This window comes from Neofelis nebulosa, chromosome 17 (genome assembly GCF_028018385.1).
Source record: "Neofelis nebulosa isolate mNeoNeb1 chromosome 17, mNeoNeb1.pri, whole genome shotgun sequence".
NCBI classification, from domain to species: Eukaryota; Metazoa; Chordata; class Mammalia; order Carnivora; family Felidae; genus Neofelis; species Neofelis nebulosa.
The window spans coordinates 55,802,107-55,940,818 of record NC_080798.1 but is presented as its reverse complement, the minus strand read 5'-3'; the positions used below and the strand labels follow the sequence as shown (position 1 = coordinate 55,940,818).

At 43.8% G+C, this 138,712-nt stretch overlaps 2 protein-coding genes across 7 annotated transcripts; one reads left to right on the top strand and one right to left on the bottom strand.

Annotated features, from left to right (window-relative positions):
• Positions 1-22,324: 22,324 nt before the first annotated feature.
• On the bottom strand, positions 22,325-108,725 carry HSD17B2 (hydroxysteroid 17-beta dehydrogenase 2). The gene is made up of 5 exons (XM_058706668.1): positions 108,313-108,725; positions 60,484-60,696; positions 54,376-54,561; positions 32,259-32,396; positions 22,325-22,768 (listed from the first exon to the last, which is right to left on the bottom strand). Exons 1-5 carry the CDS (start codon positions 108,575-108,577, stop codon positions 22,425-22,427), a joined length of 1,146 nt encoding a protein of 381 aa, XP_058562651.1. The 5' UTR covers positions 108,578-108,725; the 3' UTR covers positions 22,325-22,424.
• SDR42E1 (short chain dehydrogenase/reductase family 42E, member 1) lies at positions 77,369-136,878 on the top strand. Of its 6 annotated transcripts, XM_058706662.1 has the most exons (4): positions 127,006-127,123; positions 129,224-129,386; positions 131,867-131,960; positions 132,792-136,878. In XM_058706662.1, exons 3-4 carry the CDS (start codon positions 131,893-131,895, stop codon positions 133,903-133,905), a joined length of 1,182 nt encoding a protein of 393 aa, XP_058562645.1. In that variant the 5' UTR covers positions 127,006-127,123; positions 129,224-129,386; positions 131,867-131,892; the 3' UTR covers positions 133,906-136,878. The 6 variants fall into 6 exon arrangements, with proteins under 6 accessions (XP_058562648.1, XP_058562647.1, XP_058562646.1 ...); XM_058706665.1 differs by lacking the exons at positions 127,006-127,123; positions 129,224-129,386 and adding an exon at positions 77,369-77,437; XM_058706664.1 differs by lacking the exons at positions 127,006-127,123; positions 129,224-129,386 and adding an exon at positions 108,338-108,433.
• The last annotated feature ends 1,834 nt before the right edge of the window (positions 136,879-138,712 follow it).

The window sequence follows — 138,712 nt, the reverse complement described above, 5'->3', positions numbered from 1 at the left end:
TCTCTGGTGTCTATTCCATCAGCATTGTATGGATGGGAGAAAACTCTGCCTGCCCATGAGTGGCAGGGGTAACCCTGTGCTGTTGCAAAACTGCAACAGGATCAAACAAGACCATTCAGGTAATAAAAAAGGATTATCTGACAAATACTGGCAGACTATGACTTCCAGTGGCTTCTCTCCCACTCATAGCAGGCTCTCACACCCACATCCCCCTCTCTGACCTCTGCCCTGATCATTATACCAGATGGTCGCTTCATCACATGTAACATCCATGTCAAATGGATTCTGTCCTCAAACCTGACCCCTCTCTGCTCCTACCTCAGAATCTTCATTTAAACCTCATGGGGATGGCCATAAGTCCGAAATGAAGAATAACATAGGAACAAGTCTGCAGTTCAGCCCACAGACCTGTAATTCATGGCATCCAGATTCTGAATGCAATGATAACAGAAAACCTGAACTACAGCAAGAGTGTGAAGCACAAATGCATGCTTGATCATTGGAGGTCCTATCAGGTATTTAATCTAGAAGAGAGCTGATAATGGTTGGACTAACATGTTACCTGGAGGAAAATAAAGTAAGGTAGAAGCAGTTCTGGTGAATGTTCTCCAAATGAATAACCAGCATGACAGCACTGCCAAGGGGCTGGCTGTCCTTAGATGCCAGCCACGTGCCCAGAAAACTGCAGTTGGGTCTGATGTTCAGTGGAACAAATAGTGAGTTCTTACACTTGGCTAGGCACTGAATTATGGGCTAGGATTGTAAGGAATCATCTCTTCTTTACCCATGAAGAAACAGATAGGAGACATTACAGTAGCCCATTCAGTACCACACTGCTTTTAAGTGCTAGATGTGGGATTTGAATGCAGATCTGTTGACCCCAAAGCCCGTGCTCTTTGTCTGATGTCGCTCTGCGGGGGAAAGCAAAAGAACGGAATTGGGAAACAGGCAGAAAATAGCCTGACCCCAGAATAAGTCCATACTTTTTTCCAAACAGTGTCTTTCAGAATCATACTGTACTACCCATACATAGTACCTGTATCATTGTACTACAACATTTTAAGTTTCTTCCTTTTTTATAAATTTCCTTTTTACAGATGATAGGAGTTAAATTCACATTAACCATCAGTTTCCAACAAGAATGATTTATTTTGTAAATAGGATATTCTGGGTATTAGTGATTCTGTATTAAGGAAGAATGGATCTATGGTAACAAGAAAAAGTTGAAAAAGCATTTTTTTAAAAAAATGCTTCTTTTTGAGATCGAGCAAGAGGGGGAGGGACGGAGAGAAAGGGAGACACAGGATCCAAAGCCGGCTCTGTGCGGACAGCAGAAAGCCCAACGCAGGGCTCAAACTCATAAACTGAGATCATGACCTGAGCTGAAGTCAGACGTTTAACCAACTGAGACACCCAGGCGCCCCGAAAAAGCAATTATTTAATGAGTGCTTACTTGGGATATAACCATATGTGATCACATACTCCTTTAAATCATATCCTATAAAATCTTACCCAGTTCGAAAGCAGGGACTATGCCTCACTCTTTGTCTGGTTCCAACCCCACGTTCTTCATGTGGGGATTTATAAAAAAAATAGGTGCTTAATAGATAATAGTTAATTGAATGAAAATATTCTCCTGCTTCCCAACCTCACATAAACATTTTTAGTGACTCTCCAGAGAGTCCACCTGACAAATACTGGACACCTCAAAGATTTTGCATACGACATTGTTTTTTGCAAGATAATTCTATCTGCAAGCATATGTTTGCAAGCTCACAATCTTCAAGCCTCAAGAGTAATGAAGTAGAATTCACACTTTTCCCCAGCAGGTCCTAAATCTAAAACAGTTTCTGATGTACCGCTTGCTCCCTTTTGTAATCCAGGTACCACATTCTACTCACTTCTGGCAAATGTAAGATTCAAGGCATCTGAGGCTGGTTCTTCCCAGAAATTAACTCCAAGACCCACCACATCTAGGAAGATCTGGCCAGGGAAGTTCCAGGCAGAATGTTAAAAGGGACAGATGGCTGCTTCTGGCTGCCTCTGTTGAATTACAAGATCAAGATAAATGACAGAAGGAACTGATTAGTTCTACAGCACAGTTTAAAGAAATGTTGACAGCCAGGCTGGTCTTTCTAGCAAGCAGAAGGTTCTCCAAGTAAGAAGTTGCAAAGATCAAATCTGCAGTATTGTCAGTAAAATTTGGTCTCAGGATAAATTTTGAGGGAATCCCTCAAGGGTATAGCTGTGAGACCATTTTCTGATTTTGAGGTGTCATAAGAGGTCAGGAGGGTGTCTCCTAGACCCGCTTTGTTATAAGAGGGATTCCCAGAATCTTAAGGGCACCATCACTAAGTTTGGGGGTAGTTCATTATGTAGCAATATATAACAAATACCAGCTGTAAAACGTTTGCCAATCTTCACGTGCACCTGTGTGGCATCTCTGTCTTTTATGCATTTCTCTGGCTGCTAGTGTGGCTGAGAAGCTTTTCTTGAATACCCGTGATTCCCTCCTGCCCACCCCACCCTTGTGAATTGGATGACAAGTTTTGGGGTGGGGGTGGGGGGCAAAGTTTCTCTGACCTAGCCAGGAGAAATCTGGTAAATGGGATAAATTTCAGTGTAGATATTTCTGGAGAGGAATTTTCTGGGAAGAAACTAATCCCAGAATGTTGGGCTGCTGGCTGGCGCCCATCCTCACACGGGGACTGTGGTAACGCTGCAGCCTCTTTCAGAAAAATGTCTCTACCGATTATGGCCTGGATCCCTTGATCCACAATTCTGTGGTTGCTACTGTTGTCTCTACCAAAAGTTGCAGAAGTACCCCAGGGCCTCCAGGAAGAATGCAGGAGACCACTAGGTCAGCAGCCTCAATGGGAAAAAAAAGGCTGGGGCCTAAGAGTTGGATGACAGTAGAGGGCTTCAAAACAACCTCCAGCACTTATGCATTGACAGCAATTTGCAAATCACAATTTCAGTGTTGCCCAAGTTTATATCTGAGAACAGAAGAGCAAAACTAAGCAATGCCTGAAGTCTCCCTGGGCTTGCTTCTCATAGATGAAGCGATTCCAACATACAAAGTCACTAAAATATATAACCAATAATTTCAAAGGTGGAATGACTAATAATTGGGAAGCTAAGAAAAGCTCTCTCGTGAATATGAATTATGCACACCAAAAGTTTATTGGCTTTAATACTTAAAAGTATTAAAATTAGTACTGTCTTGGGACACCCGACTGGGTCAGTTGGTGGAACGTGTGACTCTTGATCTTGAGGTTGTGAATTTGAGCCTTGCGTTCGGCTTGAAGATAAAATAAAAAGTTAAAAAAAAAAAAAAAGAATTGTCTTATTCTCAAAACTCCAATTCATATTAAATCCACTCTGAGTGTAAAAATTCCAATATAAACTCACTCTTCATTTCCTTGATGAAGAGTATATACTTTCATAAGAAAGAGAGGGAGGAGGGAAAATGGAAAACTCTTCACTGAACTTCCTGAGAAGGGGCCCAGGAAGAGATTAGCTTCAAGTTGAAGATTCTAAAAATAGCTCCCTTAAAAGTTTGGGACCAATTCTTCACCATAGAGGTTTTTGTTTGACACTCTGTCGACAGGTAAAACAGATCATTGTAGTCTACACAGAGGTCCAGTGGTGCCCCCTCTCTGTTACCTGTTGTCGTAAGCAGTCTGGAAGCAGATGATCTACACGTCAGAAGGTCAGTAGGAACCTAATACTGAACCACAATGCCTCTCCTCACTCCATCTCATTGCGTAGGCGTGTCGTCTCACACCATCATGAGAAGAGTGAGGTACAGCATAATGCCAACGGGCTAAGGAAAGAGTCACTCTACCAGCAGGAGTAATTCATATGGACTATCCCACGAGATCCTTCTAAGGTTGCTGCTGCAGAATGGGGACAGACAGTATGTACGGTACCCCAGGAATTCACTGGGGGCTCTTCATGGTACCTCCATGTCCCTGGAAAACCATAAATGGGAACTGCATGCACTGTTACCCAACAAGGGCACGATAAGCAACTGTTTGCAATTTTCAGAGATGAAGGTCTCTGTTACCTCGCTAGAAAAGCGACCTAGATCACCAGAAGCACTGCCAAGTGAGAGGGGAATCTAGAACGGTTGGTGGAGGAGGGAAATAATGAATGTTTATTAGAACATCAGACCCAACTGCAGCAGCAAGGACTGTAATTAGTTTCACTAATCCTCCGACTGAAAGTTTTCATTCTGTACACTGTGACTGGCCACCACCGTGAAGAAGCATTGACGTGATGGAGGGAATTAATGCAGAGCACAAGCAGGTCTGAGTGGTATAAGGAGCAAACTGGGCCCCGCCCCTTTCCCTCAAGTCCTCATGTCTTGGTGCCCCAGCCAGCTTCCAACTGCACGTTCCACGTCTCTGTGCCAAAGCCTTTCCCAAAGTTGTAGGAAAATGTCCTTCCGCATTCTGCCTGGGCACAGCACGGAAGTGCTGTGCTGGAGAGTTCAGACTTTGCTTCCTTCGGGAGCAGCCTCAACTAACCACTGATCAGAGTTAGTATCAAGACACCCCATCACCACTCAGGAGGCACCATGTGGAAGTAAGTGAGGTATGTGTTTAACACCATTTTGGAGAATTTTCCCAGAACGTTACTCCAGTTGCCCTCAGTGCTGACTTGCTTGATAAGGCAACTTATTGGCTGTTTTGCTTTCTCTTCACTCTCCTACAAGATTTTCCTGCACCCCAAAATAAACTGCTTGCACTTGAATCCTCATCCAAGGGCCTGCTTCTGGGGAACTCAAACTAAGATAGCATCTCTGAACCAGCGTTTAAAAATTAAAGTGTTACTGATGATGTAGGTATAGATACACAGGCAGGCAGACAAACAGATGATTGATAGATGGCTGATAGATGCTAGATGGCTGATAGATAAGTCTATATATTGTGACTGGTTGATACTTCTTTAAATTTCTTTTAATCTGTAGGTTCCCTATTCCATCTATCTCTTTTGCTCACAATGCATTTGTGGAATAATGACTTTAACAAAACTTGGTCAAATCTAATGCAAATTACGTTTTTCACTTCCTATGATTCATGCAATTTGTAACCCAGAATTAAGGCAGTGCTTTGACATGGTTTCTTTTTGCAGACTAATGCTGGAAACTTTTATTTATATTGTGCGAGGCATTCTCAAAATGTAAATGCTTGGAGGTTGTGGAAGCACACATATGGATATGAAAGTAAAATCAAGGGTGCTCAGAAGCTGGATAAGTAAAGTGAACAAAAAAGCCAGCAATAAATGCCAAATTAATCTTTAAATCTGGAAATTGATCATGTTTGAGTTGAAAATGTTTCTATGGCTTCCCATTACACCGAGAATAAACCCCAAAGTCCTTATCCTGGCCCTGTGTAATCTGGACCTGATGCTGGATCTCACCTCATGAGTTCTGCCTCTCCTTTTTCCCCAAGTAGGGTTTATGTACATGCTGTTTTCTCTGCCTGGGTGGTGCTTGTTCCCAACTCTGTAAACATGTCTGCTCAAGATGGAGGACTAAACAGATACAGGATATTCCCCCAAGTTTAAAAACATAGCCAAACCTAAAAACAAGAGGTGAAATGTTCCAGTGGCCACTAGGGGAACTTAGCCTCAGTAATAAGCAGAAATCAAAACCATGTGGCCCAGGAATGCAAAATGGTATGGCCACCTTGGAAGACGGCTTGGCACCTTCTTATAAAATTAAACTTACTCTGTATTGCAATAGGGTTGTATGGTGATAGATGGTAGCTACACCTGTGGTGAGCATATGGTAACATATAGAGCTGTTGAATCAGTATGTTGTACACCTGAAACTAACGTAACATTGTGTGTCAGTATACTCAAAGAAAAAAAAATTTTTTTTAAGATTAAACATACTCTTACTGTATGATCCAGCAATCACACTCCTTGGTATTTACCCGAAAGAGTTGAAAACATGTCCACATATAAACCTCCATGTGGATGTTTATAGGCATTTTATTCATAATTTCCAAAATTTGCAAGTAGCCAAGGTGTCCCTCAGTAGTTAAATGGATAAATAAACTGGGGTACAGCCAGACAATGGAATACTATTCAGCGTTAAAAAGAAATGAGCAATGACACCATGAAAATACATAGAGGAAACTTAAATGCATATTTCTAAGTGTAAGAAGGAAAGCCTGGAAAGGCTACATACTGTATTCCATCTATATTACAGTCTAGAAAAGGCACAACTATGGAGACAATAAAAAGATCAGTAGTTTGGGGGGGGGGGGAGGCAAGGGACGAAGTGATGGGACACAGGAGATTTTTAGGGCAGAGACCATGTATGATATGACAGTGATAGCTACATGTCATTAGATATTTTCCAAACCTACAGAATGTACAACACCAAGAGTGAACCCTAAAGTCAACTGTGGACTTTAGGTGATTATGTGTCAATGCAGGTTCATCAACTGTGACAAATATTCCCCTCTAGAGGAGAATGTTGATAGAGGGAGACACTGTGCAAATATGGAAAAGGGGGACATATATGAAATCTCTGTGCCTTTCCTTCAATTTTGCTGTGAACCTAAAACTTCTCTAAAGAAAAAAAGAATGTCTTCAAAAAAACACAAAAAAACTGTAGTTCATGTGAGGATCTGGACAAGATGAATCCTCTGGGAGGTAGACTTTGAACTCAAGTTTAGAAATGGAATCACGCTTGGGGCACCTGGGTGTCTCAGTCGGTTAAGTATCCAACTCTTGATTTTGGCTCAGGTCATGGTCTCATGGTTATGAGATCAAACCCCATGTCAGGCTCTATACTGTATGTGGAGCCTGCTCAAGATTGTCTCTCCCTCTGCTTCTGCCCCTCTCCCCCTTCTCAAAAAATTTTAAAAATTGGAAAAAAAAAAAAGAAGAAATGGAATCACTCTTGATGAGATTCATTGAGCTATACAATTCTGGATTGAAATTTTTTTTCACATACCTAGAAATCAAGAGCTATTATTCTTCACAGACCATCCATGAAAGAAATATTAAGGAATGAACTTAGGAAAATGAAGACAAAGTTGTTGTCATGCAAGAAGAATTTGTGAAGGCAAAAATCAGCAAAAATTCATTAGAAAATCTAAATATGCATTGATTGTAAGTTGTGTAATTATTTATAAAACTTAAAAATGCATTGATTGAAAAGTCTAATTATCTGGTTTTTATAGAAAAAAATAGCGTGAAAAATTGGAAGGCAACATTTTTAGGAAAGTTAAATTATGCTAAGATCCTTATCTTATTTGAGAAAAAAACTAGAAATACAAATTCATGTAAATATTATTTTTTTAATAGAACATTAAGTGTACATGATAAAATTTTAAGTAACCGTTGAAGGAATTGAAATAGAATATAGTCCTGTTAAAAATAGGTAAAAAAGAAAAAAGTCCAATTAGAAGCAAAAAAGAAAAATAAATAAAAACTAGGGGTACCTGGGTGGCTCAGTCAGTTAAGCATCTGACTCTTGGTTTCAGTTCAGGTCATGATCTCACAGTTTGTGGGATCGAGCCCTGTGTCAGTCTCTCTGCATTGACAGTGCAGAGCCTGCTTGGGATTCTCTCTCCCTCTCTTGCTGGGCCCCTCCCCCCACTCATGTGAACTCTCTCTCTGTCTCTCTGTCTCTCTCAAATAAATAAATAAACATTACAAATTTTTAAAAATTAAAAAAAAAGAGGGACTCCTGGGTGGTTCAGTTAGTTGAGCAGCCAACTTCCCCTCCAGTCGTGATCTCATGGTTAGTGAGTTTGAACTCCACATCAGGCTTGCTGCTGTCACCCTGTCAGCATGAAGCCTGCTTCAGATCCTCTGTCCCCCTCTCTCTGCCCCTCCCCTGCTTATGGTCTCTCTCTCTCCCTCTCTCTCTCAAAAAATAAAGCAGTGAAAATAAATAAATAAATAAATAAATAGATATTTTAAAAAGAAAAATTGTATAGCATTGGTACAGGTTAGAAAAATAGATCAATGGAATAGAAGAGAGTCCAGGAATAGACCCATATCTATATGGTCAATGATTTTCTTACAAAGGTGTCACAGCAATTCTGTGGGGAAGGTAAAGTCATTTCAACAAATGGTGTGGGAACGTTGGGATATCCACCCATATGGATGAAAGTGAATCTTGATTCCTACACTCGCTAGTGCAGGCTACACAGGTGTGTTCATTTCTCAAAATTCATTGAACCATATGCGTGTGTGTGTGTGTGTGTGTGTGTGTTCATCATACACAAAACACTCAATTTTTAAAATCTCTGTTAGAAATGATCACATGTAATTCCTGTTCAACATTTGTTCTCAGCCCAAATGATTCCTCCTCAGAAAGTTTCTCCATAACCACTCTAGACCTTCGGCCCATTTAGCATTCTGGATTGTGCTGACTTCAGGTTGCAAAGAGTATAATGTTGCCCGGCCACAAGTCCTTGTCCCCCTGCTCTGCAACCCCCTGCAGCTGCCATGCCCGCTCATGCTTCTATCCTCACTGAGCCCCTTCCCCTCGATGTTGGCCCCATTCCCTCCAAGCACCCCCAGCACCTTGCTCCACTCATTCTCACCTTGTCTTCCCACCCCCATCTCCTTGTCCTTTTTTACTGGAAATGCTCGCCAGGCTGCCTCTTGCAAGATGTTGAGGGTAGCAAGGCAAGAGGTAAGAGCAAACACTCTTGGCTGTTAGTTTGGGCTTTAGAATCCCCAGACTTGCTTGTCCTGCCTTCTGGGTGTCTCACCAGAGTCTGTGCAGTTATTCCTTACCTGATGAATTGCTGTTCACTATCTGAAATTATTTTTGCTGCTCTGAAAGCAGATGACCTTACAGGGAGTTAGAGTCAAAGCTGATTGCTACATTGTCTTCTCCAGCTGCTACTTGCTCATCCTCTTGAGTCTGATACTAACTGGGGCATTGCAGGATGCATTCTAAGGAAGGAATGACCGGAAACTGTCCTTGGAGAGCATCAAGCTGGGCAAGGCTGGCATGCATGCCTATGCAGGTTGTGCATTTCACAGTATGTCCTGATAAGACAGTAATAGGGTCCTGACATCCAGCCTTCAGTCGCTTCAACAAGCTATGGCTTCTTGGGACTGTCTACCTAGGAGCCAATGTTAGATTGTTTACTAATTTATAAAAAGCCCCATAGAGGCCAGTATCCACCCTGAAACTTAGCCTGGGGATGACAGGAAGGGGCATTGGCTTTGACTGGATTAAGGGTCCTGAGGTCCCAGAAGGTGATGGCAAAGTTCTACAGGCTTCCCTGAGTAGGCTTCAAAGAAGGCCACCTAAAGGCATGAGCCAGTTTTCAGTGAGGCCTCTTATCTCATGTTCAGCAAAAGTGTAAAACCAGTCACAGCCCCTGCTGCCCAAGTTCCATCATCCACCCAGCTTTGGTCAGAGATGCCCTCACCCCTTCTTGGCCCTCTGCTACCTGGCTTGTGTCTTGGGACTACAAAACCAATTCCTGGATGGAAGTGATCTTGGCTTCTCGCCTCAGGCCAGAACACAGGCACATCCCTGTAACCCAGGGCTTGCGGACCTGGGTGCTGAGCCCCTACACTGAGGCTGGCTTTGAGATCAAGCTGGGCAGCATCATGTATCCCCAACAGGTGCCAGCTAGGAATTAGAGTCACTTCTTGAGGGTCTAGGAGCAGCAGACATCTGAGTTAGAGTGACTCGGGCAGCCTGAAATTCAGGCAGTTATTCAGGGAAAAGCTGTTACCCTCTCACATCTCCTGGGCCCCACTGTCAATGGTTGTATCCTTTATGGGCTTCTTTTCATAAGAGTCAGTGGTGCTTGGCTTGGTGGTTAGAGCCCTGATAGGAAACAGCTAAAATCAAGAACCCTTTGCAATAGGTGTTTGGAGCTCCCTGGACACTCACAGTTAATAGCTCCGATCACACATTCTCATCAAACAACTATTCATTTCCTTGCTGCATGTTTGTCTCCCCCATTATACTGTTACTTTCCAGGACGACAGGGATCCATCTGTTCCCAGATACTCCCCCCTTGCCTCGCACCATGCCTGACACAAGGTAGGAGCTCAGGAGAAACTTGAAAAGGAGGAGCTGCTAATGCAGTGGGTGAGACCTGAGAGAGGTTTGGGGTTGAATCACACTCCCTCCTGTTCACGGTGTGGGTTGGGTGAACAAAGTAGCCTGGGCACATGAGAGAAGTCAGAGCCCCCAGGAGTCACAAAAGAGAAACGTTTGGGCTCCAGTTGGGATGTGTGGACACATAATGTGTGAAATTCTTCTTCCGTTAGAGTTTAATTTGTCTGGTATTAGCATAGCTACTATTACTAATAAAAAAAAAAAAAGCTACTTTTGATTAGTATGTGCACAGTATTTTTTTAATCATCTTGCCTTCAATGTTAGGATATTCCTCATGTCGACACTCATTTTCTTTTTTTTTCCTTTTTTTAAAAATTTATTTTAGAGAGAGTGCATGCACATGAGTGGGCGAGGGGTCAGAGGAGGAGAGAGACAGAATCTCAAGCAGACTCCATATTCAGTGTGAGCCCAACGTGGGGCTTTATCCCATAAACCCTGAGATCATGACCTGAACCAAAATCAAGAGTTGGACACTCAACCGGCTGAGCCACCCGGGTGCCCCTCTCTCATTTTCAATGTCTTTGTGATCACTGACCCTCATAAGTCCAGGGAAAGTCTTGATATATTCCTGTCTACTATACAGTGATTTCTGGGAAGACAGAGGCTGTCTTCTTTACTTTGGATCCACTCCTACCTCCCACAGCTGCTTACCCATTGCTGTTGTCTCAGAATCTACCAGAGTGGAGTTGTCTCCCATCTCTCAGCAAGGCAGGAATTTCATTGTTGATTGACGATGAAGCAGAAGTCACAGGACACCAAGATATAGAGATCAGTTACATCTTCCACTTTCCCTTTCCTGCATACAAATCATGATGCTAGGCATTACCTGCTCAGTATCCAGTCTCTGCTTCCTTGTGCTTTTCTTCAATTGTCCATTCACAGCTGTCCTGAGAGGGAAAATGTTCTGTCCCCTCTTATTATTTCACTGAGGACAGAAATAAAATACCAAAATAACACTGAATTGGTGTTCTTTTTACATTAGTTGCAACATGGGTGAACGATCTTTTCCCCAGTTTTGCCTAGAAATATAAATGTCAAGTGTAATTTTCAAGCAGGAAATTTTGACAATTTAAACACTGCATAATTATAAGAACATTTCAACAAAGGACACGGACACACTGCTTACGACTTCTCTCTTACTACAGATGGACATGCCTTCTTTGGAAGAGTTACATAGGCCCTGGTATAGCTGACTTAGGAAACTCATTATACAGTAGCACCAGAAAGTCTCATGATCCTTGTGGGGGAGACACTTTCCAACAGCTTCCAATGAGCTTCATTGAAGCTTGACACACTGTAGGTGACGATGGATGCCTTGGAATGCATGAAGGATGATTGTTTCTCTTCCTGGGTCCTAATCTTCCCATCTCTCTTGGTTATAGCAGGTCCGCTTACTAGATGGATGGGCCATACACCTCTGTAAGGGCAGTATCAGCACCTACCAGAACTAAAAGCAAATTTCCCATCCCCTTCCAAGTTCCTCACGCACTCAACACACAACTGTACACCCAGTGCAATCAAAACAACACATCAACATGAGATAAAGGGCTCTCAAGTGATGGAGTTTGTCTATGAAATCCTGACTTAGGGAGAGCCAGTGAACATCTATCTAGGATGGAAAAAAAAAAAAAAAAATAGCAGTGCGCCTGGGTGGCTCAGCTGGTTAAATGTCCAACTTCAGCTCAGGTCATGATCTTGCGGTCTGTGAATTCGAGCCCCATGTTGGGGGCTCTGTCCTGACAGCTCAGAGCCTGGAGTCTGCTTTGGATTCTATGTCTTCCTTTCTCTCTGCCTCCCCCCACCTCTCAAAAATAAATAGATATTAAAATTTTTTTTTATTTTTCTTTTATTTAAAAAAAAATTTTTTTAACGTTTATTTTTGAGACAGAGAGAGACAGAGCATGAACAGGGCAGGGGCAGAGAGAGAGGGAGACACAGAATCTGTAACAGGCTCCAGGCTCTGAGCAGTTAGCACAGAGCCCGACGCAGAGCTCGAACTCACAGACCGTGAGATCCTGACCTGAGCCGAAGTCAGACGCTTAACCGACCGAGCCACCCAGGCGCCCCTAAAATTTTTTTTAAAAAATAGGTCCCTTTGACCTCAAATTTTCTTTGCTCCTCCCCCCCACCTTCCTTCAGTGAGAGATGGTATTTATTTATTTAAGCCTTCCTTCATGGCTAAGCCAGAGCTTTCACTTACTCTCTGGTTCTCCACTGGCCCTCTCATTAATGAGTTAAATAAAACTTTGGTGTGTGTCCATTGGGTATTTATCTGACATTTTAACATATTCTGAAAACTATTCCTTGCCATTGTGGAAGGAGGTGGGAGGGTGGCATGGAAGTCATGAGTCTTACGCTCCTGCCCTGGAGACCAGAGGAGAGGGTTTTGAAGAAGGTACCTACCCAGGCTTGCGTTCTCCAGCTCTTCCCAGGCTCTCCATCTGCAGGGGAGCCCACTCTGCAGGTGGAGATGAACATGTACGTTATCAGTGTCCTCTTCAGGCTACCTGGTTATCTAGTGATGAGAGAGAGCTTGCTGCCTTTCAACATCAGAGAAGATTTTAGTGACCTGATGAAACCCCATCAGCATTATGTCAGGAAGCAATAAATCACCTCAAGCCCAAGCCCTCTCGACATGGCATCATCTTTCACTTCTCCACACAATGCTCATGTTCTAGCTCCCCACCTGTCATTACTACAGCACCCTATAATTAGCAGTATGGAGGAATAATAACTAATACTCATTGCATGCCTACCATATCCCAAGGAAATTATTTCCAGGCTGGATTAAGTTATTTAATATTATAACCACTCTATGAGATAGGTACCATTGATAATCAACTTCTGTGTACAGATCAAAGTATGGAGGTGCTAGAAAAATCAAATAACTTCTCCAAGAACCTCATAGCTCATCAACGGCAGAACTGAGATTGGAACCCTGAAAGAATGTGTGCTTTAACCACTGCACAACCATTCCTTTCACACACTAGAAGTTGAACAAACTCAACTTGAAAAGTTCAACCCTGGGGATGATGAAAACTTCTGGAAATGTATAGAAGTGATGGTTGCAAAACATTGTGAATACTGAATACCACTGGGTTGTACACTTAAAAATGTTAAAATGATAAATTTTATATTTTGTATATTTTACCACAACTAAAAAAAAAAAAACTCAGTTCTACGTAATAGCTTTGAAATGTGACTTTGGGCAACCTCACTTTGTAAGCCTAGTTCCTTACTTTCTTTTATTTTTTTTAATCTTTATTTATTTTTGAGAGAGCACAAGCAGGGGAGGGGCAGAGAGAGGGGGACAGAGGATCCAAAAAGGGCTCTGCACTGACAGCAGCAAGCCAGATGTGGGGCTTGAACTCACGAACCATGAGATTATGGCCTGAGCCAAGTTGGATGTTCAACCGACTGAGCCACTCAGGTGCCCCAGTTAGCCTAGTTTCTTATCAATAAATGGAGATAATAGGAGTCCCTGGCTGACTCAGTCGGTGAAGCATGTTACTGTTGATCTCAGGGTTGTAAGTTTGACCCCCACATCAGGTGGAGAGATTACTTAAAAATGTTTAAACAAAAATTTTTATTTAATCTTTAAAAAAGGAGATGATAATAGCACGTATTTCAGGGTAAATGGGAGGATTTATTTGGTAATCCAAGTAAGTTGTTCAACAGAGCTCCTGCACATAGAAAGCCATAGACGATTATCAGCTTTAAAAAAAAAAAAAAAAAGGGAAGGCAGTAGGGATTCTTATCAGGAAGAGTGGGAGGTATAAACTTCATTGTTTGTCCATGAAAGACTTGTTGTGTTTTTGTGGAAGGGACAAACATTAGCCAATTGGCAGTGAAATCCCCTGTTTGGATCAGAACATTCTGAAACTTTTGGTTGCAAAAATGCAGAGCCATATTGGTGTTCCCAACATCTGACCTCCAGCAAGAAAGGACACACCAGTGTGACCTTTGTCCATAGCAAATGCTCTCCCATGGCAAGGAGGAAACAGTTACTATCACTCCATTTATAGGCCCTTGTTAAATGCCAGGCACGGGCTAAGTCCTTTGCATTATTATCCTGTTTAATCATCACAACAACTGTATGAGATTAATATTACCATTGCCCCTATTTCTAGAGTAAAAAGAAAAAATTGACCCTAAGATGCAGAGGAGTTTAACAGCTTGCTTAAGATCATTCAACTGTTTAACAGCAGGCTCACAGTTTGAACTCAAGTCAGTGTGTTTTAGTCACTTTGGGCTGCTATAACAAATACCTCAGGCTGAGCCACCAAATGACAAACATTTATTTCTCATGGTTCTTGAGCCTGAGAAGTCCAAGATCAAGGTGCTTGCAGATCTGGTCTGGAGAAAGTTTCCTTCATGGTTTGCAGATGGCCACCTTCTCACTGGCAAGAGAAAAAAGTAAGCTCTCTCCCTACTCTTCCCGGATGGGCACAGATTCCATCACAAGGGATAATTACCTCCCAAAGGCTCCACCTAATACTATCACATTGGTGGTTAGGATTGAAACAGAAGAATTTTGAGGGGACACATAGAGCCCATAATCCTATGCGAATCCAAAATGCCCACAGCATACCACCTGGCCACTCAGGCACCAAGAACGTGACATATTTGAAGCCATATTAACCAGTATTCCAAACATGAAACAAAAGCAAATCACTGTGCAAGTGGAGGGGAGAGTGGTCCTTTCATCTTAAAGCAGAGAGACACAAGTAAAGCCACCAGCTCTTTGTATAACCCTCCCTGGAAAAGGGCCCCCTCCAACTTCTTCCTTTCATCCTTCCCAACCTGCCCAGGTCACATCATAATCTCACCCCTTATATCACAGCCTGACGCTTTCCAGCTGGGGATTATAAAGCTATTTCTCAACAGGAACCAAAAAGAAGAGATGGGAATCCAGGACCTACCTGAGGCCTCATCCTGCTGCAGTTCTGCAGGTGGGAGAGAGCCCCAGACAGAGCAGGAGAGGAGGAGGGAGCGAATGGTGTGGTGTACATGGGAAATGTACATGCCATCCCTCTTTGTAAATGGTACACCTTCTTGGTGCCATTCACCCTGACAACCCATGAAGATGTGTATTGGAAGTGGGTCTTGGAAAACACTGCAGAGGGAGTACAGTGGGAACACCTGGGTGGCTCAGTCAGTTAAGCGTCTGACTTTGTCTCAGATCATGATCTTATGGTATGTGGGTTTGAGCCCCACGTCTGGCTCTGTGCTGACAGCTAAGAGCCTGGATCCTGCTTTGAGTTCTCTGTCTCCCTCTTTCTGCCCCTCCCCTGCTCTCTCTCTCTCTCTCTCTCTCTCTCTCTCTCTCTCAAAAATAAACATTAAAAAAAATTTTTTTTTAAATAGAAAACATTGTGGTGAGGAGTAGGATGTAAATTAGAATTCTCATGGTTGCAAGCAACAGAATCTGAGTTCTGATTGTCTTTTAACAAAATGGGAGGGGCACCAGCATGACTCAGTTGGTTAGGCATCCAAATCCTAATTTTGTCTCAGGTTATGAGGTTAAGCATCCAACTCTTGATTTCAGCTCAGGTCATGATCTCATGGTGTATGGGATCAAGCTCTGCATTGGGCTGCATGCTGAAAATGAGCCTGCTTGGGATTCTCTCTCTCCCTCTCTCTCTGCCCTCTCCCACACACACACTCTGTCTCTCTCTCTCTCAAAATAAATAAACATTAAAGAAATTAAAAAACAAAATGGGAGTTTTCACATACTCAAGGAAAGGCTGGAGCACCAGAATTGAAAAATTGATCACTGGTGGGGCGCCTGGGTGGCTCAGTCGGTTAAGTGTCCAACTTCAGCTCAGCTTATGATCTCACAGTTTGTGGGTTCGAGCCCCGCGCCGGGCTCTATGCTGAACACTTTCTCAGAGCCTGGAGCCTGCTTCGGATTCTGTGTCTCCTTCTCTCTCTGCCCCTACCCTGCTCACACTCTGTCTCACTCTGTCTCTCAAAAATAAATAAATGTAATAAAAAAAATTTTTTTAAGAAAAATTGATGAATGGGACCAAATGTCTCCAAAGGGCTAAGCAACAGTAACAACAACTATCATTGTGGGATACTGCCACCACCACCCTCCATATGCTATGTCCTAGGAAGGTCATAACATTTATGCATTATGCCCAAATCCTAAAGGCTGAGAGGTGGGCAGAGTCAGGATTTAGATCTTCTGGCTTCTGTAGCATTGCTTTCCACCAAGACGTCACATGTGGGGAATGACTTCCAAATAGGAAGGTAAGTAGAGTCTGGGCAGCACACGTCTCCCAAAAATATCCAACATTACAAGGGCAATGACATGTATTGGCCTAGACCTCTTATGATTTTTTTCAAGTGTCTATTTTTTAGAGACAGAGAGAGAGAGAGAAAGTGAGTGGGGAGGGGCAGAGAGAGAGAGGGAGATAGATGATCCAAAGAGGGCTCCATGCTAACAGCAGAGAGCCTGAAGCAGGGCTTGAACTCACATGCCATGAAATCATGACCTGAGCTGAAGTTGTACACTCAGTGAACTGAGCCACCCAGGGACCCCAACCCCTTATGATTTTTCAGAGCTGTTTTACTCTACTGTGGGTTTTCAAGATGATAGTATGAATTTTGTGTTTATCAGTGAAAAATTTTTTGTGCAAACATTTAAATCTTACCTAGAAATCATACCCAGACCAAAGAATAGTATGTCTCAAGTTAAGACCTACTGTATATGGAATTCACCTTGAATAGTCAGGAGAGAGAATATTGGACAACACCGAGAGAGATTACATTATATCTGTCAGTCGATCATCATCTAGTGTGAAAATAGGAGGAAAAACAGAAAGCAGAGTTTAAATAAAGTTAAAATTTGTAGGGCAATTACCAGGTCATTGGAACTCCCTCAACATGAATGGAATAACCTGAATGTAAGAAATAATTTGGGACAAAAGCCTTGAGTTTACTTATTAAGCTTCCCGTTTCCCATGGTAAGCTGAGATTTTTACTTTAGTCATTCTATATTTTGCAATATGGTAAATAAGTTTTATGATAATCCAGGACAGAATGTCTTATCACCCTAGACACAAAGTGCCTTAAACTGTTGTCCTAGCCAAATATCATTCCAGTAGTTTAGGACTGCCAGTGATCAACTAAAATATTTGGTTTGCACCATGCAGTTCAGCAAGCATTTTGTTTCACCTTATTTCAAAGGGATAAGACTCACAGACTTCGGGGATAAAACCCAAAAAGAAATTTTAATAGAAAAAAAATGTTTTTCTTTAACTTTTTTTTAAAATTTATTTGTTTTGAGAGAGAGAGAGAGAGAGTGCAAGTGGGGAAGGGGCAGAGAGAGGGAGATACAGAATCCCAAGCAGGCTCCACGCTGTCAGCACAGAGCCCAACACAGGGTTCAATCTCACAAGCTGTGAGATCATGACCTGAGCCAAAATCAAGAGTCAGATGCTGAGCCACACAGGCGCTCCTGATTCTTATCTCTTGTGGAATTCTGAGCCAAGTATTGAACTCAGTCTCAGAAACACCCATCCAATCCTGCCATGGTCATCCCCAAGCCTGAGATCCTGGAGGGAAATACTGAGTTACAATCCACGTGGGTAGAGAAACACTTTATTTTGAGCCAAGCCAGAGCAGGTGTCCCAAGCCCCTGAGTAGACCACTATGTATGAACTGATTGGGGGACTTTCACTGGGCAGTAGGTCCACCACCCACAGGGCTCTTTGCATGGAATTATTCTTCCTCAGGATTACACCATCCAGAATAGCTTTCCAAAACATGGTCTTTATCACCACTATAATGAAACCGATGAAATTTAATGTTCCATTCAAATAATATAGCAAAGCTTATTTAGGCATTTATCAGCTCCCAGTGTAATAAAGAAATCATGTTTTCACCGGATATTTTCCTAATTCGTTCCTCTTATCCTGGCTGTGTTGTAAGGATCACCTACTTTCTTGCTGCCAGCATTGGGGAAATACAGAAAAGGAACAGAGAAAGGGGAGTACGTGAGGTTTTGCATGCGATTTGCATGTGACATCATGTGACCAGGTATTACATGTACCTTGTATCCTGCCCTTGAACAGAAGGGCAGGGCTGGGAGAATGAAATGCTTTTTGACAAGAATCCTGTTGTTAAATCTCACTTTTTTGTTCATCATGCCGGTCAAACTGTGGATGCACTGGGGGCTTCCCTCTGCCATTAGCTTATAAGTGGTTTCTTGTGGTAAACCAGGAATACCAACATGTCTAGGGCATGGAGAGACTTTGTAAGTAATACTTGTCTCTCTTGTTTTCTGAGAAACTACAGGTATTGTGCTAAAAATGAAATATGTCTGGGGGCTCCCAGCTGGCTCAGTCAGTAGAGCGTGCAACTCTTGATCTTGGGGTCATGAGTTCAAGCCCATGTTGGGCATGGAGCGTACTTAAAGGAAGGAAGGAAGGAAGGAAGGAAGGAAGGAAGGAAGGAAGGAAGAAAAGAAATAGGTTTGAATGCTTATTGATACTTTCAGGTAACAATCTCTGCTGGTTTAAAACATGGTCTTCCCAATGAACGTGCATGTGAAATTCTCCCCCCTTCTCCTTCTCTTGTCCTCAGAACCTGGGTTCCTAGAGGCTGGTCCAGCACTGGGGAGGCAGCATTATCACTTACTCACTGGCCTCCATTGAATTTCTTATCCTCATTTTGGCCCCATCAAGGCTGTCCATCCAGCGGCCTCTGCTACGGCAGCCCTGAAAGAGCAGACCTAGGCCGGCCGACTAGTAACTATATCCCTGACATGGCCTCAGAAAGAAGTTCCCGCTCAAACCTCAGACCACGCCTCCTCCCCTTGAATGAGTAACTTATGTTTTCTAAGAAAGCAGGCTACCGATTGATGCATTCTTCCGAAGTCTAAGGTGGGAGGAAGGGGAGTGTGAGAGGCATGGAAAGTGTGAGTAAAAGAGGGAGGGCTTCTCTCAGGTAGGGGCCAGAGGCAGGAGCCCTCAACCCCATCCAGGCTTAGAATGACCTGGGAGCATTTTACCCCTCCCCAAACCAATTAAATCAGAGTCTCTGGAGATGGTGTTTGATGCTAAGTATTTATATAGCACAGCAAGTCTGACAGCCAATGGTTAATAGGTGACCAGTGAGAAACGTTCTGTATATACTGAGACCAAACATGTTAGAGACCCTCAGACACAGTGGTTCTTAAACTTCAGGTGCATCAGAATCTCCTGGAAGACTTGTTCAAACACAGATTGCTGAGCCCCACCCCCAGAGTTTCTGATTCAGTAGGTCTGTGACCACCAGGCCCAACATTTGCATTTTTAACAAGTTCCAGGTGATGCTGATAATTGCTGATCTGGGACCACACCTTGGCAGCCATTGTTCTATCCTTCCCCAGCCAATCGGCTGAGGCCACGACCCTTCCCCAGCCAATCGGCTAAAGCCATGATCCTTATAAAACCGTTGAGCTCTTGAAACCCTCCCTCTCCCTCTCTCCCTCCCTCCCTCCCTCCCTCCCTCCCTCCCTCCCTCCCTCCCTCCCTCCCTCCCTCCCTCCCTCCCTCCCTCCCTCCCTCCCTCTCCGGTATCTCACCTCTGCATCGGTGCAGGTAGGGGATTGAGCTCGAGCTATCTCGAATAAAGGCTCTTTCCTTTTGCATCAGACTCGGCTCCCTGGTGGTCTTTGGGGATCACGAATTCTGGGCATAATAGCCCCTCACTGGCCCCATGGGCATCCTGATGCTCATTCTTAGCTCTTTTCCCTACTGTCTCCAGGAGCCTCAGTGACTTTTCCAGACCTCCCCATTGTCACCCAGGCCCAAGATTGGAATAGTGGGAAGCAGCTGTCAGTCTCTCTGTAGCTAAATAGACCACCTTGTACTGTACTTCCCTCCCAGGTGATCCCAAGGTCCACCTGGGGGAAACCAGTTAGGAACTTCTCCGATCTGGGATTCTCAGACTCTCTCAGTCTCTATCCAGCACCTTCTCCCCATGCCTCATGGAATTTTCATCAGAACAGAAAGTAGGCCCCACACTCAGGTCTTAACCTGGTATCTCCAGCTCTCCCCCACTGTCTTCAAAGAGCTTTCCCCCTCTTTCTGTGGCCTGACCACATATCCCCCAGCCTGCTTACTCTGTGGCCGAGGGCAGTGGTTCTCAAACATGGGTGTGCACCACCTGGAAGGCTCAGTACAAGTTGCTGGGCCCACCCCCAGAATTTCAGATTCAGTAGGTATGGTTGGTAGAATAATTGCCTCTAGTAATGATAATGGCACACAATTCCCCGGAACCATATGTGACCTCATGTGGCAAAAGAGATTTTGCAGATGTGATTAAGTTAAAGATCTTGAGATGAGGAGATTATTCTGGATGACGTGTGAGCCCAGTGCCATCACAAGCGTCCTAATAATAGGAAGGCAGAGGCAGAGGAGACTAGACCATGGAAGCAGAGGTTGGAACGATGCAAAGGAATATGGGAGGTCTTTGGAAGCTGGAAAAAACAACAAATGAATTCTCTCCTAGAGCGTCCAGAAGGAACACAGGTTTGCCGACAACTTGATTTTAGCCCTGGAAGAACCATTTCAGAATTCTGACCTCCAGAACTGTAAAACAGTAAAAGCACAGTAAAACCTTGGTTTGTGAGCATGATTCGTTCCGGAAACATGCTTGTAATCCAAAGCACTTGTATATCAAAGCAAATTTCAAGAAATACTGGCTCAGTTGTGATCGTGTGACATTTGGCATCACTTAGTACTCATATTGCAAGACATGGCTCATTTATCAAGTTAAAATTTATTAGAAATGTTTGCTTAACTTGTGGAACACTCGCAGAACAAGTTGCTGACAATCCAAGGTTTTACGGTATTTTGTTTCAAATTGCTAAGTTTTCCATAATTTGTTACAGGAGCCATCAGAACCTAAGATAGGATTGGGTTGGCTTCTGAGAATCTGCATTTCTAATAGGTTCCCAGGTGATGCTGATGCTGAGGTTCAGGGATCACTTTGAAAAAAACACTGACATTTAGTAAAACACACAATCCTAGGTCCCCTCCAAACTCCGGTTATGCAAACCCTCTGCTCCCTCCACATCCGAATCAAGCCAATGGAAGCTTTGGCCTTGACGATTCTCATCTCCAAAAAGTGCCTGTTTTGGACATCATCAGTTAAACTTTTTTATTTTTTCCTTTCTTTCTGCTCTGCTGTAAAGCAATGATTACCAGGCATGAATAGCCATTAAAAATTTATCAGATTAATAATTTCATAACTGTTTATCTCACTATCTTGTTATTTATTATTTTATTTGGGGAGAAAATTGCAGAGCATTGTGAGTTTATCCTCCTAAAATCTCCAGGAGGTTGGAAAATAGAGAAAGAAACTTCACATTCTAGACAGAAAATGGGACAAAGAGAGGTTTGCAATGAATAATGTCTGGACTTCTGCTTCCCTCATGTCAAGCTGCTATTTTTTCCAGTTCCTTTTATGTCCCTTCTGTTCACCAGCTCCTCCCCTTTTGCCCCCTGCAGGTGAACTTGACCCCCACCTCTCTCAGTATCTGAGCTTGCTCCCTTTGGCTGATTTCTCTAGGTAATGATGCTGGCTTTTCCAGCCTGGGATGCTCAGAGGAAGGTGAAAGTGATAGTTACTATGGACACTAAATCAGCCATTCACATGCCCTGGGTCTGCCAAAAGGCCACTGGGGCCTGCTTGAGATGGGAAACCTCATCCTATTTTCTCCAGGGCTCCAGACAGAGGAAGGGAGAGGAGGTGCACAGAGCACTGATTACACGCTTGAACCAGTACCTTGAATACAGTAGTTACGGCAGGCTGTCTATTCACAGTGAGAAAAACTCCATTTGACTATGACCCTTGCCAGTTCTTCCTCTTTTTCCCTTCTCTATCTCATTTTTCCTGTCATCTCTTTGTCTTCCTCTTCTGGCAGGCAGTGGGATCCAGCCTGGATTTCAATTTGAACTGCCTTTTGCTAGCTGTGTGACAATGAATGGGCAACTTAACTTCTCTGATCCTTCATTCCCTTACCTGTTAAGTAGGGGTGAAGATACCTACCATGGTTCTCTAATGAGAACTAGATGAGACAATATCTGAAATGTATGTGTGCAGAGCAGGCTGACACTCAATTCACATTCGTCATGGGGGTCATTTCTAGCCACCAGCCTTCTCAGCATTAATTCCTATTCAACCAACAGACTTCACAGGAAATACAAGGTAGGAAACCACAACTTTAATGGGAAGTTCAGGTTTCCCTTTCATTCCAAGACTAACACTCCTCACATATTTGCCTACATGCCTTGTTCTTCAGTTAGGCCTGCTTAGTTAGCGCCTTGGGCATGCCACCTCTAAAGTGATGCAACTTTTTGCTAAAATAATCAAATATGCCAGTAGGACTAAATGAAACAAAGCAGAGCATTGGATAAGCCATTGGCCCTGGAGAGTAAAAGGCAAAGGGGCTCTTAGCAGACACGGCATGCCGGATGTCCAGGAGCACAGGGGACATATCAGTGTTGGTACTCCCGCTGATGAACTTGAGATAATCCCGTTGCTCAAGGATATAGTCCTGCCCATAGTCCTCTAGCACTTCGGGGGTAAGGTTGTCCAGGATGTCCTGCTCCAGCTTGTTCCACATTTCACTCGTGCCCGCAATACCTGTGATGCAAGAAGAAGGGAGGCTCAGATTCTGGGGAGGCCAGACCAGACGTGTCCAACCCTACCAGGGAAGCAGGCCCTTGTGAACTGGCTTCTGTTGGGAAGGACAGGCATTCCCAAATGGCTTTTTTAAAAATGAGCTTTATAATGGTATGTAATACACTTTTCAGCATTCATATGGAAAAGTACACACATGTCTAGGTTTCCACAAGCTGAATAGCCTGTGTAACCAGCAGAAAGAGAAAACAAGCCAGCCTCGGAGCCTCCACTCCCAACCCCCTTCCCAGGATCTTCTGTCCCAATGACCAGGATGGAGCAGTTTTGCTTGGTATTGGACATTATGTAAATGGAATCACACACTACGTTCTGAGATTCATCCATGTATTGTGTGGTCATTCTCATTGTTGTGGTTTTCCATTGTGTAAATATGCCACAAATTATCCATTATACTGTGATGGGCATTTGGGTTGTTTCCAATTTGGGGGTCTTACAAATAGTGCTGCCACAAACATTCTATTACATCTGTTTTCATGATTATTATATACAATATAAAATATAATGTATACAATATATATAATATGTATGAACATGTATATATACATTTATGTATAATTTTTTAATATAGAAGCAATACCAACTTCTATGTATAAAATTAAATACACAATGTTAACTATCATCCTATCTATTTAATAAATATAATTTTAAACAATATATAACTTATGCATTTAAATTTTAGCATATAAATTATATGTAATTAAATATATAAACATATTTGATATAGAAACAATGGGTGCTTATTATATACAATTTAATTATATATACATTTACTTTAATATTATAGCAATGCCTGTTCATTATGTAAAATAAAGTAAATAATGAGATGTATATGTTTTTAAAATTAATCTCTTCTAAGGTAACTTAGAGTTTTGTGTGTCTTTCTACGTTCCTTCCTTGTTTATACAAACATGTACATACATAGGGCCGCTTGGGGGACTCAGTGAGTTGAATGTCCAACTCTTGATTTCAGATCAGGTAATGATCTCATGGTTTGAGTTTGAGCCCTGCGTTTGGCTCTGAGCTGACAATGCAGAGCCTACTTGGGATTCTCTCTCCCACTCTCTCTCTGCCCCTCCCCTACTCCCTTGCACTCTCAATCAATCAATCAATCAATCTCTCTCTCTCTTTCTCTCTGTGTCAGAAATAAATAAACTTTTAAAAAAGGCTTTGGGGGTGCCTGGGTGACTCAGTCAGTTAAGAGTCTGACTTCGGCTCAGGTCAGGATCTCACAGTTCATGAGTAAGAGCCCCGCACGGGTCTGTGTGCTGACAGCTTGGAGCCTGGAGACTGCTTCAGATTCTGTGTCTTCCTCTCTCTCTGCCCTTACCCCGCTCACTTTCTCTCTCTCTCTCTCTCTCTCTCTCTCTCTCTTAAAAATAAATACACATTTTTTTTAATTTAAAAAAAAAGGCTTTGGTTTAATCTTATTTTACCAGGAACAAAATGCCCAAAGGATCATACTATACAGGTTTTCCAAAGATTTGCTTGTTTGTTTGCTGAATAATAAATCACAGACCTGCCTCCAAAAGTCAATGGCTATAGATTTAAACCAGAGCAGCAGAAATTTCCCATTGAACAGCTTTTAGGCAACCACTTCTCTGTCAAAGGACTTTCCAGTCATTCCTAGATTTCACCATTTCAGTGACGCTGCCATAAACAGTCTGGCATAATACATCCTTTTGTATTTTAGCGTTTTACGTCTGCAGGCAGCCTCCACAGTGTGGCTGCGTGGTCAAAAGGCACATGCATTCTGAATTTTAATACCTACTGCCAGATTACTTTCCACAAAGGATGCAGCACCTCACATTCCCTCTTGCAAAGTGTGGGATTGCTCTGGGATTGCTATGGGGATGAGCCTTAGTTTACCAGCTTTAGCGACTCCTGGATATCGGATATTGGGTCTGTGGGGGAGCCTGACTGTGAAATGTAAGCCAGTGAAATCCAATTATACCCACCAAAATGCAAAAGGATTTCAATTGCTCATTACTTTTCATGAAAGCACAATACCACACTGAAAGAAATGATTACACTGACAATTACTCCCAAGGCTTCTGGGTCTTGAAAAACAAGTTTGTGTGAACTATTGTTCCTCCAGCTACCTCTCCCCGTCTCGGCTTTCTCCAAGGTGAGGGATTCCTTTTCCTCTCCTCTTCCTCTCTAAACACCTCATGGACTTTCTAACCATTCTTGTGAGTACCCTGTGCAGAGTCCTCAAGGCTCTCTTTACTGGCGACAAAGCCACCAGAAGTTTGTCAACTTTCATCTGCCACTTTTGACACCCACTAGCTGCCACTTTGGGGCTATACACAATGAAATTGTTGAGGTCACTTGGATCCAAATCCCATCTCTGACTCATACCACCTCTGTGACTTGGGAAATTTCCCAACTTCTCTGAGGCTCAGCTTTCTCCCTACAAGATGGGAATATTACTGATGTGCGGGACAAAGGCAAAAGAAACGTACATAAAATTGAATTTCCTTATAACCTGCAGCCCATTGACAAATACGTCAGGCAGGCAAAATATACCATTCCTCCAGAAACTCCCAATGTTGATGTTAATGTTTTGCCAGAGGCAAAAACAACCTTGGCTTGCCAAATCCAGGCCTCCAGGATCCTGTAAGTCTTCTTTAACACATGAAAATCCTTTTGGAAACTTCCTTTGTCTTTACTTCCCCCAACTTCCAAGTGTATAATCAGTCTCCCCTCACAACCTCAGTGCAGCTCTTTTTTGCCCACGGGTCCTGTCCCATGCTTTAATAAAACCACCTTTTTTGCACCAAACATGTCTCAAGAATTCTTTCTTGACCTTCAGCTCTGAGCCTCAACAATTTTCCACATCATTTTGGGGCCCTGATGAGGGGCTTTGAGTCTTTTCACCTGGACTCTGAGCCTCGGGGCAAACTTGGTGAGTCCTTCCTCTTTCCTCCCTTTGCTCTCCTATCGGGCTTTTCAAGGAGTATGGTCTTATTGGAACATTTTCATGTCGATTGCTCAGGCTGCGATCCTCTAGCCCAAGGCTACCCTACCAGGAGGAGAAAGCCTACCTTTGGGCTGGAAGTTAGTACCCAGGCAGGAACGGTAGTAAGACTCAGAAACTTGAGGACTTTTCTTTATTCCTGTCTTTATACAAAGTTGTCTGTCTTTCTTGGTTACAGGACAGCCACCTAATGACTAGCACAGCTGCTGATCTTAAGACTCCTGTGTGAAGCTTCCTCTCATTGGTCTAAAGTGATCCCCTGGTCTAGCCTCTTCTGGATGCGAGAACTCCACTCAGAGCCAGCTGAAACCAGTACCCAATTCAGTGAAAGCCCAACTAGGACCATTTCCTAGAGAAGTTGGCTATAAAGATTACTTGTGTTGGTATGTCGCTTAGACCATGATGGATTTCTATCTCTACTGTTTTCCATCAGTGTCCTCTACTAACTACTTAAACTACAGAATTGGGTAATTTCCCCTTGTCAAAACCTTTCTAATGTTTTCCATGGGTTAAAAACGGTGGGTTCTTCAAGGCCTTCACAGCAAGGTAGGGTATTTTAGTCCATTCACTGGCACCTGTTTGTAGTGTAGGATTTGATGAGGAAGCAGAGGGATGCTAGCATCCTTCCTATGGGGACTTTACAGCAGGGTGGTGATCATAGCAGTTTTGTTCAAGGGACACCTTGGGTCGCTTTGACAACAGGGACCTATGACATTTACTGTGTGGGACGCCACCTGGGAATCAGAGGGGATTTTTGATAACGGATCTTCTCTCTTCAGTTCCCAAGGACTCTCCTTTGGAATGCCTGTTAACCCCCTGGAAACAATTCAGATTGCAAAACTTAAGAAAGGACTGATCTGTAACACTGCATGGCCTTTGTGTGACCTCTAAGTTAGATCTCTCCTGTGGGAAACCAGGGAAATGGATAGAAGTACCCCTAGGTCCAGACCCACACCGCCCTAAATGAGGACCCTGCCTAAGAGCCTCTTGCAGAATGTGTTTGGCCAGTAAACCCCCTCCTGATACACTGGATGATAATTGTCTAAATAAGCCTCCTCCGAATAAACCCAGGTTGCTGGAGGAAACACAGCCCATCCCTGACAAAAGAAACACTGACTCTCTCTCTGTTCCTCCTCCTAATAGATGTGGGGGCTTCTCCCTCCTTCATTCCCCAGGTTAATGGCTATAATTGCAACCAACTGTCTCTGGTGAGTCGATCTTGGGCTGGGGACTTTAAGGAGTATTCCCAAACAACTGCCAAAATGCCTTTAATTTCAAGGAAGTTCCCTGTCTTCTCTGGCCTGACGTGGACTGCCGACCTCCACTTTAGTGGAAGGCTCTTCTGCCTTCCCCTCCCCCTCCTCCTGTTTCTGCACCACCTCCATGCACAGCCTTCACGACTGGCTCCAGGAGCATCCCGGGCACCTCCAGCGCCATTGGTTCCTCCTCCTCCCCTCGCTGTCAAGGAGGGCAGAGACCCCCATTGGACTTACACTGCCCACTTCAGATTTCTCCACCTGTGTCCCAGGTAAAAATTAACAATGGGGAACAAATTGATTGACTTTTAAGTGGACTCAGGTGGAACATAACTCAGTATTGAAACTAATTGAAACTTTTAATGCTACCTAGGTTTACTGAAGGTCAAATAAGCTCGTGTTATCTCTGTTGCCATTTGTCAGCAAAAAGATGACTTAAAATGATGGTTAATTTTGTCTGTCTCCAAGTTTTCTGGGGTAATTGTTAAGATAGCTTTCAAAGTCATTAGTAACCTGAAACTTTATAAAGTTTTGCTGGGATGATAAAATGGGATGGAATTCATTGGACATCTAAGCTTTTCCAAATAGGATGGAGTGCTGAAGAACTGATTACTAAAAATAGGTTTGTGCTTTTGGCTTCCTATTGCAGAGAAACTAAGAATATTTGGGTCTGTCGGAAAACATGTCTTGTGCTTAATAGATTCATAAATTTGCCATCTAAAGAATTCTGGTGTAACAGTTCACAATTGGTTACTACTTAGTTTTCACTGGAGACTTGGGCTTCTAAGAGTTAAAATTCTTCTGCTAAATGTCTTTGAGACTGATGGAAATAAGGGAAGCAATTATGAATTTTAGAAGTTACTGTAGAAGGTTTATGGAGGGAAATCTTTGCAAAGGAATTTTATATGTGGTCAGGACTCAGGTTGAAATTAATGGATTTTAAAAGTATATAGGTATAAGGTTGAAATTCTTCTTTTCTCTTTGTTCAAAAGACAAAGTTTTCTTGGATTGTTGATCTGCTCTTGATAAGAAAATGTAAACAACATGTGTTGTTTTTTTTTTAATTTTTCAACGTTTTTTATTTATTTTTGGGACAGAGAGAGACAGAGCATGAACGGGGGAGGGGCACAGAGAGAGGGAGACACAGAATCGGAAACAGGCTCCAGGCTCCGAGCCATCAGCCCAGAGCCTGACGTGGGGCTCGAAATCACGGACCGCGAGATCGTGACCTGGCTGAAGTCGGACGCTTAACCGACTGCGCCACCCAGGCGCCCCTATTTTTTTCTCTTCTGTCTGTCCAGAAAATCAAAACTTTTATGTTTTGTCCTTATCAGGTCTTTGATTACACAATTAAAACTTCTCAATACTATAGGAGCTGAGTTTTGCTAACAACTGTATAACCAGACACTTTTGCCTTTGGAATCTCATATTGCCACCTTGGTTAAATAAATAATTAAGTTTTGGGGTGCTTGGGTGGCTCAGTCGGTTAAGTGTCCAACTTCGGCTCAGGTAATGATCTCACAGTCCGTGAGTTTGGGCCCCACATCAAGCTCTGTGCTGACAGCTCAGAGCCAGGAGCCTACTTCGGATTCTATGTCTCCTTCACTCTCTTCCTCTCCCACATTTGCACTCTGTCTCTCTCTCAAAAGTAAATAAACATTTAAAAAGTTTTTTAATAATTAAGTGTTAAATTTTGTAATGACCTGTGGTCTTATTTAAGGCATGTGCTTTATAACTTTCTGAGGTTTTTTAACACACTTCCCAGTATTTAAACTGTCAATGAAATCTTTTTGACTAATTAGGTCTTTTTATTTGGTATGTTAAGTGACTCTGGAAGCATTGTTAAACAAATAATAAGCCTTAGGTATTGTTTGGGTAAAGGCTATAACTATTCCAGAGATGAAATTCCTAAAGTTTTAATATGTTTTTAATATGTTCTGGTATAAGACTATTACTTAATATTCTAATTATTGAAGAGTTCTGTGTCACAGAAATAACTGGATTTCCTTGCCAGCTGTAATGAACTCTAATCAAATCTTTAACCATGGCGATTGTTGAGTCTTTTGTCATTTATAGTTCTTGTTCTTAATCTCTTGCAAAACATGTTTCATCTTCAAGGAGACTCATAGAAAGGGCTTTGGACAAATACAGGTTTTTGATATCTTTAAAATCATAAAACTAAAATTGGTAAGAATTTCGAGAACTAACTAAAAAGTTGCATTCAAACTGAACAAGAATTAGTAACCTTAAGTAAATTAAGGAAGATGATGATAGTTGTTAGTTTTTGTGACTCTTGTTTGAAACATTGCCGGCTCTTCTAATGTTTGCTCTCCCAGATTAAGGAAGTTTTCTCTCAAGATATCTATGACTTTCAGAAGTGTGATAAAGTATTCATTGGTGAACAAATTAAAGCATTTAACTTTTCTCCCTACCTGTACCCTCTGAAATTCGAAAACTCTCAGTGAGGGTTCTTTCCTTCATGGCAACTACAGTTATTTGCAGAAGTTCAATAAGACTATGTTCTCCTTGTAACAGGACACCATTAGAAATATTGGTTATTTTCCCAAGGCTTTGGCTGGAATGTCCTATTTAAGAGACATGCATAGACAGATATGACCCGACAGCTTTAAGGAACTAGGGTTGACTTTATGAAACGTGGCGAAATAAAGCCCCTTGGAAATGTTGGCCTGATGCCTTGCTTACAGAGTTCCCAGCAGCCTTACCACGTGAGGAAAGAAGACAAGGAGACAAGGTTTATTTAAAGAATTGAAAGTCTAATACAGCAGGAGATTTAATTCTGAAATGAAAAGGCCCCTACTGGGTCATACTCCCACAGCCATAAAATTAGAAGGACATTCCTCGTGGACTCAAAAATTAAATCTTCTGTCTCCTTGAATGTCTTCAGAAGCTCTTTTTCTCTCTGAAGATCCCTCTTCTTGTGCCCCCCACCCTCCACCCCACCCCAGCTTTGAGCATCCTTCTCCAAACTTGAGTCCTCAGCCTTCCACTGTCTGGCTTCTTGCCTTGAGAGAGCCCATCAGGATCACCTTTAGACTGAGGGCAGCCTCATAGAAAGAGAGGACTGAGCACTGCACCTAGAGATCTGCTTTCAGATTGCCAATCACCAAAGTGTGTCGCATACCCACATGTATGTATCACCCACCCCACACACCTGCCAAATGATGTCAATTAGGCATACCGCTCAGGGCTGTCATACAGATTAGGACCTATAGGGGAAGGACAGGAGTATAAATTGGAACAATATTTTTTAAAAAATTTTTAAAGTTTTGTTTATTTAAGTAATCTCTACACCCAACATGGGACTCAAACTCAAGACCCCGAGATCAAAAGTCACATACTCTTCTGAATGAGCTAGTCAGGTGCCTCTAGAACAATATTTTTTTAATATTTATTTTATTTTATTACTATTATTATTGTTGTTTGTTGTTTTGTTTGTTTGTTTTAGAGAGCATGAGCAGGGGAGAGAGGCAGAGAGAGAGAGAGAGAGCAAGAGAGAGAGAAAGAGACAGAGAGAGAATCTTAAGCAGGCTCCGTGCTCAGTGCAGAGCCCAACATGGGGCTTGATCTCATGACCCTGAGATCATGAACCTGAGCTGAAAACAAGAGTTGGATCCTCAACCAACTGAGCCAGGCACCCCTGGAATAATATTTTTAAAAATGGTTTTGTATTATCCACGAAAGCTGAAGACGATTAAACCCATGAACTAGTCATTCCACTCCTGGGAATGTGACACTGGAAAATCACATACATGTACAGCACCGAAAGTGTCACATGCCAAAGGGTTCATAGCTGAATTGTTCATAATTGTCCCAAGGTGACCCAAATATCCCATCAGTGATAGAAAAATCGTGGCGTGTTCACAGAGTACTGAAAATGAGTGACCTGCAGGTACAAACCACACAGATGAACCGTGAAAGCAATGTTGAGTGAGAAAAGCAGACATGAGAATACATACATGCTGATTCCATTCAAAGTTCCATAACCAGTAAAGCCAAATCCTATTGTTTGTGATGCATGCATGTATGTAACACTGCAAAGAAAAGCAAATGAACAATTGCTACAAAAAATAAGAAAGTGATTATATGTTGAGGATGGGGAAGACTAGGACTGGACGGAGATCATGTGGGCACTTCTGGGCGCTGGCAATGCTTTATTTTTTGATCTGGCTGTTAAGTGCATGAGTTTTTAAAGTAATTTGTTAAACTCTGTGTGTATATATTTCTCAATTAAAAAAAATGAGTGTGGGGTGGGGTGCGTGGTTGGCTCAGTCTGTGGAGCATGCGACTCTTGGGCTCAGGGTTGTGAGTTTGAGCCCCACATTGGGTGTCGAGATTACTTAAAAAAAATTTTTTTAATCTTAAAAAAATGAATTAATTTTAAAAATAAAAATAAGGAGCACCGGGCTGGCTCAGTCTGTACAGCATGTAACTCTTGGTCTCAGAGGTTGAAAGTTTGAGCCCCGCATTGGGTGTAGAGATCATTTAGAAATAAAATCTTTAAAGGGGCTCCTGGGGGGCTCAGTCAATTAAGCACCTGATGTCAGCTCAGGTCATGTTCTTGTGGTCCATGAGTTCAAGCCCCGCGTCGGGGTCTGTGCTGATGGCTCAGAGCCTGGAGTCTGCTTCCGATTCTGTTCTCCCTCTCTCTCTGCCCCTCCCCCACTCATGTTCTGTCTCTGTCTCTCTCTCTCAAAAATGAATAAAAACATTTAAAAAATTTTTTAAAAAAAAACTATATGACATCAAAACTAAATTCCTTTGTGGAACTGATGCAGGGGAACAACTGTACACTGAAGAACCTGGAACTTGCCCTTTTATTATTTTTTTTAATGTTTATTTTTATTTTTGAGACAGAGAGTGACAGAGTGTGAATGGGGGAGAAAGACACAGACTCTGAAGCAGGCCCCAGGCTCTGAGCTGTCAGCACAGAGCCCAATGCGGGGGCTTGAACTCACGAATTATGAGACCATGACCTGAGCCAAAGTCAGAAACCCAACCGACTGAGCACACCCCCCCTCCCCCCAGGCACCCTGCCCTTTTATTATTAAAAGAGGCCCATCTATCCCAACTCCTCTTTGGCCAACCACTGAGGAGTTTGGTTTGAGCTCTGTCAGAACAAAGGACCCTCAGAATCCCGTCCAGGATGAACGCTGAGGGGCCCCTGAACTGAGACACTTACTTGTTTTGAAGCCTCCAGGCTGGATGACAGAGACTTTAACTCCCCATTTGGAAAGCTCTTGTCTCATGACTGCTGAAAACATGGTCAGAGCTGCCTTGGATGAGCTATAGGCTGCCAGTTTCTCTATTGGGACCCCTCCTGCAGGAGTAATGAGAAAGAAAAAAAATTAGGTCTGAGGTTCTTATCTGTTCATCCACTAAGTATTTAAACAGGACCTACTGCATGCCAGGAACCTGTATGTGTGGTGGCCACAGCAGACAAGGGCCCTCTGTACCCAGATGAGTGCATATTCTTGGTCACAACTGCCCTCTGGCTTCCTTTGCTTCTGCTTCCCTGGCTGCTCCATCACAGTCCAATGACAAGCCATATAAAGGGTAGTCTGTCCCAACGTCTAAGCTAAATGTGATTCAGGTGGGTTAAAGAGGATCTGTCCCAGCCTCTGACCTTCCAGGTTGGCCAACCTCCATTCTGAGGTTCCAGGTGGACATACCTGGGGAAGGGGCACTGGTCAGCCCATTCCAGCACCTGTAGTTGAACAAAGTGGGTCTAATACTTGTCACAACAAAGGGTAATGCACACCATGGGGAACAATGGGACATTTCTGTATGAGGGAGTGAGAAAGGGCTTACTCTAGGGCTGGGTAGATGCTCTTCATGGCACCTGATCACACTTAGCTCAGAAGCTGGGGAAAACAGCCTGAAACTGGGTCTATCATCGGACCCGATGTTCAGGAGGAGCTATGGAAAGCAGAAGGAAAAGGAAGCCAGAGAAGTGGAGTGACCCTAATTGGAATAAAGGTCTCTGCAGGTGTAATTAAAGTGCAGATCTCAAAACGAGACCATCCTGGATCAGGATAGGCCCTAAATTCAATAATAGCTTTTCTTGTAAGAGACAGAAAAGGAGGAGACACAGGAAAACAGGGGAGCAGACCATGTGGAGATGGAGGCAGAGATTGAAGTGATACGGCCACAAGCCAAGGAATGCCTGGAGCCCCCACAAGCTAGGAGAGTCACAAAGGCATCCTCCCCTAGAGCCTTCAGAGGGAGGAGGCCCCGCCAACACCTTCCTTTCAGACTTCTGGGCTCCAGAACGTGGCAGAACAAGTTCCTTTGGTTGTAAGCCACCTGCAATTGTTACAGCAGCCTTGGAAAAGGAATGCAGATGTGTTCCTGGCATTCGTTACCTGGAGGACGCTGAGAGTGGGAAGGGGTGAAGACGGTGAGGGAGCATAGCACTGAGGGGACCTCATGGGGAACCCAGGGTGGCTGGTCATTAGGGCTCTCAGCTTTGGCAAAGGTTTCCCTGGTCAATAAAGCAAGCCCTGGACAAATGGCTAAGCAAGCTCGGATGTAGCCACACAGTGGAATACCACTCAGCCATTACAGGGTCCATTGAGAGGGGGGCGCCTGGGTGGCCCAGTCAGTTAAGCATCTGACTCTTGATTTCGACTCAGGTCATGATCTCACAGTTCATGGGTGTGGAGCATGCTTGGGATTCTCTCTCTCTCCCTCTCTCTCCCCCACCCCCTTCCCCACTCTCTCTCAAAAATAAATTAACATTTAAACAATTTTTTTTAAGTGCCTTAAAAGGAATGAACTTGAGAGGTGCTTGGCTGGCTCAGTCAGTGGAGAATGGGGCTCTTGATCTCAGGGTTGTGAGTTTGAGCCCCGTGTTAGGTGTAGAGATTACTTAAAAGTACTGTTTTTCAAATAGAGAGAGTGGGGAGGGGCAGAGGGAGAGAGAGAGACAGAGAGAAAGAGAGGGAGAGAATATTAAGCAGGTTCCACATTGAGCATGGGTCTCAATTTCACAACGCTGAGATGATGACCTGATCCGAAATCGAGAGTTGGACGTTTAACCACATGAGTCACCCAAGCACCCCAAAAATAAAGTCTTAAAAAAATGGAATGTTGATAGACACAACAGCATGGTTGAGTCTCAAAATAATTATGGTGAATGAAAGAGCCAGACAAAAACCAGTGCGTGCTGTATGATTCATATATTTAAAATTCTAGAAAATGCAAACCAATCTATAGCGATACAGATAGATCAGTGGTTACCTGCAGCAGGTGGGGGAAGGATTAGAAAGGGGGACATGGAAACTTTCGGGGATGAAGGACATGTTTACCATCTTGATTGTGGTGATGGTTTCCTGGGTGCATACATATGTCTAAATTTATCAAATTGTGTACTTTAAATATGAACGGTTTATTGTATGTCAATTATATCTCAATTTTTTAAGGGTAGGGAAGGGAAAGAGGGAGGGAGGGAAGGAGGAAGGAAGGAAGGAAGGAAGGAAGGAAGGAAGGAAGGAAGGAAGGAAGGGAGGAAGGAAGGGAGGAAGGAAGGAAGGGAGGAAGGAAGGGAGGGAGGAAGGGAGGGAGGAAGGAAGGGAGGAGGAAGGAAGGAAGGAAGGAAGAGAGGGAGGGAGGGAGGGAGGGAGGGAGGAAGGGAGGAAGGAAGGAAGGGAGGAAGGAAGGGAGGGAGGAAGGAAGGGAGGAAGGAAGGGAGGAGGAAGGAAGGAAGGAAAGAAGGAAGGAATGGAGGGAGGAGGAAAACACCACCACCTGGCTTCCAGAGACCATAGACATGTCAGCAAATGTCAAAGATGACTTCATGGGTATTTTTCTCTGCCTAAATCCCCCAGGACACTTGCACAACTATCTATGGATGGGTGGAGGACCTCCATCGTTTCCTGCTCTTACCTTTCCAGGCATCCCTGTCCTACCAGCTTTCCCAGCCTTTGGTGATTTCTCACCAAACCAAACATGGGTCCAGTTTTCCACATGTGCTTGTCTTTGTTCTTCTGACTTCAGAACTTTGCAAATGATTCCTCTTCCCTGCCAAAGTCTCTTATTCCTCTGGTCAGACCTGTTCCATCCATGGGAGAATATCTTCCTAGCCCTGAGTTCTCTTGGCCTGATTCCTACCTCTATCCAAACGTTAAAGTTTTCAGTGTATCAGAGACCACAAAATATGGCTCATGCTCACATCTAACATTTATTGAAGATCATTTATTAAGAGATACTTAAGTCATCACCTTATGATATGTAGTAGGTAGAACAAACTGTTGTCTGATAGGTTTTCAGCTACCTCTTCCCAGACCACTATAAAACACTGAGCTCACTTCTGCCCACAGGGAAAACATGACTGCAATGACCGTGATCTGGTTTGTTAAAGAGCAATCTCAGTAGAGACATTGGCCATTTCTAGTCATTTAATGAAACCATGCCTTGAATTTGATTGTCTACCCATGATGTGAAAGTCATACAATGCAATTAAAAGGAAAATGAGGGGTGCCTGGGTGGCTCCGTCGGTTAAGCATCCAACTTCAGCTCAGGTCATGATCTTGCAGTTCATGGGTTCGAGTCCTGTGTTGGTGTTTGTACTGACAGCTTGGAGCCCGCTTCAGATTCTGTGTCTCCCTCTGTCTCTGCCTCTCCCCCAATCACGTTCTGTCTGTCTGTCTCTCTCTCACTTTCAACAATAAATTTAAAAACACATTTTAAAAAAAGGAAAACGAGATGATAAAATGTATGGAAATGAATACATATAAGTACAGATATAATTGGGCAAATCTGCATAAAACTGGTAAGTTATCATTATCAGTATACTACTTATAATGTTGTACTATAGTTACGAAAAATTTAACCATATATACCCAGGTCAAAGGTACATAAGATCTCTCTCTATTCCTTCTTAAAACTTTGGCTAAATCTATGATAATCTCCATAAAAATTTCAATTAAAAAAGTGCACAGCATCTGCACCCCGTGTTTATTGTAGCATCATTTACAATGCCCAAGACATGGAAACAATCTAGGTGTCCATTGAAGGATGAATGGATAAAGAAAACGTAGTACATATGTGCAATAGAATATTATTCAACCATTAAAAAGGAAGGAAATCCTGCCATTTGCAACAACATGGATAGACCTTGAGGATCTTGAGGGCTTTGAGGGCATTATGCTAAGTGAAATAAATCAGAAAGAAAAAAGAGATAGTATGTAATCTCCCTTTTAGGTAGAATCTACAAAAACCAGACTCATAGATATAGGGAACAGGTTGGTGGTTACCAGAGGTGGAGGGTGGGGGTGAAATGGGTGAAGGCAGTCAAAATGTACAAACTTCTAGTTACAACATAAATAAGTTCCAGGGATGTAATGTACAGCATAGTGACGACAGTTAATGATAGTGTATTGTATATTTGAAAATTTGCTAAGAGAGTAAACCTTGAAAGTTCTAATCACAAGAAAAAAAATGGTATCTCTGTGAGGTGATGGATGGTAACTAACCTTTTGTGGTAATCATTTTGCAATATATACATGTATCAGATCAGGATATTGTGCACCTTAAACGAGTACAATGTTATATGTCAATTATATCTCAAAAAAACTGGGAAGTGGGGAGATGGGGAGAGCACAGGCATTGAGGTAGAGATACCTAGAATAGTTCATGCCAATTATCATCCTTATTCTTACATGATTATTAAAGCTTTGGTCTGGATCACATAATTCTCTTTTGGGAAATACTCATCCTTACCTCCCTGCTTTTGTAGGAAGGCTATCGATCAAAGGTTTTGTCCTTCTCATGCAAAGGGGCAGACTGGGCAGTCCCAATACCCCATTCCCTGGACTTGGAGATTGGGTTGGGGCTGAGCATGTGACCTCAGTTGAGCCAGAGTCCTGATGTAGATGGCAGAAGGGAGATGGCCTTATTGTTTATTCCCGGCTACGTAAGTATGCAATGGTAGAAAACTTGAACCCCCAGGCCACTTTTGCTACCACATCAGAGAAGGTAAGCAAAGGAAACCAGAGCAAGAAGAGGGGAGCAGGAGTTGGAAGTGGGGGTGTTGAGGGCAATAGGGAGTGGAGATGGGGGAGAGTTAGGATGATCCCATCTTAGACTTAGTTCTATCTAGTCAGTTGGTAAACTAATAAATTCCTTTTCCCTCTTCTGTTTTAGCTACTGTGAAGTTCATCCCTGTCACTTATCCTGGGCACCTGTATGGCTCAGTTGGTTAAGCATCTGACTCTTGATATCCGTTCAGGTCACAGTCTCACAGTTGTGAGATTGAGCCCCAAGTCAGACTGAGCATGAAGCCTGTTTGGAATTCTTTCTCTCTCTCTCCTCCTTTCTCTCTCTCTGCTTCTCCCCCACTCGTACTCACTTTCTCTCTCTCTCTCTCTCAAAATATAGCAAATGAACATTAAAAACAAATAAATAGGGGCACCTGAGTGGCTCAATTGGTTAAGCTTCCGACTTCGGGCAGGTCATGATCTCATGGTCTGTGGATTTGAGCCCCGTCGGGCCCTGTGCTGACAGCTCAGAGCCTGGAGCCTGCTTTGTATTCTGTGTCTCCACCCACCGCTTTGGCCCTCCCCCGCTTATGCTCAGTCTCTCTCTGTCTCTCAAAAATAAATAAATTTTAAAGAAAAATTGAAAGAAAGAAAGAAAGAAAGAAAGAAAGAAAGAAAGAAAGAAAGAAAGAAAGAAAGAAAGAAAGAAAGAAAGAAAGAAAGAAAGAAAGAAAGAAAGAGAGAGAAAGAAAAAAAGAAAGAAAGAATCCTAAGGCTTAAGTGATGAAATTTCGATCCAGCATCTGGCATCAAACCTTAAACTTAGGTTCCTGTCTTGCTTCAGATAACCTGCTGATGCTTTTTAAAAGTGATTTCTAGTTTCACAAAATTTTAAGAATTCCAGATCCAACGTTTCCATTTACTGGCGAGAAAGGCCAGTTAAAGCAACTTGTTCTAGTTTGCAACCCAGTTTGCAGGGCTAGACCATCCTCACTTCTCCACAATTTTATAGATGAGGGGAGTTTGGCCAGCTTCGAGGCCAGTTAGCAGAGGGGAGCAGTGAAGAGCTGATCTTTGAGCCAACACTGCCTAGGTTCAAATCCCAGCTCTGCCATTGATTAGTAAAATCTATTAAAATTAGGTACATAAAATTTTATGTTTATTTACCTCTTTTTTTTTAATTTTAAAGTTTATTTATTTATTTTGAGAGATACAGAAACAGCTTGACTACAGGAGGGGCAGAGAGAGAGGGAGAGAGAGAATCCCAAGCATGGTCTATACTGTCTGCACAGAACCCGATGCAGGGCTCAAGCTTACCAAACTGCGAGATGATGACCTGAGCAGAAACTGAAAGTTCGACCCAACTGAACCACGCAAGCACCCTTTATGTTTATGTACCTCTGTCTTTTAATCTGTAAATTAATAATAATGATAGTATATGTATCATAGAGCTGTTGTGAAGGTTGACTATATCAATATATTAGAATAGTGCCGGGCACAAAGTGAGCTCCATACAAGAGTGTTACTCAAGGTTTTCACAATTATCTCAACAGCCCAAAAGGCTCCATTTGTTTGGTGTTTCATAGATTAGTAAGTGCACCTGTTTCAGGATCTCCCACAGTACTTGTGATGTGGTTTTGGAGTGCTGGTGGGGGTCCCGAGCAGAAGGCCAAGAAAGAATTCTTGAGATGTCTTTGGTGCAAAAAGGTGATTTTATTAAAGCATGGAGACAGGAGCTATGGGCAGGCAGAAAGAGCTACACTGGGGTTGTGAAGAGTGACTGATTATATACTATGGAGCTGGGCAGAGGGGCATAAAGGAAAAGGGAGGTTTCCAAAAGGAATTTCATATGATAAAGAGGACTCTTAAGATACTGGAGGCCTTGTGAATTGTAGAGCTAAAGTTATTTTTCCCTTAGTAAGGCATTAACATTAAGACAGTTGGGAGTTTGTTGGAGGAATGTTTTACTCTGCCTATCTCGAATATTTGTCAGTGGGCTCCAGGTTGTAAGGAAATTTAATTTTACCTACATTTTCTTTATTCCCCATGCCAGTGGAGGGGAGGGTGATGTTAGGGCTCCAGGAAATTGACTCTATAGATTTCTAGAGATTGCCTTTTTTTCTTGTAACTCATTAAGACAGTTGCAAAGCAATGAAGACTCTTGTCTTGCAAGACTGTGATCTCTATCATTTAACCGCTTGTTTTTCCCTGTCCTTTGCTCTTGGGCAGCCAGGAGTGCCTGAGGAATGTCACTCAGATCCCTCCTGGTGGGGGGGAGGGTCGCTTGTGGGTGTTAGCTTGTGCTTTGCTATCAGATTGGCTCTGGCTCCTTCATCACTTGTTTAGTGGGTTCCTAGGACCCACCCTAGACTTGCTTGCTAACCAGACTGGCTGGCTCCGTCAGGAGGGCATGAGACTCTTGAGTTCGAGCCCCACATTGGGCATGGAGCCTACTTAAAAATAAATAAATAAATTAATTAATTAATTAATAAAATAAAATAAAATAAAATAAAAATAAAACCAATCCAAGTGATTATTTTTTTTCGACTACTAAACCTTGAACTGTTACATTAGGGTTTTGGTCACATATTTCTGAATAGGTGCGATCATGGAGATGCACTGTGTAACGGACGGCATGACAGGTGGTAAGAATTCGTCACATCCCCTGTTATCAACCTAAACAGAAAACACACTTGGACCAAAGAGTTAAGACACATTATGTTTTGTATGGTGTTGCACTCTGTGAAATTGACATTGTTAGACCATTTCTGACCTACCAAATGGCAGTCCTGGAAGGCTCAACTCATAGATGCAACCCTGCTGTTAATGTTTCAAATCAGTACCTGAGATTCCTGGGGGCATCAGATGAAGTAAGTGGAGATGTGCAAAGCTTGCTGTACAAGAGCCACACAGGGTCTCGGGGCACTCTCCCTTCCTGGCCTTATGCACCCCTTCATTGCCTGCCCAGTTAGATTTTTGTAATTTGTTTCATGTTTGTTTATTTTTTAGAGAGGCACACAGAGTACGAGTGGGGAAGGGACAGAGAGAGACAGAGAGAGAGGGAGACACAGAATCCAAAGCAGGTTCCAGGCTCCGAGCTGTCAGCACAGAGCCCAATGCGGGGTTCAAACTCACGAACCTCAAGACAGTGACCTGAGCCTAAGTCGGACGCTTAACTGACTGAGACACCCAGGCACCAATTGCCCAGTTAGATTCTTAATTTCTGGTTTTCTCTCCTCAGGTGAAAATCCTATTGCCAGAAGGCAGCAAGGCAAGAGGTTGCCACGAACTTGGTAAGCTTATTTCCATTTCTACAGAGGAAACTTGACTTCCAAAGTAGAGGGCTTATCCACCGGGGTACGGGGTACGGGGAAAGCTGGTAAGGGATGTGCAACCCTGGGTGTATATGTGGGTTACAGCCTTAATGACCATGCAGAGAACTGATGTAATTCCAAGGAGCTACGTCTTGGAAATTCACATACTCATCCACCAGCTGACATTAAATGAAACCAGAGAGACGAATATACACTTTGTGTTCGTTTTTAAATTTTGTTTTTTTAATTCCATAACTCAGTAGGCATAGTAGAATCACCTTGGGAACATTAAAACATAATAAAACAAAAAGGAATGCCCAGGCTGTACTCTAGAGCAATGAAATACAAACATTCTGGCTGTGGGATCTGAACATCCATCAGTGTTTAAATAAAACACTGCAGGTGATTTTAGTGTGAGGACAGTGCTCTGAGTCAGTGGTTCTCAGACTTTGGGGAACATCAGAATCACCTCGGGAGCTAACGAAGCACCCTGAGGTCAAGGTCCGTCAAGGAGGAAAAAGCCTAAGCTTTTGTGGTGTTCCCCGATTACGCAGGTGAATCTGATTTACTTCCACGACCCCAAGTTTTAAGCACCTCTGTCTCTTGCAGCTAATTGTTTTAGAACAGTTTTCATACTTGGTAGCCAGTTAGAATTGCCTGGGGAGCTTTAAAAAAAAATCTATTCCTGTCCCCACTCCCATGTGATTTAATTGGTTTGTGGTTCACAGGCTCTGGAATGTTTTAAAGCTCCCCCAGGTGATTCTAATATGCAGACAGGGTTGTTAAACACTTCTAAAGAACACCTCTGAAAATTTTCCATGTCCTCTGGACATGTAAATGCTAATAACAGCTTGCAATCTGGGGGGAAAAAAACACCCTATGATTTCTGTTTTGGCTATAGAAGGCTCACATATGATCTCAGAAGTTGGATAAGGACCTGGCAGTGTTTATCCCTGACCTATATCTCACAGATGTCAGAGAGGTGGGATATGTTGTGTTTCGGGACCGAAATTAAAGAAATTTTGTAATGCTATGCTGGATGAAGGCAGTTTTTGTGAGCTGTATAAACCTCGGTCAAAATATATTCCTTTCAAGTTACGTTGAGTGAAAGCCAGTCTCAAAAGTTCGCATATTGAATGATTTCGTTTATGTAATATTCTTGAAATAAAGTGATAGAGATGGAGGAGAGCAGATTCATGGTTGTCAGGGTTGGGAATGGGAGTGAGAGAGTGGATGTGGCCATAGAGGGTTATCTTGGGAGATCCTATGGTGATGGAACAGTTCTGTATCTTGATTGCGTTAGGAGTTACAGGAAGCTATATATGTGATAGATCTGCACAGACCTATGAGCACACACATAAACGAATGCAGATATAACTGGTGAAATCTCAGTAATTCTGTGCATCGTAGTAATGTCCATTACATGGCTTCGATATTTTTTAAATTTGTTTTAATGTTTATTCATTTTTGAAAGAGAGAGAGAGCACAAGCAGGGGTGGGGCGGAGAGAGAAGGGGACACAGAATCCGAAGCAGGCTCCAGGCTCTGAGCTGTCAGCACAGAGCCTGACGTGGGGCCCAAACTCACGAACCACGAGATCATGACCTGAGCCGAAGTCGGATGCTCCACCGACTGAGCCACCCAGGTGCCCCACGTGGCTTTGATATTTTACTATTGCTATGCAAGATGTTATTAGGGAGGTAAACAGGACTTGTTTGTACACTTCCTTGCAACTTTCTGTGAATCTATAATCCTTTCCAAGTGAAAGTTACAAAATACAAACTCCCTTTAAGACACGCTTAACAAGGGAGCCTTACTTACCTCCCAAGTAGGTCTTTGGCTGTACAAAGGCCCATAAAGTCTTCTAAAGTTTTGTAACTGAAACTAAAAATTTAAGTTTTTTGAAGTTTGGCATCGGAGGCCAAGAAAATAAGGCCTAGCCTATGTGAAATCTTAAAAAAATGAGAAAAGCCTCCTGAACAAGCTAGAGCTTTGGAAACATCTGCCAAGGTTGCAACCAAATTTAAAGTGACAGTATACCTCTTTCCCACCCCATCCCACACGTAACCCCCCTCACAGATGTGGGTAATGTAAAAGTAAAACTTTGCCCTCAGTGCAGCACTTGCTTAGGACACATCAACGTTGAATGTTAGGCTTCCCCACAACAGATTCTAAGTAGCCAATTCTAATAAATGATTCAGTACCTGGGGTGACTTAATACCCGGTCAACAACGGGACTTACTTTAACCGACCACATACAGACCTATGGACTCCTTCCCCCTTCCTAACTGCAAAATTTCTATCCTTAGTGTAGCCACCGTGACTCTAGCATCCCATCCCCCTCCAGAAGATTCCATGTTCCTCTACCCAGTTTGTCTCAGGGAAATATTCAATGACTTTGTTACCTGACAGTTGAATAAACTCAGCATTCATACTGTTGATACTGTTGGTCATGGACTAAAACCAAGGGAGACTTCAAATTACAATTTTAGAGTCTACAGAATTCTAGAGACCTTCTCTCTCTCCCAAGTGTCCTCAGACAGGGACTCTTCCTGCCTCTCTTGGTGTGGCATACACAATAAGTTCGTAACATTTCCTGAGGTTCTACCAGCCAAATGGCCTCGATGTCCTCTGAGGTCACACAGGACCTCAAAAACTCTTCAGTGCCCCTGGATCAACACAGGGAGATCCTCTCTTTTCTACCAAACACTAGCATATAGTGGGTACGTAGGAATTATGGGAGACAAAGGGTTTTACAAGTGACAGCAGCAGGCAGAAATATCGCAACCTTTCAGCCTGAGGCTGTATAGGAAGGAAGTCATATTGTGATTTATAATAAGAGATGTATATGGTCTTGGACCCATTTCTAGCACACAGCTCCTAAAATGCTTGGAATTTCCTAAGTGGTGACAGCAGCAAAAGTGTCTTGTTATGTTAATGAGGTGACAGGAGCTTGCCTAAAGGTGGGGACTGGTTGCTGAAGGAACCAACAGCTCCATTAGAGGGGCAGAACCTTCCCTCCTTTCCCAATCCCCCAGCTACCGGGCTAGGGGCTGCAGACTGATGGCCAGAAAACTTAATTAATTGTGCCTAGGTAATGAAGCCTCCATAAACACCCAAAAGGAGGAGGTTTGGAAAGCTTCCAGGTGGTGAACACATAACACACAGATTCAGAGAGCATGGAGGCTCCCTGGCCTTTTCCTATGCTGTGTCCTATGTATCTCTTCATCTAACTGGTGATGCATAGCCTTTAATGTTCTGTGTAATAAACTGGTAATCTAGTAAGTAAGCAGGTTTCCCGGGTTCTGTGAGCAGCCCTAGCAAATTAATTGAACCCAAGGAGAAGGTCGTTGGAACCTCTCTTCTACAGCTGGCGGGTCCAGAGGCACAGGTGACAATCTGGCATCTGAAGTGGGGGTGGGGGGACAGTCTTACAGGACTGAGCCCTTAACCTTTAGGATCTGATGTTCTTTCCAGGTAGATATTGTCAGAATTAAGTTGAATTATAGGACAATCCACAGTAGAAATGGGTATAGGATGACACTCCTTTATTTATTTATTTATTTTAATTTTTTTTAACGTTTATTTATTTTTGAGACAGAGCATGAACGGGGGAGGGTCAGAGAGAGAGAGGGAGACACAGAATCTGAAACAGGCTCCAGGCCCCAAGCTATCAGCACAGAGCCCCACGCGGGGCTTGAACTCATGAACCGCGAGATCATGACCTGAGCCAAAGTCGGACGCTTAACCGACTGAGCCACCCAGGCGCCCCGAGGATGACACTCCTGTATATGGCGTCAAAAAGAAAAACCATAGGCCCCAAATGAAGTCGCTTATGCTAGGCCACATCACCAACAGGAGGCTTAATACCTAAAACAACTGTAGTTTCAACTTCCTCCAGACATGTAGTCTTACCTGGGTCAGTCGAGGGTTTTCTCATCAGCACCAGTGAGGTAATCTGTCACATACCCTCCCCACCACCCCCAAAGGAAGATGAAGTCATGATAAGACCCTCTAACCCCTTAGGGAAAGTGAATTTACCAGAGGCAATCCTTTCTTTTCTTTTGCTAATAATCTCCATACCCCACCCTCCTTCCTATAAAAACCTTCCGTTTTATGCAACTCCTCAGAGCTCCCCTTTACATGATAGATAGGGTTCCCCCTAATTCATGAATCAGTTAATAGAGCTACTTAGGCCTTTGAAATTCGCTTTGTTGAATTTTTGTTCTTTGTTAAAGAACAGGGGTCTGGGGTCCCATGCTCACACAAACTATCTCATTCTCTAATACCTTCCTAAAACAGAACTCACTTGACCTTTTCTCAGGAGAATGTAATGAGGACTCCCAGCCAGGGTCTCCCTCCTCCAAGGTGATCTGGAGTCAACTCAGGCAACAAACTCCATTCCTTTATTGAGTTCTTTCAAGCTGGAAACACAGACCAGGCACATGGTCCCAGGGGAGGCAGGTTTGCTAAACTCCTTGAGGCCTGGTTAGCAGAAATTTGACACTAATAGTATCTGGTGGCTCCCTTGTAATCTGACAGTCTCCGGGGATGTGACAAACTATTTGAGTATCAAAGTCTGGGACGTTGTCACTCCAAGTGTGGTTGGGAACCAACCGCCGCTGAGAATCTTTAGAAGGACAAATCCTCAGATCCCACTCGAGCTAGGGCTATTGAATCAGAAATCTTGGGGGTGGGCACAGAATTTTCTTCGTTATTGTGGTAAAATACATACAACCTAAAATTCACCATTTAGCCATTTTAAGGTATACAATTCAGTGGCATTTAGTACATTCACAATATCATGTAAGCATCACTGCTGTCTAGCTCCATACCATTTGCATCACACCCAAAGCAAGCCCCCTCCATCCCTTAAGTTGTCCCCTCTCATTCCCTTTCCTCCTCCTCCCCCCCCCCCCCCCCCGCCCCAATGCTAATATGCTTTCCATCTTTCTGGATTTGCCTCTTCGGAGCATTTCAGATAAATAGGATCATCCAATACATGGCCTTTTGTGTCTGGCTTCTGTCCCCATAATCTTTTCAAGGTTCATCCATTCTGTACCATGTATCAGTTCTTCATTCATTTTTATGTATTAATAATATTCCAGTGTATGGATAGATGACATTTTGCTTATCATTTCAACAACATTTGGGTTGTTTCCACCTCTCCCAATATGAATAATGAATGCTACGAACATCCGTGTACAAGTTTTTGTTTGAACACCTGTTTCCTGTTCTCTTTAGTATATACGTAGGACTGGAGTTGCTGGCTCATATGTAATTCTATGTGAAACTTGTTAAGGAACCACCAAATGTTTTCCACAGAGGCCGGGCCATTTTACATTCCCGTCAGCAACTCATGAGGGTTCCGGTGTCGGCACCTCCTTGTCATCAAGTGTTGGTTCTGGGTTTTTATTTTGTTTTGTTTTTTATAGCCATCATAGTGGGCATGAAATGCCGTCTCACTATAGTTTTGATTTCCTGCCGTTGTTTTGAAGTAGCCTTCCTGGTGATTCTAATGCATGTGAAATTTGAAAAAGTTGTCCAGGGACCAGGAGCATCCACTCAGGAACTAGTTTCTGAAATGCAGGCTCTTAGACCAGTTAGGGTCACTCAGTCAAATTCTGCATTTTTTAAAAGTTTATTTATTTATTATTTTGAGAGATAGAGAGCACGTGCACACACTTGGGCACAAATGGGGGAAGGGGAGAGAGAAGGTCCCAAGCAGGCTCTGCACTGTCAGCATGAAGCCTGATGCGGAGCTCGAACTCACAAACCTTGAGATGACCTGAACTGAAGTCAGAGTATTAACCCACTGAGCCACCCAGGTGCCCCAAATTCTGCATTTTAATAAGATCTCCAGGTAATCAAGACACACACACACTGGTGTCTGAGAAGTGTTGGTGAAAGAAACATCCCTAAATTGCTGACATTTCCTGGTCATCATTTAAATCTTCTCGAGTTAGGGCCTGTGTTTTTAATGCCCCATTTGTCTAATATATTCTTGTTGGACAGTCTGGAAAAGTCAGAGGAACGTAGACCTTGGAGTCAAAGAAGCAAACCCAGTTTTCAACCCTGACTCCAACACTCACCAGCTGGTTGATCCAGGCTAGTGTACTTGATCTAGAAAAGGAATTAATATCTGCACCCGGCACACTTTAGAATTAAGATTTTAGGCATGTGTAAGCATCTAATACAACTCAGCACAGAGAAGGTCACTGAGTCTGGTTCTACCTCCTCCCCTTGCCCAACATTAACCCTGCTTATTTTGTGAGAGTTTTAGGGAAGCAGATCTCAGCTGTGACCTCCTCTCACATCACTGAGCAGCTGTTTCCTTAAGGCAGGCACCTGGCAAGAAGTTCAGGCTTGATCCCATAGTCAACTTTGCTGGACTAAGTATGACCTTGCTCGAGGCTGGAACTCTGCAGGACACCTATAATTTATCGACTTGTAAGAACCTCTTGGGCCACTTACTTTGATGAAAAGTAATTTTAATGCATTTTAAATAGCTCAATGGGGTGGGCAACTATTACTTTCTCTCAGTAGAGAGGTCCTGCTTTTACTAGTGTGCTTTCTATGCACCTGTAGCTGGGCTAAGCACTCAGAACGCACAAATGCATTGAAATCTACAGCCAAGACCAGAGGTTCTCTACTGGGGGCAATTTTGCACACGTGTGCACTTGCACACACATGTACACATGCTCCCCTCCTGCCCTCCCCCCGCCCCATGTGGCAACATCTGAAGAGTTGTCATCACCGGAGGTGGGTGCTGCTTGCATCTACTGGGTCAAGAACACCGACGCTGCTAAATATCCCGCAGGACATCAGACAGTCCCACACAGAAAGAATTCGCCTCCCCTCAAATACCAATAATACTGAGGCTGAGATATGTTGCCCCAGACTCAGGCATCACCCAAGAAACATGCTGCATCACTCTGTTGTGGACCGATGATAAAATCGACTCAGACTCGTAGAAAAGTGGGGTGACCAGTCTGCAATTACCCAGCAAGTAAATAGAAGAGCAGGATGCAAACCACAACTGGCTGAACATCCCTGGGGTCGGAGTTGTTGTATAAGGTTTGTTTTCAACCATTCTTCTTCAAGCATAGCCTGCAACTGTTTACTCTGCAACTTAAGGGCAAAACTGGCCAGAAAAGGCTCTCAGAACTCTCAAACAAAGATTTTTCAACTGCCCTTTGTACAATCAATCAGAGCTGCCTCCCAATTCCTCTAATACTTGGTTCAATATTTATCCAACTGCCTTGCAGGGATTAAAGAGCTATTCTGTTTCTGTGAGAGGGATGATAAACACGATTACAGGGTTAGGTTTCTCCTAGAGCAGGTGTGGTCGGATGTGGAAGTAATGACCTGTGGGGGTGATGTGTCCCCGGGGGCCAGTGTGTGACAGGCAGTGGGCTGGATGGAAGGTAACTCGGTGTCACAGTCAGGGGTGGCGATGCCAGTGGCTGTCAGGATAAAAAGCCCTGTACAGGCGCAACCACGGCCAGTCTCAGAGAGGCCCCTCAAGTCTGCCACCTGTCCGGTGCGAGGCTGCTGCTTAAGCGCGTGTCCCTGCATATCGTCTTAGCAGGGCCCTCAGAAGAAGTGGTTATTCTTATCCCCAAAGTCCCATGAGGAAGCTGCAGCCCAGAGGTTCAGGACTTTGTTCTGGGTCACTAGGTTGTCGGTGGTAAAGACAGTTTCCAAACCTGGGTAGTTTGTCTCCATTCTAGGAGGCTGGCTTCCTCTTCCTTTTGAAACCTGATTCTATCTCCAGAGCTATGTGGTATCTCTTGCACCCCTTCTGTTTCTTGTTCTTTCTTTGGGGATGGGAGATGAGGGAGAGGAGGGTGTATTCACCACGTGGTGGACTCTTCCCCGATCTCCTGGAAAAGATGTTAAAGAAGCTGTGTTTCCTCCCTACCCCAGTCCTATAACTTCCCATCCATAGGAGTGGATTTAGATGTAGAATGGGGCAACTGAGTGGCTCCAGTCAGTTAAGCATCTGACTCTCGGTTTTGGCTCAGGTCATGATCTCATGGTTCGTGGGTTTGAGCCCTGTGTCAGGCTCTGTGCTGACAGTATGGAACCTGCTTAGGATTCCGTCTCCCTTTCTCTCTGCCCCTCTCCCTCTCTGCCCTCCCCCACTCACACTCTTGTTCTCTCTCTCTCAAAATAAATAAATAAACACTAGATATAGGTTATGTTGACCTTATTCCCACCTGGGAACGGGGGTAAGGTTGGTGTGATCATATAGTAGTGGGGTTAACAGGAAGAGGAAAATGGTGGAGGTGATAGCTTTGGGACAAGCTCTTGAGGTTCTTGGCCTTGTGGTTGGCATGGTGGTAACACATGAGAACCAGCTGAATCAACAGGGGAGGCTGTGGCTTGGTGAATCAATGTGGAGCCAAAGTTCAAATTCCAGTTCTAACTGGAGGGCCAGTCACATAACTCTTCTGAACCTCAGTTTTCACAACTCCGAAATGGGGATACTAATACTTGGCAGAGTTCTTGGGATTATAGATCTGATAGTACCCAACAAATGCTTGAAGTATAATGAATGCTTCATAAGAGCTGTTAATATTTATTTGCCATCTACTCTATGCCAGGCACTGTTCTGAGTACTTTAACATTAGTTCTAAAGGTACTTAATGGTCATAACTATCCTGTGAGGTAGGTTCAATTATTATCCTCACTAACACCACTTTAGAAGATAAAAAAAAAAATCAAAAGTGCAGAGAGTTTAACCGACTTACCCAAGGTCGTGGAAAGTGATAGAGCTAACTCTCACACAGAGTTTTCTTTTTTTTTTTTTTAATTTTTTTTAACGTTTATTTATTTTTGAGACAGAGAGAGACAGAGCATGAATGGGGGAGGGTCAGAGAGAGGGAGACACAGAATCCGAAACAGGCTCCAGGCTCTGAGCTGTCAGCACAGAGCCTGACGCGGGGCTTCAACTCACGGACTGCGAGATCATGACCTGAGCCAAAGTCGGCCGCCCAACCGACTGAGCCACCCAGGTGCCCCTCACACAGAGTTTTCAGGGTGCACACAAACACTTGAAGGTTCAATGCAATGTTACGCACTATAGCAAAAAGTGGGAACAACCCAATGTCCATCAACTCATAAATGGATAAACAAAATATGGTCTACCCATACAGTGGGAAATTACTCAGCTTTAGAAAGGAATGGAGTTCAGGGGCAACCTGTGCCTGACTGGCTCAGTTAGAGGAGCATGAGATTCTTCATCTCTGGGTTGTGACTTAGAGCCCCACCTTGAGTATAGACATTACTTAAAAATAAAATCTAAATAAATAGATAAATAAATAGGAATGGAGTTCTGATGCATGCTACAACATGGATGAACCTTAAAACTATGAGGAAAGAGAGAGCGGGGAAGCTCCGGCCTGCTGAAATTCTTTGGAAGGAGAACAGAGCATTTATAAGTGTTTCCGTTAAAACGAGTCTTGTTGTATAGGGTATAGTCCTTTCTTCCATCTTTGCACAAAATCTTTAATGAAATCTGTTCTGAAGATCTGAGCCAATCTGAAGTTGGCTTTGCTTTGGGGGGAATGCAATAAAATGCTGTGTCAACTCAACATGGTATGAAGGATGAGGAGTGAAAGCTGTCCACAGGGCCCTGGGTTGCAGAAGGGTGGAAGGAACGGGTATTCAGGTTCAGAGAAAAGTAAAATGTTTGGAATAGGAAATTAGGTACATGTGCTAAGTTGTTAATCAGAAATAATTAAAGTTTGACATATAGAAAGAGCCAAACTGGGATTGTAAAACGTGCACTTATCACTGCGGCGAGAATTGGTGCCTTGTTGCTTAAACTGAATGAAATGTTGACAGTTCTTCAGGAGTTTCTACCGCAATACTGGAATTGAACATATTGGCCCAATAAAGTGGAAATTAAACAAACAAACAAACGAAAAAGAATTAATGCCTTGCTAGGAAGGATGTCTGTCTGGGAGTTAAAACTAATGAGAGATATCCTCCAGGAGTGCTTGGGAGGCCTGGGGCAGAGTGAGCCTTGAAATGGAAAGCCTATGTTGGGTATTAGAAAGAAAGTCAGCCCTACAGTCTTCCCCTTCACCACCACCACAGCCCCCTCTCCCTGGCTAGGGTGGGAAAGGCAGTGGAGAAGTGTCGATGGACCTCCATCCATCTTTGAAGAGACTGGATGGGCCCAGAGGTATTTCACCTGATATCAACCCAGGTGTACTTTCCTACTGCTTCTAACGGCAAATTCCCACAAACCTAGTGGCTCAAACAATAAAAATGTATTAGCTTACAGTTTCGAAAGTCAGAGGTTTCACTGGGCTAAAATGAAGGTGTCAACAAGGCTGTGTTCCTCTGGAGTCTCCAAGGGAGAATCATCAGTTCCTCTGACTTTTGCCACTTCTAGAAGCCTCCTGCATTCCTTGGCCTCTGGTCCCTTCCTCCATCTCTGACTGTGACTCTCCTGCTTCCCCCTTATAAGGACCCTTGTGTCTGAACCATCTAGATAATGCAGGATAATCTTGGCATTTCTAGCTCTTTTACTCAATCATACCTGCAAGGCCCCCTTTGCCAGGTAAAGTCACATATTCCAGGTTCCAGGAATTAGGATGTGCATGCATTTGAGGAACGATTATTCTTCTTTTCTCTTAATATTTGTTTATTTTTTAGAGAGAGAGAGAGAGAGAGACAGAGTGCAAGCAGGGGAGGGGCGGAGAGAGAGAGGGAGACACAGAATCCCAAGCAGGCTCCAGACTCTGAGCTGTCAGCACAGAAGTCGACGTGGGGCTTGAAGCCACGAACCGCGAGATCATGACCTGAGCCAAAGTTGGATGCTTACCCAACTGATCCACCTACGCACCAAACTAGCTACCTACTCATACCAGCCTGAGACACTTTATTTGGGGTTATTTGCTATGCTGCACTGGATTACTGGAACAGAGTTATCAATTCCAGCCCAGCCCCTCCTGGCTGATGTAAACTTCCATGATAAATCTACCCCAGTGAAATTCTTGTCATGCAGAAGGTGGCACGGATACCAGGCTCATGACAACCTGATGGGCCAGGGCTACAGTGAGCTCCTTTGGAGAACATTCATTAGTGACTGATTCCCTATCTCTCTCTCTCTCCATGACTCCTACTTCAAAATGAGAAAAAGACCAGGAAGGAATTCCTAGATAAGCACGTTTTCCAAAATTGCTTTTATATTAACTTTGCCAAGAGATGCATCAAATTGACATCACGTTGGATGCTAATTTCAATGGATTGGTTGGTTACATATTGTGTTTTATACTTGCTTTGACTCTCCTGATCCTGTCTTACATTCTAGCTCCTTACCCCCCTGCTCAAAATATTTTCCATTGTTCTGTAAAACTCTTGTCAGCCAAATGCAAGGGATTTCCTTATTTTGTTTTCTGCTGCATTTCTCTGCTCTTCCTCACTGGAGGAAACTACAAACATCATTTAAGAGTTTTGCTCCTATCTTTTTACAAACACCTGCCTATGAGGTACATATGCTTGCCATCTGTTTTGATTTCTTGCCACTGCCTTAACAACTTTATAAAATACCTTAGGTGTCTTCCGTGTCCTACAGATGAACTTCATTCTAGAGTTTCTTTGGGACATAAGGATTTAAAGCTGGATGTGATGAAGTAAGACTCCATACATCTTGGTGACTGATTGGATGGGAGAAAGGAGGGAAAGGCAAAGGGAGAAACAAATAAAAGAAAGCTCAGGGACATCTGGGTAGGCCTGTCGGTTAAGCATCTGACTCTTGATTTTGGCTCCGGGCATAATCTCATGGTTTGTGAGTTCAAGCCCCACACCAGGCTCTGTACTAACAGTGCAGGGCCTGCTTGAAATTCTCACTCTGCCCCTCTCCTGCTCTCTCTCTCTCTCTCTCTCAAAATAAATAAATAAACTTTAAAAAAAAAAAGAAAAGAAATCTCAAAGCTCTGAAATTTTAAAGACCAGGAGAAAAACCAAAAGAAGGGCAGAAAACTTTGAATTGCCGATGACAACTCTGGTTTCAGATGTGTTGACTTGGCGATGATGGTAAGATGATAGAATGGAAATAGTAAGGCTAGATGTAAAGAATTTGCACATCCACCGTAAGAATAAGAGTGAAGGTATTGTGATTTATTTTTTTTAACACTCAAGTGTCCCTCCAATGGAAACAGAAGAGAGTACGAAGACTTGGTTTAGAAAAAGCACTAGAAGCCAAGTTGGAGATGCAGGAACAGGCATGTTCCGTATTGTAAACTCTTCATTCCCTCATTCATCCATCCATTTTTCATTCATTCTCACACTTGGATTTCTTCATTTATTAGTTGAGATCCTACATGCCAGACCCTGTGCCCATAGCAGGTAGTGTGCCTATTAGTGATAACTAAAGTACAGTCTTAATGAATGAGCTGCTCAAAGTTGAAGGCAAAGAGAGAAAAGAGCAAAGTTTGTCAGTGTGCCAAGAAGCAGGCAATGATCAGTTATTTCAGTAAATATTTGTTTAATGAGTGAGGCAAGGAGTGTGTGAGAATTTTTCAGAGGTACCAGGCTGTGCCAGGGAGCTGAAAAAGGTGAGGTTTCCACAGAGGTAAAAATTTTGAAGGCTAAGTTCAGAAGAAAGATAAGGCTGAAATGTTGCAAATGTGTTTTCCCAGGATTTGTTCACTTAGCGAGGTAGCAAGAAATTGGAACTATTTCAGGATTCTCATACAAGTTAAAATATAATACTCATTTCTGTTAACCACCTTAGCTTTCTTTCCCCATTCTCTTTCTCCTCCCTCTCTCCTTCTTGTTGTTCTTCCCTTCTTTGCTTCCTTTCTCCTCAGGCCAATCACCAACTTAGTAACCCACATTCACGTAGTTAAGTTCAAGGAAGTTGCTGAGTTAAAGGTAGGAAGGAAATATGATGAACGGTGATAATTGCCTAGTCTATACAAAGAACCTCACCCCAAAAACCAAATAAATGAAATAAAATAACTAGTGGACCCTTCATTTAAAAAAAAAATAATCTTGTTTGGAACCAACTGATCAAACAGTGAAGAGTAGTGGTGTTCCTCTATTTGAAGGCAGGATCCTAAAGTCCAAGCCCCCACCCCCTTGGCTTCCCTTTCACTCGTGCAGTGGCCCGAAAGACAACCCCATGGACATTCCCAAAGCCAAGTCAGGATCTAAGGAACCCCAGTTTGAAAATGCCTGTTTTAGGCGCCTGGGTGGCTCAGTTGGTTTAGTGTTGAGCTCTTGATCTCAGCTCCGGTCTCAGTCTCAGGGTCATGAGTTCAACCCCTGTGTTGGGCTCTGAGCTGAGTGTGGAGCCTACTTTAAAAAAAAAAAAAAAAAGAGGGGGGGAGAAAGAAAGAGAAAGAAAGAAAGAAAGAGGAAGAAGGAGAGAAGAGAAGGAAAGGAAAGGAAAGAAAATGCCTGTCCTAGAAGAAAGGATGTAATATCACATACATGGGCTTGTTTATGAAAGGGAGTTTGTTAAACCCTGGACTCAAGTTGTTGACTATCTGTTCTTTGAAATGGAAAAAAAGTGAGTCATCAAATGTCACACTCTTGCCCAACTGCCTTGAGATTGCAAAATATTGGGAAGGATCTTATGGAAAACACCACTGGGCAGCCAACAGGGATGTGGAGCTCCATCAGTGCCAACAGTGGGGACGTTCGCCTACTCATCTTACAAATGTGCCCAGTTCAAAACAGATTACCAGTAACTGTATGCAGGATTTCCTGTCCAAATCTAGGAAGCTTATGGTTATGAAGATATGTAAAACCTAAATCCCCAGTAATGAGTAGATGACGTAAGAGGTAAGCGTTTGTACATGAAAGGATTTGAAAGGGAAGGTTTTATTGTATTAAGATGAACGGTAAACATACAATTTGACTAATCTCGACCCAGCCCTGCAGAAGCCTGTCCTGCTTTCTTCTTTGGTCCACAAAGAATGCAACAAGCCACATCTTGCACAACAGGCACCGTATAACCTTGTGGGGAAAGGCCAACTCACCTGCCATGCTGCTGATGTTCACCAGCCTCCCCTTGGATTTCCTAAGAAGAGGCAAAAATGCCTTTGTGACCTCCACGGCCCCAAAGAAGTTCACGGCCATGCATTGTTTGTAGTTAGTCATGGGAATGAGCTCCCCATCCGCTGGTAAGCCAATGATCCCAGCATTGTTGACCACAGCCCACAGTCCTGAGGACAGAAAGGAATGAGTTTAATGTCTCATGATGCTGGAGAGCAGGAAGATTTTTAACACTTAAAGCTCCAGAGTCTAAAAGTCCCCTTTCAGGTTTAGGATCTAGGCAGATCACTCAAACTCTGACCTCAGTCTCCTCGAATACCTAAAACCACCTCCTTTGGGGTGGGGGCGGGGGGGTTGTGTAGTGAGTAGATTTGAAATATTAAGCAATGTATTTTTGGAGGTATTTTCTTCTCCTTCTAACACTTTCCTACATCCAAGCAGCTAGATATTTGCTGTATCCGCAGAGGGAAGCAGCAGCAAGGGGGATAGTAATAAGGGCCTACCTCATGTTTCTCCCTCAAAGTAGTGGTAGAGACAGTAGAACATCCTTAGGACCATGCGGGATGATATAGAAGCCTGTCTTCCCTTTTCCCTAAACTAGAAGAGATCCCCTAATCCAGGGAAATGAGACAGCTAGAGAAGTGTCGAGAGCTAAGAAGATGGCAGAATCTCTGAGCCCTAGTCCCTTCCCCACCCAGCCTAATCCTATTGATTGCATCAGAATCACCCAGAGGGCTCGTACAAACAGACCGCTGGGCCCACCTCCAGGGAATCCCATTTGGGGGTGTCTGGGATGGAGCTTGAGAATCTACATTTCTAACGACCTCCCAGGTGGTACTGATGCAGGTCCGGACCACACTTGGAGAAGCCCTCTTCCCAAGTGGTGGTTTGCAACCTTGACTGCACATTAGGATCACCTGGGGGTGGGGGGAGCACTTTTTAAAACCCCAGTGTCCAGCCACATCCCAGCCAATTACATCAGAAATTCTGGGATAGGGAAGAGAAGGGGCCTTGACACTGATAGTTTCAAAAATTCCCCTGGGGATTCCAATGTATAAGCAAGCTTGGGAACCACTGCCCTAAATGGTGGGAAAGAGGTAATCCAAAAAGTCCTAATGTCTTTTAGGAGGTGGGCTCTATAGCAGAAGTGAGTGACCTGGTTCCTCTTTACCTGGGAGAAACAGAGATGACAGAACCTGGGGTATGTTTATTCTCTGAGTTCCCTGAGCCCCAGCCTGGTTTACAACAGTGGCTCTCAAGATGTGGTCCAGCACAAATGGGAACTTGTTAGAAATGCAGATTCTGGAACCCCACTTCAGCCCTGCTAGATCAGAAGCTAGCAAGCAGAAGTTGTTGTTGAAGCTCAGCTTCTGGTGACAGACCATACCGTCCAAGTGATGTCAAGTGTGAGAACCTGTGTTACGGAGAGAAGTCGAAGGAGCCTCAGAGACACAAATGGCAGGAAGTCCAGCCCTAATGGTGCCTTTTGGATGGCATCAAGAAGGTAAGTGGCAGCCAACCTGTGCAAGGACTGGACAGATTGTTGGACGCCTCAGCAGGAGTCAGCGTGAAGCATTGACAATCAAAGAAGAAATGTCTCCTCCCCAGGAATTTAGATGCTACCCTGGGGAAACGAGGTGAAAGTTTCATTTGAAATGGTTTTTGCCACATGGCAGAGAGATGGCTCAAATACAGAGTTGAGTCACAGAAAATAATGCTACATTTCTCACACACCTGAGCTGGGGGTCTGATATTTATACACAGTCGTGATTGGGAGCCCTAATTGAGATGATGCCTGACGTAGTAAGAGCTCAACAGCTATTATGAGGATGGTGATGGAGGAGGGGACGCCTCTGCTGAATTCATTCAGCCTGATGTACACCTTGGACAGGCAACATGCAGCAGCTTGAGAAGGCACTAGAATTGGGGTCGCCAAACTTTTTCTGAAAAAGGCCAGATAGTGAACAGTTCTGTGTGAGCACTACTGTTTCAGCTATGCTATAGGGTAAGAGCAGATGCAGACTTCATCTGTAAATGAATGGGAGCAGGGCCACCCTAAAGCTGCATTTATGGACATTGACATTTGAATTCCATATCATTTTCATTTGTCAAAATAATCTTCTTCTTCTGATTTTTTCAACCACTTAAAACTGTAAAAACCTTCCTTAGCTCAGAGGCTGTACAAAAACAGGTGGCATTCTATATAATGTTCTTTAAATGACAAAGTTAGAGAGAGAACAGATTTGTGATCGCCAGGAGTGACAGATGAGAATATGGCTCTAAAAACGTGGCACGAGAGAGCCGGGTGGTGATGGAATAGTTCTGTTTTGATTGTGATGCTCTTGTACAAAGCTACACACGCATGTGCGCGCGTGCACACACACATGCTTATATGTATAGCTGGTGAAATATAAGCTCTGTGGCTTACACCAATGCCAATTTCCTGGTTTTGATATTGTACTGTAGTTATGTAAGATGTTAACACTGGGAGAGGCTTGGCAAAACACACACAGGCTCTGCCTGACATTTATTTGCAACTTCCTACGAATCTACAATTTTTTCAAAATAAAATATAAAACAAAACAGAACAGGGCCATAGTTTGCCAACTCCTGCCATAGAATTTTAAGATGGCTGATAAGCCCACTCTACCTATGGGTCGTATTAACTTTAAAATAAGTAATATTTACTTATATAATAATGTGCTGTGTAGGAACACAGCACAGTGACAGCTCTCTTACAGAAGCTGACATTTTCTCGTTTGTCTACAGGTCCCAGAGGGTTCTTCAGGAAACCTCCTTCTTGGTGATTTTAAATTCTGTGTTTCACTGCTTCACTTCCTCTTTGAGTCGAGAGGCTGAGGTTGAGAGAGACCTCAAGGAAAACGGACAGAAGGCATATTGATAATTCTGCCTCGGAAGAGGGTGGCTGTCCAGAATTCTGGCCACAAAATAGCATGGGCTCGCTCATTGGGAAGTGTATTCCCCCACACCCCTTCAAGCATCCCTGGATGCTGGTGTAGTATTTCCATATCTATAGCCCATTGCTTTATCCTTCAGTATGGTTAATACTGCCCCTCTGGGCCTCACTAGAGGGGTCTGTATCGAATATCTTATTGAATAGACACCATGAAGTCCCTTTCTTAAGAGGGACAAGCTCAAATCTCTGAGACCACAAAAGAGCAGGCCAGGAAGACTACTTTTCTAGAAAATGACCACACATTGCTAAACTTGCTGAAAATTAATCCCTAATAACAAAAAGTCTATTTTTCTTTCCTCCTCTCACTTCTTAGATGCTTGCTGAATATTTATTATATGCCAGGGACTGTGCTTAGTGTTGAATGAATGGAAAACAGAAGCCCGTACTGAATGCCTTCCTCATGTCAGGGACTCTTCTAAGTGCTTCCTATATAACTACATCTTCAACTGCCAAATGAAGCAGATAATATTACTCTTTTTATGCTGAAAATGTCAGCAGTAAAGAGGATATAAGCTGCAAGTGCTTGAGGCCTCCACGCAAAGCCCCAACGTGAAGCCAACCAGGGAGAGAGCAGGGTAAGAAACAGAGACTGAGCCCTGATGACATTGTTTAAGGATCCAACACGCCTGAAGCTAACCTGTCATTTCAATTACGCACATACATTCCTTTATACGTTAGCAATTTCAACCTGGGTTTGTGCCACTGGCGTCTGAACGAATCTTCCTGGGAACATAGTTGTGATTCTCAAGGAACCTGGTGGTGAGGAGCAGGAGATGGACAGATATTTATAATCAGTAATGCAGGTGTATGCAAGGTATAACAAGTGAGCGTCCAGAAGAGAAAGTGAATGGTGTCACTTGGATCAACAGGAAGATCCTGCGCGAGATGTTATGTTTGAGCCAGGCCTCCTGTGGGAGTAGAGTCTGCAGTTGGACAAATCAAGAGTCTTAGAAAAAGGGAGTAGAGGCAAGAGGGAAATTTTTGGTAAGAGGAAGCTGCATGTACAAAGATATGGCACATTTCACATATTCTACTCTGGAAACTGATCAGAATTTACCGAGTGGGCCAATAGGTATTGCAGATTAAGGGTTTGTCAGCGGCCATTATCCTGAGAGCTTTCAAATTCTTGTGAAGGGGTTTAGATTGTATTTGGTGGCAGATAGAGACCCACTGGGTTATCTGCAGGTCTAAGTGACCCCCCAGGCTGCTGTCTTGGATGACTGACTTCATGCCAATGCCAACTTCTGAGCTGTGGAATGAAGGAGGGTAAGCGCATTTGCAGACAGGCAACAGGGGAAAAGATAATGAGGTCAGGTTTTAGCAAAGGGAGGCGGGATGTCAGGCAGACAGTTTTATATACATATAGGTCGAGATGTTGAGAAGGGGGCTAGACTGGTAATACACTTGGAAGTGACTGGCATACATCTCAGTGTTTCTCAGCTCTGGCAGAACCTTAGTATCACCTAGGGAGCTTTCAAATATACTGAGGCCTGGGACCCCCGAGTGGGATCTTTGCCGCTGACATTCGTAGCAACAGGCTAGCAACAGTAGCAGCCCCCTTACTGAAGGACAGCTGAATCCTTGCCTGTAGACACCGATCTGGTTGGTTAGGGGAAAGGTTCCCAGGCTGGGTGGGCATCATGGGTGTACCACCTGTGCAGTCACACAGGGCCCTGTGCTTCTGATCTTCCTGCTTGTTTCAATTCTCTGCTAGCATCATCTTAAAGTCTTCATCATTTTTGAAACAAGGGGCCTTACATCATTTTAATTTTGCCCTGGGGCCTCCAACTTATGTAGGCCATCCTGGGCCCAAGCATGGGTAGTTTCGAACACTCGCCAGGTGATGTAATATGCAGCTGAGTAGCACAGGGACAGAACAGCTTAGCCCAGGAAACATGGAATGGGAAGTTTGTGGATGGAGCCTGCAGAAACATTCACATTCTATGGGAGGATGGAAGAAGGGGTTCAGGCAGGAGAAGCAAAAACAACAACAACAACAACAACAACAAAAAATCAGAGAACTAGGGAAGCAATAGGAAAGCTGGAGACCTCAAAGCCAAGACAAGGGAGGGTGGTCACCACATTTATAATACTGCAGCTCTATGTTAACTAACTTGGATTTAAATTAAATAAATAAATAAAAATAAATACAGCTTTGTGGTTTTGGTAGGACTATATTTCACTTTAACTATTGAAAATTTAGCCTCTAAATTGAGTTGAGCTGTAAGTATAAAATACACACCAGATTTCAAAGATTTAGTTAAAAAAATGTGAAATACTTCACTAATAACCTTTGTATTGATTACATATTGAAATATTAATGTTGTAGATATACTGGGTTAAGTAAAAGGGATTATTAAAATTAAAAAAAAAAAAAAAACCAAAGGTGGGGGGGGTTGCCTGGGTGGCTCATTCAGTTAAGTTTCTGACTCTTGGTTTCAGCCCAGTTCATGATCTCGTGGTTCATGGGTTGGAGCCCTGCGTCTGGCTCTATGCTGACAGTGCAGAGCCTGCTTGGAATTCTCTCTCTCCCTCTCTCTCTGCCCATCCCCTGCTCACACACTTGTTCTCTTTGTCTCTCAAAAATAAAGATTAAAAATTTTTTAATTAAAAAATAAAATAGTGCAGAGAGATAAACAGCTAGGTGTTCAGGATGACACTTATTAGCTCAGCCAGACCAGTAAGCCAACACAGGATTGAAGGTGAACAAGTTAAAAACAGGACAGCAGGGTTCCAAAGAGCTCGGCCATGAAGGAAGGGGAAGAAAAAGGGCTGTGACTAAAGGAAGACAGTAATTGTTACTTTTTTTTTTTTTTTTTTTAAGTCTAACACATGTTAGTATTGGTGGGAGGAAAGCAACGGGAAGCGCGGGCATGAGGGTAAGTAATGGGAGGGTGACCAAGCAGATGTTGGGCAAATGGGTTAAAGAATTCAAGTTCTGTGAGGATGGACTGCTGACCCATTCGTACCATCTTTGTGTCTGCGAGAGGCCGTGGCATGTGACAGGTGCTCACACCCTCACATGTGGTCAGCAGCCAGAACGGACTAGAGGGCAGTGGTAATTCGAGACTGGAACCAGAGTGGGTCACTTGCTAGGAGGGGTGGGTCGCAGTACCTCTGTTCTGCACCTTTTCCACCACTTTGCTGTGGGCGTCTTTTATCTGCTGCGGGTTGGTGATGTCCATCTGGAGCACGGAGACGCGCTTGGAGCAGGTTCTTCGCAGTTCCTCTGCTCCTGGTCCCTTTTCATTCAGAACTCCGACAAATACCGTGAAGCCAAGCTCATCCAGATATTTGGACAGAGCATGGCCAAATCCAGAATCACCACCTGCAAGGGATGAAGGCAAGACAAAGTGGGCTCAGACTCAGGTGGCAGGAGAAGTCACTTAATGAGGAAAGCATTCCATGCTAGGTATGATTGTCCACGTTTTCTGGAGAGGGTGGCACTTGAGGAAGTTTCTTTATCTGCTAGGTGGAAAAATGCACAGACAAGCCAAAACAGATGCATTTCTCTGTATAAAAAGAAGAAAGTTAGGTAAAATTTGGAGTGGGGGCTTAAGTGAAAGGGGAATTTCTGATGGAGGGATGGTCCAGGAGTGGCTGGTGGCCACATAACTTAGGAGGGAAAATAAAGACACATCGTGGAAATTTTTCTATTAATCTCTGCTGCGTCCTATTTGATGTAGCTTCCATCACCCCATAAAATCTTCAGTGAATCATTCACTACAAACTAATACCTTAGGGTTGGTTTTGGGTTTTAGAGACATAACAAAATGTCAGATCCTGCGTCCCTGTGGACAGAAGTCAGTTACAAGAAGCTTCCCAGTCCCTTCTAGGTTATGAAAGATGATGGCTCATAGCCACCTGCACTGCTCATCTCCTCAGAACTTTTTCCCCCATGATGGCCTTCTCCCAAGTTGTTGAATAGACATCAACCCTAGAAGGATAGGTGCAACAGAAACCAGATAGAAGGCCCTAAGTGCGTCACTTTGTGGAAACAAATGGATGACAAATAATATGTAAAATACCCCTCATACTTTGAGGTGGGAGTTTATCCACACCAGTCTGCAGGATATTATGGACCCTTGAAAAATGGTTTTATGCCCACAAGTGATAGATATCTGAAGGTCTGAATGAAGGCAACATGCACATAAAATCACCTGTTGGGCCACAGCAGAATAAACACCCAACAGTCAATATGCCTCCAAAAGTCTAAAGGTGAGACATAGTCTTCACACTGGCTGGGTCAGGTGATCTTTCCTGTAAACCTTGAGGGATCCCTCTTATCAGCAGTCAGGGGCTACAGTCAGGCATCTACCCAAGAACTGGAAAATATGAGAAATCAGAGTACGCTGACAGTTAACTCAAGGATCAATGTGTCAGTGATCGGAAAAGACATCTTACTTCCAAGCTAACAAAACCTTCCTGGAATCTGAACAGAAGTGTCACTGTCCCTAAGAAGAGGATGATCACCATTAGATGGTGAAAGGACAAACTCAACACCAAAAAAAAAAAAAAAAAAATCAAACAATCTAATTCAAAAATGGGCTGAGGCACTGAATAGACATTTTCCCAAAGAAGACATACAAATGGCCAACATACACATGAGAAGATGTTGAGTATCACTAAGTGCCGGGGAAATGCAAGTCAAAACCACCATGAGATATCCTCTCACACCAGTTAAAATGGCTACAATCAAAATGACAAGAAATAACAAGTGTTGGCGAGGATGTAGAGAAGAAGGAACACTTGTGAACTGTTGTCATGAACGCAAATTGGTGCAGCCACTGTGGAAAACAGTATGGAGGTTGCTCAAAACATTAAAAATAGAAATACCATATGATGCAGTAATTCCACTATTGGATATTTACCCAAAGAAAACAAAAACACTACTTTGTAAGGATACATGGATCCTTATTTTTATTGCAGCATTGTTTATAACAGCCAAGAAATGGAAGCTACTTAAGTGTCCATCAATAGATTAATGGATAAGGAAAATGTGTTTTATACACACACACACACACACACACACACACACAAGAATATTATACAGTCCTAAAAAAAAGAATGAAATCCTGCCATTTGAGACAACACGGATGGACCTAGAAGGTATGATGCCCAGTGAAATCAGTCACACTAAGAAAGACAAATACCATGTAATTTCACTCCTAAGTGAGACCTAAAAAACCAAACAAATGAATAAACAAACAAAAGGCAGAATCAGACCTATAAATACAGAAAACAAACTGATGGTTGTCAGAGGGGCGGGGGGTGGTGGGTTGGACAAAATGGGTGAATGTAGCATTTTGCTTAACAAAACATCTTGGAGTGCTGCCTGGGTGGCTCAGTTGGTTGAGCGTCCAACTTCGACTCAGGTCACGATCTCACGGTTTGTGGGTTTGAGCCCCATGTCGGGCTCTGTGCTGACAGCTCAGAGCCTGGAGCCTGCTTCGGATTCTGTCTTCCTCTCTCTGCCCCTCCCCCGTTAGCACTCTGTATCTCTCTGTCTCTCAAAAATAAATAAAAACATTTTTTAAAAGTATCTTGGAGGAATATCCATGTCAGTTGATATAGCTCTTTTAAAATTGAAATACCATCTTTTAAAATTGCTGTGTCATATTCCATCATAAGCACCAAAAGTTATATAATCGTTTTCCTATTCATGGAAATTTAGGTTAATTCCTTCTTTTGCTCTCATGCACAGTGCTGGAAAGAACATCACTTATGTGTCTCTGAATGTATGTATTTGTTTTCTAGGACAGACACTGAGACTTTCTGGGTCAAAGATAGACACGTTTAAAATGGTCATAGATTTTAGTCCTTCACATTTATCAGCAAGGCATGTGAATGCCTGTTTTTCTGTCCTTTTGTCTTATTTATTTATTTGTTTCTTTGTTTATTTATTTATTGCTTGAGTATGGCTCATGCAATGTGACATTAGTTTCCGAAGTGCAAATTAGCGATCTGACAAGTTTACACATTATATTGTGTTCAGCACAAGTGTAGCTACTATCTGTCCCCATACATCACTCTTACAATGACTATATTCCCCATGCTGTCCCTTTCATCCCTGTGACTTATTTTTTCGTTGCATACCTGGAAGCCTGTATCTCTCACTGCTCTTCCCCCATTTTGCCCAGCCCCTAGCCCCCTCCCCCTAGCAACCGCTACTTTGTTCTCTATTTATGGATCTGTTTCTGATTTTTTTAAATTTGTTTTATATTAGATTCCACATACAAGTAAAATCATAGGGTATTTGTCTTCCTGACTTATTTCACTTAGGATAATACCTTTAGGTCCATCCATGTTGTTGCAAATGGCAAGGTCTCATTCTTTTTTATGGCTGAATAATATTCTCTGTGTGTGTGCGTGTGTGTGTGTGTGTGTGTGTGTGCACGCACATGTGCACCACATCTTCTTTATCCATTCATCTATTTTTAAAAATATTTTTAATGTCTTTATTTTTGAGACAGAGAGACAAAGTACAAGTGGAGGAGGGGAAAGAGAGTGAGAGACACAGAATGTGAAGCAGGCTCCAGGCTCTGAGCTCTCAGCACAGAGCATGATGCGGGGCTCGAACTCACAAGCAGTGAGATCATGACCTGAGCCAAAGTCGGATGCTTAACCGACTGAACCACCCGGGCACCCCTCTCCTTTCATCTGTCAGTGGACACTTGGGTTGCTTCCATGTATCGACTACTATAAATAATGCTGATTACATTTAACTTTTACTTCTTGTATGTCCATGTGCATCTATGCTCAGGAGACAGGCCTCTGTGTAAGCGTCACCATCAGGGCCCCCAGAGGAAGAGACAGTAACAATGGAGGCAGAAGCATCTGAGCCAGGTGACAGTTGTCCATCTTGGTGTAAATCAGCACATTAGAATTATGGCTCTTCAACATGTAATAATATATGTGTGTACCAGTTTTGTGAGCCCAGTGAATGTGGCTTTGCCCTGCAGCTGGACAAATTCAACTTCTCAGTCAGCTATGCTGGAACCAGCTCCTGGACAGTGCCAACTGCCACAGATAGGTGCCAAGCACGCAAATCCCTACACCACCCCGGAAACCCCAGATGTCACTGGTGACCAGTACTGTCTTGCAAAATTATTCTCCGAATGTCAACAGGTGAGATTACCTTTCCCATTCTACACATGGGAAAACTGAAAAGGAGAGGGGCCAGCATTACAGAGATAGTAGGGATAGACTTAGACTCTCTGCCAGGGCCTAAATCCAAGCCCATGCCTCTTCGTTATCCTGGACCAGCCACCTTCTCCTTTATCTGTTTAAGAAGAGAGGGGAAGTGTGGGGAAGCCAAGTCCAGAATGGTCCTCGTGTGGTCCAGCAAGGAAGGGTATGATCAACCTGCAAGTAACTAACTTAGAACCCGATTGGCACGAAGAATGGGTCTGGAGCTGGGTTACACCTGCTCTGGCGGGCAAGGCCATGTGTCCACGGAGGGCCCCTCCCATTTGTGATACACCAAACCCTGTGCTTCTGCCTCATGGTCGACGCAGCTCGGCATATTGAGGCCATGAATTTTCAAGCTTCCAATTCTCCTGACAGGTTTCTGTCATATTAGGATGTCAGCATGTTTCTTCCCTGCACAGAAAGAATCATTCTGCAGTGCAGAGATGAAGCCCACGGCCCCGGGTTCCATGCAGCAAAGAAACACCCAGCCAGGGCATGTGCAGAGGAGGGTGAGAAAGGTTGTCCACCCAAAAGTCTACCAACAGATGGATACAAACACAACATGGTGTATCCATCCAATGAAATATGATTCAGCCATAGAAGGAAATAAAGTTCTGTTACACACTACAGCAATGGTGAATCTTGAAAACTTTATGCTAAGTGAGAGAAGAAGGAGATGTGTTGATCCTGACTACATGTTCTCTGAGTAGAGAACAATCTGGAAGATATTTTTGAAAGTAGCGTCTTTTTAAAAAAATTTAATTTATTAAGTAGTCTTCATGCCCAATGTGGAGCTTGAACTCACGACCCTGAGATCAAGAGTCACATGCTCTACTGATGGATGGAGCCAGCCACGCACCCCCTGAAGGTCATAACTTTGACTAGCTTCGTGAATCCAGGATCTAACTCTCTAGAAAGTTCCTAGGAAGAGCCTGGCGTGTGGAAGATACAGGCAAACTTCAGAGATTTTGCGGATTCAGTTCTAGACTGCCACAATAAAGCAAGTCAAATGAATGTTTTGGTTTCCCAGCATATATAAAAGTTATGTTTACACTATACTGTAGCCTATTAAATGTACAATAGCATTAGGCCTAAAAAACAATGTACATACCTTAATTAAAAAATACTTTATTGCTGGGGCACCTGGGTGGCTCAGTCAGTTAAGTGTCGACTCTTGATTTCGGCTCACGTCATGATCTCATAGTTCGTGAGTGATTCAAGCCCCGCATCGGGCTCTGAGCTGATAGCGTGGAGCCTGCCTGGAATTCTCTCTCTCCCGCTCTCTCTGTCACTCCCCTGGTCGCGCTCTCTCTCTCGTTCTCCGTCTCAAAATTAAATAAATAAATGTTAAAAATAATATATTTAAAAAATACTTTATTGCTAAAAAATGCTAACCATCATCTGGGCTTTTTGCTGGTGGAGGGTCTTGCCTGGATGCTGACGGCTGCTCACCAAGTGGAGTGGTGGTTGCTGAAGGTTGGGGTGGCTGTGGCAGTTTCTTAAGACAACGGTAAAGCTTGCCACATCGATTGACTCTTCCTTTAGAGAGTGATTTCTCTGTTTCATCTGATGTTGTGTGATAGCATTTTACCCACAGGAGATCTTTTTTCAAAATTGGCGTTAATTCTTCTCAAATCCTGCTGCTGCTTTGACAATTCAGTTTATCTGCTAAATCCTCTCTTGTGATTTCAGTCATCTTCACCAGGAGTGGAAACCACTTTCACAAAGACCACTACTTTCTTTGGTCATCCATAAGATGCAACTTCTCATGCATTAAAAGTTTTATCATGAGAAGGCAGCAATTCAGTCCCACCTTCAGGCTCCACTTTTTTTTTTTTTTAATGTTTATTTATTTTTGAGAGAAAGGGAAAGCACAAGCCAGGGAGGGGCAGAGAGAGGGGGAGACAGAGGATCCAAAGTGGGCTATGCACTGACAGCAGTGAGTCTGATGACAGCAGTGGGGCTCGAACTCACGAACGGCGAGATCGTGACCTGAGCCAAAGCTAGACGCTCAACCGATTGAGCCACCCAGATGTCCCAGGCGCCACTGTTAATTGGGTTCTCCCGCTATTTCCACTACATCTGTGGTGACTTCCTCCACTCGAGTCTGGACAGCCTCAAAGTCATCCATCCATAAGGGTTGGAATCACCTTCTTCCAGACTCTTGTTAATGCTGATATTTTCACCTCTACCCATGAATCACAAATGTTCTTAACAGCATCCAGAATGGTGAATCCTTTCCAGAAGGTTTCCAATTGACTTTGCCCAGATGCATCGGGGGAATCACTTTTTATGGCATCTCTAGCCTTACAAAATGTATTTCTTAAATAATAAGACTTGAAATTCAAAATTACTTCTCTATCCATGGGCTGCAGAACAGATGTTACGTCAGCAGGCATGAAGACAACATTAATCTCATTGTACCGCCCCCATCAGCACCCTTGGGTGACTAGATGCATTGTCAGTGAGCACTAATATTTGGAAAGAAATTTTTTTTTCCCCTGAGCAGTAAGTCTCAATACCGGGCTTAAAATATTAGGCAAACAGATGTGCTGTCGGCCAGGCTTTGTTGTTCCATTCATAGAGCACAGGTAGAGCAGATTTCGCATAATTCTTAAGGGCTCAAGCCTTTTCAGAAGGGTGAGTGAGCACTGGCTTCAATTCAAAGTCACCAGCTACATTAGCCCCTACGAAGAGAATCACCCTCTTCTTTGAACCTCTGAAGCCAGGCGTTGATTTCTCCTCTCTAGCTTTGAACGTCTTGTTGTTGAGTGAAAATCTACTGGTCAGTGTAGCCATTTTCACTGTGTCTAAATACTTGGCTGCAGCTTCTCCAACAGCGCCTGCTGCTTCACCTTGGACTTTGAGGTCAGGACGACAGCCTCTTTCCTTTGCGCCTCACGAACCAATATCGGCCAATTTCAAGCTTTTCTTGTGCAGCTTCTTCGCCTCTCAGCCTCCACGGAACTGGAGAGAGTTAGCACTTTGCTCTGGATTAGGCTTTGGCTTAAGAGAATGTTTGCTCTTCTATCCAGACCACTGAAACCTTCTCCACATCAGCAGTAAGGCCTCTCGCTTTCTTCGCATTTGCGTGTCCGCTGGAGGAGCCCCTGTGATCTCCTTCGGGAACTTTCCCTTTGCACTCACAGCTTGGCTAAACGACGCAAGAGGCCTGGCTCCGGCCTATCTCCGCTTTCGACACGCCCTACTCCCTGAGCGTAATCACTTTTGGCTTTTGACTTAAAGCGAGAGACGAGGGACTCTTCCTGTCACTTGCACCCTTAGAGGCCAGCGTAGGGTTCCTAACTGGCCTAATTTCAATACTGCTGAGTCTCAGGGAACAGGGAGGTCCGAGGGCAGGGGGAGACGAGGGAAGGGCTGATTAAGTTTGCTATCTTCTATGGGCACGCTTCGTGGAGCCCCAAAACAATGACAATAGTAACGTCACAGATCACTGATCACAGGTCACCATCACAAATATAATAGTAAAGAAAAAGTTCGGAATACTGTGAGAATTACCAGAATGTGTCACACAGACATGAAGTGAGCAGATGCTGTTGGAAAAATGGCGTCAATAGACTTGCTCAACACAGGGTTGCCACAAACCTTCAGTCTGTAAAAATCGCATTGTCTGCGAAGCACAACAAAGCCAAGTGAGGTAAAAGGAGGTGTGTCTGTGCTGGAGGCAAGTGGAGTGATGGCGTGTTGAACTTTGCCAGGCCCTGTGATTCTGGAAAACAGCAAACAGAATCGCCCCCTCTCTTTGTTTCTCAGGAGACAGCTTAGTGCAAAGAAGTCACCTGCCCCCTGTGACCTGGGTAACACTCATGGATGCTTCCCTGGCTTACCTGTGACAGGGCCAGACCCAGGCCCTCCATTGCTCCATAAATAATTAGCTGAATGGCCTGTCACCAGCGAATCATTGGAAAAAAGTGCTTGTTAACCAACATTTGGTGCAGATTCTCTTCTTTCCCTGGGCCCTGGCCCACCCCCAGCCTGAGCCAGTAGACAGCCACTCCTGAGAATAGGCTGGTCTCAGGGGAAAACCTTCTCTCATCTACTGTCTGGTCACAGCCTGCCTCTCCATGCAATGCCCCTCGCCTGGAGCCATCTGCACGTGTTTACTGCCCCCTCTAAAAGCAACATTCTGTTTTTGGTCCAACCCTTGAGATACTTGCAGACCTATCGTCAGAGTATTCCCCATACGATGCCAGTCCTATCCCCCTGCAATAACCCTTTCAAATAAAACCTCTCCTTACTAAATCAGGATTTGTTTTTATTTGACGGTGAATCAACAAAGCCAAAGTTCATAGAAAGCCATCTGCTTATCCTTATCTGTAAGAAGGCACAGCACAGAGGCCTGGGTGTGAGCCTTGGTCCCATCATCCCTACCTGTGCAACCCTGGTCAAGTTATTTAACTTCCCTGTGTCTCCGTTTCCTCATCTGTAAAGTGGACTTACTAATGATACCTAAACCAGTTAATATTTGTGATGTGTTTAGCAGTGCCTGTTCCCAGTAATAATTATATAGATTAAAAAATATAATAAAACTGTTATCCTTCCTGATTTTCAGGCCTTTGCATGCACAAATCGGTAGACGAAGAATTTGTGTCTGGTGAGGACCAACTCAACATCTCAGTTAAGATGCATGCTGCCTGAATCTGCGTCTTCCACACATGAGTTTTGGAGAATGTTCTGTGTAGTTGTGTGGACCCTCTCTTTCTTCATCTGGGAAGTGGGGTTATGACAGTACCTCCCTCCTAGGCTGATGTTGGGAGGTAACACACAGTAGATGTTTTACACAAGACCCCACATGTTGTCAGCAGCTCTTATCAGTATCGTGGCTCCAACCAGGACATCGTTTGTGATTTACAGTGTTAAAGATCAGGCTGTGCTAGCCCTGAGCCTATGCAAGCGTCAGCGCACCTTGGGGAAGAAAGCCGCTCCCCGTTGAGAATCCTTGTGTACTCTGGAAACCCCAAGACAAGGCTGGGGCCTTGGGGAAGAGGCAAGTGTCTCATAAGGGCTCTCTAATGGTAATCTCTGAAAATAACCACACCCTGCATGGATTGCGAGTTCACCAAGTTCCTGCCAGCCTCTCACATACTAACTCATTACATGTTCCCCGCCACTCTGAAAGGTAAGTCATTTTACTACCATCAGTTACAGAGGAGGAAACTGAGACACAAAAAGAGTTAAATCGTTCAGCTGGGACATGGCAGGGTTAGGTTGGAACCCAAGCAGGGTCCAGGATCTAAACAGCTGGGATATAAAATATTCAATTCTTTGGGGCACCTGGCTGGCTCAGTTGGCAGAGCGCATGACTTTTGATCTCAGGGTCATGAGTTCGATCCCCACGTCAGGTGTAGAGATTACTTAAAATAAATAAATAAAATATTTAAAAATATTCCATTCTTTTAGCACATAGGATTTAGCACAAAGAAGATGGTCAGTAAAAAGCACGTGTTGACTAAGTGGGCATTTAAGAAGGCATTGGAATGTGAATGCTTTCAGAACAGAGAATCCTGTCACTCATGTTGATAGTACCTGACTCAAAGTAAGTACTCAACAAAACATTTGTTGAGTTGGACATCCATCCCTGGTAGAGGGTGGATAACATGCTGGAGTTGGGTTTAAGCTATGCCCTTTGAGATCATTCTATCTAATAGCCTAGAAATATATCAACTTGGAGCAAGTAATGAGCATTTAAACGAAATCTGTACAAGATAGGAGTGAGTTTGAAATACGGATTCATTCTAAAAATATTAATAAAGTCTCCCTTTATGTGCAAAATGGAAACAGTATGAATCCCTTTAATTCAAAAGAGTTAACAATTGTGTAGTCTCAAAGCTGGTGGGCTCATGGGAACTAGATTTATCCCATTGCTACTCGAGAGTGCTGGATTAGCTGGTGAACAGAAACAGTCCAACGTTTGTTCAAATCTTAAATTAGGTAAGTTGTGAAGTTCAGAAGTTCTTTAGGACCATGTCCCTTGAATGTAACACACCACCCTGTAAAGGTGAGACTGCATGTGCTCTTGGATACAAGCTGTTCCCTTGGAAGCGACATTCAAGTCTTTTTTTTTTTTCCTTTAATTCTTTTAATGTCCGTTTAGTTTTGAGGGAGAGAACATGAGCTGGGGAGGGGCACAGAGAGAGAGAGACAGAGGGAGAGAGAGGGAGACACAGAATCCGAAGCAGGCTCCAGGCTCCGAGCTGTCAGCACAGAGTCTGATGCGGGGCTCAAACCCACGGACCGTGAGATCATGGCCTGAGCCGAGGTCGGACGCTTAACTGACTGTGCCACGCAGGTGCCCCACCTTGGAAGCTACATTCAGAAAGAGGGACGAAGAGGGAAGAATGTGTAAGCCTGTAAATTTCTAGTCATTATCCAAACATCCTACAAGTAATGAAACTTTAAGATCAACAACGGGGGGGCGCCTGGGTGGCTCAGTCGGTTAGGCGTCTGACCTTGGCTCAGGTCATGATCTCACGGTCAGTGAGTTCGAGCCCCACATCGGGCTCTGTGCTGACAGCTCGGAACCTGGAGCCTGCTTCGGATTCTGTGTCTCCTTCCATCTCTGCCTCTCCCCAACTTGTGCTCTGTCTCTCTCTGTCTCTCAAAAATAAATAAATGTAAAAAAAAATTTTTTAAATCAACAATGGGGAAGTAAAAGAAGAAATCCCTATTTATCTTACCAATGTAGCACAACTTTTATAGGCTTCATGGTTTTTCTTCTAGACTTCTTTCTGCACATTGTTCTTTAACAATTCCAGTTATAGCACACATATAATTTGACAACTAATTTTTCAATTAATATTAGGTAAACCATTTTTATACGTTTCTACGTTGTCTTCAAAACCACAAACCATTATTTTTCATAATGAGATGAAATTCTCCCTATTAAAATGCAACAGAGAGGGATGCCTGGGTAGCTGAGTCAGTTAAACTTCTGACTCTTGGTTTCGGCTTAGGTCATGATTTCCTGGTTCGTGGGTTCAAACCCTTCATCAGGCTCTGTGCTGGCAGTGTGGAGCCTGCTTGGAATTCTCTCTCTCCCTCTCTCTCTCTCTATCCCTGCCCCTCCCCCACTTGCACTGTCCCTGTCTCTCTCAAAATAAATAAACTTTAAAAACCAAAAATAGGGATGCCTGGGTGGCTCAGTCAGTTAAGCATCCAACTTCTGCTCAGATCATGATCTCACATTTCATGAGTTCGAGCTCTGCATTGGGCTCTGTGCTGACAGCTCAGAGCCTGGAGCCTACTTCGGATTCTGTGACTTCCTCTCTCTCTGCCCCTCCCCTGCTCGTACTCTGTCTGTCCGTCTCTCTGTCTCAAAAAACAATAAAAAAATTTTTAATAAAAAAAAATAATTAATTAATTAATTAATTAATTTAACAAATGCAGCATGGAGAAATGGTCTGAGCCTGGATTCTGGAGCTAGGAGACTTGAGTTCAAATCCTGGCTCTGCCACTTACCAAAGTCACTCATGTGACTTTGGCCCATCAACCCCTCTGTGCCTCAGTTTCCTCATCTGTAACGTAGGGCGATACTAGCACCTGCTTCCTAGGGTTGTTAGAAGGATTAAAATGGTTTGATTAATTAAAGTAATTGGCACAAGGCCTGGCACATGGCATTTACTATTCAGGTGTTTGTTAAGTAAACGGCAGCTGTGTTCTTCACCCCTGCTACTACTTTTGCTGGCTGCTTCTAGTTCCTGGAACCAAAAGAATTGTCAGTTCAGTTCTTATCTTGGGTCATCGGCTCTACTTTCTGCCAGGGTCCCATCTCTCCCACACCCTGTCCCTAAGGCCCCTCCAAGTCCTCCCGTTGCCAGTGATCTCTTGGACCAACAGCAGCCACAAGCAGGGCTTCTTAGGGGTACAGGCATCTTCGGAGGTATTGAGGGCTTTTCTCACAGTGGATTTCACTTCTAACAGTGGCACGCACAAGCACAAACTGAAGATCTGCTATGTATCAATAAGAGCATGGTCTGATATGTGTTTTGCTTGCACAGGGTGTTTTGTAGAAATCTAAACTAACACCTAGAATCAGGGGGGTTCACCTGAGAATCCAGGTCAATGGTTTCTCTTGGTTAACCGGGAGATGAGCCAACTGCAGGCCTGCATTCCAACAAGGAACGCCTGACTTGAAGCTGAGGATCCCTATGCTCCCTGCCATGGGTCATACTCTCAGAGCAGGGCTCCGTGGTGGGCATGTGCCACTTCCAGAATTCCTTTTTATTTATTTATTCATTCATTCACTTACTTACTTATTTACTTACTTACTTGTTTATTTATTTATTTTAAATAAAATTTATCGTCAAATTGGCTAACATCCAACACCCAGTGCTCATCCCAACAAGTGCCCTCCTCTATGCACTCCCGGCATTCCTAATGATACCTGCCCCACTCCTGTAGCCTTGTGAGCCTCCAAGACCCCTGATGTACTTTGTCCCACTTACAAAAGTCATCTGGGCCCAGAGATGCTTATCTTGAAACCTGTGCAAAACCGAGGAGGAAATGACTGTCTCCTCCCTTGCTTAAGACTGAAGCGATCCATCAGATTGCCACCGTCGTGTTGTCACTGCCTGTTCCCTATAAAATATATTAGGGTTGATAAAATGGTAGATAAACAAAATAAAACTCTAGTGCACTTAAGGCTTCCCTGAGGGTCATTTAAGGCTCAGCTCTTAACCCAGGAAGAGCAAATACTTGCCACTGCACCACCAACACCACCCCCTTTGCCAGTGGTATTCTCAAGGTAGTAACTGTTGGGTGGTGTGGCCCGGGAAAAGTCCATTCTGTAATGGAAATAAATGCATTTTTTCCCCTGAAATAGAATCTTTATGAATAATTATGCCATGCTATTGCCATCTTTTTTTTTTTAAGTTTATTTATTTATTTTGAGAGAGACAGAGACGGGGAACAGAGACCTCATGAGCAGGGGAGGGGCAGAGAGAGAGGGAGAATCCCAAGCAGGCTCTGCTCCACCAGCGCAGAGTCCGACGTGGAGATCGAACTCACACAACTTTGAGATCTTGACCTGTGCCAAAATCAAGAGTCAGATGCTCAACTGACTGAGCCACCCAAGCGCCCCTGCTATTCCTCTCTTAAGATGGCCAACTGAGATGCCAAAACATTCAATACTTGTTCAAGGCCACACATCTGGGATATGCTAGAGTTGTCTTTTGAACCCAGATTTGCTCTTTCTAAGGCACGTTCTTTTCCTTCTATGAATTGCTGTCTCTTTGAGCACCTTGGGCAGAAGATGGGCAGGGAGGATGCACAAAGTGGGGACACCAATGAGAGCTGTCTGCCAGAGAAGGGTCTCCATCACTGGTGCCACCTCTCTTCCCAGAGGATGGATTCCTATCATCCGTGCAACAGCACCAACTGCTCATCCAGAAGGGGAAATGCAACAGTTTGTTCTCAAGTGGTACATGAGGGAACAGCTCCTAGACTGGCTGCAAAATAAGCAAAAGTGACTCTGCTGGGCTTGGGCAAGGGCTAGACTCCCAGACCACACAGTCCAGTCCTGATGTCTCTCCTGAACTTCCCCTGTGGCCACCCCAAATTCATCACCTATGGCTTCACCTTCTAGAATTCCTTATTCTCCTAAATGACATCACTCTCCTTCTAGTTACACAAGACCAGTGCCTTCTCCTGATCCTCACCTCCATTCAGTCCCCTTGCCTTCCATCCTAAGATTTTGACAGCCATCTCCATATCTCCTTTTCTGCACCTCATGATGAAAAAATCCAGGTAAACCCAGGTCAGCCTGCCATCAGATGGCCACCAAGGTTGGGGTGCAGTAGGAAATGGCATCATAATTGTCCAAAATTTCATATTACATCTATTCAGGTTATCCTGGTTAAGAAACAATGGACATGAGTCTCAGTACTGACATCCCTGAAACCCATGCTGATGGGGAAGATGTGTGGTCAGCTGAAACGATCAGAATTTCAGAAGTCCTTGGCCAAGCCCAGACACCATTAGAAAGACTCCTCTTTGAGTCTTGGGTACTCTGGCTGAGTACCCAGATTAGGGCGGGGGAAGCTCCCTGTTGACAGTACTAGGGAACTCAGCCAAGACTTCCCAGCCCCATTTCCTCTAAGGGTGTCTTTGCAGAGATTTGGAGAGTGCTTTTTGGGTCTTTTTCTCTAATCCACTAAATGCCCACCTTCTCATAAAGAAAGAAAATAGGGAGAGATGAGCCAACAGTTGGTATCCATGACCATAAAAAGAGGTAGGGCGCTGGCTTTACCTAAATGCCACTTTTAACTTCGGACGTGTCTTCCTATCTCCACATTCATTCATTTGTGCAGACATCATCCATCTAGGAATCCCTGGGATAAGTCCTAGAAACACCACCATCAAAGAGAGACCTCTCCCCACCTTCATGGTGCATACTGCCTTAATCCTGAGTCCCACTGAAATCCCTGGGACACTTTAAAAAAATCAGTGCCCAGGCCACATGCCCAGTCTTAATTTAGTTGGCCTCAGGTCCTTCAGTTCAGCAGCAAAAGCTGTACCATCTGATTCCAATCTACATTTCCAAGTTTATCTCCCCCTCTCCCTCTGCTTGCATCCTGAATGCCACACGGAACCACACCTAGAACATCTTTGGTGTCTCCTCACCCACATCTTTGATTACATCGGACATTCTGCCTGGAATGCTTATGCATGTCCCTTTCGCCATTCCTTGCCGTTTGAATTTTTAAAAAACTATTCTGTACAAGAAAACCTTGTGTGATGGACTATGTGCCCATCTTCCATCCATAAAAATTATCAATATTCTGTTTTATTTATTTCCTCCCCCGATAGTTTTCCCCTTTTCTCTGCATTTTAAAAAAAAAAATTTATTTATTTATTTAAGTAATCTCTCCACCCAACATGGAGCTCGAACTTACGACCTTGAGATCAAGAGTCACACGCTTTTCTGACTGAGCCAGCCAGGCACCCCTTTTTCGCCTACATTTTAAAGCAAATCCCACCCTTAATATCATGTTATCCATAAACCTATAATTATGTCAGTATACACCACCAAAAGGCAAGGATATATTTTCAAATATAACTATATGGTCTTTGTAAGCTTGCAAAAAGTAACAATTCCTTTTTTATGTTTATTTATTTTTGAGAGAGAGAGACACACAGATGGAGCATGAGTGGGGGAGGGGCAAAGAGCGAGACACGGAATCCAAAGCAGCGTCAGTCTCTGAACCCACAAACTGTGAGATCATAACCTGAGCCAAAGTGAGTAGCTTAACCAGCTGAGCCACCCCGGTGCCCCAACAATTCTTGTTCACTGTCATCTAATACCTAGGATGTACTCCTCTTTCCCCGTTCATTTCCAAAATGTCTTTTTACAGTCGGTTTGACTCAAGGCGCAAACAAGTTCCACTCATCACATTCGGTCTTCATGTCTCTGAAGTGTCATCTCTTCTACAGGATTCTATTCCCTTTTTCATCCCATTTATTTGTTGAGGAAACCGTGGCATTTATCCTAAATAATTATTATTTATTATTTATTATTACTATTATTTATTCTAAATAATACCCCACATTCTAAGTTTGGCAAACTGCTTCCTTATTCTGTTCTTTAATTTGCTCCTCTGTCTTCTGTATTTCTGGTGAAGTTAGATCTAGAGGCTTAAGTTGGTTTAGGTTCACTTTTCTCCCCCCAAGACTGCCTCGTAGGCGGTGCTGGATGCCTCCTGTTGCACCACCAACGAGGGCAAGCATGAGTCATGTTGCACTTTTAATGATGGTGATCGATCAGCAAATTCAGGAGCTGGCAACCCAACCATATAATTCAAGGTTCCCCGTCAACCTTTCACGTGAGGCTTAGCCTACATTAATGATCATTGCCTCCTTCACTATTTCATTCAAGATAACACACACACGCATACACACACGTACACACACACACAAAACGATTCTTCTACTTCGGTCACTTCTTAACTAAAGTTAATAAAGTCATTTATTAACTAAAATTGTGAAGACTGACAACATTTTTAAACTGTATTCCTTAGCCTTACCATACTTATTATTGTAATTTATGATTATTTTGAACTGCCATATGTATATCAAGAATAAAGCAAATAAGGGGCACCTGGCTGGCTCAGTGGGTGGAGCATGCAACTCTTGATCGGGGGTCCTGAGTTCGAACCCCATGTTGGGAACAGAGATAACAAATAAATAAGCTTTAAAAAAGAAAAGAATAAAGCAAATGAAGTATTATGTTAATGTCATTAGGAACCAAGATTTTCAGCATCAAAGTAATTCAGTAAAATCCCTGGCATCTTAAATTTGGATTAAAAGCATCAATACCCTGGGGCGCCTGGGTGGCTCAGTCGGTTGAGCGTCCGACTTCAGCTCAGGTCACCATCTCACGGTCCATGAGTTCGAGCCCCGCGTCAGGCTCTGGGCTGATGGCTCGGAGCCTGAAGCCTGCTTCCGATTCTGTGTCTCCCTCTCTCTCTGCCCCTCCCCAGTTCATGCTCTGTCTCTCTCTGTTCCAAAAATAAATAAACGTTAAAAAAAAATTAAAAAAAAAAAAGCATCAATACCCTTTCCAAACATCACATTTTCTTCAGTTCTGTCCTCTCAAAAGGCTTAGAAGCAATGACATTCCTCAACATTCATATTTTGAAACCCTAATCCCAACGTGATGGAATTAGGAGCTGGGGCCTTCGAGAGGTGATTAGCTTATGAGGTTGGAACCTCTTGGATGGGATTAGTGCTCTTCGAAGCTAGTCTGTAGACTGTAGAGCTAGTCTGCTCACTTTCTTGCAGGGGATGCTACAAGGAGAATCAGCAGCCAGCGACCTGGAAAAGGATTCTCCCCGGAACCTGACTACGTGGGCGCCAGAACTGTGAGAAATGCATTTCTCTTGTTTTTTAAGTTTTTGTTTTAATGTTTACTTATTTATTTATTTATTTATTTGGGAGAGAGACAGACCGACAAAGCACAAGCCAGGGAAGGGGCAGAGAGAGAGGGAGACACAGAATCCAAAGCAGGCTCCAGGCTCTGAGCTGTCTCAGCACAGAGCCCGACACGGGGCTTGAACCTGTGAACTGTGAGATCACGACCCGAACCGAAGTCAGACGCTCAACTGACTGAGCCAGCCAGGCGCCCCGCATTTCTCTTGTTTATTAGCTGTCCAGTTTATGGTGCCTTTTTAGAGCAGCCTGAGCTAAGACACCTTTGAAGCTGTCGATGGTTTAACAATCAGCGCCCCAGAGTTCTGAGTATTCAACAATCGTCTCTCTAAAGCCGGTAGAAGTGGACCCCAGCACACCGCTGGAAACATGAAGCAGCTGAGGGAACCTGCAGTTCGTTTTCAGGAACTTAGAAAAGATGAACCTCAGGGAAGAAAAAGAATATTAGCTTGGCGCCTGATGGCTCATATCTGAGGTATCCACACAACATTTTTGCCTACCTCAGGACCTTCACACATGTAATACTTCCTCATCTTTTTTGTTTTGTTTTTGCCTTGTTGGGTCCTTCTCATCCTCCTGGCCTTAGCTGAAATATCACCACCTCAGAGAGACCTTCCTGACTCTTGTGTTTAAAGTAGATGTCCCCTCGCTCTTCTGGTGGATGTTCCTATGATGTGCCACCCAGATTCCCTTCAGGAAAAACTTGCCCCAGAAACAGAGTTTTGTTGGCAGACATCATTCAGAAGTCAGCTCCTCGAGGGGTGCTTGGGTGGCTCAGTCAGTTGAGTGTCCTTTGAGTGTCTGACTGTGGTTCAGCTCATGATCTCACAGTTTGTGAGTTCAAGCCCTGTGTCGGGCTCTGGGCTGACACCTTGGAGCCTGGAGCCTGCTTCAGATTCTGTGTCTCCCTCTCTCTCTGCCTCTCCCCTGCTCATGCTCTGTCTCTGTCTCTCTCTCTGTCTCTCTCTCTCTCAAAAATAAATAAACATTTAAAAAAGAAGAAGAAGTCAGCTCCTCCAGCAATTGTCTCAGCTACAGAGAGCCACCCTCCCCAGTGTGGCCCCCATTCAACAGTTGATCCATGCAAAAGCATAAACACAGGTCTGGTCATTACAGCCCAACCTGGGAGAAATATGAAGGGTCATTTCAGTGCTAGAGCTCCCCAAGGGGCTGAGAACCTTGCTTCCTTCTCTCCTCCCCACAGGTGCACATTCTAGGATGCTCCTTAAGAAACGGCTCGCGTGCTCACCTCTGCCTCAGAGTCTGCTTCCCAGGGGAGCCAACCCACACCATTCTGCCATCCCAAATCTCACACCACATTATTCTTTTTCTCAGCCTTTTGGTCATTTTCTTCAATTCGAACATTATCATATTTGTTGATTGAATTGCTTTTTTAAAAATTCCCTTAGTAGAATATGAAGTGACGATTTATGCACGGCAACTCTTCTCATATTCATATGCTAGCACCCTGTATGACATGCACTAGATAGTCAATGATTTAAAAAAAAAAAAAAAAAACATTCTCCAAGGGGCGCCTGGGTGGCTCAGTCAGTTGAGCGTCCAACTCTTGCTTTTGGCTCAGGTAATGATCTCACAGTTTCTGGGTTCAAGTCCCACATCGGGCCCCACGCTGGCAGTGTGGAGCCTGCTTGTGATTCTCTCTCTCCTTCTCTCTCTGCCTCTCTCTCAAAATAAGCTTAAAAAAAAAACTTTAAAAAAATCTCCCAGGGGTGCCTGGATGGCTTAGTCAGGTGAGCATCCAACTCTTGATTTTGGCTCATGTCATGATCCAAGGGTCATGGGATTGAGCCCCATGTAGAGCACCATAGTGAGCAAGAGCCTGCTTAAGATTCTCTCTCTCTCTCTGCCCCTCTCCCTTGCTTGTGCTCTCTCTCTGTTCCTAAAAAAATAATAATAAATAAAATAAAAATAAATTCTCTAAGTATAGCCAATGATGCACTGATGGGCCACAAACAGATCCCTCCTCCTCCCCCACCAAATTCAGATCCTTTTTTAATGACCATTTTCATCCATTCATTTTTTTTCACATGCACTAACTTATTAGAGGCTTCTCAAATTTTATATTCACATATGAAATCAGAGTATACAAATGGCTCTTAACCCAGCATTCTGTCAAGATCTGGTTGCCATAAATATCTGTTTTGCCCCTAGGGCATATAGGAAACAAAAAGTTGGTGCAGAAATGGGTGTGGTAGGCAGGCCCTAAGGAATTTTGCCTGTCCAAGGGAACTAGGTCCCAAAGGTTCGAGAGCCTTATATTTATATGTTATCTTATTTCATGCCTAAGATCTCAAGATTAAAGTCAGTCTTTTTAAAAAAATAATTTAAATTTTCTAGAACAGATTTGTAGAAAAATAAGGAAGACTGTATAGAATTCCCACATACCCTGCATACAGTTTCCCCGCATCATTAACATCTTAGATTAGTATGTGACATTTTCTATAATTAATGAACCGATATGGATACATTACAATTCACTAAATTCCATATTTATTCAGATTTCCTTAACTTTTTACTTAATGTCCTTCTTCTGTTCCCATCCAGAACACCACATTACATTTAGTGGTCCTGTCTCCTTAGGTTTCTCTTGGCCGTGGCAGTTTCTCAGCCTTTTTTTGTCTTTGGTATCTTTGATGGTTTTAAAGAGTACTGGTCAGGTGTGTTGTAGGATACCCACTTCCTGGAATTTGTCTGATGTTTTTCTCACGATTAGCCTAGGATTATGGGTTTGGGGAAGGAGATCACAGAGATAAAGTGCCTTTCATCACATCATATGAAGAGTACACTATCAGTAGGACTTGTGACTGTTGATGTTATCCTTGGTGACCTGAGCGAAGCAACGTTCTCAGGTTTCTTCACTGTAAAGTTACTCTCTTTTCCCTTTCTGTACTGTGCCATCAGGAAGGAAGTCTGTGCATAGCTCACGCTTAAGGAGTAAGCAGCTATCTTCCCTTCTTTTAGAATGAAGTATCTATGTAAATTACTTGGAATTTTTCTGCATGGGAGATTTGTCTTTTCTCCCTCATTTATTGATTTATTTGATCATTTATTTATATCATTATGGGCTCATGGATATTCATTTTATACCTTGGGTTATAATCCAATACCATTTTATTGCTCACATTATTTCAACTTTGGCCATTTGGAGTTCTTTCAGTTGGCTTCTGTAAAAGTATATCTTTTTATTCATATTTTATTTTTTATTGTTTTTAAATGTTTATTTTTGAGAGAGAGCAAGTGGGGAAGGGGCAGAGAGAGAGGGATACAGAGAATCTGAAGCAGGCTCTACAAGGTTAGCACAGAACCTGATGTGCGGCTCGAATCCACAAATCACGAGATCATGACCTGAGCTGAAATCAAGGGTTGGAAGCTTCACCGACTGAAGCACTCAGGCACCCCTCTTCTTATGCTTGTTTTCAAGATGAGGAAACCAATCTTCAAAAAATATAAAGTTTCCACCATCATTCAACTAACAAGAGCAGAGGTGCAGTTAGAATCATAAGATTCTACAGCACACACTTGTTTTTGTTTTGTTTTTGTTTTCCTCTTCATCATGTTTCATCTGAATATGGTCAATCTTTATAAATCAATAACTAGTGTATGTTTCACCTGATGGAGTTATTTAAGGCAATAACTGTTTTGAGACTATCCATCTTCTATGTACATTATAGAGGAAATTTCTTAGGTTTTTTTTTTTTTTTACTTTTATGTGTACACTTTGATGAATTTTCACAGAGTGAATCCATTCATGCAGTTAGCACCCAGATCAGGAAATAGAACATTACCAGCTCACCAAAACCCTCCCTGTGTCCACTTCCAGTCATCTCCACCCCAAAGGTTGCCACTATTCTGATGTCTAACAGCATAGATCAGTTGTGCCTGATTTTTACCTTAAATAAAGGGAATCATACATTCATCTTTTTTGAGGCTGGATTCTTTTGCTCATTCTCCTGTTTTCATGTGGTTTTGCTAGTGGAATTTTTTTGTTAAAGGTTCCATCTCTATATTTCACAAGGAAGGTTACAAGCAAAGTTACACTTGTAAAAACATGTTAAGCAACTACATAAAAAACACCCCACGCTACCACATAAAAAGTAAATTTACTTAAGAGTAACATAACACAAAGAAAGGAAAACTACCTAGAGACATAGCTAAATTGCCCCATTATCTTGAGGTGGCTTCGTTCCTCCTCCCTGTCATTATCTATAGTTTCATCTTCAAAGTGCTGCCTTAATAATGTCTCTCTGGGTCTCTTTCACAGGGAAGGTGTTTCTTGACTGACAGGATGACACTCAGAGCCCAAATCTCATCTGGCAGCTCCTAACACATAATGATACAAGACACTACCTGCGAAATTTGTCTAAAATACCGTGCAGAAATCCAAGAGAGCCCTGATTTCCACTTCTCTGATTTCTGTTTCTTTTTTGTTTTAATGTTTATTTTTGAGAACAAGAGCGAGAGAGAGAGCGTGCCCACACAAGTTGGGGAGGGACGGAGAAAGATGGAGACACAGAATCCAAAGCAGGCTCCAGGCTCTGAGCTGTTGGCACAGAGCCCAACGCAGGGCTTAAACTCCTGAACCGAGAGATCATGACCTGAGTGGAAGTCAGACACTTAACTGACTGAGCCACCGGGGCTCCCCTCTTTTCTGTTTCAATAACAATCAGTGCCTTTGACGTAGTTTCTTCCAACAGGGATGGCAGACCCTTGATGCCTCTGCTGCCACATCCTTCCAATACCACCACAGACATTGTTAAATCAAAGCACTCTCACCCTCAGAACCTGCTCACCCAACATTCCTAACCAAGCAAAGATGGCACAGGGGAGAAAACCTATGTGCCACCTCTGTCCACACACAAAACATCATGTTAATTTCTAGTTGGATCCGGGCTCTCATTGAATTGTTTTCCAGTTGGACTCAGGCTTCTAATCTCTACTCCATCCTCACCACATTGTTCTCTTACTCATGAAACTACTCTGGCTCCTACTTGTCTGATAGGTGATGGATCATGTACGCAGCCTGGATTTCAACAATAATTGAATTTGTTCACACCCAAACAAGCCCAACTTTCAGACCTACTTTTATTCCAGTTGGGCTGGTTTCTTCATCATCTCAGCTATGTCCTGCTTTTTCTATCCTGTGCGTTCTTTCCTAGCCTTCTAAGAGTCATACATTCATACATTAATTCATTCCTTCAGCATATATTTATTAAATGCCTGCTATGTGCTACACACTCTTAGATCATGGGGGTACAGCAGTACCTAAAACCATCCAAGTCCCTATCCTGTGGAACTTACATTGCAGAGGAAGATGGGGCATATTCAGTAAACAAACAAATGCATATGGTGTCAGTGGTGATGGGTGTTATGAAGCAGAATAGTGACTGGGGAGGAAAATGCCATATTCTTTATGGAAGTCAGGCAAAGCTACACTGAGCAGGGAGCAGTTGAACGGATATTCCAGGGAAGGGTGCACCAGGCGGAGGAAAGAGCAGAGACAAAGGCTCTCAGACAGGGACAGAGTGTTGGGGGAGGAACAAGGAAGCCATTTTGGCCAGAGAACAGTAAGTAAAAAGAGAATAGTGGGAAGTAAATCAGAGCAGTAGTTCAAGCTAGCTGTAAGCTCAGGGCTATCAAATGGGGTGATTTTGTCCCCAGGGGACATCGAATGATATCTGGAGACATTTTTGGTTGTCACAGTTGGGTGGTTGCTACCGGCATCCAGTGCATAGAGTCTAAGGATGCTGCTTAACAGCCTACAACACATAGGACAGCCACAAAAAAAGAAGCATCCAGCCCCATTGTCAACAGATCCAAGGTACTGCAAATCATGGTGAAGACAGTGGTTTTTATTCTAAGTGTGATGAGATGTCATTAGAACATTTGAACAAAAAAAAAAATTTGAACAAAGAAATGATTTCAACTAACTTACATTGTAAAAGGATCACTTTAGATACTGTAGCAAATCACACCTCAAATAATAAGAGTAGTATAAAAGGCTTCTCTTTATTGAGCACTTCTATTTGGGATGCTGTGCTAACCACCTAATCTAAGACATCGTGGTATTTTTCTTCATTGTTCCTACAATTGCCTGACATTGTCTTATGTGTTGGCCCATTAATTTCTAGATATTTGTTTCCCCCAATAGAATGCAAACTTGGTGAGGGCAAGAACTTTGCTCTGTGATCTGTTTAACCTCCAGCACCTAGGACAGTGCCTGACATACACTGGACACTCTACCTGCTGAGTGAATAAATGACTTCTAGGGTCAATTTGTTTATCCCTATTTCACAGATAAGAGAACTGAGCTTTAGCATTTATTGCCTAAACCACAACTATGAGACAATCTGCATCTTATGGCTATCCTGCCATAAGACTGGGTGGCTTAAACAACAGAAATCCATTCTCCCACAGTTCTTGAAGCCAGAAATTAGAGACCAGTGTGCCAGCTTGGACACATTCTGGTAAGAGCTATCTTGCTGGCCTCACAACATCCTTGTATGGCAGAGAGATGGAGAGAGAGAGAAAGAGAGAGAGAGAGAGAGAGAGAGAGAGAGAGAGAGCCCTCTGGTATTTCTTCTAATAAGGATATTGATCCTATCATCAAGGCCTTGCCTTTATGATCTCATCTAAACCTAATTACCTCCCAAAGGCCCCACCTCCAAATACCACCTCATTGGGGGTTAGGGCTTCAACATATGAATTTTGGGGGGGAATCACAATGCAGTCTATAGCATCATCCTCAAAAATTTGCAGTCTAGTGTGGGATACAGACAGTAGTATGTGCATGATGTAAAAAAGAAAATCATGAATTGTGGTAAATGGTACTAAAGGAACTATGCAAAGGGAAACAAGTGTCATGATGAATAATCAAGGTGGCAGGGAAGAGGCGGATTGTGGAAGACTTCCATAAGGAAGCAACATACAAACAAATCATCAAAAATTTAGTACAGTGAAAAATACCCCATTATGAACTTGTATACTGATTATGTGTTGAAATATAATATTTTGGATAGATTGTGTTATATAAAATATAAAATTGAAAGTAATTTTACCTTTTTTACTTTTTAAAATGCGACTACTAGAAAATTTTAAATAACTTCTGTGGCTTGGGGCACCTGGGTGGCTCAGTCAGTTGAGCGTCCGACTTCAGCTCAGGTCATGATCTCATAGCTTGTGAGTTCGAGCCCCGCGTCCAGCTCTGTGCTGACAGCTCAGAGCCTGGAGACTGCTTCTGATTCTGTGTTTCCCCCTCTCTCTGCCCTTCCCCCACTCATGCTCTGTCTCTCTCTGTCTCAGAAATAAACATAAAAAAAAGTTAAAAAAAAATAACTCCTGTGGCTTGCATTATGGTCCTATTGGACAGCACTGCCATATAGTATTCCCTTCCCACTAAAGACGCCAGTGTGGAAGGAAAAAGAAAGATTTCCCCAAAGAGGCAATGTAGACTGGGAATGGGGAACAGTATATCAGGGGAGGTTGAAAGTCAGATTGGCCGAATTACTGACATTTTAAGAATAGGGCAATCTGCTAATGGTTATGGGTTTCTTTTGGGGGTGATGAAAATTTGGAATTAGATACTGTTGATGGTTGCATTACCTTATGAATACACTAAAAGCTACTGGATTTTACATTTTAAAGGGTGAATTTCATGGTATGTGAATTACAGCTCAATAAAATTAAGATACAGGAAAGAATAGGGCAGTGTAATACCTACAGAATCTGATGTAACAGAAGACCCTTGAATTTTCTGGAAAGCTTACTACTTTCAGCTGACCTGTACGTAGTGTGTGTGTGTGTGTGTGTGTGTGTGTAGAGTAAGTAGGGAAAAAGGGCTCTTACATGTACATGTTTTGGCTGAAAGTAGGGAAGGAACCAGAAATCACCTTTACTAAAAATGAGTCAGAAATGACTTGAAGGAAAATGAGTTTGGGAATTTGCAAACATGTTGTGAGGGCACCAATGAGCCTCTCATGGCATATGTGATAGGGACTCGAGCAGATGATATTTGGAGACTAATGGGACAAAGTGACTTGCAATGATACCCGAGTCACTTTGAATATTAGGAACAGCTGTTTAAATCAAAATGCAAACTTCTATCTATAGTTATGTGTTCTAGGTTAGAACCTCCCTTGTGTACTCTGCCCATTAAGCACTCTCCATATCTATTTTTTTTAATGTTTATTTATTTTTGAGACAGAGAGAGACACAGCATGAGCAGGGAAGGGGCAGAGAGAGAGGGAGACACAGAATGTGAAGCAGGCTCCAGGCTCTGAGCTGTCAGCACAGAGCCCGATGCGGGGCTCGAACTCACGAACTGTGAGATCATGACCTGAGCCGAAGTCGGACGCTTAACTGGCTGAGCCACCCAGGCGCCCCTAGCACTCTCCATATCCAGCAGCAACCTGAGGTGAAGCTTCCTCTCCAGGGGCAACAACACACATGGGAGAGAATTCTCTACACACAGTCTCAGAGTTGATTTAGAACATCTTCAGAAGCCAGCCCCAACCAAAGTGCCTCACTTATTAATTCACTCAGTTTCTCTCTATCCTGCATTTGGCTTGGTACTAGGGATGGAATGGTGACCAACATGGACCCAGTCCCTGCCCTCAAGGAGCTTACATCTAGTGGGGAGCTCAGAGTTCATGGCTGGCACTGCAGAATTTCCCAATCCCGGTAAACTTCTTATTGGTTATGCTGGTAATTGTCTTAGTTGGCAGTCTCTGTCATTGTTTTCTTTAACTCAGGAGAATGAAAAATGGTAATGATTTCAGTGACCTCTTAACTCCTCTGTCAACGCCACACAAGGGGTGTATTCATCTTAGCCGGGGGAATGTGTGCCTTTTCCAAATTGCCCCCGCTGTTAATACTGTTTGGTTTGGCTTCTTCTCCCTACAGTCCAGGTACACTAACTCCCTGATCTGCATGGAGCTTTATGAACTCCTTCCATTGACTTCTGTACCTCTGCTGTTAGGAAAACAAGTTCTTAGAAAGAACCTTTAATTAAAGATTATGACAATGCAGCACTAAAGGAACTGTTCCTGCTAAAGGAACACTGAGAACCAGAAGTCATGACCAAGACCTGTCATTTAGTAAAGTATCTTTAATGAGGAAGGTGCAGTAGAATGAACATTCTTAGAAATGTAGTAGACATCTGCTCTTTTTCCTGGTGCATCAGTCAGTCTTGCAATCACCCTAGAGCCAAGAAATGGCAATTTGGGTGATTGCAAGAATATTCAGTAAAGGGTGTGGGAAAGGTTAGAGTACACCTGGGCACATAAAAAGTTAGGATATCCTTTCCTAGGCCTAAAGGAACAAGGGGGGGATTACTGGAAGGGGAGTTACTGGCATCTAAAAAAGGTAAACAGTGACCTTCAGGCAAGGGAGTTGGGCAGCCCAACAGTGACTCTGCAGGGAGGTGCCAGAGGCAGTAATCTGAGTTCACACTTCTCCCTTCCTACAGCCTCTGTCCCATGCTCTCCATTAGCTGGAGTCATCCTCCAGGATTGAGAGCTGAGAGCAGAAGATGAATGGGGAATGGAGGGTGTGGTATGGATTCACCCACAACCAGCACAACTCCCTTTCCATCATCTCTTCTTCTGGAAATGCGACCCTGCTTTGGTTTGGGAGATGTTATAAGTTAATTGTGTTCCCCCCACAAAAGATATGTTGAAGTCCTATTCTCCACTGCCTCAAAATGTGACCTTATTTGAGCATGGGGTAGTTACAGATGGAATTTGCTAAGATGAGGTCATAGTGAAGTCAGGTGAGCCCTTAATCCAATATGACTGGTGTTCTTATAAGAAGAGGGAAATCTGGGTGTAGACCTGAAGGGAAGGTGGCCATAGGAAGATGGAAGCAGAGATTGGGGTGATGTTAACACAAGCCAGAAATCACGGGGGCCACTAGAAACTGGTGGAAGAGACAAGGAAGTATCCTCTTCTAGAGGCTTCAGATAGAAAGAAGCCCTGCTGACACCTTGATTTTGGACTTCTGGCTTCAGAACTATAAAACAATTAAACGCACTGTTCTGTTGCTTGTGCTCTTTTGTTACAGCAGCCCTAGGACATTGTAGAGGTTACTACCCCTTCTCTACCACATATGGTCTGTGGCTTGCATTATGTTCCTATTGGACAGCACTGCCATATAGTATTCCCTTCCTGCTAAAGACACCAGTGTGGAAGGAAAAAGAAAGATTTCCCCAAAGAGGCAAAGTAGAGTGGGAATGGGGAACAGTATGTCAGGGGAGGTTGAGAAGTCAGGTTGGCTGAATTACTAACATTTTAAGAATAGGGTAATCTGCTAATGGTTATGGGTTTCTTTTGGGGGTGGACAGCCCAATCCTGCCCAGGCTGGGGGAAAGGATGCTTTTCCCCTGAAATATGGATTTTAAGGATGAAAATAGAGGGACAGACAAGACCTAGATTCACAGCCCAGCTTTGCCTGATGGAAGTGGAAAGAGTCAGTTCCAAGGGAAGTGGACACCCTAGGGCTAGCCTCGCCTAGGGGGTTTCTGAGCAGATAGGATACCTCACAGGGGTGCCTCCTGCGAGAACTAATGCTTTCAGTAAGCTGGAACTCATTGTCAACTCTACTCATGAGAGCTCTTTGCTAGAACCATTTTGAAGACACGAAGATTACCTTTTCTGGCCAAAGCCTGGAAAAGGAGGAAACAGAGAGGTAAGAAGACGTTGGCCTAGCTTCCTAGTTTTCTGCAAGAATCCAGAATTCCCACCTGAGCATGGACCTACAACACGAGAGCCTTGGCTTCTCCAGCACCATGACCCACCAAGGAGGGACTTGGGATTGGTCATAAAGGAGAAGCCCCATAAGAATTGTCTCCGCAGACTAGCCATAGTTCTGTCATTAAAGCATTGGATACACCTTGACTCCTGGTTATACTCTACAGAGGTCATTGGCTGAGGTAGTTACTAGACACTTACTAGATAAATAAGTGTATATTTAATTTCAAGATGAGGAAAATGTTATAAAAGTATAAATAAGATATGGAGATTGAGAATACCAACTGGAGGCTTAAAGCCTGGACGCCAGGGAACACCTCCTCAAGAAGGTAATATTTAGGGGCACCTGGGTGGTTCATTCGATTAGATATCTGAGTCTTGATTTCGAATCAGGTCATGATCTCAGGATTTGTGGAATTAGGCCCCAAGGTGAGCTCTGCACTGGCAGTGCAGATCCTGCTTGGGATTCTCTCTCTCTCCCTCTCTCTCTCTCTCTTTTTGCCTCTTCCCTGCTCTTGAGCTCTCTCTCTCTCTCTCTCTCTCTCTCTCTCTCTCTCAAAATAAATAAACATTTAAAAATAGTAGAAGAAGAAGGTAATATTTAAACCAGTATTGTTTCAACTAGCCAATGATTTTGTTCCCATAGGACACCTGACAATGTCTGGAGACATTTTTGGTTGTCACAGCTGAGGAGTGAGGTGCTACCAGCATCTAGTGAGTAGAGGCCATGTATGCTTCTAAACATTCTACAATACACGGGACAGTCCCAGCAAAAAAAGAATTCTTTGGCCTAAAATGTGTATGGTTCCAAGACTGAGACTGATTTAGGCTAACACATGAAAAGAAAGAAGCCAGCCCTGTAAAGGGGCTCCCCACCCAAGCATTCCAGGTGAAATAGAGAGCAAAGGCTATAATGCCAGGAAAAGCTTGATGTTTCAAGCTGATGAGTACAGGAGAGAGGGGTGGTATGAGAGAGGCCAGATCATGCAGGGCTTCCGGTCTTGGGCAGAAGTTTGGGCTTGTATTCCCTACAGTGGAAAGCCTTTGGTGGGTCTTAAATAAGAGAGGGGCTCTCTGGCTACCTCTCAGAGAATGGATTGGAGGGGCAAGAGTGGAATTCCAGGAAGAAACGACAGCAGCTTTGGCGCAGAGACCTTGGAAAAAGAGAGCACTGGCTCTGTCAAGATGCCTTCTGAAAATGCCAGTGACAGTGCCAGGAATGAATTGGATTTGGAGATAGAAGGAGGAGAAACAGGGATTAACAGTGACTCTCAGAGATTCTGGTCTCAGCGGGGTGCTGGGTGGTGCGGCTCACCAGCAACACGAAGTAGGAGGGGACCCAAATCAAGAGCTCGGTTTCAGACACGTAAATTCTGAGACCCTCAGTGGAATTAGATACATAAGGTGTTGAAGGAATTGCTTATATAAGGCTTTGAGCTGTAGTTCGTTCTCAACGTAGAGCTATACTTTAGCTTCACCAGGGATGGGGACGCTCGAAAAAACATCAGTGCTCAAGACACACATCTTAGATCAAGTAAACCTGAGCTCTGGGAGCTGGTTCCCAAACATCAGGATGCCTTATTTATTTTTAATGTTTATTTATTTTTAAGAGAGAGAGAGAGGCAGAGAGAGAGGGAGACACAGAATCTGAAGCAGGTTTCAGGCTCCGGGCTGTCAGCACAGAGCCCAACGATGTGGGCCTCAAACTCATGGACTGTAAGATCGTGACCCAAGCTGAAGTCTGACGCTCAACTGACTGAGCCACCGAGGTGCCCCACATCAGGGTGCTTTCAAGGTGATTCTAATGCACCATGATGGTTGGTATTCACCAGACTCCCAAGGTGGAGCCTTCTCTGTGTGCATGGCAGCCCATGGTGGGCTGAAGAGTCTCACCTTTGTGCGTTACCAAAGAAATGCTCTCTATTTTGTGTCTATTTAAAATTCTATCTCTGCTGCTTCAGTGGTTGACTGAATTCTATCTGTCAAAACAATGAACTGCTCATAGTCTTGGGTGTTCTTGTGTTACCTGCGGTTACAGACCTTTTGTTCTGTGACTCTCTTGTTTACAGCAATGTCAGTCTCCTGGTGAAGCCCCGAGGCTGTTTATCTCTTCTTTTCCTTTGGGGTTAGAATATTTACAGTCTCCTTTGTGAACTTTCTTTCCAAATAACTTCATGTACCGTCTACCACTATGCACTCAAAGCAGAAGAAAATACATTCCGACCTGGTCTATTCTGTAAGCTCCAGTTCAGACCCTGTTTCCTTTTATTATTATTGGGTGTCCATCATGAGACTTGCTCGTAGTTGGCATTTGGGATCCCATTATTTATGAGAATTATATGGCCCCTGATCTATAGGGCAGAGTGTTTCAACTCAGCAGTATTGGCATCTGAGATCAAACAGTTCTCTGCGGTGGGCTGACCTGTGCACTCTAATCCCTGGCTTCTACCCACTAGATGCCAATAGCATGTTCCCATGCTTCTGAGTTAAGGCAACCAAAAATCTCTTCAGACAACACTAAAATGTCCCCTAGGAAGCAAAATTTCTCCCAGTCGAAAACTACTGCTTTGGGAGGAAGAAGATATTAAACAAATACTCCTAAAGGTTGATGAAACTGATGAAAACGGCATCGATAGGAGAGATCTAATTTAACTTGTTAGGGATAGAGAGATAGCAGCCCAACATGGAGATGAGCTGTTCCAGCCCGCAAAATAGTTGGTATTATTCCCACTCTGATGCTTTCTCTGATTACTTTATTGTCTTTTGTCTCCTCTGTTTTCCTAAGAAGCATTCACCAGGTATGTACTATATGTAGCCAGGTGCCATGTTAAGCATTTGGCATGCCTTAGTTCACTTTCTTCGCATAACTACCCTATAACTGTAACAGGCATTAAAAACTATGAAGATTTGCTATGTAAGTAAATTGCCTTTTTAACCATTCGTTTTACATATTAGTCTTGTAAACTAACCAGAACAAAAGTTGAGATACTCATGGCTTTTACTTTTTCTTTATTCCTTGGACAACAGCCTCCTAACTTTGTCGACTGCCACAATCCTTTTGGTACTGTCGTTGTCTTCTTCACTGAGGTCTTCCTTTGGGTCCTCCAAAATCACTCCCCCAATTTTCTCCATCCCCCAAATTTCTTTTTTTTTTTCAATATATGAAATTTATTGTCAAATTGGTTTCCATACAACACCCAGTGCTCATCCCAACAGGTGCCCTCCTCAATACCCATCACCCACCCTCCAAACAATTACTCACAAACAAAAGCAACCTTATTCATAAGAATGTGGTAATTGCAGGGGACTTTAACACCCCACTTACAACAATGGATAGATTATCTAGACACACGGTCAATAAAGAAACAAGGACCCTGAATGATATATTGGATCAGATGGACTTGACAGATATATTTAGAACTCTGCATCCCAAAGCAACAGAATATACTTTCTTCTCAAGTGCACATGGAACATTCTCCAAGATAGATCACATACTGGGTCACAAAACAGCCCTTCATAAATATACAAGAATTGAGATCATACCATGCATACTTTCAGACCACAATGCTATGAAGCTTGAAATCAACCACAGGAAAAAATCTGGAAAACCTCCAAAAGCATGGAGGTTAAAGAACACCCTACTAAAGAATGAATGGGTCAACCAGGCAATTAGAGAAGAAAATAAAAAATATATGGAAACAAACGAAAATGAAAATACAACAATCCAAATGCTTTGGGATGCAGCGAAGGCAGTCCTGAGAGGAAAATAGATTGCATTCCAGGCCTATCTCAAGAAACAAGAAAAATCCCAAATACAAAATCTAACAGAACACCTAAAGGAAATAGAAGCAGAACAACAAAGACACCCTAAACCCAGCAGAAGAGAACGAATAAAGATCAGAGCAGAAATAAACAATATAGAATCTAAAAAAAACTGTAGAGCAGATCAATGAAACCAAGAGTTGGTTTTTTGAAAAAATAAACAAAATTGATAAACCTCTAGCCATGCTTCTCAAAAAGAAAAGGGAGATGACCCAAATAGATAAAATCATGAATGAAAATGGAATTATTACAACCAATCCCTCAGAAATACAAGCAATTATCAGGGAATACTATGAAAAACTATATGCCAACAAACTGGACAACCTGGAAGAAATGGACAAATTCCTAAACACCCACACACTTCCAAAACTCAATCAGGAGGAAATAGAAAGCTTGAACAGACCCATAACCAGAGAAGAAATTGAACCAGTTATCAAAAATCTCCCAACATTGATATATTAATAAATAAATAAATAAATAAATGTTAAAAAAAAAATAGCCAAAAAAAAAAAAAATCTCCCAACAAATAAGAGTCCAGGACCAGATGGCTTCCCAGGGGAGTTCTACCAGACGTTTAAAGCAGAGATAATACCTATCCTTCTCAAGGTATTCCAAGAAATAGAAAGGGAAGGAAAACTTCCAGACTCATTCTATGAAGCCAGTATTACTTTGATTCCTAAACCAGACAGAGACCCAGTAAAAAAAGAGAACTACAGGCCAATGTCCCTGATGAATATGGATGCAAAAATTCTCAATAAAATACTAGCAAATCGAACTCAACAGCATATAAAAAGAATTATTCACCATGATCAAGTGGGATTCATCCCTGGGATGCAGGGTTGGTTCAACATTCGCAAATCAATCAACGTGATACATCACATTACTAAAAGAAAAGATAAGAACCATATGATCCTGTCAATCGATGCAGAAAAAGCATTTGACAAAATTCAGCATCCTTTCTTAATAAAAACCCTTGAGAAAGTCGGGATAGAAGGAACATACTTAAAGATCATAAAAGCCATTTATGAAAAGCCCACAGCTAACATCATCCTCAATGGGGAAAAACTGGGAGCTTTTTCCCTGAGATCAGGAACACGACAGGGATGTCCACTCTCATCGCTGTTGTTTAACACATTGTTGGAAGTGCTAGCATCAGCAATCAGACAACAAAAGGAAATCAAAGGCATCAAAATTGGCAAAGATGAAGTCAAGCTTTCACTTTTTGCAGATGACATGATATTATACATGGAAAATCTGATAGACTCCACCAAAAGTCTGCTAGAACTGACACATGAATTCAGCAAAGTTGCGGGATACAAAATCAGTGTACAAAAATCAGTTGCATTCTTATACACTAATAATGAAGCAACAGAAAGACAAATAAACTGACCCCATTCACAACTGCACCAAGAAGCATAAAATACCTAGGAATAAATCTAACCAAAGATGTAAAAGATCTGTATGCTGAAAACTGTAGGAAGCTTATGAAGGAAATTGAAGAAGATAAAAAGAAATGGAAAAACATTCCATGCTCATGGATTGGAAGAATAAATATTGTCAAAATGTCAATACTACCCAAAGCTATCTACCCATTCAATGCAATCCCAATTAAAATTGCACCAGCATTCTTCTTGAAGCTAGAACAAGCAATCCTAAAATTCATATGGAACCACAAAAGTCCCTGAATAGCCAAAGTAATTTTGAAGAAGACCAAAGCAGGAAGCATCACAATCCCAGACTTTAGCCTCTACTACAAAACTGTCATCATCAAGACAGAATGGTATTGGCACAAAAACAGACACATAGACCAATGGGATAGAATAGAAACCCCAGAACTAGACCCACAAAAGTATGGCCAACTAATCTTTGACAAAGCAGGAAAGAATATCCAATGGAAAAAAGACAGTCTCTTTAACAAATGGTGCTGGGAGAACTGGACAGCAACATGCAGAAGGTTGAAACCAAATTTCTTCTTTTGATCTTATTGTTCCCTAGAGCTAATCTCCCATCCTGCTCCTTGCTTTTCCCACCAGTGTTCTCAAAACTCCACAGTTGCCCACTAACACCATCTCCTCATTGTCCTTGCACTGGGGCTTCTTCTCATACCCTTTACTGAAACAATTCTTTTCAATCAGTACTTCCCAGGGCATTGAATCCAGAGATATCTTGTCATCTCTTACAGTCTCCTCCATATTGAATGTCGTTTATAACTCTTTCTCTTGGAAACTTTCTCTTCCTTGGAACCCTACAACATTGCAGGTCTACCTCCCACCTCCTATCCTGTAGATTTGGGTGGACTCCACTGCCCAGCTCCCTGTCCTAATCTCTATCTATACTTTTCTCTCATGGGTCATTTTAGCTTCCAGATCTTCATTTATCACACCTATGTGGAAGACTAACCTAGTTGTATCTCCAGTCGTGAGTTCCTTCTTGGATTTTAACCTTCTTTCTCTCGGACATCTCTGCCTGGATACAACCTTGACATCTCAAGTTTACCACGTCTCCAACAAAAGGCTTTATCTTTTCTTCAAAGTCAACATCTTCCCCCTCAGTGTCTCAAAAGCCATTGTTTCTCTTAGTTGTAAGAATCATTCTCAGACCCTCGGAATTATTCTCTACATTCATTGGTTCATGAATTCATTCCTTGAGGCTGTTGTGAGCACCATGCTTTATGTATTGCTGCCTTCATGGAGTTCACAGTCCATTTGGCCAGAAAGATGGTCAAAAGGAACTACAAGAGGGCTTGGATGAACATTAGGGGTGGGAAAGTCTCTTCTTCTCTACTTAGATCCAAGGAGCCAACAAGTCCTCTGAATCTTCCACCATAAAGTCCCTATAACTCACTGATTGTTCTCCAAACCCATGGCCTCTGCTGTAGACTCTTGGGTGGACTTCTGTCTTCTCACTCTGCTACTTCTCTGAACTCTTACATGTCGTACTGCCTTGTGACATCCTGGTTTATTTCTGTCTCCCCCACTACACTGGAAGTTTATTCAATGTAATGAATGTGTACTGTTTGCCTCTGTATTCCCACTACCTGACACAGAGTGCTCAGGAATTATTCATGAAATAACGAATGAATGGATTCTCATCCCCTTCCTACACGACCAAAAACATTGTAAAACTCAACAACACACAAGGTAAGTTTGAAGTAATAACCTAGAGGTAGCCAAGTGACAGCCCCAGGGCACAGCTGGGAATATTTGGAAAACAATGACTGACTGACTCCAAGAGCAATGAGAAGGCATTTTGCATAGGGCACTAATGGCTTCTCAGTGGAGACATAATAGCCTTGCTACTAGAGAGAAGCCCTGGGGAAGTTCCTGGTTGTTCAGTTCTTAGGGTTCTCTGGAGCTGCCAAGGCAAGCCTCTCTGGGCGATAGAGTCCTCTTTTTATTGCTGAAAGACAGCTTTACTGCAGGACCCTGGGTCTGAATGTGGAAGCCAAAGATACTTGGGGCAGCTTCGCATGTCTGAAATATTTGGCAGTCATGGCCCCTTTCCCTCAGGGGGCATACCTGTCACCCCTTGCCTTCACTGCTTGTGTCATCCCTTGAATTACAATAGGAATAGAATAGCCTGCATTTGAATTCTAGCACTGCTGCTGACTTATTTTATGTATACGTATAGACCTTAGTTATGTGATCCCTCGAAAGCCTCGATTTCTTCATCTCTAAATGGGATTGGTAACATTAATAGGATAGATAGTAACAGAAATTATCTCATCCATCCCTTGATTATGGTTGTTCTAGAATACGCATATTGAGCATGTTGTCAATATTCCTACTACTTTTTGAATACTTAAAGCTTTTCATATTTAAAAAAAAATGACCTATATGGTGTTTTTGAGAATTAAATGAAATTAGGCACAGAAATACTGGTCACAGTGCCTGGCATTAGGAGCCCCTAATAAAAGGTAGCTCTTAGTAGCCCAGTAGAATAATTACCCATGCCATCAAAGTCTTGCCGTGCTGATGTTACCTTATCTAGTTATTAGTTTGTTTGTTTTATGTCTTCCTCTGCTAGAATTAAGCTTCATGAGAGCAGAGACCTTGTCTGTCCTTACTGCCCATTGTATCTCAAGTGTGCCAATACCAGGAGGCACAGAGAACTCCCTTCACAGTCAACACAAACAGGCCAACACCATGACATATCATAGTGAAACTGGCAAAATACAAAGGTAAAGAGAGAATTCTGAAAGCAGCTAGGGACAAACAGGTCTTAACCTACAAGGGAGACACATAAGGGTAGTAACAGACCTGTCCACTGGAAGTTGACAGGACAGACCTGTCCACTGAAAAATAGTCTATGTACTGAATAGGAAAAATCTGCAGCCAAGAATCCCTTATCCAGCAAAGCTGTCATTCAGAATAGAAGGAGAGATAAGGGTTTTCCCAGACAAACAAAAAGTCAAGGAGTTCATGACCACTAAACCAGCCCTGCAGGAGATCCTAAGGGGGACTCTGTGAGTGGAACCCTGCAAGGGACCAGAGACATCACCACAAGCACAAGAAAGAATGAAACCTACAGATAACACAATGACCCTAAATCCGTATCTTTCAATAATCACTCTGAATGTAAATGGACTAAATGCCCCTATCAAAAGACATAGGGTATCAGAATGGATAGAAAACCAAGATCCATCTATATGCTGTCTATAAGAGACTCATGTTAGACCTGAGAACCCCTGCAGATTGAAAGTGAGGGGATGGAGAACCATCTATCATGCTACTAGATGTCAAAAGAAAGCTGGAGCAGCCATACTTATATCAAATGAGATTTTAAACCAAAGACTACAACAAGAGATGAAGAAGGGCATTATATCTAATTAAGGGTCTATCCATCAAGAAGAACTAACAGTTGTAAATGTTTATGCCCCGACTTGAAAGAACCCAAATATATAAATCAAGTGTATGCAATAGACAATCAACAAGCAGTTATTGAAGCGTGAACTGTGAAAACAAGCAGCTGTGTCTCCCTCCACAGCTCAGGTGGGTCACACACCCTTATCACTTTCAGCACCGCAATCCCCACCATGTCTCATACATGGATGGAGACTCAGAAGAACATGTGGCTGCCGAACATTTTGCCCAACGCAAGATCTTCATAACCCAATGCCCTCAAAAGACTCTCTATCCAATAGAAAAACTGAAAAGACAACTCAGAGGAAGGGTCAAGGCTGAGAAAAATCAAGGGAGAAAATTCAAGAGGCCAAAGTGGTCACATAGGGAACTCTCAGATGAAGCCAGAGCTCAGCAGAGCAAGAACCCCAGGTAGACATGACACAGAACCAAGGGTCTCAATACAAGAGAAGCCCTACTCACCTGTAAGAAAAGCATCTGTAGGCAAAACCCCAGATTAGACAGGCCTGCAGGAGCCAGTTAACCACAAAAAGAGGACTAGCCAGTCAACAAATGGTCATAACACAAATGAACAAAGGAGTAGGGCACCATTGAACAAGGCCAGTGAGGTGGCATTCATGAATGGTACAGAAGGCAAAACTACCAAACTCTTATTTTGTTCGTCTCCTTACCAAGAGGATTATTAGACAGGACAAGATGAGGAAAAGGGAAAAGTCATTATGTTCCATGAAGCATCTACTATGTGCCATGCAGCATATATATATCATAATCTTATTTAATCCTGAGAAGAGGTACCAATCATGATTCATATTTTATAAATGAGGAAAATTTGCCACAGAGAAGTGAAGCAGCTTATCCAAGGGCCCAGATCCAGTGAATGGTCTAATACTCTCATTTAGATATTGTGCATCTTGGGGCACCTGGGTGGCTCAGTCGGTTAAGCGTCCGACTTCGGCTCAGGTCATCATCTCACAGTCCATGAGTTTGAGCCCTACATCAGGCTCTCTGATGACAGTGCAAAGCCCACTTTGGATCCTCTGTCTCTCACTGTGCCCCTCCCCTGCTCATTCTCTCTCTCTCTCTCTTTCTCAAAAATAAATAAATGTTAAAAAAAAGATATTGTGCATCTTAAGAGTGAAGCTTTGTATATGTATTTTTGTTGGGGGAAGGCGGAGGCGTTGGGGGGGAGGAAGTTGTGGGCAAATAGCTGACCATTGACTCCATTTAAGTTTGCAGTCAAACCTCCCTGGACCTCTGTCACACAAATTGCAGTTTTGAAACAGCATCCTCCATACAGAGAGCTGGTTTCCAGAGCCTAAACTTAGGGGGAACACTTCTCCACTTCCTATACTTCCTTCAATATGGAGAGATGTCTAGCAGTGTGATACTCCTGGCCCCTGTCTCCTGCTCTCTTCTCCCCTGCAGAGGTAGAGCAAATTATCTGCTGAGATTGACAGAATGGGACAAGAATGTATCAGTCAATGCAAAGATCTCTTCTCTCTCTAGCCAAGGAGCCAAAAGGACAATGCAGAGCAATTCGCAAACTCACCACTTCAGAACAATCAGGACTGAGAAGTAGAGGAGAGAACTCCAGAGGCTAGAGTGTCACATGGAAACATTCCACTCTTCCTCATGACATTCTGGCTGGCAAAATGTCTATAATATTGAGCTCTGCTGGCAAAGCTGTCTAATCCACATCCTACCCTGTGGGCGAGGTTTAAGACTTTTCATCTCTGCCTTGAGTGGGCATGGAGCATCACACATCCAAGACACTTTTCCAATGCTTTTTTTTTCAGAAATAGAGCCAATGTCTCCATCTCTACCTGCCTTGCTCCTCTAGCCCAATCATTTCGGAATTCAGCTGGGAAAAGGGGTTATTACCGACCGACCCTGCTAAACAAAGCAATAACATCTGATGAAGAACCTTATTCTGATTTCACTTCCCCTCATTAGCTCCCATCTGGTTTGTTGCCCAGAGACCAAGATGGTACATGATGTGAAGTCTGAGTCAACATCTCAAAGGAATGTCAACAAACTGGAAGTGGTCCAGGGAAGGCTGAGGAGAATAATGAAAGTTCTGGAAACCCAGTCATGGGAGGAATGGTAAAAGGAATGAGATTTAGTTCAAAGCAGATTTGGCTATGATATGATACAGTCTCCACATTTTTCAAGAGCTATCATGCAAAAGAGTGTTTTAATTAGATTGCATGACTTCAAAGGACAGAACTAAGTGCATTGATGGATGTTCCAAGGAGGCATATTTTGGCTCATTAGAAGGAAGATATTTATAACTATTAGCATTATATAAGAGTGGAATGGTTTTCCTGAAAATGTAGTGGGCTTTCCATCACTGGGACTATTCAAACAACCTCACTGGATGAAAGGGATGATCCTGAAAAGAGCACTGGGAGATGATTGGTTGTGTAAACCTCACAGTGGCAGAGCAGGAGGTTTTTCCCCCTTCCCCCCTCTCCCCCCGCCTCCCCAGAATCCCAACTGACCTGTAATGAGTGGAGTGGGGTACGGGAGACCCCTTGCATGTGACCAAACCCTGCCTGGGCAACAGGATGCAGTGGAACCCTACCCACTACACTGTTGTCCTATAACGATGTCCCCCTAAGATGACTTACTGGTTTACTATCTGTGTGTGGACACACGCTTCCTGTGGCTCATTCTACAACTTCTCTCAAACTGTAAGTGCGAAAAGGTGTGGGTGTTGGAAGGGAGGATTCTAAGGAAGTGAATTCCTATCTCATATTCCAGGGTCTGTTGCAATCATGCGCACTCTCTTTCTTCTCTTTCCAGAGTTGGGGGGCTCTTTTAGCAACCTTATCCTCTGACTATCTGATCAGCACCCTGAGGCTGCCCTGTTTGGCTCAGTGCCAATCACCACCTACAAATGGTCCTTTATGTGTGTTGTTTCATTCCATCCTGGCAATAATCCCAGTGAGATCAGTCTTATGATTAGTTCTGTTTTACAGATAAGGAAACTGAAGTTCAGAGAGGTCAACTCACTTACCTTAGTTCAGAAAGCTAGTTAGTGGCAAGGTATGAGTTGATAGCCAGATCAGTCATGGTCTTGAGTGTGTAGTCTTAACCACTGCACCCTACTTCCCACCCCGAATGACAGTGACCAGACCTGTAGGTGCCCATATGTTATGGCTCTGTTTTAAGAAAGAAACATAAGTTTGGTTTTGTTTCTAATCACTTTCTTCATGATGCCCAGGTTTGCTTTGACTCTGTAGGCCTCAGGACTTTAGTAGACATAAGTCTTTAGAATAGAATTCAATGAAACCCAGTCCTTTTCCAGTGTTTCAACTGACATATCAGAGTCTCTGACCCATAAAAGTAGAATTTGGGTTCTTTCTATTCAGTCTAAGACAATGTTGGGCACTGACTCAAAATAACTTGCCTCTGGCCCAGGACCTTGAGTCCTTTGCACACAAAGGGAATTCAACACAAGGTTCCTAATGGCTTCTCTTCTTGAATTTTAGAATTGTTTTCCAGTGGATACCTATCTTTCCAATGTTCTGTTTATGGCACAAAGTCAATGGGAGTTGGGGTTTCTGAGCACAGAGGAAGAATCTCATGATGTGAGGGAGTCAGGGAGCACCAGAGTATTGCATGTAGTGAATCCTGTGTTAAAGAGGAGATGCCACTTTGTGACGACGATGGTGGCTGGGATGAAAGTCCCAGGGGTCCCTGGATCATTCAACCTGGACATGTTCCCCCAGTCCACTCCATCATTGCTCCCTGCTTACTTTGCTCCCATCTTGTCTTCTTTGGGACCTGGATTTACTGATTTCTTTCATTCCAGGTCCTCTGCTTATCTCTGTCGGGCTCAGTGTAACAGAACTATCTGAACCATCTACCCATTAACCTGATGCCTCTGGCCTTGCCTCAGAAATTTTTCCCACACCATGTCCTCACACATACATATGGACACCCTATGATCTAATCTAATTCCTGACTCTGAGAGCCTAGCATCAAACCCCGAAGTCAAGAAGTTGGATGATGGGGCAAAGGAATGCCACCTACAAAGTGTTCATCTTGAGGAGCATAAACAGAGGATTCCGAAATCTGCAGAGTAATTAAGGTCTAGATACTGACATAAACAAATGGACAAGGCAGCTATGGCCTTGAGGGTGTAGACAAAGATAATCTTTGATTATTTTTTTCAGATAAGAACTTGTTTGTACCTGGAATCCTCTGAAAACCTCAGGTTTTACCTCCCTGGCAACTCTTGACCTATCTTAAATGTACTTTTTTTTTTTTTTTTTTTTTTTGTACCATGCTTGGATAGCTTACAACTTTTAGAATCGCTAATCGGTATCCAGAACTTGCCTTGGAACTTGGGGAGTAGAGAGGTAGCATATGATATGATCTCCATCGTCAAGAACCTTTGCACACAAGAAATTTGGACTTTATAGAGAAATAGACGGATTTTAACAGGGAAGCATGGACTGGTTAGCTTTGTATTCTAGAAAGGCATGATTCTGGCTGCAGGATGAGGATAGAGAAAAGAGGGGCAGGGATAACAACAGAGATGCTGTTTAAGAGCCCACTTGAGAAGCTTTGAACACAGGGAGAGGCAGTAGAATGGTAAGGAAGGGAGAAATTCAAAGGCAGTGAAAGGTCACTGAGTGATGAAGAAAAGACTCATTGGATGAGATGATGCAAGAAAAGAGAGTCAAGGAGACTCAGTTATGAGTCCAATTTCTGATTTGGGTGGATTGATGGGAAGATTCAAAGGTGGCTGTGACTTCTCTGACTTGGGCAGATGGGTGGGTGGTGATTGCACCATCAACAGATTAGGGAGTGCTGGGCTGATGGCAGGATTTCAGGGATAGTTTGCGAGTGCATTCGGGGACAGGTGGGCTCTTGGACACCCAGGAGGAGATACTGAGGAAGGAGTGGGTATGAGCTGCAGAGTGCAGGAACCAAGTCTGGGAAGGACACAGAGACTGATCATTGCCCGAATACAGGTGGCACGGGAGCCATTCATGGAGACTGCTGGAAAGTGTGAGGTGTAAAGGGATCCTAATGGGGAATGTAGGGAATCTGGGAATCTGGGACAGCTGGCATCTAGGGACTAAACCAAGGAAGACGAATTTACGAAGAAATCATCAATAAGGGGAAAAAAAGCACCTATAGAAATGGGAAGGAGGTAGGACAGACAGAGTCGGCGGGAAGGCAGGAACCAGAGAAGTTAGGAAGGGGGAAAGGATTAGAGGAGAACACGTTCTCGTGACTGGGACACCAGGGACCCTGGGGAGAGCAGTTTCAAGAGCCCGGTCAGGGCCAGAGGATGTTCTGTCTGTGCCACATCCTAGCTAAACAGGAGCATGCTCTGAACCAAGTCATCACAAAGCCCTGTCCGGAGCAAACCATTAAGTCACTGCCGAACAATGGGTCCTCCAGAGCTCAGCCATGTCACTCTGTCCTTTCTACACAGGTGACCCTAGCAAAAAGAAGTGCCTAAGCAAGTGGGCGGATTGGGACAATGCCATTGTATCTGGCCAATGACCACAAAAGGGGGAGTGCATTACACCAGATTGGTTTGTTCACTGATGGCTCATTCACTGGTTGACATTGTATTGGTTCTAGTAATGTGCTCAGAGACTGAAAAGAAGGACATGGTCATAAGAGACACCTGGTTCCTGCCTTCAAACAGCTTACAATACAGGGGGGTGGGGGGGGGGGTGCAGACTTTCATTCCGTCAATCAAAACAAGACATCTAGAATGCCTAACAAGGGGCCCCTAGGTGGCTCAGTGGGTTAAGCGTCCAACTCAGGCTCAGGTCATGATCTCACGGTTCACAGGTCCAAGCCCCACGTCGGGCTCCGTACTGACATCCCTGAGCCTGGAGCCCGCCGTGGATTCTGTCACTCAAAAATAAATGAAACATTAAAAAACTTTTTAATTAAAAAAATATTTTTTAGTTTAGAATGCCAAAAAAATCACCATTCCAACTTTTACAACATTACCTGAGTTAGCAATACCTTTTTATGCTTCTCTGTAGAGGGCTCATAAGGTTTAAACTGAATGATAAAACTGGATGTGTGCTCGTTTTAAAAAATTCGGTAGACTGGCTGGATTATAGGCTCACTGCTGACTGTACTGACTCCTTACTATATACCTCAGGGACCTCTTCTCTTGCAGCATTAACCATAGTTATATGGTTCATGTTCCCCAGTCTCCTTCTCTAACCCCAACTAAGGACTAGTTTTTCATTTCCAACTGCCAGTGGCTTTTCACCTGCACTGCCCCCTCACTGGCCTCAAAATCAAAGCTGAAGTCAAATTCACCATGTGGCATCTCTCAAATCATCACCCTTTTCAAACATCCCTCTCTCTCTCCGTGGCATTTGTATCTTCTGTCCTCGGCATCTCTTGCATCCACACTCAACTGCCAACTTCTGCATCAAGCAGAATCTTGTGTGCAAAATGCATCTGCAACATTTACTTGCTGATTGAATGAACACCTTTTATACCCAGGACACCATGGCTAGTTAATAACACTGGTCATGATAGTGGTTAAGAGCATGCTTTTTGGTTCAGGTGGGTCTGATCTGGTTTTAGCCTACCTCTGCTACTTAGTGTCATGGTGACTTTGGACACATAGTGTCCTTATTTGCAAGATGTAAGTTATTTGAGTTATTTGAGTTCAAATATAAAATATGAAGCTCTGAGCACAGAGATGCCATTTTTTAATCCCATGTTCCACTGTCAATGTTTATCCATTTTAGTAATCTGTTAAATCCAAAGAAGCCCAAAGCCCAAGGGGATACTGACTGTATTCCATTTTAGAACCTTAATTGGACTAATTAGGAAGTCCCAGAAGGGGTCACTACCCACCTAGGACCCTTTGTTTGGAGCATAAAATAAGGACCTCTACATAAAACAGATCCTTCTTCCAGCCCTTCATTCCATCCCCATTGTGCGCTGTTTTGAAAATTCCAATTAAAAATTATCCAACTCAACAAGTTTTAACAAGTGCTAGTTGTGTTCTATAGTAACTGCTTAACCAATTGGCCTGGAAAACCTTCCTATTTTCCCTCTGGAAAGCTACTTTTTAATCCCTAATGAGGTCCGTCTGTTGTCAAGCTTTCCCCAGCCTCCTGACACAGGAGCTGCGCCCACCCCTGGGCTCCAGGCACTCGGGAATCCTCCCAGAGACATTTCCCTGTCCCATTGCACAGCCAAGGTTAGGTATGGCCACATCTCTCCCATCAGACTGCCAAGCCCTCTGGGTGTGTTCCCTGCACACAGTAGATACCGAATGGAGGTAGGTGGGGGAGACTGGAGGGGCCAGGATGAAAGGCCTGAGGGCAGAAAACCAAAGTTACCTTTGCATTTCTACCAAGTTCAAAGAGTAGGCTGACAAGGATAAGGCACCACCTCACAGGAGGAGGAGGAGGAGGAATCCAGGGAATGTGAGTCAAAAGTCAAGGGAAACTGAGAACTTTGATCGCATCACTTGGCAACATAACAATTGCACGGTCTTTATTTTTCTTCCCCCATTGCTTCTGGACAATATACAACACATAGTGAACACTCAGTTCATGTTGTTCGAATAAACAAATGAATGTTTCTTCTCTCCATTTCATTGTCAGCCTTTTCCTTTTTTCTTTTTGTTGTCTCTTTGTTCTACCTAACCCCACACTTAAACCTTTCCCCTCACCACCTGATACACAAAATCACCTCCCTCTTTTTTCTCCTCCCCCTTTCCTTCTTCCTCTCTCTCCTCCACTAATGCCATCTATAAGTGTGTGTGTGTGTGTGTGTGTGTGTGTGTGTGTCTATCTATGGTCATTTCCAGTCTACAGAGGAGAAAACAGAAGTTCAAAAGTCCAAAGATGGATACCAACGGTCACACAGCTACTAAGAAGTATGTAACAGGTAATGTCACACTACTCTAGATCCCTTGGCCATTTTTGTTAGCTCTAATCCATGGATCACTTCACTGTCAGCAGGCAACATGTTGCCCCCAGATACTAGAGCTCACTTTGCCTGTGGGTGGCCCCGGAAAGCCACAAGTGGTGGAAATTTAAGCCTACCCTCCTCCCCACCTCAGAGGCGGGGGTGACAATCTTTAACTAATGACTGACAGGTGTGAGGGGATTGGGACTACAGTTCCCTGGCCCCCAATGGGGACAGCCTGGCTTCTTCCCCTTGCCCGTCCATTTTCCAGACCCCAGGACCAACGTTCCTTGGAAACGCTCCCAATAAATCCCTTTCACATAGATCCTCATCTCAAGCCCTGCTTCTGGAGAACACAGCCTAAGGCAAGCTAAATGCTGGATTCGAATCCAAGCCCATCGGACTTCAACATTTTCCCCACTATATTGTGCCTGAGATGCTGTTGCAGTTGTTATGGGCCCGCTCCTCACGAATTTCACCGCCATTTAAAAAATTGAATGGCCAGTGCAGCTTCAGATGCCTTGAAGACAAACATGACATTTCAAAAGCTCTGTGCTTGCTTATTTCTTCTTACTATAATTATATGTCTCTGAAACAAAAGATGTTTGAATGTCTTAGCAAAATGAAATGAGGGACTCAAAGAAAAAAGTTACTTATTTGAACTTCTCCTTGTAATTTTCCTATCTCTGGGCCCATAATATCCTAAAATAGACTTCATCCTTTTAATGTGCTCTCTTCTTAAAATGTTTTCATTATATGAGGAATATAACTGCATTGGAGGAATTCTAGGGGGAAAACAAATCCAAGTGCTCAAATCCAGCCATTCACAATTTCCTTCCAGTGTTTCCCTACCCCTGTGCCGTGGGTACAGATTTATTCAAACACCTGGATCCCCTGGGTCTCCCGTTAACCTGGTTTTCCATTCTGTGACACAGTCCTGTGGTTTTCATCTTTTTTTAAAAAATTTTTTTTAAAGTTTATTGAGAGAGAGAGAGAGACAGAGTATGAGCAGGGGAGGGGTAGAGAAAGAGGGAGACACAGAATCTGAAGTAGGCTCCAGGCTCTGAGCTGTCAGCACAGAGCGTGACGTGGGGCTCAAACTCACAAACTGTGAGATCATGACCTGAGCTGAAGTCGGACGCTCAACTGACTGTGCCACCCGGGCGCCCCATCATCTTTAATGCTCGTCCATTGTAACACCCGGAGGATGGACCGTAACCTGTCACCATTCTTATTACTGCCCTTGATATTTCATGATTGTAAACTTTGTGAATATGCCGTTTTGTTTGGCGCCTACCCTTTTACCATATTTCCGATTATTTCTTCAAGAGAAGTTTCTAAATCTTAAATTATCAGATAAAGAAATAAAATGTGTGGCTTTTGATACACACTGCCACATTCCTTCCTCCCCCTCCCCACCACACTAAAATGTGCATCGATGTGTAACATAAGCCAACCCGAAACAAAGATTCTTTCAAGTCATGGTGACTTATTTGTTACTGAGCTGTGGTCTTACTAGACGAATTCATTTTACATTTCTCCACTTAGTACAAAGGTCTTGAAACCTTCTCTCGAATGACACTGAATCTATGGCATTCCTCATGAGAAGGACAAAGAATTCTTAAGGGGACATTTCATTCACCCTTAAATGGACATAGCTCCATTCTTAATTCTAAGGTTTCTAATTGCTAAGCATTTCACGGAGAGATTAGTCACTGGGCTTGAGTTCCTAATTGAATCAGTCATTTTACACGCAATGAAACACAAGTCAGGACATTTCAATGGCTGATGTAGGCTAACTGACTTGGATGTGTATCTTGTACATTTCTGTATCCCTACATCTTCGAAAGCAGAGGATAAAGAACATTGATAAGATAAATAAGCAACAGAAAATTCCTGTTTTATCAGTTACCTTGAAGTTTGCCAGAGTCCCTAAGGTTTAATATTTTTATTTATCAGCCTGAGGAGTCCTGCTTCCTGAAATGGATTTTCCAGGAATATTTAGACTTCCAAGAGATCATGTCCCATTAGCATCAACCACAGCATCACTGTTATATATATTTTTTTAACATGCTTAATGGTTCTGTCTTTTTTCACACAACTGGGAAAGTACACTAAATACAAACCTGGAATTATTCTGAAGAGCATGGGTACTTGTCACTATACACAGAACAGAGACTTTTAGACTATGATAACAGCTTTTCACCCAGCCGACCCTGAAAATTCAAGTGAAAGAGTGGGAAACCTATCCAGTCTTCTAGAGGCATGATTCCAGGGGATAGTAGACATTCATGTGGATAAACGTCCCAGTGACCAACTGTATTTTCTACCTTCAATCTGTTTGGGGTTTTTGTTTGTTTTGTTTGTTTGTTTCCATTGAAGAAGCCTGTTTTCCATAGCACTCCAAAATTCCAACACGTGCCAATTTACATCTTATTTTAAGAGAGAATTTCACTACTGGGTTCATGTAAAAGGCAAAATGGACCATTTTGAGTCCATTTCTCAGTAAATTGAGAAGGTCCCTGATTGGCTTTCATGCACACCCCAAATTTGCCTTCATCCCAGCGGGTCACAGCCTCAGGGTGATAAACTCCCCGCAAGGGATTCCACAGCGGATGCCTCACCTTGGCAGGACTTTCTGGGTCAGGATATCGGTGGGTAATCCTAATTAAAGCCCCATCTGAGCTCTAACTTCACAACCAAACAAACCAGTTTTACAGCACAGAGGAATCTAATTTGGCCTCACACTTGCAGTGGAAAAAGAAACACAAAAGAAAAAAAAAAAAAAAAAAAGCTGGCAGCTGAACTAACAAGCTACTGCCTTCTGGACACACTGCCAACTTGATCCGATTAAGAAACATTAGCCATCTAATGACAGATTTGAAGACAAAAGGCTCAGATGAGATACGAGTTTCTTGACAGCAGCCAGGCAAACCGCAAAATTTCATCCTAGGTAAGAGTCCCTTCGACATTTAAAAAAAAATACAACAAAGAGCAAGGAGAGGCTGACATTGCAAGTTTCTTGCACATTCTAAGGAATAAGATCCCGAGTCTAGAACACAGCCAAACATTAATCTGAGAGTAACGTTCCGTTTCAGCCTGAAGAAACCTATGGAACTTTCCTGTGTACAACGAAACACACGAAACACCGCTGGTCTGCAGATGCCTATTTAGCCTGGGAAATGAGCGAAATCACAGCTTAGGCGCATGTCACTTTCCCGCATGTCACTTTCCCAGTCCGTCTTAACCACTGGCCCCTTCAAGAGCATCTCGTGAAAAAAGCAAAGCAAAACACTGTAGTGAAAGACACTTGGGGATGCCCTTTCATTTACTCCATGCCAAGTATTTTATCTGGAAACCTACTTTGAAAAAGTGACGCTGAGGCGAGGCAAATGCCAGATCCTGCCCTGAGTGAGAGTTGCAGTGCTGTCCGCTTACCTGTGATCAGCACCGCCTTTTGATCCACAGGTAAAAACTCGTGGCCAGATAAGTAAGCAGACATGAGGAAACAGGACAGGGGGAAGAAGACACAGCCCCAGAAGAGGGACAGGCTGAGCAGGTAAGCCCCTGCCCAGAGGCCCACCAGGCAGACCACCTTCCTCCCCACCTGCCCCGGGCTCTTCTTGAGTTTGTAAAGAACTATTCCTCCCAGTGCTGCGGGGACAGCCAGGCAGAGCCATGCTGTCTCAGAGAAGGTGCTCATTCTCAGAAACGCCCTGCACCTTTGTGTGCTCAGGACCAGCGAGACGAGTGGGCAAAGGCTGGCTGGAGGCAGCCTGGGATATATGAACAGAGAGGCAAGGAGGGAGGGGGAGAAAGGAACCCCGGCACGCTTCGGATGAGCACGGATTAAGCACACTCACGCAGGCATGTATTTCCTGGTGGGTCATTGAAACCGGGGAGCCGATCCCTATAAATACCAGACCTCTTCCCATTCAGCAGCTCCCCCAAGGCCACCTGACACATGGAAACAACACATGACACGTAGACGTACTCACCCACAACACACACACGTTTTTTTCTTTTCCGTGACCTCTGGAGAGATAACCAGGTGGATAATAATTGACAGAATTCAATCCGAACAGTGAATAACAAGACCTTTAGTTCACAGAAAAACTCTTCGCCGGCAGGAGCCGGTGGTGTGACTGTCAAATTCTTTTTCTGACTCGGGCGTGTGTGTGTGTGTGTGTGTGTGTGTGTGTGTGAACGCAGGCAACCAGAGAGGTCTGGAAGATCTGGAAGGGGAAGGCTGTCCTGAGTTGGCATTCCTGCCATCCATCTCCCATCTCCGACAGGCTGAAATGTTGAATGGAGAGGAATATAAAATCCAGAGGAAGAGATTCTTGGCCGATGTGCTGGTCTTGCCAGAGGGGAGGCATGCCAGGCAGAGATAAGAGCAAGGCTAATACAACCACCACGGTCACTATCTATTGGTATTTATTTGTGCCAGGGGCCACGTTCCTTCGCCTACTTATCCATTCATTCTTCGCTGAGATCCTTTCCTCTGCCGAGCTCTGCTCTAGGCATTGGGACTCGGCAGTCAGTACCCTCAGTCTCTTGGAATGTAATCTCCTTGCGAGGTAGATTCTGTTTTTTTTTTTTTCAACGTTTTTTATTTATTTTGGGGACAGAGAGAGACAGAGCATGAACGGGGGAGGGGCAGAGAGAGAGGGAGACACAGAATCGGAAACAGGCTCCAGGCTCCGAGCCATCAGCCCAGAGCCTGACGCGGGGCTCGAACTCACGGACCGCGAGATCGTGACCTGGCTGAAGTCGGACGCTTAACCGACTGCGCCACCCAGGCGCCCCTAGATTCTGGTTTTGTAGTGGTTTTACAAGAGAGGACACTGAGGCATAGAATGTCAAGAGACTTGCTCAAGATCACAAAGTGGGAGCATCAGGCAGCCTTGTTCCAGCGGCTCTGAGCCCCTCTACTGCCTGCTTTAGGCAAAATATAAAAGGCAATCAGTATATTATGTACTGGTCCCTCCCTGTTTTAGCCTTGTTTGAACCTCAAAAAAACACTTCAGGGTGGGTATTACCATGCTCATTTGCAAAGAAGAAAATTGCAGCTGGGAGAGATACTTTCCTTTTATAAGGGCAATGGTACCTGACCGCACCATGACTCACGGGCTCAAGAGCCAGCTCTCTGGAACCCTGACACCCTACCAACCACCAGTAACGATGCCGACAGCCCCAGAGGGTGCCACCACTGGGTTGGGCTTGGGGCGTGTCTTCTGTGTGCTCGACACCTGGCTGAGAGGCCGGAATTCTGATAAAGACTGGGTGTTGGCATATCCAGAGGGATAAGAAAATATCTCACTTGGGGGGTCAGATTACCTGTTTTCAAATCTCACCTGAGCCCTGGCACTTAATACGTAGAGAGTCGGGTGGGTGACTCCACCCCGATAGACCCCTTCTCAGCTGTAAAATAATAAAAATACCGAGGTAAAGGCACTTAGCTCATCCTGCCTGGCACACCAGAAGGAACCCCAGAAATGCTGGCGATTCGTGCTTTTTATCAAGAAAGGAAGAACTTCAGGAGTAGGATAAAGTGCCCAGGGGAATATATACTCGTCCCCAACTATGGCTGAATATAGCATGTGCTGAGGGGCCAGGAGGAGGACAAGGACTCCAGTCACGGGTGACGTGGGGGAGGCAGGAGGAGTCTATCTTGTATGGAGGTAGAGAGAATTTGGGACAGGGAGTCGGGGAAATTGTCTCTGATCTCAGATGAGCCTTGCTCATCTGCCCTCAGCCCGCCCAGTTGCGAAGGCAGTGCTCCTGGGCTCAGAGCTATCTCCAGGCACAAGGGGACCAGGTGGGAAGCCATGACTTGTGGACCTTATCGTATGGTGGAACTGGGTGGGGTGGTGACAAAGCCCTTACAGGGGTCTTATGTGGGGCAACGGCACCTCCTGTCTGCCCTCCCAGCCACACAGACACCTGCGGTGGGGAGACGTTGCTGGCTCCAGGCCAGGAAACAGTGGGGTGAGGATCTGAATTCCTTGGCTGGACCTGAGATCTCCTTCTTTCCACACACCCAGCTCCCTTCCGTCAGCCATGTGCATATCCCAGGTGCGGGTGCCTCCCCGGGCCTCGTGGCCTCACCAGCCCAGGAGGATTCAGTCAGGATAGCTGTGATGTCAGATAGCTTTCTAGGTGAGGGTGAAGGATTGGTTTTGGCTCTTGGCTGGGGCCCTTGGCTCTTTCTCAATGGCTCCCACACTGGGGCTGGGGCTGAGCACCCTGGTGGGTTTCCAGATATGTGCACGCCCACCAGAGATGAAGCAAATCTTCTCCAGGTAGCAGCCCCCAAGGCTTCTCAGCTGCTCAGTCCTGGGGCTCCATAGGGGCGGGCCAAAGCTGCCATGACATGGAACTCTAGGTAAGGATGTTCCTTGCCCTCCGACAGGGCCGGGGGTACACATATCAGGAGGGTGAGTTGTAAAGCCTCATGGAACTGAGTTCACATCCTGACTCAGTTACTTCCTAGCCTTTCCGTGAGGCTCTGTTTCCTCTTCTAAAGAAAGGGAGCCCAGCCCTAGGGTTGTTTTTAAAAGTGAACAACATGAATCTTGCATTGCACGTGGCACTAAATAGCCACGGCGCACTCTCAGACTCTTAGCCCTTTTCACCTGGGCAGGAGGAGAGGTTCCTGCCAGCCTTCTCTTCACTCATTTATTTCTCCATCCAGTTCGCCACACAGCAGGTCCCCTTGCCATCCATCTGACACGTGCTTAAATGTCACTTCTCACCTCCCAGCCTGAGTATCTTCCATCACCACCATATTCACCCCTTACTTGCAGTTAGCTCCATTCATAATTCTGAACCCAGATTGTTTATTTTTAAAATTGTTCTGTCTCAGGGCGCCTGGGTGGCTCAGTCGGCTAAGCGTCCGGCTTCGGCTCAGGTCATGATCTCACAGTCCGTGAGTTCGAGCTTCGTGCCGGGCTCTGTGCTGACAGCTCAGAGCCTGGAGCCTGTTTCAGATTCTGTGTCTCCCGCTCTTTGCCCCTCCCTCGCTCACACTTCCCTCTCTCTCTCCCTCTCTCTCTCTCTCTCTACCTCTCTTTCTCTCTCTCAAAAATAAATAAACATTAAAAAAAATTTTTTTAATTGTTCTGTCTCCCCCGATAGACCATGAATGAACTTCATGAGGGCATGAACCTAATCTGGTTTTTGGGTTTTATTCCCTGTGCACTAAATGCCTAGCCTAGTGCCTGTCCCTTTGCATGTACTTTATTTACATTCATTAAAAGAATAAGGAAAGAGCAAAACTCTACAGAGTGCCTTCTGGGTGGCACATTCTGTACCGGCCATGGAAGAATTCAGCAGTGAGTAATATGGATCCAGTTCCTGACCTTGGCATATAGCTACTGCAGGAGCCGTGACTAGTGGGGCTGGATGGTGGGGGGAAAGGAAGGATTTTAGCCAACTGGGAACACAGAGGACCACAGGGTCCTAGTCCAACAGAGGGCTGTTCTGCCTCTGAATGAGGACTTCCTCCATCTGGCTGAGCTGATTTGTATCTCCTTTTTGTCCCCCTCATTTTGTTTTAGAGCTGTCCTTGAGGCCATCCTTGCTTGGAAGTGTCCCCCCCCCACTCTTTTTTTTGCAAGTTTATCCTTAGCTTTCCTAAGGGAAGGAGGCATTTGGATCAAGTTGTATTCTTGCTGGGGTGCCTGGGTGGCTCAGTCCGTTAAGCGTCCGACTTCGGCTCAGGTCATGATCTCACGGTGCATGGGTTCAAGCCCCTCATGGGGCTCTCTGCTGACAGCTCAGAGCCTGGAGCCTGCTTTGTATTCTGTGTCTCCTTCTCTCTCTGCCCCTCCCCTGCTCATGCTGTCTCTCTCTGTCTCTCAAAAATAAATAAATATTTAAAAAAAAATTTTTTAAGTTATATTCTTGCTAATGATGCCAACAGGTCAATGTGCTGCTTCCTTCTATCGACAGAGGTGCCTTTTGGAAGGCACCTTCTGAAGACAAGATATCTTACCCAAAAGAGAGGATTTCCCACCCTGGGCCAAAGCAAACAAACAAACAGAAACATTGCTGAGAATCCTAAAATGAAGACTTTCTTAGAATCCATGGCTCTTGAGTATAGAAGGGAATGTGAAGAAGTAACTTCCCATTGGACTCTGTCTGTAACATCTCCACTAAGTGGTCATCTTGTCCACAGTCAGTACACCTGTGATGACAGGCACAGCAAAGCCTTTGAAGTCTGACTTTCCAGTTCTCCTCAGGGCACCCATGTGGTTCAGTCGGTTAAGTGTCTGACTCTGGATTTCGGCTCAGGTCATGGTCTCGTGGTTCGTGGGTTCGAGCCCTGCATGGGGCTCTGTGCTGACAAGTGTGGAGGCTGCTTGGGATTCTCTCTCTCCCTCTCTCTGACCCTCCCCCACTCATGTTGTCCCTTTCTCAAAATAAATGAATACACTTAGAAAAAAAGAAAAAAAAAAGAAAGTTCTCCTCTAGACCAAGCTTGACCATGGTACTTGTCCTTTCTTTGTCACTTGGAGTCACATAGACTGCATCTAGTTCCCACTTCTTTCAACTATTTGAAGACTGCTTTCTTCCTTTTCCAGGTTGATAGTCCTCATTTCTCTTAACTGCACCTTATACACAGCAGAATATGGTGCAACGTGCCTGAGGCAGCCACATTGTTCAGAGTTCAAACATTTAAAAAATCATGTTGTTGCAATAGCTGAAGAACATGTCGTTTTGGTGAATGTAACCGGGGTGGTCTTGCTGGTAACCCAAGTTTTGTTGTGGTTCTTACACTTTTAGATGATAAGTAATGTTTTAAGTGTGGATTTGGAATTGTACAAATATATATCTCATTCTCCGTCTCATACTGTCAGAGGGTAAAACACCAGGAGAAGACAACCCGAAGTTGGGACTAGATCAAGTTGTTCTGTTATTGACATGTGTGGGGAGAAGACGTCTAAACTGCACAGTTATCATTAATTCCAAATAGGTCTATATCTTATTTATTTTATAGGATTACAGGGCACCTAATTTCTTCTAATTTCTGTAGATGGATGTTTTTTTAAACCATTGTTCTTTCTAAACTATATGCTATACTATATATACGTATTTTTTTAATGTTTATTTTTTTGACAGAGAGAAAGAGAGAGAGAGATGGGGGGGTGGGGTGGGGTGGGCCGAGGATCCAAAGCAGGCACTGTGCTGACAGCAGAGAACTCGATGCAGGGCTCAGACTCACAAACCATGAGATCGTGACCCACGCTAAAGTCAGACACTTAACCAACTGAGCCAACCAGGCACCCCAGGCTATGCTATATTTTTAAGTATGTCTGAGCTGCATCCCCCATGTTTGATATGTATTATTTGCATTATTGTTCAGTGGAAAATGTTTTATTTATTTACTTTACTTTTAAAAAATTATAATTCAAGTTAGTTGACTGAAAAATATTTTATAATTTCCACTAGGATTTCTTCTTTGTTACATGGGTTATTTAGAATTGTATTTAATAATTTCATATGGGAAATTTTAGTGATATATTATTGCACTTTCTAGCTTCATTTTACTCAAGTTGAAAAACACATTATGTGTGATTTCAGTCCTTTGAAAAATCTTCAGTCTTACTCTATGGCCCATCACACAGTTGATTCCTATAAATGTTCACATGTGCTTAGAAAGAATGTATATTCTGTGGTTGGTTCCACTGTTCCATGCATATCAGTTAGGTCTTTCCCACCTCTCTGATTTCAATTGTTCTGTATTCTTACCTTTCAGATATGTCTTTTCAAAGCAACATGTACTAGGCACTTTTTTTTTCTTTTCCAGTATAACAATCTTTGTCTTTTAAGTAAACAACTTAGTTCCTTTACATTTAATATAAGTATTGATATGTTTAGCTTGAAATCTTTTGTTTTACTGTTTACCTTTTGTTAGTCCCTTCTATTCTACATTACCTTTCTTCTACTTTCTAGGCTTCCTTTGAATTAATCATTCTTTGTTATTTTTCCATGCTCCCCCTTCATTACCTTGACAGTTGTGCACTCTTTGTGATGCTTTTAACAGTTACTTAAATGACTTCTCACAGACCAACGTGACCTGTTATTTTTGCTTTCTTGGTATATACCTCATGCCAGGACCTTTGAACACTTGTACACCGCTCCCCACCATCTGGATGTATATGGTATAGTTGTCGTAATCCCACAGGATGTTTTTATATTTGTTTTATAGAGTCAACATTCATTTATATTGTCCCACAAAGAAGTTACTCTTTTGCGGCTTCTCATTCCTTCCCATATCTCCACGCTTGCCCCTGAGATCACTTTTCTTTAGTATAGGTGCTAGTGATAAAATCTTTGTTTTTGTTTTTCTGAAAATGTTTTCATTATCCATTTTTGAAGGATGTTTTCACTTCAAGAACATAGAATTTCAGGTCATCAGCTGTTTTCTAGCAGTATTTTGATGGCTTTGAGGAGATAGGTGTTATATTTTATCTGGCTTTATTGGATAAGCTCTCAGCAAGAGAGTTGATCCTGTTTATCTTATCAGCCATTAACAGAAGCAAAGTTCCTAAGTCTTTTTTAAACCATCTGGTAAGGCTCAACTCTCCCTATGCTTGTAAGATATTTTATTTGTATCAAAATGGAAACCCTGTTAAATTTGATGTTATTAAGATTGGGTCCACTACTCCCTCCTCCTAGCAACACATCATGGAAGAATCTAAGTGAACCTTCTCATAGCTTTATAAGTGTAAAAGCAAGGCATTTCATAAGATATTCATTCATTCACCACGTATTTACAGTGTTCTTACTATGTGCCAGGTGCTGTTCAAGGTATTGAGAATACAATGGTCAGTAAAATGACTTGGTTCCTGCCCTCAGAGAGGAACCTAAATTCTATTTAGGGAGCAGACCAGTAAATAGACAATTACAATATAGCTATCAGAGACATACCTCAGGAAACCTTCTTTCAAGTTGATATTAATCATCTGACATTTCTGTATCTTGCCAATAGTAATATCAAAAGTGACCTTGTCAAATCCCTTACTGAAATCCAAAATCAGTGTGTTTATTCATTCCACCAATCAGTAGAGGAATTCTAATATGAAATATTTATTTATTGATCAGTCATGTTAGGTCCCAGTAACTGTTGATTCCTCTTCTAAGATTACCCAAACCATTCTTTTTCATAAGACCCGCGATGAGAATCAGTTCCTCTCTCTTCCATGGTTTTCAGAAGACATTTTCTTTCTCTTTTTGAAAAAGACAAAAATTGGGAGCATAGGGCTTGCAGAGCTCAGAACTGCTTCTCGGAGTAATTAATCCATGAATATGCCCATGACATCGAAGGTGTTTGTAAATAAAATCCAAGTCTGAATTTTAGCATTATAGAGAAAGTTATCCTACCTATAAGTTTAGAAGTTTTTATGTTGCAAAACTCTTCCTGTGTAATCTTCTTAGAAATCTTTCATGTGATTCTTGCCAGTAATTTCCTGGGACTGTAACTAAATAATTGGACTGCAACTAAATAATAAAACTGCCTAGATCAGTATTTCCCAACTTTTGTACTTCATAGATCTGTGCAATCTTTTCAAAAGGTGGGGGGTAGACATTGAATCTCCACTATTTAAGTTTTCCAAGTGAAAATGCATTTAAAAATCAACTATCAACGGGAGTGCCTGGGTGGCTCAGTTGGTTAGGCGTCCAACTTTGGCTCAAGTCATGACCTCACAGTTCGTGGGTTCGAGCCCCACATGGGGCTCTGTGCCGACAGCTCAGAGCCTGGAGCCTGCTTCAGATTCTGTGTCTCCCTTGCTCTCTGCCCCTCCCCCACTCATGCTCTGTCTCTCTCTGTCTCAAAAATAAATAAAACATTAAAAAAGCTTTTTTAATAAAAAAAATCAACTATCAACGGTCCACAAAAGAAAAGATATTTTAACATTAAAGAAAAGTAGACAGTGTCAGAATAAAATGTGGTCTCTTGTACTGAATAAATTAAACTTTATGAGAAACTTCTTATATTGTCCTCATTTTTCAGAGATCCCCCCAGAATGGTAAAAGTTTTGTCACTAATTGGCAGCAAGCAATGGACTGTCATTTGGGAACCAAAGTGAGAAAGGTATAGGGCCCTGCTCTTAAGACAACAGAACTTCACACTCATGAGACTTAAGGAAGAAGTTAGAGATTCTGTCAACAGGAAGTGGTGTGCTAAATCCTGATATTTTGATCTCTGATCTTGTTCTTGGGTTCATTTCTTTCTCTTCTTAGCACTAACCACAGCAAAGAGCAGAACGGCGTCAAGAATGAAAAAGTGAAACCCACACACATTACCATACACTTATTAACCCATTGTCCTTACCTCCCATACATTGTGTATCAAAACAATAACATTAGTAAAGAGCCAGCTTGAAAGATCCCTGAGTTCTATTTTGACTTATCCACTTATTTACCGACAAGGGGTCTCCACCTAATACAGCTCTACTTCTCAGAGACACATTAAGGAATCAGCATGTATAAAAATCTTTCTGCCCATGTATCCAGATCTCTCTCCCTTCTCCTTTTCCCTTAAATGTCTTGAAATGAATCTATAGCCTCTGTCTCTGTCCTCGCTTCCTTTCCACCCTCTTGGGAAGGACCAGAGTATGAAAATTCTACCCTGAATAGAGAAGAGAATAATGGCATGAATGCCCCACTCTCAATGGCTGAATGAATGTTTTGCCAGCTTCTTCCTGCAGCAGAAGGCAGGCCACGGATCTCCTTCCATGTCTGTCAGCCAAGCCCGAGCAATCATTCCATCAAGGCACTGATGGTGACATGACTTCTGAAAGCAATGATTTTTTTTTTAAGTTCATTGATTATTTTTGAGAGAGAGTGAGAGCACGAGTGGAGGAGGGGCAGAGAGGGAAGGAGAGAGATACTCCCACACAGGCTCTGTGCTGACAGCTAGGCTCAATCTCATGAACCGGGAGATCATGACCTGAGCCGAAATCAAGAGTCAGATATTTAACCGACAGCCACCCAGGTGTCCCTGCATGCAATTCTTAAATGTGGTCTAGAGACGGTAACCACTTTTCACTGGTCCATGGTGACCTGATGGATTGCATTAAGTGCAATCTACTGATCTTCATAAGCTGAATTCATACAATTTAAAGGATTACCTTCAGAGACTATAGCTTTCCTCTCTTTTTGGCATTAAAATATCTTTTGGTGAATGAAATGGTGGTGATAGGATATCACAGGCTAGTTGTTGCTTCTGTTTTGATGCCCTTACGTGGCAAAACTAAAAGCTGGCAAGCCTACATGTCTCCCCAAGTTTTGGTGTGAAATCTTCCCAGTGTTCAAAATTCAAAAACCTAGGAGTCTCACTAACAGACAATACGGTAGCTTTGAGTGAGCTAAGTTCTGAAATGCAGCTCTGCTATTTACTTGACTGTGTGAACTGCCCTCTCTGCTCTGAGCCACAGTCTTGCACCAACAGTGGGATAATAATTTGTACCTCATATTGGTTATAAAGCTAATATATGTAAAAGGCCTGGCATATCAGAGTTTTCAATGGCAGCCATTATCACAAGGATCTTCTTGGTGTCAACAAAAACTCCTTTCTTTCAGTTTCTGTCCCTTCCTTCTAGGGACTTACAAATTGAGAAGAAGTGGATGAAAGCAACCAATGTACAGTTTGGCATGGCTTCCCTCATATAGTCAAGGCTCCCAGGCTGGAAGTTCACAGAAGAAAACATACTTGCATCTGTATCTCCAGAAGGGAGATTAAATCTAGGATGAGTCTATTAGAAAGACAACATTTCAAAATTTGGGAGCACAGCTGAATACCAAAAGTAAATTACACCATAAGCCAGATGTTCCAGGAACTTCTTTTCCATTTTTTTTTTCCTTTTGCCTGAAGGGAAAGTTTGAGTTCATAAAAAAAACAATGAGCAGAAATTGCTATTGCAAAATTGTTCGTGGTTATTTAAAATGAGCCCATTTGAAAATAATCAAAGATGTGCATGATGATTTATAAAGGAAGTTGTTCATTTCAGTGTTATTTATCATATGTAAAGCATAGAAGCATCCTAAATGGCTAACCATAAAGGATTTGTTATATAAATTACAGTACTTTCATTTGATGGACTGCTATATGGCCATTAAAAATCATGTTGTAGGGGTGCCTGGGTGGCTCTGTCGGTTGAGCCTCCAACTTTGGCTCAGGTCATGATCTCACAGTTTGTGGGTTTGAGCCCCGCATCGGGATCTGTGCTGACAGCTCAGAGCCCAGAGCCTGTTTCAGATTCTTTGTCTCCTTCTCTCTCTGTCCCTCTCCCGCTCATGCTTTGTCTCACTCTGTTTCTCAAAAATAAATAAATGTAAAAAAAAAATTTTTTTTAAATCATGTTGTTGAAGAATATTTAATGACTTGGGGAAATGTTTGCAATATTTCTTGAGAAAGGAGGACAGCTTACAAAGTAGAATATATAGTATAATCATATTTTGTGTCCTGATAACCCAGGTATCAGCTAGAACTTTCCAAACATTGGGATCCAGATAATATTGGCTCAAATTCCGTATCCCACGGCCTTGCCTAGGTTTCTTCCAGATCCTAGGGACCTACCCTTCCAGAATTTTTTCTGTGTCTTGTCAGTCACTGCCTCTCTCAACCATTCTGGATTCATTGTGAAATTCAACTTCTCTTTTCTGTTTGCAAAACAAAATGTATAGCAGTAAAGTCAACTGTAGTGAAGTGCCTCCTAGTTTTAAAGACCTGGGAGTTGGGTCTGGGAGAGAAGGAGGGGTAGAGGAATCATGTACGTCACTGTAGTGGGGTGAATAGTGGCTCCAAAAAGATATGTCTACGTCCTAGCGCCATGCACCTGTGAATGTGACATTATTTGGGGAAAAAAGCGTCTTTGCCAGTGTAATCAGGTTAAAGATCTTTATTTGTTCCTTATTTTTTAATTTTTTTATGGTGAAAAATTTATATTTAGGTTTTACCAGCTGGACTCAGTCTACATGATCCCATCTTTGTTGGCATGTCCAAAGCATCATAGTCAGGAGCCATTTGAACATATGCCTTTTTATGGGGCGCCTGGGTGGCGCAGTCGGTTAAGCGTCCGACTTCAGCCAGGTCACGATCTCGCGGTCCGTGAGTTCGAGCCCCGCGTCGGGCTCTGGGCTGATGGCTCGGAGCCTGGAGCCTGTTTCCGACTCTGTGTCTCCCTCTCTCTCTGCCCCTCCCCCGTTCATGCTCTGTCTCTCTCTGTCCCAAAAATAAATAAAAAAAAAAAAAAAAAAAAAAAAAAAAAAAAAAACGTTATATGAACATATGCCTTTTTTTCTTTCCATTGGGCCTGATCAGCGTGTTGACGTTGGCCATGTCAATGTCACAGAGCTTCTGCACAGCCTGTCTAATCTGGGATTTATTGGTCTTGACACCCACAATGAACACAAGTGTGTTGTTGTCTTCTATCTTCTTCATGGCTGACTCGGGAGTCAGGGGGAACTTGATGATGGCCTAGTGGTGAGCTTGTTTCTCCTGGGGAGCTCTTTTGAGGATATTTGGGCTGTCTTCAGAGACACAATGTCTTGTACTGTCAGAGTGTGAGTGACCTGTGGATCTACTTTTTTGTGTGACTGTGGACGCCTTTCAGCACTGCTTTCATGACCTTCAAAGCCTCTGCTTTGGCTTCGGCTTTGGGAGGGGCAGGGGCTTCCTTCTTCACTTTCGGTGAAGTTAAGGATCTTTAGATCAGATCATTCTGGATCAGGATGGACCCTAAATCCAATGACAGGCATCCTTATAGGAAATAGAAGAGAAAAAGGGGAGGGTGCCATATGGGGTGAAGGCGATGTAAAGATGGAGGCAGAAATTGGAGTGATGTGGCCACAGCCAAGGAATGCCTGGAGCCTCCAGAAGCTGCAAGAGACAAGGAAGGATCCTCCACTCAAAGCTTCAGAAGCAGCATGACCCCACCCACACCTTGATTTCAGACTCCTGGCCTCCAGAACTATGAGACAGCATATTTCTGTTGTTTAGGCCACTCAGTCTCTGGTAGTTTGTTGTGGAAGATAACACAGCCACCACAGTGTGTAGAACACTGACAGGAACTCTACCTTCTAAGAAGACCCTTCATGTCCTCCTACCTCCACCACTGTGGACCCCACTGAGCTCATAGGTCCTTCCTTGAGCTTTTCCCACTCTCTCTTTAACCCCCTCCTCTTCCTCCTTCCCTTACTGTCACACCACCTTCAGCTTCTCCTCCCTCTACCCTGCAGAGTTAGCAGCTCACAGCTCACTCAAGTTCTGGTTCAGGATGTGTGTGTTCCAGAAGCACATCACAGCATCTCAGTGAGGGCAGCCTCACCCTTCTAGTAGCTGAGCACACTCATGTTGGAATCCCCTTGACTCAGCTCTTTGACTCAACCCACATCCAATCTATCAAGGAATCTTGCTGGCCCTACCTTCAGAATAGACCCCCTACCTGATCACTCCACTGCTGCCAACCTGGTCCGAGCCACCATCACCTCTCACCTGGAATGCAGCCACAGCCTTCTGATAGATCCCTCTGATTCCACCCTTGTCTCCTTACAGTCTACCCTCAACCCAGCACCAGAGAAATCATTGGATAACCTCGACCCTGTCACGTCACCCGTCTGCTGCAAACCTGCCAGAGTCTCCCCATCTCACCCAGAGTCAGTGTCAGAGCCAAAATCCTTAAATGGCTCCACGGCCACATGTTTTGTGCCCTGTAGCTCTTGGACCACATCTCTGACTTCCGTCTCCTCATTCACTCCATTTTAGTCACAAGGGCCTCCTTGCCAGTCCTCAAACATACTCCTGCCGTGGAGGTTTTCCCTCAGCCTGGAATGCTCTTGTACACTCGCCGAATTTCCTGGCCTCCTATATTTCCTTGCTCAAATGTCTCCTGCTCAGTGTGCCCTGCCCCCCACTTCCTTTCCTCTTAACATGCTCTACGTTTTCCCATGAAAATAATGTCAGTAACAAATGCATGACAACAATAACAAACTCTACGATCGGTCAATCTACCAAAAGTGAAATAATTGCCATGAGGGCGCTGATATACTTATTTAGAATGAAATATGAGGGCACCTGGGTGGCTCAGTTGGTTGAGCATCTGGCTCTTGATATTGGCTCAGTTCGTGATCTCACGGTCATGAGTTTGAGCCCCGCATCGGACTCTGCACTAACAGTGCAGAGGCTGCTTGGGATTCTCTGTCTCCTCTCTCTGCCCCTCCCCTGCTCTCTCTCTCTCAAAATAAATACACATTTTTCAATAAATAAAATGAAATATGAAATCATTTTTTTCTAACAGCTGATCATTAAGCATCATTTGGGGCATATAAGTCAAAAAGAATTCAAATCCTTTGATCTGGCTGATGGATTTGGCAAGGTGGAAGGCTGTGCCAATTATATGGTGAATATCTTCCATAGGTTGAATGAGGTAAATCGGTCACAAAGTTATTGTAAAACATATTTAAGACACTCGATAAGATTAAAGTATTTAAGCAAAAATATTATCCTGCGATTGTATTGAAATTAACTGTTTTGATTTACTCAGCTGGAGTACACCTAGTTAAACAAGATGCTTCTTAGTGAAAGAAGAATGGCCATTCACAGAGCCAACCCACTGGTAGGCAGAGGCCCCTGCCCTAGTCTCTCTCTCTTTCCACATTCCCAAGTCCTGTGGTCCATGTGGTGCCCTGGCAGTGTTCCATTTCACATCCTACCATCAGCTTTGCCTCACTCCACAGGACTTGAGAAAGTGAGGAAGTGAGTGAGAGGGCAGCTCCATGGCCTGGCCTCAGGATGGATTGTCTAAGAGATAGTCACACTCCAAAGATGGCCAAGATTAGCCTGATGGCACCCTGGGATACTACTCTTTCGGGAGGCCCTCAGGAAAATAGAAAGGAAGCAGAAGGAATGGGAAGAGAGTATGGGTCCAAGACACTTTGCAAGGCAAAATTAAATGCATATCTGAATGAAGGAAAAGAAGATGTCAAAAAAATGCAGCCAATGCCAGGTATTGCTTGAGATAAGGAATACACCTTTGGACATGAGGTTCACACAGGTGGACGGTCCCCATAAATACCTCCTAGGGGCAAGCTTATACATGTTCGGGGGTCTCTCGGGCTGGGTTCAGAGTTGAAACCAAGATAACTAATGACTTCTTTTAGGCAAAGGATGTAGATGTAGAAGAAAAGAAAGCTGGAGGTTGAATCGTGGGTGGTACCCAGTTAAGAGCTGGGAAGAATATACAAAAGGGCCAAAGAAAGAAAATGGAGAGGACGGGATGAAGGATGAGGAGGAAAAGACTGAGAGGAGCACAGTGAGCAGACTGAGAGAGCATTCTCTCAAAGGAGAAGGGGTTCCAAAGGAAAAGGGGGTCAGTGATATTGCCAGTGACAGAAATTCAAACACGAGGCGACTAGCGAGGAAAGGTTCTTTGCAAAAAAGAAAATCTAAACAAACGGCGAATTTTAATTTGTCTTGCATAACTGAATCCCTAATGAAACATCTGCACAAGACTTGCATTTAGTATCATATAATGAACTGGTAACACGGACAGCACTGCCTTTTGTAGATACATCTGAATAGGACACACGTCGCTCTTTCAAGAAACACCACCTGAACGTTCCTTACAAACAAGGAGGGAGAAATCAAAGGCACTTCATTTCTATACCTTGCATGCCTATTCATATTATATTGTACTGCCATGGTCTCTGAGGGAAGAACACCTCTGGGTATGCAGTGGGTTAGGTAAACACGCACTAAATATTGATGCCTGCATAATTAGAATGACTAAAATAATCCTGGCATAAAATTACCCGAGCAGTTAGACGAGAGACAAAATGAAGTAATTTGATCATGAAGATTAATACAAGCCGACTCTCAGTTTTCAAGGCAGCTAATTGGAAAGCATTTATTATTCAAACCTTACTTTTCCTTATGCTTTGTACTCTCTCCTCCTTGCCCTGAGAAGGAGGAAGGTGACAGCAGAGTCCGGGGCGGGGGGCGCAAAGCCTCCATATTGAGATGGTGGAAAGGAGAATTATGCTTATTTCCCTAAGGCAATGGCTCCTCAACTTTTACCTGTATTGACTTTGCTTCCTATGACACGCTTCTGTGGGCATGTCCAGGATGATGGGCCATGCTGTCCTCTCCTACTCAAACAACATTGCAATTACAATGAGACTGACAATATTGTAGGTGTAATCTGTTTTTAATGACAGTTGTATGGAGATGTCTAATTTACATATCATAAAATCCACCCATTTAAAGGATACAAATCAATGGTTTTTAGTATTTGCACAGGTGTGCAGCCATCACCACATTCCGTCACTGCAGAAAGGAACTCTGTACCCATGAGCAGTCACTCCCCATCTCACCCCAAACCTCCCAGCCGCTGGCAACTACCAGTCGGCTTTTTGTCTCTATGGATTTGCCTATGGACATTTCACATACATGAAATCATGCAGTATGTGGTCTTGTGTGACTGGCTTCTGAAGCTGGCTAGTAAAAACATGAGCATAATGTTTTCTAGGGCCATCCATGCTGTAGTCCATATCACTACAGACGGCCCCTGACTCCAGACTTACAGGGGTGTGACTTTCGATTTTTCAACTTTCTGATGGTGAGAAAGCCATGGACCTTGGGTAGAAACCCCACTTGGAATTGGGAATCGGGAATAAGGATCTGTTCCCAGGCTACCGATTTTTTGGATGATCCTCTCTCATGACTCCAGGCAGCAGCAGCAAGCCAAAGCTCCCAGTCAACCACGCGATCAGGAGGGTGAACAACTGAGACACAACCATCTGTCCGCCTACAACAGTTCCGTTTGTCACTTTCAGTACAGTATTTGACAAATTACACGAGACACTCACCACTATTATAAAATAGGCTTTATGTGAGATGATTTTGCCCGACTGTAGGCTAATGTAAGTATTCGGAGCACATTTAAGGGAGGGGAGGCTAAGCTGTCATGTTCAGTAGGTTAGGGGAATTAAATGCAGTTTCGACCTACGATATTTTCAATTTACGATGGGCTTCATCAGGGCATAACCCCACTGCAAGTCAAGGAAGACCTGTACTTGGTTGATTTTTACAGGTGAATAATACTCTATTCGTATGGACAGACCACATTTTATTTATCCATTTACCCACTGATGGGCATTTGGATTACTTCTTCTTCGGAGCGCTTATGAATAATGCTGATGTGAATATTCCCGCCCAAGTTTTGCACACGTAGTCTTGAAGATGATCTATAACAAAAGCAGCTAACATTGCCCAGGAGGGGTCTGAAGAGGACACAGACCTCACCTCATTTCATCAGTTCGGGACTCTTCTATACAGAGCCAGGGTTCCAATCCCCACTGCTCTGACTCTAAGGTCTGTTCCTTACCTCCTTGCTATACTTGCTCTAAGCCTAAAGACTAGAAACGTAAGTTATTCATCACTTCATGCTCACTACTATACTATAGGTGAGACATTAATATGACACCTCCTAGCTGATCACAACACATCCTGTCTGAACACCACCACCCCTGAAAGTGTGGCCTCCTGCAGAAACGATCTCGAGGGGCAGACAGACACCCTCAAAGTGTATCAGTGTTTTCAGATGCTGCGGTGGCCTGAAACCACAGCAGAGCTCTGAGGAAGCTCCAGCAGCAGTCAAGAGGTTAATTCTGAGAAAAGGGTGGAATATGGGGGTCTGGATCATGCCCTCTCCCACCTACAGACTTCTGCTGTCTTGCCAATTCCTCCTGGACAGTCCCAATGTAGACAATGGTCTTTCCCTTCAGATTAATTGGTCTGAGTACTATACAGAACTGTGTCTCCCTTTTCCTCTCCCTCTCCTCTCCTTTCGATCTCCACAAATATCATTAGCCTGCAGTGCCTCTTTATTCCTCAGGCATGTGGCATTCAATCCTGACTCTATGCTTTTGCCCTGTTATTTTTTCCACCAAAATGTTCCTTTCTTCTCTTCTCCTTGGGCCACCTCCTACTTGTTCCTTAAGGCTCAGGTCCCAAGCCACTTCAGGAACTGTGTCCAAGGGAATCAGTGGGGTTGGACAGAAACCCCACTCCTCAGCAACCCAACATGGAGCACCCTTAAAAAGCACAGCACTGGGGCTCCTGGGTTGCTCAGTCGGCTAAGCATCCAACTTTGGCTCAGGTCATGATCTCGTGGCTTGTGAGTTTGGGCCCCGCATCGGGCTGTCCGCTGTCAACGCAGAGCCTACTTTAGAAAACTCTGTCCCCCTATCTCTGCCCCTCACTCGTGCATGCTTTATCTCAAAAATAAATAAACATAAACAAATTTTTTTAGGGGCACCTGGGTGGCTCAGTCCATTAAGCGTCCCACTTCAGCTCAGGTCATGATCTCACGGTTCATGAGTTCGAGCCCTGTATTGGGCTCTGAGCTGACCGCTCAGAGCCTGGAGCCTGCTTTGGATTCTGTCTCTCCCTCTCTCTCTGTCCCTCCCAAGGTCATGCTCGCTCGCACACTCTCTCTCTCTCTGTCAAAGATAAACATTAAAATTTTTTTTAAATAATAAAAACTTTTTTTTTTTTTTTTTTTTTTTTTTTTTTTTTTTTTTTTTTTAAAGCACAGCATTACAGGATTCTGGTGCGTAGCAGACGCTACTGGTGTCTTGCTTTCATTCCCTCACACCTGGAACCGGAAAAAAACTAGGGTAAATCAGGGACACGGGAAAACATATAGACATACATAAACGTGGAGACTCCGAGCTAGAGAGTTGAAAAGACCTGGAGAGTGACTATTCAGTAGTTTCATGGAGCCTCATCCATCATGCATCCACCTATCATCCATCATCCATCTATCCATCCCAGCATTACTGACTGAGCTGAGCACCGCCCCCCTCCCCAGTTACCAGGCACTGTGCTCAGCCCTGTGGGGACACAAAAACGGAGGCGGAAGTCTAAAAGCAGACAGTGGAGGTGGGATAGCAGTAGGGATGACCCTGCAAGGGCTCCCGCGAGGCTGGAACACTCGGGTTGGGCACCTGAGAGATTCCTGGAGTGGACCTGCTGGTCCAGCCCAGGTGAGGATGGACGAGACACCCGCACACCATAGAGATGCCGAGACCTCCGGGCTTCCTAGAGAGGCCCGGAAGTGGCTCCAGGAGGCCGGCCCGACGGCTCCCGCGCGGAGCGGGGGTGGTCGCGGCGGACGCACCGGCCTGGGGCGAGCGTATCTCTCACGGCCTGCGTGCGCTGCCGTCTCTCGCCACTGTGAGTGGGCCCCGGACCTGGGTCGGGAGGGCCACCGCCGCTCCGCCGGGACCCGGGGCCGAGCCGGCTGTCGGTGACCCGGCCCCTACCCGCGCGTGGTGGCGGCCGGGGTGGGACGAGCCGGGCGGCAGGTGGTACGGGGCGCGGGAGTGAGTGACGTCCACCCCGGTGATGGGAACGTCCTTCCCTTTCCAGCGCTCTCTCGGATTCCAGCGAGCCGGGCGCCGCGTGGCTTTCTAGAATGTCGCGAAGACCTCACACTCTGTCTAGGCGCTGGGGGTTTTCTTTTTTTCTTCGTGTGTGTGTGTGTGTGTGTGTGTGTGTGTTTAACAGCAGACACCCCCCCGCCCCCCCCCCCCCAAGCTCAGAGTTTGCAGCAGGCATCTGTATCTAGCTAGACTTGATCACTTGTCATTTCGCAGTTCCTAGAAATACTACCTTTCCATAGGACGGGTGGTTCCCACTTACAGTGGAAGTGTGAGGTTCCCACTTAACATGAATGTATTTCTTGTAAAAAGGTGAATAGATTTAAATAAAACATAATAAGTAATAGTAGCAGCGGTGGTACAGCCTTGTCTCAACCCCAGGGGGGCGACACACAGGGTTAAGAGTCCTGGCTGGGAAGTCCTGCAGGCCTGGCTTCAAGAGCTAGGTCTAGCTCAACCAGTACAACTTGCATAATTTGTAGCCCAGTTTGGGGGGGGGGGGCGGGTAGTTTAAGATATTTTTTTCTTCCAGCTTTATTGAGATAATTGACCTAACACTGTAAATTTAAGGTTTGCAATGTGATGATTTGTTATACTGTGAAATAACCAAAATAAAGTATGTTAACATCTCAGGCACCTCACATAATTATTGCGTGTGTGCTGAGAACTTTCAAGAGCTACTCTTAGCAGGTTTCAGGTATATAATACCGTATTGACTGTAGTCACATACACTGCTGTATACTAGTTCTCCAGAACTTACTCTCTCTTATCATTGGAAATTTGTGCCGGCTCATTTCCTCCCAACCCCCAGTCTCCAGTAACCACAATGCTACTCTCTGTTATGAGTATATCGACTTTCCAGTTAATTTTCTTTTCAAGTGTATTTGGCCTTTTAGGTTGTATACCTCCCACCTCCTTCACCTGTATCAGGGTTACTCTCCTTATCTTTAACAACATCTTTATTGCTTTGCTTGGTATTAAACACAAATAATTTTTAGATCAATCATGGAATTTGAACAGCACCATTTCTAAACCCTCTAGCCTCAATGTATTTTCCTGATCTCAATCCAGTAAGAACACAGTTACCTTTTGCCTCTAGGTAGTACTTGGGCAGTAATTTAAAACACACCATCACAGGGTTAAACTACTTGGAGTTATTTTATCTTGCTTAAAGCAAACGTAGTAAAATTTTATTTTTATGAAAGCAGCCTTCAATTCTCCTATCTGTTGTGGACTCCAGTGGCACCTAGATTTGTATATTACATTATAATACCAGAGGGTTAGTAACGTCATCAACTTGAACTCAAGGGATGAAGGAACTGTGTGCATAATCTAAGGTTCTTATTACTGATCCTTCGCATTTAATTAGGTCTTTGTAAGTCTAAGGTACCCGTAGTCATTTTTATGAGTTTTCTCATAACTTCCCTGTGAGATGTCAACTTTATTACCCTCACTTTATCTTAGTATTATCAAGAGGTCAGGCGGATTTAAATTTCATTTTTTCCTGTTTGTAATTAAGATTCCTTTTTTTGGATCATGTACTTAACTTTAACCCATATCTGATAGAATGACTGCTCAGGTCAGATGTGACCCTTCCCCCCCTCCACCCAGAGGAAAACAATTACTAAGCCGGGTTTTGAAAGAGCCTTAAAGTAATTGTGATTATAAACATTGGCCTGAGTGCCCAGCCCCAGGAGGAATCAGATGGTAACTAATTAATAAAACAGAAGCCATGAAGAATGTAAAAGTCAGGCAGCTAGTTGAAGAAAAATTGTATACGCTTCTTCTCCCTTCTGGCTTAGTGTTCTTGGAAGTTTGTTGCAGTTTTCCGGGAGATGTGTTTACTGCGGTATTTTTTGTTTTTTGTGTTTTTATCCTGTGCTTTTTGCTGTAGGGAGCCAGGAAGCAAGAAGGCAGCTCCGGGTGGGGATGTTAATGGCTGGTGATCTGTGAAGGTTTTACCCACGTGGTGGATAGGCTTCTTTTCCTCGCTGTCTTGCCCCATCATTACTTTTCCCCTGTTCATTGCCACCTTTCTCGTCTGACCCCTTGATCAGGTCAGTCATACAAGTTCTCCCCTCGGATCCTTGTGGCAGTAGTTGGAAGCTGATGAGAAGGAGGGTGAATAGACCTGGCAGGTCCTCTGAAGCATTAATAACGTGCACTTGTACATTCCCAGCATGATTAATGTGCACATGTGCCATGACTGACCTGTGGTCCTGTGACTGGTCCAGAGTGGGTGGTTTCAAAAACAGAATAAAGAGATTAGGGAGAATTTCTGTTGGGATTTTCTTAATTGGACTCTGAGGCCTGGTCCATTTTCTGAATCCCTTACCGTGGAATTCTTGTGGAGATATTAAGAATACCTTGGGGCGCCTGGGTGGTTCAGTCAGTTTGGTTCAGTCAGTTGAGCGTCTGACTTCAGCTCAGGTCATGATGTCACAGTTCGTGGGTTCGAGCCCCATGTCGGGCTCTGTGCTGACAGCTTGGAGCCTGGAACCTGCTTCAGATTCTTTGTCTCCCTCTCTGTCTGTCCGTCCCCCGCTCTCTCTCTCAAAAAAAATAATTAAACATTAAAAATTTTTTTAAAAAGCTTAGACTTTGTTATCTGGCATCCTATTAATCAGATTAATCTATTAACCAAACAGAACGTTTCCAAAGCCTGTGTGTGTCGCTTGGGTTAATGATGGCACAGCCCTCAGACTCCGCCTGGGTGCTGCCCACTGCGACCTCACTCAGTTGCTCGCCGGCTCACCTCCTGATTTCAGCAGAGCACTCTGGCATTGCGTCCTTACTGGTAGGCCTCTAGCACAGCCCCATCACCTCTTACCCAGACCTTGCCGGTTTTCAGGCTCTCCTTCCCTCCGGGAAAAGTTTGATCTTTTGCAAGGACCAGAGGGCGTGTGGCTGTTCGGTTGTCTGCAGAACAGAATTCACGTTCCCCTTCAGGAGCTCAGAGGTGTCTCCAAGCTGACCCCAGGCTATCTTTCCCGCCTGAATCACTATATTAATTGCCCAACACAGCCTTTCCCGTCACCATTCTGTTCATTCATGATGCTCCCTCAGCCTGTCTCAGCCCGCCTCAGTCCTCTTGTTGTCACCCTTCAGCTCTGATGCCCACTTCGCAGTGAAGTCTTCTCTGATGTGCTCTTCAGAGTCAGTTTCTCTCCACGCCCAGCTCGGTGCTCCCACGGCACCTTGCTTACACCGATACGTGACAGCAATCTTGTTTCCTCCTTTTCACCTTGTAGTTGAGCTGCTTCCAAAAGCCTCACTCCATCGTCAGCTCCAGAATGCAGGAGTTCCGTCTCATTTAGCTTTGTGTTGTTTTCATTCCGTAACCCAGGCTTTTGTTTGTTTGTTTGTTTGTTTGTTTATTTACTTAGAGAATCGCAAGCAGGCTCCACGCTGCCAGCATGGAGCCCGATGTGGGACTCATGCTTACAAACCGTGAGATCATGACCAGAGCCAAAATCTAGAGTCAGATGCTTAACCTACTGAGCCACCCAGGCACCCCCCAGAATTTCTTAGGAGAGAAGTTTAATGAAAATGGCAATGTTAAAGAAAGAAAGAAAAGGAAGCGGCAGTGTTCTTTGACTTACACAGCGATGACTCTTACACACTGCAGAGCCCTGCATCATTTGTGCCCAAAACAATTTTACTCAACTGGGTGTATTTCACAGTGTTCAAAATCACCCGTAAATTCAACAAATATTTGTTGAACATCTGCCATGTGGTAGGTTCTGGAAAAGACACGTCAGTGGAAAAAGCAGAAGGTCTCAGTTCTCATGGAACTTATGTTCTATTGTAAGGAGAGCAATAGTTTAAAACAAAAAAGATACTTTTAGGTGATAAGATGTGCCATGAAGAAACAACAGCAGTATTTAAGGTCAGGGGCTCTCCCTTAGGGCAGTCAGAGAAGCATCCCTGACTGAGCAAGTGACATTCAGGCAGACCTAGCGATTGGGAAAGGTACAGCCGGGCAAAGAACAGCCCTTCCCACTAAGGTGAAATAGAAGGTGTGTGTAGCCCTCAAGTTGCAGACGGGCTTGGCATCTCAAAGGGAGTCCAGTGGGCGGCAGGAGAACGCCAGATGAAGTCAGGGAGGGAGATTGCCACCACATCACGGAGATACAGGGAGGAAGTCTGGGTTGAAATATCAGTGACTGACATCCACTGTGTTTAGAAACAGCCTCTGTAGCTGTCCCACCAACTGACCTCTCTCTGCATGGTGGACTGGTTAGCTTTCCTGGCGATCTCAGGTACTTAGTACGGTTATGCAGAAGAACTCGTCAAGCATTTCCGCAACCCTGTGCTTTTGAGAGATGTGACCTTGGTACGTGGAAAGGTAATGGGACAACCAATCCCCAGACCCTTAGAGCTCCAAGCAAAGGAAGTGTGAGAAATGACATCACGGAGTGCCTGTCCTCTGTCGGGCGTTCTGCTGAGTCTTCATAAGCCTTGTTACCAGCTCCCCTTTTCTGATGCAGCACTAGGCCAGGCGGGGTCGTAACATTGTTGCATTTCTTTCTACTAGGTCCACTGAGCTCCTGACCGCCACCTATGGACTCCCGCAAATCCTCGAAGGAAACGGTCCTTATTACAGGAGGAGGTGGCTATTTTGGTTTCCGGTCAGTGCATCGATAAACACGTCTGTGGAATTATTTTATTGGCAGTTGCTGGAAAAAAAAAAATTACAGCTTTTGACTCTGACATGACATGAGTGCAGTGTAGACTTTTACTCATTTGAACAGTGTTAAACCAGAAATGAACTAGGCTGCCCACTGCTCAGACATTGAAATTCAGAACTACAGATATATACTACTTTAAGAAAGATTCTTTGTAATGGCATTAAATTGGGGGCGGGTGTAGATAACGCGCCCACCAAAAACATTTTAAAATAATGTTTATTCTTTTTTTTAATGTTTATTTATTTGTTTTTGAAAGAGGCAGAGAGAGAAAGTGAGCAAGGGAGGGCAGAGAGAGAGGGAGAGGGAGAGAGAATCCCAAGCAGGCTCCACGCTGTCATCACAGAGCCCGATGCTGGGCTTGAACTCACAAACCATGAGATCACAACCTGAGCCGAAACCAAGAGTCTGAGGCTCAAGTGCCTGAGCCACCCGGGGCCCCCAAATAATGTTATTCCTTTGCAGCTCTGTTATCATTCATGAATGTCCCAAAGAATGGATGGTGGGTTCTAAAACAGAGGGGGAAAATGGAACCTGTAGTTGCTACCATCTACGTGAGAAGATAGAAGAAGCAAGGATACATGGATCCTCAGTTTTGAATGTTCGTGTGCTTACATAAGGGATTGTTGCACAATGAACATGTAAAGCGAGGGCACTCAGGATAAGCCCAGAAGACTTGGGTCAGCCCCACATTGATTGGTGAATTATTTTATGCAGTTTTTGTCAGGCATAGGTTAGTCATGATTCGATCTAACTTGCTTTTCCTCGTTTCAGCCTAGGCTGTGCTCTGAACCAGAAAGGATTCCACGTGATTCTCTTTGACATCAAAAGCCCTGCTCATCCCATGCCAGAGGGAGTCAAGTTTATACACGGAGACATTCGCCACCTCTGTGATGTGGAGAAAGCCTTCCAGGATGTGGACATTGCATGTGTGTTCCATATCGCCTCTTACGGCATGTCGGGGCGGGAGCAGCTGAATCGAAGCCTGATTGAAGAAGTCAACGTCGGGGGCACAGACCACATCCTCCAGGTTTGCAGGAGGAGAGGGGTGCCAAGGTTAGTTTACACTAGCACTTTCAATGTCATCTTTGGAGGTCAAGTTATCAGAAATGGAGATGAATCTCTGCCTTACCTACCTCTTCACCTCCATCCTGATCACTACTCTCGGACCAAATCTATTGCAGAAAAGAAAGTGCTGGAGGCCAACGGTGCTACCCTGGTGAGAAGTGATGGTGTCTTGAGAACCTGTGCTCTGAGGCCGGCTGGCATCTACGGGCCTGGAGAACAAAGGCACCTTCCCAGGATAGTGAGCTACATTGAGAGGGGTCTCTTCAAGTTTGTGTATGGGGATCCTGGGAGCCTGGTTGAATTTGTCCACGTGGATAACTTGGTCCAGGCTCACATTCTGGCCTCAGAGGCCCTGACAGCTGCCAAGGGCCACGTGGCCTCTGGGCAGCCCTACTTCATTTCGGACGGCAGACCCGTGAACAACTTTGAGTTCCTCCGGCCTCTGGTTGAGGGCCTGGGCTACAGGTTCCCATCCATCCGCCTGCCCTTGACCCTCATCTACTGTTTTGCTTTCCTGACAGAAATGGCTCACTTCCTTTTTGGTCGGGTCTACAACTTCCAGCCCTTCCTCACCCGCACAGAAGTTTACAAAACTGGCGTCACACATTACTTTAGTCTAGAGAAGGCCAAGAAGGAGCTGGGTTATGAGGCTCAGCCATTTGACCTCCAGGAAGTAGTCGACTGGTTTAAAGCACATGGCCACGGCAGAAGTCCTGGGGATCATGCCTCCGGGTGTCTTGTTTGGGATGGGCTGACGGTCTTCCTCTTGGTCATAGTGGTTCTCATATGGCTGCCTTCTCCTGTGGCTCGATCACTCTGAAGGAGCTAGAAACATGGATCGGATCACACTTGTTGAGATGGTTTTCAAGAAACACAGTATTAAATAATGTATCTCTATCTAAATAAATCTACATCAATATCTAGATAGATAGATACAAATGGATACCTGGTAGCAAATCTTGGCTCCTCAAATTGCTACTTAATAGATTCTTGGAAGGGCACTTGGGTGATTTAGTCGACTCTTGATCTGGGCTCAGGTGATCTCACGGTTTGTGAGCTCGAGTGGCAGGGAGATTGCTTGGGATTCTCTTTCTCCTTCTCTCCCCCCCACACCCCACCTCAAAATGAATCAATAAACTTAAAAAAAAAAAAAAAGAAAAGAACAGATTCTTGGATGAAGTCTTCATTTCTTACCTTCTTGCACCAAACAAACCATGATAGGAGAAAAAAAGAAGCAAAGATCAGTTTGAGATGCGGTTTCTTGTGTCTTCCTCGTTTTGATGGGTACAGTAGAAGTCGTTTTGGAGCCACAGAGCGAGATGAGGAAAATTGGAAATGTCTTGAGTTTCTCAGAAGTCAAAAATGTACTTACTTCTGTCCTCTACTATCTCTATCCAGTTACAGTAGACTAAAATGTGCACTGATACGGGAGTGGCAAAACACTAACAGGCTTGAAAATGTGTGAAAACCACCAAATTGGGTCAGATCCCTACAGACCAGCCCTCTGAGGAGGTGGAAGCTTTTGAGAGACACTATATTAGCCATTCATTCCTGTAGTTTTTAGGAATTACTCTTTGCCCTTTATGATATAAGGGCGTTACACCTGTGTGATCACATGGTAAGGTTTGATTTTTAAACAAATAGAACTGTGTCTTACCTCATAGGATTCTTTTGAGAATTAAATTAGACAAGACATATCAAGTGCCACTCAACACACACAAGTCTTTATTTTAATTAATATCGTTGCCGTACATTCCTGATACGAACCCTTACGAGGGTTTTCTTCCTCAGGGGAGTTCTGTTCAGAGGTGTTAGTGTTCTGTTAGTGCTATCGCTCTAACCTTTCTGGAATGTCTTTGGGGTAAGCCCCTCAGAGTCTGTAACCGGCACGTTTGCATATGCTCAGTGTTTGTAAAGTTTTGGTCTCTGAGCATAGAGTAACATTTAGGAAATGGCTAAAAATCCGATTAAGGAAGATGGTCAAGGGAATGCTGCTATTTGTAATTTAAAAATGAAACATAACTCTGAACTAATAGACTGCTTTTCTTCCGGGAAGAGGTTTTTGTTCTTCCAATGAACAGCTTCCAATGAGGAATGTTTTGAAGGGTGTCATTACCCTCCAGCCACTCCTGAGGACTGCTGTGTAAGACATTCAGTTTGTACAGTTGCATAGGAACCAACGTGGAAAGAAGACAGAGGATCTTCACCCATTCCACAATTCCAGTTTCAGAAAAGCCAGTATTAAAGCATAAGGCAGATAGATTGCTGCGGAAGGTGACATTCGAGCTGTTTTGAGATTATTTGTAGAAAGAAGGTGCCAGGTGAATAGTCCCTGGTTAATGCTGCCTGGATCTTTTGGAGAAAAGCACTCAACCTGACACCAGGAGACCTGCAACCATGAATAGTTTGTGTAGCCTTAACCAAGCGATTGAAGCCTGTTTCCCTATTTGGGAATGACCCGTGTCTGCCTTTTCTACAAACCCACCCACCCACCCTCCTCACACGGGTGGTTGTGAGCGTAAAATGAGATGTCGTGAGAGTACTTTCATAGGTAAAGCATAAATAGGAGGTGGTGGTGAGCATTTTTGGTAGAAGGTTTTCGGAGTCTTTTTCTATCTTAAGAAGCTTTTGCTTTAGTCTGGAGTTCGCTTGTATGAGCACCTCGGCAAGTCCAGCAGTCCAGGTGCTGCACGGCGGGCTCCCCTGCTCACGTACAGCCCACTAATGGTATGACGTGTCCGCACGAGAAGGCCACTGAAAGAGTGGATAAGTTCAGCAAGACATCTCCGCAGTGTCCTTGAGAGGCATCGCAGACTTGCAGAACATGTTTTCAACGAGGTCCTGGAGAACAATGATAGATACTTAGTTTTCTCGCACCAAGTAGACTGAGTGTAGTGGGGGTTTTCTTGTTTTCCACACGAAACTAAGGATGGCTATTCGGGCCTTGTTGTCATCCGGGGAAGAGACATTCGGCTGTCCCTCACCACTTACACCCATGTCCACTGTCTGCTTGAGACAAGAGTTCATCTACCGTTCATGATCTCACTCTTGGTCTTTCTCCTTGTATTAATGATCTGTTGCATTACCCTAAGACATGCTACAAATTACACTAAGGTGTATCATGTTAACACAGTACCCCCAAGACATATCTTAAAACAACAAACATCACCTCCTGGCTTCTACGGGTCAGGTATTTTGGTGCGGCTTAACTGCGTCGGTTTGCTTGGAGTCCCTCATGAGGGTCATCCCATGGTATCTGGCACGACAGTCCTCTGGAAGCCTGAAGCTGGAGGGTCCCCCCAGGATGGCTCACCCACACTACCATTGGCAGGAGGCTCAATGCCTCACCATGCGGGCACCTCCGTAGGCTTGCTTGAACGTCTTCACGACATGGTAGCTGGTTTTCCCCAGAGCAGGTGATCCAGGAGAGCAGGGTGGAAGCTGCAATGGCTTTTACGGCTTATCCTCAAACACCACACGCTGGGACTCCACAGTATACTGGTTACACAGGTCAGTCTAATTCAGTGTGGAGAGAAAGGAAGTACCCAAAGGTGTGGATACCAGAAGGTGGGGAATGTTGGGGGCCAGCTTGGAGGCTGGGCTCTTGGTTCCATCCTCTGAGTCATTTTTCCTTTCAGTGAAAGGTAGCCCGTGTAGATAGACAGTTAACACGTTCTCAGCCCGTTACCACCCAGTAGAATTTGGGGGATATAAAGCCCTCTTTACATATTGTAGTGTATCTCTTTCAGTCCAAGCTGATAATGTTAATGCAAATATAATTATTTTTGAACTCTGTGTGTCTCCTCTGAGTCTTACTCCAGTTCACTCCATTAGGCAAAAGCCACACCCACATATTTCTTGGAGATAAGTCCTTTGCCTTGGGCTGCTGCTCAGACTGCTGAGGGACAATAACCCCTATTATTTGAACAACTTTTTTAGGGACCACCTTAGGTCTCTCTGAAGTCTTAAAAGGTTTTGTAGCCACAACCTCAGTCGTGCACGGTCATTTCCACGATACTGCATTGGCTACCCAGGTTAGCGCTATCCCATGTGGGAGGCTACACAGCACATAAAGACCAAGGGGTGGGGAATCATGGGGTCCATGTTGGAGCCTGCTACCACACTCCTATATGTCTCATTGGTTTCCTTTATCCTCTCCTCCACACTGGTTGTAAGTGGAATATTTCTTCAGTGCTCAGTCCTAGACCCTCTTCTAATACCATACTTTCTCTCCCTAAGTGATCTTGTCCAAGCCCCTGGCTTTCATTTCCATCTCTGTGCCAAACAGAGACCACTAAATAGAGTTCCAGCCCAGACCATTCTGAGCTCCAGACCCATCTATCCAAGTACCTCTGCTTCTCTGCCTGGATACATCACACACACTCTCAGTGTGCATATCCAAGATGAATTCCCAGTCCCTCCAAATTCTTCCAGGGTTTCTTTCTTAGTAAATGTTACCAAGACCCATTGAGTTTCTTATGCCAGAAAGCTGGGATACTCTTTGATCCCTGCCTCCCCTTAACTTGACACACCTGACCCACCTTGAAGCCCATCGATTTTAACTTCTACTCCTGCCTCAAAGTTGTGCAATGAACAGGTGTTACCTCTCTCCCCTGGGTTCCAATAATATCCCCTTTTCTCTTCCACTACATCCCCTCCTGCCTCCCTTCGACCCATTCTCCACAAGTGGACTGATCCTATAAAGATGTAAATCTATGTCAGGGCACCTGGGTGGCTCAGTCGGTGAAACGTCCAACTCTTGATCTTGGCTCAGGTGGCTCGAGCCCTACATCGGGCTCTGCACTGACAGTGTGGAGCCTGCTTGGGATTCTCTCTCTCCCTATCTCTCTGCCCCTCCCTTGCTCTCTCCCTTTCTCTAAATAAATAAAATAAACTTAAAAAAAAAAACAAGATGTAAATCTATTCACTTCCCTGCTCAAAACTCTCCTTAGGTTTAGGCTGAAAATCCTTAGTGTGAGCCCAAGGCTTTGCCGGCTCCGGTCCCTGCTTCCTGCTTCAAGGTCATCTCCCAGCATACTCCCTTCTCTGCCCAAGCTGTACCAGCTTCTTGCCTGTTCCGGGGTTCCAAGCTTCTCACACCCCTCCCCCACTGTGGGTCTACTGTTTATTTCATGTCTCAGCTTCAAGTCTCTTCTTCCGGTGGCCTCCTTCCGTGATCCCAACAGTTGAGATGTGGTCTTCCTGCTACAAACTCCTACAGCAGTTGCCTGTCTTTCACAGCCTTTATCACAATTCTGTCTTGCGCCTGGAAACTCCGTGAGGGCAGGAGCTTTGTCTTACTGCTGTGTCCCTCACGCCTTGCACGAAACAGGAGTTCAAGCAATATTTGTGACTGAGCGCTGTTTTTCCCTCTAAGAGTGAACACTCCTTTCTGGCGCGTACATTAGTGTTTCTGATCTGTCGACCTAGTAAGTAACGAGGCCAGGCCGCCTGTGGGCAGAGCGGAAAGTCATTTGTGTTCCTTCCACGTCTCAGCTGAAAACTGACCACTTTAAAGAACCCGGGCCTGTTTTCTGAAAGGCAGCTTTCATCCTTTCTAAGGTCAGGGGACACCGCAGTCAAGGAATTCCATTAGTTCATGGTTCCCAGCTGCCCTCACCTTCCCT

What these genes read in the sequence shown, in the direction of transcription:
- SDR42E1 (XM_058706665.1), top strand. Translation starts at nt 131,893, where the DNA reads ATGGACTCCCGCAAATCCTCGAAGGAAACGGTCCTTATTACAGGAGGA. An exon ending in GGTGGCTATTTTGGTTTCCG is followed by an intron (nt 131,961 to 132,791) that starts GTCAGTGCATCG and finishes TCCTCGTTTCAG; the next exon opens with CCTAGGCTGTGCTCTGAACC.
- HSD17B2 (XM_058706668.1), bottom strand. Translation starts at nt 108,577, where the DNA reads ATGAGCACCTTCTCTGAGACAGCATGGCTCTGCCTGGCTGTCCCCGCA. An exon ending in GGAAAAGGTGCAGAACAGAG is followed by an intron (nt 54,562 to 60,483) that starts GTACTGCGACCC and finishes TTCTGTCCTCAG; the next exon opens with GACTGTGGGCTGTGGTCAAC. An exon ending in GAACATCAGCAGCATGGCAG is followed by an intron (nt 32,397 to 54,375) that starts GTGAGTTGGCCT and finishes TTACTCCTGCAG; the next exon opens with GAGGGGTCCCAATAGAGAAA.